Here is a 103,761-nt window from a genome sequence, read left to right as displayed (position 1 = left end):
ATGCTAATTGGCAAATGTTAGCATGATAAGATTAAACTTGATAGCTGCTAAACATTAGCATGTAAGTATTGAATTTAATCTTTTGGTGCATCCAAATGCTTGTATTTTTAAGTCATCCACACTTTTTGGAATATGCTGTGAAACAAGATGTCCTATTTTATGATGGATTTCACTGTTTGTTGAATATCTGTACAAAAGAGCAAATCTTGAAAGATTTAGATTAACCTTATAAGGCTACATAACCAAAAGTTTATATTTACAGTCGAGCTGCAGCTGTATCTCTGGTCTGGTGGACTCTGATGAAACCTCTTCATAAAGGTGAGGCGATGGGAGCCATTTTTCATTCACTGTCAGAAGCCGTGATGCGTCTCTGGGCAGCTGTGCACAGTGCTGACGGTATAACAAAGAGTAATTGACTGGAACTCAAGCCAGCAGACACTTTGGTTCTTAAAAACATTACCATTGATTTTTCAGTGTTCTGTTGTCATCGCAAACTGTACAGGCCTTGAATCACAAAGCTTAAAGCTTCCTGTGCCAGACAACGACAGGTAAAAATAGTGTTTCATCCATCTAATAGGCTTTTTCACGTGGGCATTATTTCAAAGAGTAGAATATTTAGAGATCAGATTAACACAGTAGAGTAAAATAATAGCATAGTAAATTTTAATATGTAGTATCATCGAGATCAAGATTATTTTTCAAGAAATACTTGAGAGAAAAAATGAAATAAAATTAATACAATGAAAGAAATCATAAAAACAGCATAGTAACACTTTAAAATCTCCAGAGCTGATCAAAGAATTCAGCTTCAAGTCAGTCTTCTTATTTCCCAGTTCTGCTGAGGTCAGTACATAAATATTTAACATCTAAGGTTTCGATCATTTGCTGTGGTTACAAGATTTAAATGAGAGATAAGATGTGAGGTGGTCAGCAGGCCTGGGTTTTGCGGATAAATCTCACAAGATGACTCTTCCATCTTGTCATTAAAGAAAGTCCATCCAACTTCGAGATACAGGGAACAATAATGACAGAAAGTAACAATGAAGTAAGGATGCGGTGACAAAAATAATAACTCCAAAATCAAGAACAGACATAAAACTCAGTGGCTTTGTGGTTTAGTAAACACAGACAGCCTTCCATTTTATAAAGAAGTTATTTTTAATTTTGGGGTCAAATGCTGCCCATGACTCATGCATGACCGTCTGCTTCAAGGGCATATTTAGTCATTTTGTGGCCTGAAGCAAAGACAGGCATGAGGCCCTCCACATCCTCTGTTCTCCCTGTTTTTCAATCCTTTTATAAATAATACGTCATAAAAAAAAAACATTTATTAAGTTTGGAGAGCTGAGGATGAATACAGAAGTCTGGCAGCCTCAGGAAAGAAGCTGTTGTCATGTCTGATGGTACAGCAGTGGATACTTCTGTATCTCTTCCCAGAAGGCAGCAGGGTGAACAGACTCTAGCTGGGTTGGGTGTTGTTTTTTTGTATCCTCCTGCTTCCTCCTTTTTTCCAGTACCACTATGCTTTATTTTTCAATAGTCTGTACACCACACCGAGCTGTGCGTTTACATGAGCTGGCTTCCTGAATGATAACTGCAGATGTGCTGTAAGATCATTGAATAGTCCAAGTTAGTGGGGAGGCCCTGAGACACTCATGAATTAATAGCTATAGTTAGTAGTTATTTTCTGATATGGAGTTTTAGAGAGACATAATAAATGTAATTAAACGTTACGTCCCCCTCTGGTCTGCTTTCAAGCCTAATTCCTGAGTACTTGTATGACTCAAACAGAGTGATATGCTTACTATTTAAAGTTTTAATGAGACACATGTAGAAGTGGAAAACACCACAGTTTTAGTTTTATTAACAAATCAAGTCTATGATTAAAAAGGAACATCTGAGAAGCATCAAAGGTGGACTGTCAATGGATTGGAGGCACGGCCGCATGAAAATCTCTGCACGAAAATGGACTTCAGAGTCGATCGGATGACAGTGTCCAAAATTAACAACCACCAAGCACCACATACAGATAGATTTTCCATTTGGGTGCTTTTTCGGTCATGTGCACCTCATAAACTCTGACATCAAAGTAATTTCTTTAAGAGAAGTGTGTGGGCATTGACAAAGACTTAATGGTGCATTCAGGTGCACCTCGTAAACTCTGAAATCTATACTCAAATGGCTACAAAAGTTGTTTAAAACAACATGTTTCTATTTTTTTGCTTATTTTCCTGTGTTGAAAAAAACTTATTATTACTTATAAATTTTTGTCTTGCACGTCATTTTCAAGTTGTTTCATACTTGATATTCAATGTTGTTAAGAACAATTAAATTAATAGATAATGCTACACAATAAATAGAAAGCTGCAAAAAAGACCCTGTAATTGGTGAACAGTACTGGCTAATACGATTGTTCCCAAATATCCTGATCGGAAAGTGGAGCGCCCTTATAAATGATAATGGACCAGGAATAGACCCCTGCAGAACCTCATTACTGATGGCAAGAGAGTTAGATTCAGCACTGTCAGCCACAACAGAGTGAGTTTTCACTGAGGTAAGAATTTAATAATCAACTGTTTCAAATGCTTTTGAGAGGTCAGTAAAGAGTTTTGTTTTTTTTTTCATCCAGAGTGGAGATTATGAGTCAATCACAAGACTGCAGCTGTTGTTAACCATCGATATATAAAAGTACAACAGATTAAACTGTTGCTGTTGACTAACAGGCTTTCAAAATTTGAAAGAATATCAATACTGAACTTCAGTGCCTCCAATTTTCTGTTCTGGACCAAACATATACCGGCTGTCAGAAATAGTCACACTGCTGTCTAAACAGTCGAGCCACAAATCCTGTGCAGCAGCTATATATGTGAGTGTAAACAAAGACACAGACTGGCTGCCTGTGTAAATACAGGTGGGATTTGCTGTGGACAAATCGCCTCTTATTTCTTATGCAAACATAAAGCAGTACCAGAGGGAACAACATCATCCATTTTCAATTAGGTGCCACTGCTAATGAGAAGTGAAGCCCTCCATTTTAATTACAAAACTGTGCGATCGCAATCACAGGAAGGCTCACTATCCATGTTAATAGAAATATTATGTATTCAACAGTGTGTGGAGGGAAAAAACAAAGATATGAAGAGCATTTTATATTAGAGTAGACAGGGTAGTCTGTGTTTACATACTGTATATTTGATCAAGAAAATGTAGTCCAGAACCATCCTGCACAGAAAACGCCTATTAAATCCTCACTATAGAATACAATGCATTTTCTTTGAAGCACAGAAAATAACATTATATCCATGTGCACAACAACAAAATGAACAAACACTGGAAATAGCTGGGGAAAAATGCATAAAATAAAGGCTAGCAAAGGGGAAACCTGCTGTTAAAATATATGGAATATGAGAGAACCTGTGAATCAATACAGCATCAGTGTACATCATAAAAATAAATAAATTACAGGCAGGAAATGGCAGACGATGAATCCTCAGAGGGCAAACGTAACCTTGCACTCCAAACTGTCAATATTCCCCTGACGGTGAAGCTCATGTTCACTCCCTCTCCAGAAAATGCATTAGACACAGATGATATCCTGAGCTGGGGCCTTCAGTCTACCCCACACAACCACTAATCTGTTAATTGATCTGGGCGAGGGGAAGGAGAGAAAGTACGTGTGTGTGTGTGTGTGTGTGTGTGTGTGTGTGTGTGTGTGTGTGTGTGTGTGTGTGTGTGTAGGGGGGGGGTTATGACATTACTGAAGAAATATATAATCTTTTATAATGGGTTCAGGGACCTTGAGCGGATGAAGGCGTGCAGTTGTTTGGAGGCCCTCTTTAAGAATTCATCGGTCCCAGTTTATTGATGCTGATCTCTGAGAGCGTTTCATACTATTATTGTACAATTGAGATCTCAAACTGTGTTGAAGATGTAATTCAGCTGGGCAATTTTTGACAGATAGTAAACTGCTACCCAGAAAATTACAAGATTTTCCACAAACTTAAATGTAGTCAGTTTCAGATGACATCAAAGTGGGACGTGACTCGTATAATTTGGAGTTACTGAATAATAATTCCATATTAAGTGTGTTAAATTGGATACAAAATCAAATTAGGCATAGGTTGTCTGCCTTATCTTTGATTTTTAGTGTGGTAACAAGGCAAGTCTTCAGCCTTCCTAGCAGCTCTGTGAGATTTTGCAGAGGCACATCAGCGGTTTGAACTAAATACTGATGTCAACATGCTGACATGCTCCACCACAGGAACTTTCCCCAGGGACGAGGGACCTTTGGAGGAACTCACAGCCTTTCCACTGCAGGGGCCAGGGTCTAAGCCCTCCCCCTCCCCCCGCAAATAAAGGAGGGCAGATAGGACGATGTGCACTGACGTTACTACGCCATGGCTGTGACTGAACATTGTCATGTAGATGCGTTAAGTTACAGCAACTTCCTGTTTCATGACGAAACATCAAAACTTAATACCACGTCATGGCCACGCCCTTCAACAAGCTTTTAATAACTTTTGATCACAAAGTAGTCTAGATGGCACACACCAATTTTTAAGTCGTTATTATGAATTCTGTTGGAAGACCTTGTTAAAATACAACACGTGGAAATTGCTAAAATTGACTGTCAGCACACATCAAACCCTCAGGTTACAACTGTATGAAATGTTTATGAGTGTTAATGTTAGAGGTGACAAATGGAGGCTAACCCCTTTTACATTTGTAGCTTTCCAAAATGCTACTGGAGCTCTGGACTGCAGCCAAGTGTGTATTTAAAGCCTTTGTCCAGTCTGCACAAGGCGGACTTTGTCGTTCCTCTGATGTCTGCTGTCATTTGGTTCACGTGTTCGCATGTATCACAGAAAATATAAAAATACATGCTCCATCATTTCCTGTAGTCCACATCTACCTGTAGCAGGTTTATACATTAATGTACAGTTAACACTGGCATGACCAAACTTCATCCTTGATATAATGTCGTCCTTTCTACTTCTGTTTTATCTTATTTCTCCTTATTTCCTTTGAATGCTGTCGCTGTATTGGCCCTCATCCTCTGTCTCATTCCTCTGTGGGATGGATGTCATGTTATTATTTCAAATGCGAAAAATAACAAGGTCGAATCTCAGTGGTTGAAGGCTTTAAATCCAATTTTTAAAAGAAGTTTTGCACAATTAAAGCCAAGTTTTGAAGACTTGTGTAATGTTTTGGTAGGTTGAAAAAAAATCTAATCTCTGAAAACATTTTTTTTTTCTCAGTTCTTCAGTGTTTTCTTGCTGCAGTCGGTGCTCTGGCCCTTATGAGGACAGGGGTGTCCACTTACTTTTGGCAATATAGTGTAACTCACTGTTAAAAAGGGTAAAATATTAATCTTATTGTACCATGTTTATACCAGCGAGGATTACATTTTTTAAGACCCAGAAAGAGAAACACTTTGATTCGACTGAAGCCCACCTGATACCAGTCTTCCTACCTCTCCGAGGGGACCTGGAGGAGCCGGAAAAACCTCGGGCCGGGGGTGTCTGGAGGATGACAGCAGGCATTATTTCACAGAGAGGATAACGAATGCAAAAGTGTTTTGGCATTACTCCGCTTCTCAACCACTAAAGGGATTAAGGGCCCGATCAAGGCTGCAGTGTAGGTGATAAGAGTCAAAAAACAAGAACAAGAAGTGAGTCACACGCTCTAATCCCTTCTCCATCGCTCTCACCAGCAGACATTTAGCATCCTCCTCTGCCTGACACGTTCCTCCTCTGAGACGTAAGGAGCTTAGATGATGCAGCACATTTTTTTCCCTCCTCTAGAAAGAAAATGTTAAGTTGAAGAAGTGCTCGGACTCATGGCCGGCCTGGTTAGTTTAACTCTTGACAAAAGACAGACGCTTGTGGCTGGCGTTGCCACATACAGATTGGAAAATACAGAGGGGTTAACATGACGATATATATACCAGTGCCTGGTCGCATAAACCACTTTCAAGTTTCAAAATTAAGATAGTCTCTGAATAAAATATTTCCCTAAACTACGACGTTCCCTTTAGGAGTGTTGCATAAAGCCTCTTGGGTCGTCTCCTTTTCACAGCAGTTACTGTCATAACACTGCAGATGGACATTCCAGTTACCATGGCTACGCTTCACTCAGCATTCTTTAATTTTTACCAGACACAACTAGCATAGCTAACACTTTTGGTTAGCCTGTGTTAGCTAGCTGCCACAAAATGGACAACAAAGACAGACAGAAAAAGATTTAAAATGCTGTTCTCCTTGACAAATATGGAGAGCGCAGACTCCAAACTAAATTTAACTGTACGGAAGATATGGTGAACAGTAGCACTGACCGACTGACAAAATCAGCGTGAGCAGTCCTGCTGTGAAACAACCCGTATGTAGTAAAGTAACTGTCACAGCCAGAAAGGAGATTGCCTAATAGAGACCAAATTGGTGAGTTTCAATAAAAGCTTAATATAGAGCTGTGTTAACATTTGGCTAGCTAGCTACAAAGTTCAAATATAAACTCTATAACAAGTTTACCTGTCCTGAAAAATGCATCTTGGTGTCTCCTCCTCTACTTCAGTCACCATAAATTCAGCCAGTGTCTGATATTACACATTTTATTTCACTTTTGATCGTTACTAAGGACCTTCTAGCAACACATAAGGTAATACTTAAGCAGCTAAGGGCAAACATTCAGATATTAAAGAGTTTTTCTTAGAGTGATTTAACGTTACTCATTTTTTTCCTAATACAGGCCAAGGCCAAACTTATTTATTGCATGTAGGAAAACCTTGTGAAACACACAAAAGTCTGTATCTGAAGCCAGTGTTTGGTGTGTCTCTTCTGGCTTACTGTAGAAACAGGCGCTGCAACATGGCGGTATCTGTATAAGAGGACCCGCGCCCTCTGTAGATATAAATGACTCACTCCAAGTTAACAATAACACAATTCTTATTTTTCAGGTGATCATTCACTAACAAATACATACTTATGAATATTGTATTATATTTGTGCAATATTCTGCCGATGCATTTGCAGTAAATCTTACATACTGGAGCTTTAAGATCTATTATAATTAGATTATTGTGGAAAAAGTTGTGAATCAAGTACTTTTTAACAATTTTGGCATTAGTCAGATGAAGAGTCTTGATTTGTCAGGTATTTCATTTGATAGATCAGCCAAAAAAGGTCTTATTTAATTTTATTTATGAAATTAATCCATAAACAGTTTCTTGTTTGACTTGTTAGAAAACATGCTATATCATAATAGATCTTTTTCACAGCAGCTATTTTGGCCTGAACCAGTAAACACACATCACCTTGGGTAATAGCAAATATGGATTTCTTACTATTTTCTTGTATCTTATAGACCAAAGCATTAATGGATGAAATATTTGGCAGATTAATCAGTGACGAAAATAAATACTAGTTGCCACTCAACACCTCTCAATACTTAATAATATATAGTGATTTCAACCAAATTGTTCAGTCCAAACAGGGAGTGGTGTTAATCAAGCAGTAATTCAGTAATCTAACATTTAAAGCAAGACTTTGTAACTTGTGATGAACAGCAGCCACTGTGGTCAGTGGTGATTTAAAACTAATGCTAAAGCAAGGTTTCCCAAAGTAGAGTGTGCTATTTTCACATTATTACTACTTGCTGGGTCTACTCACCAGTGTTGTGCTAGTTACTGAAAACCAGTAACTAGTTACCGTTACTAGTTACTTTATTTCAAAAGAAACTCAGTTACTTTACTGATTACTTACACCAAAAGGTAACGCAGTACTGTGAAAAGTAACTTTTCAGTTACTATGAAAAAAAAAGGTCTCCCATTAAGTTTTGAGTTAAGTTTTCTTTAGCTCGGTTTCCATTTTTGCGTATTTGCTCTCCAGGTACTTAGAAAAAGTGTTTGGTCCCATTTGCCATGTGATGCCTGGTATCATGCTAACTAGCTTCCTGAAAGCGGGCGACTCCACAGTACAAATTGGCTGCATGTCTACAACATACCTTGAAATGGCTTTATCAACTTTTTCCTGGTTAGCAGGAGCAGTCAGTCCCTCGGTTCAAATCCAGCCGCTGTTGCTGAGGTGGTGGAGGTGAAGTGACGTCAGACTCTGGGTCTGTACTCTTAGCTACTAGCTTCGTCGCAGCATGTTGTTTCTGTAGGTGTTTCAATAGGTTTGAATTGCTATTTTGGGCAGCAGATAAGATCTTTGATCCAAGACGCAACTTACATTTAACTAAAACGTTCTTGTCTTTGTGCTCGACAAAGGTAAAGTAGTGAGAATATCTCCATGTAAAGAAACTTGACTTGGGCTCCGCCGCCGACGCCATGATGATACCAGTCTTGTAAACAGACACGCCCACACGGCGTGTCTTCTCCCGTCTCCCCGCTGCCACACACACACACACACACACACGCACACACACACAGAGGAAGATTCAGGACTACAGGGCTCTGGCTGCAGCTCAGTCTCTAGCCGAAACTACACAAAAAATAACGTAAAATAACGGAGTAACGAATCATGTAGTAACGTTAACTGAGTTACTGAATTTAAAAAATAATGCGTTAGATTGGTAGTTACTGCAAAAAAATAACGGCGTTACAGTAACTGTACTGTACTTTGTACTTTGTAACGCGTTAGTCCCAACACATCTCTCTTTATCTTTAAAGGGAGAACCTACTGCGTCTGTTTCTGAGCCTTTGCATGTGTCGTTCACTGTTCTTTATGTGGCAGATCATGTGTACCTTAATTGCAATTCAATTCAGATTGATGCCTTATCTTTAATAGCATCAGACCGCAACAATTTCACCATGGCAATGGCTATAAATAGACAATGTTGCTTTGCTTTTTTTAAAAAAAGGTGCGGGGGATTCGGGGTGCGTCAGCCTGGTCCGGCTGGAGAAGGGGGTGCGTGGCCTCAAGGTCTGAGAACTGCTGTGCTACAGCATCATGTAAGTGAAGGGCATACGACTGTAGCAGAAAAACCTCTGATTTTGAAAACAATCAGTGAAAAAGGTTGTGTTGTTTTACTGTGTATGAACCCAAAATTTCATTTGTAAGAGGAAGAACACAGTCGTTCTTCTTTTAAAAGTTACATAATCTTGCTTCGAGACTAACAAATCACATTTGCATCTCCTATGAAAACACGAGCTTATGTAATATAACAGTGTGCGTGTATTTTAAACACGCAGTTCAAGATCAACAAATTAAGCAAGTTCAAGTTAATATTCAAGAAAATCCGTTTCTCCTATGTCACCAAACATCTCTTCAGATTTTTTTTTTTTTTTAAATCCCCTCACCTTCCCTTTCCACTTTTTCCACTAGAAGTCAGTGACAGCAGATTAAAGGAAATCCTTCAGGTGAGAAACTAGAATTAATCCAGGCTCTGGAGGCTCAGTGTATAAAGCACGAGGAACACTGTGGGGTTTGCAGCACATATACAATCCTTCCTTCTCAATACTCAGTGTTTAAGTATATAATTATCATGAACAGCATGCACTAATTTCATTGTGACTGATTGTTCCATTAAACCTCATTATGTAATTTACAGCTGGGGGGTAGGCACTGAATCAATACACTCTGACAGCTTCCCTAATCAATGTGTGAAACATTTCTACTCATGTACTGACACCTAGTGGTCAGTAAAAGTAAGGCAAAACATCATGTGTAACGTGGAGCATCATACACTTAAATAGGGTGACTGTATAGGACATACAGTGTAATACAACTGTCCTCTATACCATCCATTGATCAATGAACACACTGATTTCATCATAGACAGGATCAATAATTCACTGGAGCTAACAAGGTAGAAGTTCCCAACCCTTCAAAAACACCTTTTAATTTAACTCTTGTGAAAATAAGTCAGATCCGCTTTGGATAAAAGTTTAATTCACAAAAATACATTGACCAATATAATGAAAATGTACTAAAATGTACTTTAATAATCCATAAAAGCTGGAACATCATTGACAGAAAAACACAAGAAGCATTATTAGAGTTGGTTTAGTATAATATATTTCAGCTTCAAGAGACATAGAAATCAATCCTTATTTTTCCCCATATTTCTTCTATAAAAGACCCATTTTTTTCTGAAGCATTATTATGCAAAAAATGGCATTAGAATATATTATGGGAGCTATGAAATCCCAGTGACTGAGTATAAAATTAAGTCACATCAGAGAGAGATATTCGCAGAAGAGAAGTCCATGATGAACAACAGGGCGAACAAAGAAAAAAATATATAATAAAAATAATAATACATATTATAGACCTTGATCTATCATCACTGACATGACAGGCATGGAGAATAGGTGTATGGCTATAAAAAAATTCTCACTTTTCCACTTGATTTCACTTGAAAACATCTACACTTAATAACTGATGCATTTTTTTCATGCTCGTTTTTGAAGAATATTTATAATCATACAACTAAAAAGAGGTCGACTTCCATGTCTTTCAAATACAATATTGATATTGAAAAAGATGAAAAATACTGAATCCAAGTTCTAACTTTTTCCTTCTTTAACGCTGTTATTTTCTTTTTGTTAGACTGTCAAAAAATGAAAATAAGGGGCTGCTCTTTGGCCATGTAGGCGGCTCATGGACACTTTTTTTATAGGTTCAGAGGCTTTTATCATCATCATCATCATCATCATAAGTTTGTGGTGTTTGTTGGTGCAGAAATGGAGACTGTCCATTCAGGGTTCACACTGAAACTGAGACACAGAGGAAGGTCCTCGGAGGCGAGAGACCAGAGTCTTCTCTCTCTCTCTCTTACTGTCTTTCTTTCTCTCGTTATTCTCTCCATCTTTCTCTCTCTCTCTCGTGTAGATCATCCTCGTCTTTGATAGGAGCAGTTCAGTCAGCTGATTCACCGTTTATGGCTGATGGAGGGAGGTGGGGGTGGGGCTGTTGGAATGCTGGCACGTTCCAATCAGGGCAACAGTTCTTCATTACAGCATTTCTGCAAGAGAACGGCACAGTGGATTAAAGTCCTCGTTTCATATCCGGACTTCAGATTCCTAAACATCATCTACAAGTTGTCAGTGCCCTCTGGTGGCAGATCTGTGACATCACATGTGCAGGAGGAGAAAACAGAAATCAAGGGTTTTACAAAAACACTCATTTCTGCTCTTATTTTTTAGAATTAGGTTAAGTTCCATGTATAAATGTTCACAGACATATTTAGACATATTTTTATACCCTAACTTCTATCCATTTTTTATTTATGCTTTGTGACTTGAAATACTCGCTTATTCTTTATATTTTTCTGCTTGCAGCAAACACAAAGGTAAATTCCTTGTATGTGTAAACCTACATTGCAATAAACCTAATTCGGAAACCAAATTATGACTTGAAAGTTGACATACATGTTATTTGCGGCTCACCTATTGCTGGCGCCCTCTTTGTTCAGATTTACACAGCTGCACTGCTTTTAGCTTTGTAATTGAAATAAGTTTGTGTGGTTGGACACTGAGAGCGACTGCAGGGCTGTTCTGTGTTGTCAGGTCACGTCCCCACAGGCCTCAGTTTTTCACCAATGATGGTGGAGCACAGACAAAATAGAAATAGAAGTGAGTACACACATAGTCCTGCAAGTGCATGCCCAGCTGCCTCTGTGACTGAGGGGTTTGCCACTCATTTATAGGGCATGCTACCACCCAACTTGACATTGAGGGCAGTCTGATTGGTCTCAGGGTGGAGCCTAGTAGGGGTAAACCAACCGAACCTTTTTTTTTTGACTTGTGATGGTTACAAAGCATGAGTATCACTGTATTAACAAGATTAACTATGGCTGCATTCCATTTAGATGTTCCATGTCCAGGACCATGCTATTATTCATGGTACTGCAGCTCGCTTGTATGACTAAACTGGGGCATTTAAATGGAATGTAGCAGGGCAGCACAATTAATTGAAATTGTAATATAGCCCAGTGTAATATCCAGAAGCTGCATTTTTTTTGCTAAAGATCCCAACAAATGTCACAACATCATGATTCTAATAGTTTTTTTTTTTTTTCAGTGAAAGTGAAAAATTGTGATGCAAAAATGATCATTCTCACTTATCGAGACACATCACAAATACAGTATCTGCCAGAATAACTGCAAAATATGTTACCGTATTATGGAACCATAATTTACGTCATTGATCACACCTGTGTTTTTGCTGCTGTGATAAGTAAAAATGTGTGTTTTGAAAAAAGGTTACTGTGTAGTCTGCAAGAGAGCTACACGCAAAACTCCCAGCTGGAGCAACAACCAAGTTAACTTCTAGACTTCGAAGTTTAAAAGACACACAAAGCTCAATTACCAAGTCTATAAACTCTAATGGCAAAGTAGCGTATTGTGGTGATAAAACAACATGTGGGCACATCTGACTCAACACTGAGCAGCAGAGTTAAACACTGGGGGGAAAGGCACCTGTCGCTGTAGGAGTCTACAAAATCCAGGTTTAAAAAAAAGTAACTGCAAATCAGAAAAATGCAAATACTAATAAATCACACCTTAAGAATCGATAAACCATCCTATCAGCTATCATCTCCCTGATACTTCCTGTTCCAGTGAGTACACTGACAGCTAAAATCACAGACTGATGGATCATGAGGTCAGCAAGTTGGAACAGGGCCATGTTGTACAGAGTGAAACGTCCCATTAACTCTCTCTGTCCTGTCTGAGGCTGGCACTGTAACCCCTCTTTCTCTCTTACAGTGTATGAACTGGTGTGTTGTGAGCAGTGGAACAGTGAGGCCGTAATCCCGTTAGTGTTGGTTCATTGGGCTGGCCAGCGTGTGAACGAGGTGGGGTGGAGGTGGGAGGGGGGCAGACACCGCCCCGGGGCATGCTGACAGAGGCCCCACTCTCACACACACTGGACTCAGTAACTGACCAACACAGATGGATTCAGACGAGGAACGCAGTGGGTGGTTTAGCGGCCCTGATGTCTGGGCTGGGCACAATGGCACTGTCTGTTTCACTAATCCGCTGTTATCAGTAATATCACAGTTTTATTTCCACATCACACGCTGAAAGTTAAAAGTAACTGAAGGAGGTAGATATAAAATCTCTGCTGCTGGCTGCCCGAAATGTAGAAACAGTGACTGTAAGGCCTTGTGAGAAACTGTTGAAAAACGCTTGTAAAGTGGGTTGTTTAGCTACACCCATTTTAATTTCTCAAACAACAAAGAAGCCCTACTATTGACACCAGACCCACAGTTTTTATGATACATCTGCACAGTTTTAATGGTTACAATTACATCTGCATATTTTCACATTCCACTGGACTAACTCTCAGTGCAGAGGTCTGCAAGCTTGAGTTGATTTGGGCCTTTTTTATTTTTTGACCAGGCTGGGGTCAGACTCGGCTCATTTCTCTCCTTTTATTGTGTCCATATAGGCTATACACAGAGCACACTGTATGAAATATTGTTCTATTGATTATATTCTAAATATTATCCATACACATTTTATTCATGTACATTACAGGCACCAGATCATCATCAGATGTGACAGTTACTGTCAGAGGTAATACACATTGACCATGCAGAGCATCAGGGAGAGGTTGGAGCGTCTGGAGTTCCTATAAGTTTCTGATGCTTACAGAAAAGCTGCATCTTGGAGGAGATTGGATTAAACTTTAAAGAACACGGATGAGGTGCAGTGCAAAGAAAGATAGGTGTGAATCTTTGTTTACTTATTGCTGCAGGATCATGTAGCTTGGCTATATTCTTTACTGCATGGTTATGGTTCTTTGCAAAGGACAGCTGGTATTATTATTTGTGAGCATAAACTTCAGTGGAACTGGTGGGTAAATTTACCTCTACTGTAGGTGTGTGTGAAGGTTTTTGTGCGCATCTGAGAGTGATATTGGTGCCGGGCTTGGGCAAAAGACTTTGTCTTTGGCTTGGGCGGGAGCTTCTGGCCTGCGCAGGGCTCCATCTCAGTTCTACTACGCTGCTGTATTCTTTCATAAGATGCAATTTTGCAGTTTTCTATTGCACTAATTCCTCAATGCTAGCAGACTACAGGTAAAAGGCAGAAGTAATAGTTTCTCTCCTGCAGCAGTGACTAAGTACTAATACATACATACCAGAAATGATACAGGAGATTCAGCAGAAGCAGTTTGGAAGCTGTAAGCTTGCTATATGGAAATGTTAAATGTCGAGAACATAATTATTATGATTATGACAATGTGATACCAAAGTGGTACTGAGAAGAAACTGGATTGATTTTTGCAAATAAAATGATTTGCCCACCCAGATTAAAGGGTCAGCTACAGGAAATAGCCCCTAAACATGGTTGAAAGTCATCTGTGTCTTGCTCCAGGATGTTTCAGCACAGTTGACACCTACAGAAATGACAGCTTATACGGAAGTCCTCCAATTTAAGGACAATGTGTCTCTACTCATTTTTGCCATCCTGCTGCTGCCCATTATTCTCACTGACTAAACGCAGTGGAGGTCAAACTGAGAGCTTCTAAAAATTCAGGCAGAGGCTCCAATTTCATCAACAGACCAAACATATACAGAGTATTGAGGTATTAATATTTGTAACTTTTCAAAAACCAATCCATCAATAATGCTGGCAGGCAGGGCTTGAACTTCACTGTTGAGCTCTTCTCTTTAAATTCTTCAAACAAAGTGGAGTAGAGTGTACATCTGACTGAACACCATGAATGCCTTTGAGGAGGATCTATCCGCCCTCTGTTGCTGCCTTTGACAGTAACCATAGGTAACAGCTATAAACACCTCTGCCTTCAGATGTTGTCAGACAAACACATCCTACATCTACAAGCACAGTGAACTCCTTAGGCTTACACCATCAATGTTTGGAAACACTGACGCCTTACTTAGTAATCTCCATGTGAGGCTGGATGCACATCATGAGATCTCACAAGATTTGCTCAACTGACTGAACCTACACTCATCTATCAAAAGAAACTTTCCACTTCAGGGTGGAAACATTCTTACTGTGAGCATAAACAAACGTAAGTTGGCAAGGGAAGGGTTAACTGGGGTTAAATGTTAGCTGAAGCTCATTATGACCTCTGACTTATGGTGGGATTTTGGTAAAATGTGACCAGCAGCTAAAATTAGACGTGGGCCACATGCTGATTTATACTGCGAGATGATAAAATTTGCGTGCTTGTACCAAGGAAGCTATGTCTTGACTATTTCTGTCGTTAGGAACACAGCTGCAAATCAATAAGCATGACCGCTTTATGGTAATTTTGGCATTACAGGAATCTTGCAAGTATCAAAGTTACTAGATTAACAAAAAATAGACACAGATACTTTGGCTTTTCCTGATTTACTTTTTTTCAGCTGAATCAGATTTGGCCATGACATATGAATATTCAACAATTTTGTCTTTTTTTCAGTTCAGTGTGCCACACTAAATTCCTTCAACAACCTACATGAGTAGGCTGTACTAGTAAGACTCACACCTTTCTTGTTCATCTGTGATATGAAACATCAGATTTTCAGCAAAAGTCAAAGTGTGAGTTCTTCTGCAGTTCAGATATAAACTCCCAGTGCATGAGAGGTGGGTTTTATTTCTTCTCTGAAATTTTGACATTGTCAGCAGCTTCACTCTTTGCAAAGAGTCTGGTTAATAAGTGTCATGTACGTCGCACACTCCATGGTGCACTGTGGTGCTCCATTTCTATCATTCCTCTCCTCTTCCATCACAGTACAGCCTGCCATGCTGTTGCACTGCTCTGTATACACTGTGCAATTGTGACAGCTAATATGAAAATATATTTATGACTCCCAGTATTCATAATTCTTAATTGAAAGGTTGTCATTTATCGGTTTTATCCTGTTACTGGAGTGCACACTGACTAAAACAAAACAAGAAAACAACTGCTAGACTGGAAGAATCTCAGTCGCCTGACAGGTTTGATGATTTGAATCTTCCACTTTCAGGGGCCAGTGCTAATAAACGCTGGTAAAACATACATTTTTAATGGTGTCTCAGCTGAAGTCTACAGAAGATTTACTATATGACAATACACAATGAGATTCCAATATGAAAATAGATGATGCGTGACAGAAAATCTTGTTCATTCTAACAACCTCTAACTAAAATAACAAACAAAATCTTTATGGCAGTTGTAGAAAATGTCCTTATAATTGGAGCAGAAGGAAACCAGTGTTTCCAAAAAGGGCTGAAGGATCATTAGCTCCAATCTTCTGTCAGGCTTCAATCCAAAACCGAGTATGGATGAAGATTAATTATTGCATCACACACAGTAAATGTCAGTAAAGGCCAATCTAAAATTAATAGACTAGTTTGAAGGACTGACAGTAATAAGCAGTCTGGTTTGTTGTGCGTGCCTGTTTTCAGACTTCCTCATTACCAGTATCCGGCCAAACCGTAAAAAAAAAATGCAGTTTTAAAAAATGAAAAAAGAAGAAGCGATTCTGATTTTCCTGGGAAACAGTGTGATGACAGATCAGGATTTCCTCAGACTTAACCAGCTGCTGCAGTCTGCTGAGGTCCATTTTTAAATCCAGCCATCACACTGTGACTCATTCATTCATTCAACGGCAATGAGGATGAAAAATGAAAATGCTAATGAAAGCACTTCACACTTGTGAAGGCTGACCCGGGGGATGTTGGCCAGTCCAGAAACATTTACTGGATCTGTGACTAATCAGCATTAAAAAAAGTTTTTATTGTCACAGGACGATAACTGCAGTCAACTTGCAGAAAGTGAAGAGACATTTCCCACGCAAACAAGTTCCTCTTTCGACTAACAACTATATTTTTAATACAGAGGAATTAGACTGCTATCACTTCTGAAATAAGTATGGACAAAAAACCCCTACTGGTTCCAGTTAGATGAACAAGTGGGATGTCAAATGTTAATGAGGTCTGTTCATTTGGAATTAACTAACCCTGCTGAGGGCGGGGTCTCTGTGGACACAATTCTGGTGGGTTGTGGGTGGTGACCATTAAGATCCCCCCCCCACTCCCCCCCCAAAAAACAATGCATAGACTAACACAAAAACAATCCCTCTCAGTTTGCCTTTAAGTTTCAACAGAAACTTTATTTTTTGTAAATTTTGCAATATTTTCCCACTTTTAGTATCTGTTGCACACCCATCTGCCTGGAGAGGGGGCTCTCTATCTGAATTGCACTTGACACAACCTTCTTTGTGTGCTCAGGTTCTTCTTAAATCCTTTTTGCACTAAGATCATGCAATACTGCTACAACGAAGGCTCATCTGTATGCTAACTTTGTTGTTTTTTTTCACAAGGAACCAAACAACCCCACTGTAATGACACTCCAGTATGTGATTTGAGACATCATGCCGGTGTTGTGGAAACAAAACAGGCATGACATAAGACGACACAGTTGGCGTCTAATGTGACGCCTAAACCGACAAATAAACAAACAGAGAATCTGCAACAATGAAGTTCAACAGGACCATCACCTTGTGTGATGATCAGGGATGGGTATCATGAGGATTTTATTGATACTGATAGTTACTGATACTACTGTCCATAATTTCAAACATCAAAGACATGACATGCAAAGATGTCAAGAGTTTCAACAATCTTTTCAGTAGGGTAACTGGGGTTACGGGTTGTGGTCGTTTCCTGGGCAAAGGGACAGCAGCTTCTCACTAAAATCAGCAACATCTGATTCTGTTTGAATTTTGCCTTTCTAACGAGTTAACATTACATAAACACAGATAGCAGCACAGTTTATATAGGAGCTTATCGATACTGCAGTACTGACAAACAGGGACTGGTACCAATTTAGTAGCAGCCCTTGATACCCATGCCTAGTGATGATCTGTAGGGAGGGATTTCACTCCTGTGTGTGTCTGTTTGGACTCTATCTGCATGGTGCTGTGTCAGCGCTGGACAAAGTGTGTGCTCGTCTCTCTTGCTCTCTGTTTAGAGACACAACTATGCGGAATAAGAGAATATAACACAATCCAAACAGCAGCAAATGTGTAACACAACAGCGCCATTCTTGTTCTGCCAGCGCTCCCTTTTACACTTCGATTCGGCTCTGCTACTACTCCGTTGGCGGATCAGAGGCAGAACAACAATGCCCCCCCAAAGCGTGTTTGTAACTTTTATACATAACAGGGAGGCGGAATAACAGAGCAACATTCCCACCTTGAGCAGAGTGCAAAAAAGGAGAATAACCACTGTTCATGTGATGTAATATCAGGCTATTCAGATAAATCTGACTTGACTTCGCTGCAGGCAAACAAACTCATAACATACTGTGACGAATGATAAACTGCACCTGATGTAAGCAGCATCATCTAAGATGACATAGAGCCATATTATGTAACACTAATTAACCTTACAGCTGGCCTATGCATCATGACCTCATGAACATGTCAGCTACTGGGCCTTTATGACTCACACGTGTTATGAAATTATAGACAGACACACCTGGCTCAGAGCTGCTGCAGGGGCTGGAGGGGGTCTTTAAAGCAGGACACAGTTGGATTTCTTTTTCGCCTTCTTCTTTTCCACTGGCGTTTTCCTATTTATCTGTCTGACCAGGTCATAGAAGATCTAAGAGACACACAACAAAGAGAAAACAAAAACCGTGGTCAGTGATTCAACCGCAGTAAAACCATCTAACCTCAAACACACTGTGGCAATCACTGGAAGTCACATCACTAAATGGATTGATGTCACCGTTAACACACAGCAGGTTTAACAAGGGTATAGCAGGTTTAATCCAGTTGAGCTCATTACTACCTGCATGTTCCACGAAGAAAAAATGGTGGACAAAGGTCGGTTCGCTGGATAGGACCAATATTCCAAGAATCTTGAACAGAACTGGTTCAAGAACCAAAACTGATTTGGTGGACAAACGTAATGTGTGTACTCACATCGAGGACGTTGATCTTTGACTTAGCAGAGGACTCTAAAAAGGCACAGTGGTTCCACTGTCTGGCCAGGTTCTGGCCCTGTTCCTTCCCCACCACACGCTCATCCTCCAAGTCACACTTGTTCCCCACCAGGATCATCGGCACCTGTGGAAAAGCAAAAGAAAATAAGTATGAATGCCTTTGAGGCAAGTTCATGATTTGTAATTTGGTGTTAGGCAACCCTGTTGCTGCTGTGTAAAATGTAAATAAAAACAGAATAAAATCATTTCCATATGAACTGTGTGAAACTCAAAGGCTATTACTGCATGGGGTCAAGAAAAATTCATAAACAGAGTAATGACTCTCGCTTGTGAACAATCAAGCTTTACAAGGATGTTCCTCTCAAACCCAATCATGATACTATTGCCTGTTAATAAATCATTTGTTTACCTGTGAAATGTTCATAACAGGTGTTTTTTTTTTTTTTTTTTTTTTTTTGAAAATTTCCCTCTTTTGTTTGAATCATGTTGTATCAAATTCAGAATAAGCAGTTCAATTAGATTAATGAGGTAAAACATATGGTCTCTGTACAGTTTTTTCATAAAGTATTTGTCAAAAAGAATTTGCAACTTCATATTTATTATTTAGGTTTTACACATTGTCCCAACTTTTTTGGAATCTGGGCTGTTTATAACACTGCGGCAAAATGAATACATCAAATGCACAATTGTCAACACCTAAAAGAGAAACAAAAGATTTGACGCAATGAAATATCGAAATAATCAAGCACAGATGTGTCTGACATTCAGGAAGCCCATTAAAATAAACAGAGAAGAGGGGGTAAGTAAAGAGGAAAATTTGGTAAAAGAAAAATATTTTTAAAATGTGGGGGGTTTAGAGAGGAAAGTGAAACTGGAGATGGAACTGAAGAGATCAGAACAATGCTGGTGTGACTGTGTAAGTTATGAGAAGATATCATTTGAAATGTATTTGTTACTAGCACCAACACGATACCAAAGTTTCAGGACAAATTCCAAAATCGTACATTTTAGATATAACTTTGAACACATGAAAACCCAAATACATGAGTGCATGTTTGCATTTGTTTTAAATGTGTATTTTGAATTTATGCAGAAAATACAGTGGAAATGCCAAATGCCAAATGAAGCAATGCTTGCAATGCTTGGGTGGGATGGAAAAGGTTGTATATCAAAGAGGAGATCAGATTTGAATAAACTGACTACTGTACTTACGATATACTTATAAGCATTGAATGCCATCTTGCTGCTATTCATCTCCACTTGCCTCTACATATGCAATATAAAAAATGTTCCTATAGGTTGCAGCCTACCCTTTTAAAAGTACAACAACAAACTTTACCCTGCAGACCCAGCACTACTCAGCGCACTGGTAACATTAAAGTCTGTGAGGGTTCAAGGGTGGATATCGGGACTGAGAGGTAGTGAGAGCAACAGCTGGACAACATTTAACAATAAATCCTTTGCTAATGTGCATCCTCAAAGTACAAGAGTTGATACATGATTATTAACAGCTGAGAAGTCTATTCATTTCAGTTTGACGCCTGGACTGGAAGGACACAAAGAGGATCAAGAAAATCAATTAATTCCTGTGGGAAGGCAAAAAAAAGTCATTAAGGTTACACAACAGAGCGATTAAAAAAAAATCAATATGAACTAGCCATGCATGCAGCTTCTTTTGGTTGTATTTATTTTCCTGAGACTAAGAACGCAACTATAGAGAACAGAACCTAATACAAAGTGCAGCTGGTTTTAGAACCTCCAAAATAGCCAACACTTCTTCTTTTGTGCCCACGAGTCAGATGTTTTAACAGCCAAGGTCAAAAAAACAAAAACTCTCTGAGGAAGAAGAGAGAATATTCTGGGCAAAAACTTCAGCCTCCAACTGTCACAGTGGGCAGAGCCGGAGCAGCCAGGGTGTCGGGATGCGTCTCATCCTGCCTGCTGTTTCCTGACCGGCTATCTAGGGAGCACGCTGGCCCGGAGGAAGTCATGGCAGCCCCGCCCAGCCGTGATAACATCGCTTTCCTTCCTGAATGTTTTCGAAACATTTCAGCTGGATTCCATGCTCCGTCTGCTTTCTGGAATTACATGATAGTGCGCGGCTGTTTGTTTGTGTGTGCAAGTGTGTGTGCTTGAGTTCATTTGGTATGCAGTGTAATTTCACATAAACTTACATAAACTTCTCTTTAATGGACCGCCAAGTGTAAAAACTGTATGACAACAGGAAAAGGTTCAAGATTCAAGCAGGGTGTTTATGTACTTGCAAGTTAAATATAAGACTTTTTAATGCCACTGTTTAATTAAATTTAAAGGAGAAATCTGTAACAATTGTAGTGAAGTAGTGAGCTGGAGCTATAGATGCTATATTAAATAGGTTGAAATCCTATTTAACATATGATCTATGGTTAAAGCCAAATATCCCGGATATGACTTCTTATAACTCAAACAGACACTGACGCATTCAGTGAAAATTCATCATGAATTTGAACTTCAATTAAGAGGAAACTGGCAATCAATGACAAGAGTTACGAGAAATTTGTGTTGTCAGAGAAGTGAAAATTTAAACTTAACCCATTTCCTTAATCTCTGATGACATATGGTCATTTTATGATTTATTAAAGACTGCAGATTTCTCTTTTAAGCCAGATTTTACAATAAAACTAAGCATCAAACATGAAAATACAAGAATATTTTTTAGCAAAAACCTAAAAGACTAACAGGATAAGAGAGGCATTAGAGAGGCAACTCTGGCAGTTGGGAGTGAATTTTAGACAATTTGAGTCCACGCTGGCAGCATTTTATCTAAATGTCTAAGATCTTCCAAGAGAGAATTTGTGACTATTCAATACCTTTGAAGGCCTTTTAATAGTAAATGTGAATTGTGCACTAATAATTTAATAGTACAATACACTGACAAAATTACTACATTTATTTATACTGTGCATTTCAGCCAACCTATACTCTTATTAATAATACTCTTGCATCTTATTATATCAGTCATCTTCAGCATTATTTGTTTGCACTGTTTGTGTACCACTGCTGTATATATTGTTGTATATATATTTTTTTACATTTTTTACACACATTTTTTAAATACTGTTGTATATACTTGTATAATACACATTTTTTATATACTTATCATTTCTATTTTGTTAACATTTCTATATGCTTATATGTACTTAGTATACTTAGATATATATTTCTTCACAGTGATCAATAAAGTTTTTCTTTCATAAATAGACACTTTAAGACTTTTTTTTTTTTTAAAAGGTCCTTTAGTCAACCCTGTCAAGTTTGAGGAAGTGCTCAGCATTTTGTTTTAGCTTCACAGGATATGTGTGTTTGTTGTGCAGCTTAGTGAACAAGATACATAATCAACTAGTGGAAAATTTTGCATGTAGCACAACAGGCGCCAATAATAAATCAGCTGGGGAAATCTATTTGTGGTGGGCCTGCAACAAATAAATCCATGCATGGGAAATCCTGCAGTCGCTCCCTTCTCCTGGTCTCAGAAATGGCCCCCAGACGTGTCTTTAGGATCTGGAAAAACTGGATATTTGTAAGCAATATGGTCATACCCTGACATGCACTAACTTGCTCAAAACTTCCTTTATCCCCCACCCAGAAGACTAATTTTCAGAGGTCGTTTTTGACAGCGGTATGGCCACGTTCCTGCAGAAAATGTAATACTTTTGAAGGCATAGGATGATTATTCCAGGCCCTTTTTTCTTCTTTTCTCTCTCTGGGCTGTGAGGCAGACGACAGGAAACTGTGATGTTTAGATTAACCCCATGGAGGTTGCTGCTTGATGTTTGATATCCAAACAAGCCCCCTCGCACTGGCCTGCTGAACGACATTTCTCCCAAGGGGTCCTGGGAGAACCAGCGGTATGCCCTCCTAACAAAAACTAACTGAGCTGAGCTGGGATGAAAAGGATGGAGAGAAAGAGTGGGATGGTAGGAGGGATGGAGGTATGCAGGGAAGAAAAAAAATGTTCAGTGTCAGCATTAGCCTCCTGGAAGAATCCACGCAGGCCACAGAGAATCTGTTCAGACGTTGTTAACATGCTACAGACAGGTCCTGTCCCGCCCACAAGGCATGCAAGAGATTGTATTGTGGGTAACACAGAACAGTATAGAGTAGCTTAAATGAATGGACCCAGTCGTTCCAAACTGAGAGGTGAGTCACAAGCATGGAGTCAGGCATTAGTACCATCCGAGTCACACAAGCAAGAGACGGAGATGGCCCGGAAAAGTCATAAGACCTCTCTTACATAAGAAGTGTGGAAGGAAGTAAGGGAAGTGAGCTTTTAATACACTGGTGGTGACTGCTTACTTACTTTATTCTTCACTCTTAACGACTTTTTTTTTAAGGAGATGGAATTTTTGGTCCTGCTGTGTTCAATGCACAGTCATTAAAGGGATTTTTAATTGAGCTTGGCGATATTAAAGCACGTCTGTGCATTTTGCCAGTTTTGCAGTAAATGGTGCGCGGAAGAGCTGAGAATGAGAACAGCTGTAGCAGCAACTAGAATCTCTGCTTTAGCTCTAAAGCTTTCTCCAAATAACAAATCTGTCCTCATGGATGAATAAAAAGAAAACATGTTAAGCATTTCCTTTGGTCGTGCATTCCTGCATGGGGCAAAGAAAGATAAACAGATGTCATGGTCATCAGAGGTAAAGGCTTAAATCACCGGTGGACTGATAGCTGACAGAGTGGCCATAATAGCCAGATAAGCACAAACGTTAAAGGGATAGTTTGGGCTATTTGAAGTGGGGTTGTGTGAGGTACTTATCCATTGTCAGTGTATTGCCCACAGTAGATGGCAGTTGGCAACACCCCCCAGTTTGGAAAAGCAGAGAGGAGTGCCAGCACAGTACCAGCAACAAAATGTATTTTAGCCACTTAAAAAAGAATATTTAAAAAAAAAAAAGACAAAAAAAAGAATATTATGAATAGAATATAGAATATTTTCACCACTTTTCCTTGACATCAAACAGCTTTTCCATAGGAAACTAAGCTAAAAAAAAAAAGAATAAAACTATTTGAATAATTGATTAATGGTTCAAATAATTTTTCATGGAAAAAAGCCTCTAAAACAGAGATTTCCTGCTTTTCTCAATTTATTATCCTATTAAGCTGAATATGAAACAAGACAGTGGACACTGGACTATGGGAAACTGCGATGAACCCTGACATTTTATAAACACTGCAGCTCTAAACTAAACATGCCAATTGATTTCAACCTTTGTTGGTATTTGATAATCGCTAATACATAAAACAATTTGTACAGGGGCAAGTAAAAACTGACTCTGGGCAAGGAGATTTCTGCTTGATGAGGCAAGTGAAACAAAACATTAACATAGAACCCTGTATCCCTTTAAGACCAGGGATATATTCAGAGGGAGCACAGTTTTTAAGAGAAGAAAAGGGACCTCGACTGTTTTCTTGCACGTTGAGGAGCCACTGATCCTGCAATCCATCTGTTAGCCTGAGGCTAACCTCAGCTCCCAAACCACGGCGGCTCTAATGAAGCACCACAGCCCCACGATCCAGTGTGTTTTTGATGAGCTGAGGCTTTCCTTGCACATCATCCCTGACAGTCCAATCACCCACACAGAGTGCCAGACCACAGTCAGACCACAGGGCAGGCCATAGAGAAAGAAGAGGGGGGGCACAGAGCAACAGGCGCTGAAAAGGCCAGTCAAAACAGAGAGGGGTACAACTGGCACAGATACAGAAAGGAGGAGGACTAATAGAACATGTTACAGAACATGAATAAAACTTCTGCAACAGGCTGCTGCAGAGGGGCTTTACACATGGTTGACAAGGAACATAGAGAGAGAGGGAAGAACAGAGAGAGGGTTATGGTAACATTCATTCCCTCCAGAGATCACCAAAAAAGGGCATCTTAGATCCTGCTGACGCACTATCTGCCCCACCAGAGAGGGGATAGAGGGCTTACTCACTCCACAGCCTCACAATTTACCAGAGATACAGAAAAATGGAAATGTGTTCCTCGCAAACATCAGGAAAATAATAAGATGACACATCCTCTTTTTATTTGTACTGTTACGGATCCAGACTAGGAGGGGAAAACCACATTGTGAGTAGAAAAAGCAAAACTCGGAGCTGGACATCCCCTAGTGAGACAACTTTGTATTGGACTCTTAGCGAAGTGGGGGCTGTGTGTCCATGTTAAACACAGATGTAGCAATCTAACCACAGGGACCTGCATCATGCTAGGTACAGTTTCACTTAGTGGTGTCTCATTGTTTTCAGTCTACTGACAACATAGAAATAACAGAGACACAACCTGCATTATGTCGAGGTAATACAAATGTGTAATTACTGGCATAAGATGCAGGGATTACTGTGTTGAATGGTATCCATAGCAACAGTGCAATCTGGTTCTGAACAATGTAGGCGGCTGAGAACACGGAAGTAGGGCGCTTTTAACTTATCTGCACTATTTTCTACTATCTGAGTTTTTACAGCCCATTCGAACATGATATGGAATGAAAATATGAAATAAAATAATGTAATAAAATAAGAAAAAGGTCAGTGAAGCCCAAGTGTGCATACTGTATACTCACATCCTCTGTGTCCTTTACTCGTAGAATCTGTTCTCTCAGGTCCTGGAGGTCGTTGAAGGTGGACTGTGCTGTGATGGAGTATACCAGGGCGAAGCCTTGGCCGTTCTTCATGTACAAGTCCCTCATTGCTGTGAACTGCTCCTACACAGCAGGAAAATACAAGAGAGGAAAGGCAATGAGCTCTGTCATATGTTCTCTGATATCTTAAATTCTGTTAAACACTTAAAATCAAAAGTCAGCTGCATAGAACAGGTTTAAACACACTGGTGTGACCTGTGCAGTGGAACTACAGGATCTCAGTTACGTTTTTCCACAGCACACTCACACCACTGTGCAGTGTGGGCAGACCATCAGCACCCTTACATGAACATGTATGTTGCTTGTGCACCACCAACATACATACAATTACCGTACCCACACTCTTCTAGCATACTTGTGATGGACAAAAAGACAAGAGTTGACTCCTACATGAACAAGGCTACCAGTCTACAGCCATGCCAGCAGCTCTGTGAGGCAGTGCTTAGCTTTGAGCTGAATGCTAGTGTCAGCATGCTAACATGCTCATAATGACAATGCTAACATGCTTATGTTTAATATTTACCACATTGTGTGTTAGCATGCTAACATTTACTAATAAGGACTAAACACAAAGTACAGCTGAGGCTGGTATGAATGTCAGTAGTTTTGCTGTTATTTGGTCACAATGTTTTGGACTAATTTTTTTTTTTTTATTTTCTTATGATGATGCTAGATGAACTGTTAAGGGATCGATTAATAATTTAACTGATCCCCTAACAGGAACATGAATGTTGGCACCAAATATCATAGCAATCCATCCAATAGAAGTCGAGACGTTTCACTCAAAACCACAAATGTCAACCTCATGGTGGCGCTAGAGAAAAAGTCAGGGGATCAACAAAGTCAGTAGGCTTTAGTTTCTGAGGAACATGAATGCCACAGGCTGGAGATAAGCTTGCTTTTTAACCATGTGTTTGCTTAGTGTTATTTTCTAAGAATGAACACAACAGGGCTGGGTATCGGCATTCAATACCTTTAAGGTATCAATTGAAATAATTCAGTAACTTTTCCAGTCAAACGATACCTGCATTGAATCATTTTGGTGCTCAAATCATAAAAAAAATTATATTTGTATCATTTGGCTCATAGTCAATCACTGCAACCACCAACAACCTTAAAGAAGAGTAAAGCAGAACCTCCAACAAAAGGTATTGAATGAAGTACTCCATTGGTATCTGTATCACTTTAAGGGTGCTGGTATTGTAATTTTTTAAATGATACCCAGCCCTTGTACATAATCATTGCTTTAAACATACACAAGATATGTCAGATAGCCATGATGCATATGCAAACATGTAGTTAAAAGGAAGTATGTTTCCAGGCATAAAGGGGCAGTTCACCCCACAATTGAAAGAAAAAGATATTTTTCCTCTTACATGTAGTGCCATTGAACCATCTACATTGTTTTGGTGGGAGTTGCCGAGCTTTGAAAATACTGCCCGTAGAGATGTTTGCCTTCTCTCCGAGATAACAGAACTAAATGGTGCTCGGCTCGTGGTGCTCAAAGCACAAAAAAACATTTGAAAAACTCAACAGCAATGTCTCTTTCCAGAAATCATGACCTAGTTACTAAAGGTAATCCAAAGACCTTATTGTGAGCAGTTTCCTGTGGGAAGTATTTTCTTTCTACTGACAGATATATTGCCTTTTAGTTTTCTGAATGTATTTTTTAGTTCTTTTAGCACCACAAGCCAAGTGCCTTTAGTTCCATTATATTAAAAACAAGCCAGACATCTCTATGCTGATGTCTCCAAAACTCAACAAATCACTTCGAAACTATCTAGATGGATAAATGGCACTGCAGGCCAGAGGAAAAACATTTATTTTTGATTTTGAGGTGAGCTGTCCCTTTAACAAACATCCACATCTAACTCCATCCAATAGCTGTTGAGATATTTTACTCTGGACTCAAGTGCTGGACCAACCACCCGGCCATACAAATGTTAGTGTTGAATACAGTGACCTTACACACAGCAATACAGGCATCAACAAAGATTTCAGGGGTATGGAGTTCACTTACTGTGCCTGCTGTGTCGAGAATTTCAAGCATACATTGCTGCCCGTCTACCTCCACTTGCTGCAAGAGAAAGAAAAATAGACACAGACTCAGATAATGTCAAGCTCAATTTCAGGTCCACAGGCGCATTATGATCCACATCTAAAATACTCCAAACAATAAGAAAACAAGAGGTGGAGATGAGATAGAAGTGAGAGACAATAATACATGTAAACAATGGGAGGGAAAGAAAAAGAAATATATCCAGGAGAGAGACAGAAATAGAGTTAGATGAGAAAAAAACAAGAGCAGAATATCATGACGTGAACCTGCAGAGCAGCTGCTAACAATCAGCTCATTCCAGTCCGATTCTCTGCCTCTCCCTCTCCTTCCCCCCTCAAGGGACACTCACCTTTCTGTACGAGTCTTCTATTGTAGGGTCATATTTTTCCACAAAGATTCCCTGTACAAACTGAACTGTCTGCAAGAGAAAACACAGAGCAAGCCAGCGTCAGTGATCAATGTGACCTACTGGGTATAAGAACAAAAACATCCAGAGTGGCAAATTGGGACAAAGTGCCATGTCTCCTTGACGTGTCATTATAACAGCTCTTTAGGACATTGACGAAGAGGATGTTCATGATTTTGCCAGTCAGACCAGCCTAGGATACAAAAGTTCATCCTTTGATGAAGTTTATAGACACACATGAAAGACTTATGCAAATTAAAGAGTCTAAGTTCAAACTGTGCAACATTGAGCACTGTGCTCAGAGTGCAAAATGTTTTGTCCACCAGCCAAAGGGCTAACAAATGTACAGTTTTTTACTAGCCACTCAATAGATCACCATTGTTTTTTGGTTGGGGAATGAAGCACATGACCTGGCCACTTGTGCCCTGACTGTGGTAGGTTTACATTAGAGGCAGACCGAGTTCACCTGATAACATCTTAAGGTCTAAGCAAGTCAGCCTGCCAGTTTGAGGGATTAACCCAACTTCGACACCTGGTCGAAGTTAGTTAAGGTGAGCATGCAACATTTCACAGACAGTCATGGCCTCCAGACAGCCTTGTAATGACAAGGCAATACATGAAAGTACAGAATTTGTCTGTTCTTCATCAAACAATGAAAAAAAATGTATTTAATCTGACCAGTGGGATTTGGTTATCAATTACTTTGCTGTAAACTGGTGATTTCTGAATACAGAACTGATAACAAGCATAGAATTGGTGTATGTGTCAACCCTTGACAAAAACATACCTACAGATAGAACTGCAATGATTAGACGATCAATTGATTTAAAGAAAATTAGGTGCCACCTAATTTGACACTCAATTGGTTGTTTCAGTAATTTTTCAAGCAAAATGTCAAACGTTTCCTGGTTCTGGCTTCTTAAATGTAAGGATTTGCTGTTTTTCTTTGTTATTTGTGATACTAAATGAAGAGTCTTTGGGTTTTGGACTGTTGGTTGATCAAAAGAAGCAATCTGAAGACATCACTCTGAAAAATGCTCATAACAATTTGGCCCTTGGCTCACAGTTTTTGGACTTTTTATAATCAAAAAGATTAATCGTTAAAATATTCTGCAAATTAATCCATAATAAAAATCATCTTCAGTAGCAGCCCTGCCTAAAAATGAATGGGATCTGCAGACACAGCCTAGCAAACCTGCAGCACATACAGCTATTTTTTTTAAAGAAGTATACACCAAGACTGCACTAACACACAGGACACTTGCCAAGAAATACAAGCAAGTTGTTGTCTATAAATAGTTAAAGCAAAAGCAAAAATGGTTTTGGTAATAAAAAATTTAAAAAATGAGGACAGTTCTATATGTGCTCTTGTGGCTCCCTAAAATAATAATGAAAAAGTTTTTTTTCACCAAAAATCTCTGAAGCAAAATGTGTTTTTTGCTGTTTGAATGGCAGTCCTACAAAGTCTTAAGGAAACACATGGCAGAGGCAGCTGGGGGCAAGAAGGGGTTCAGGAGAGAATACTCACCAGAGCGGACTTGCCCACACCTCCAGAGCCTAACACCACTAGCTTGTATTCACGCATGGCGGGTTTGCTTCACCGGACAGCCCAACAATCTGCACTGCACAAATGGGGAAAAAGCAAAATGGGACACGCAAAATAAGAAAAATGCAAAAATCAAGAAAAAGAAACACAGAAAAACAAAACAAGATCTAACTTTCTTTTCAAGTAAAACAAAAGACTTTTCCCAGTCTGGTCTCTGAGTTTTTCCACTCCAGAAAGCTAAGATTCTAGTCATTCCTGGAGGTTATGGACAAGAAGCAGCACAACAATGGAGGGAACACCCATAAGTGGAGCTGCTTCAGGGTGGAGGAGGTGAAGAGTATGTGACCCCTCTCTAACACAAACCAGCTGTGGTGTGTATGAGTGTAGGGGGAACTGAAGGGGAGATGATACATGGATCTGGCAGATATTCCTCCTAATGACACAATCATCTGGCCTTCACACACCAAAACACACCCTGCTGTCAGATTCTTTAGTCACTCACTCATTCTTTGTTACTGTAAAACAGCAATATGGTGTCAGTCTTTCTCGACTACTGACAGAAAACAGCTGAGGGAAGTGGAAACTGCGATGGGCAGGAAATTGTGAAATCACTGGAATATCCCTTTAAGGGAGGCAGAGGCTACGAATCATTGGCACACGCTGTGGCGTAAAGTTGGTTGGGTTAGCCAACTGGGTCACTACAAGTTGGGCTACAGAGACGGAGAGGCTGCTACACTGAGGTTTAGTTGTGGCTGGGTGATGTCGGGGATTTCTGATTCCTTGTCTACTTACTTTCTGGCTTCATATCGAATTATATTTTTGGAAAAGTTGACGTCCAACAGTCGGCAAGAGATTGATTTTAACTACAGAACAATACAGTATTGTGGAAATTGTGCATGTCCAAACATTAACTTTTAAAGAGCGAAGAAAAACAGCCCTGCAATGAAAACACATTTTGAGGTTTTACTTAGTTTAAAAGGTAAACTATGTAGGATTTTCCCAAAAAATGGATAGACTCACTTATATAAAAACAATCCCTCTTAATCATCACCCACATCCCACCAGAAGTGTGTGGCAGTGCCTGCATCCGCAGACCCCATCCCCCACCCATACCTTCTTTTTTTGCTCATTATTTTGATATGCACCGGACGCTTTATGAACCAAAAATGTTGGCATTTGATGTCCTGGCAATGAGACTCAACTATCAGGTGCATTTACAAACATCAACTGACAAATCCTACGTATTCTACCTTTAAAAGAGTCACTAAGTTTTAAATATTACAATGCCAAAAATCTCTGGTTCCAGCTTTCAAATTATCATCTGGTTTCTTTAGTCTTCTGTGAGTGTATACTGAATATCTTTGGGTTTCAGACTGTCGGATGGGCAAAACAATAAATCACATTGTTTTCTTGAAATTTGTGAAAGACATTCACAATTTTCTGACATTTTAGAGACCAAAGGTTTCATTGAGAAAATAATTGGCTTAATCTAGAACAGAAATAATTTCTTGCATGCCTCCATCACTTTAGAGCAGAAACAATTAATCGATTGGTTGTCAACTATTAAATTAAAGCTACTGCATGGAGTTTTTAAATTGGATATGAAATGGTGTCAACTTATTACTGATGCTTCTATATTAACTACATTTACAAACAAGCTCATAAGCGACAAGATTAGCCATTTCTGTAAAGTTGTTCTTAATGCCTACCATGAGGTTGGATTCTCTTTTAAATCTGATGAGACAAGTCTTCCATTTTTCGTTTCATTTACGTATACTTTTGATTATTATAGTGGAAACACTACTGCTTTTGTCCAAATGGGACTCCAAAATCAACAAAATATCAAAGTTCCTAAATTACTTAAATTACTAACCATTTTGATCATCGGTTAAGCCTGGAAATATATGGCTTTCCCTAACAAAAAATGTATTTTATTTGAAATTTGCAAACATTTCCCTCTTGTTATTATAATTAATTTAATCACCATTTCCTCCAGCTGTTTCTGCACTGAAAATCAAGATTAGCACATCAAATTCATTAAAGAGAATAATACTAAAAGACAGTGTACACTAAGGTACCGTTGTTTCTGGGGCTTCAGTATATGGCAATCACTATCCTTAAGCTTCACTGTACCAGTTACTGATAAAAGATGAAGCTGTGCCCAAACTTTCTGAGGGAAAAAAAGAGAGAAATACATCACGTTTCTTCGAGAGCACTACAATCTGGAAACCAGAGGATTCAGCATTTCGGTCATGGGTTGAAAAGTGCAGCTTGATGACATCAACGCTCCGCTGAGAGAGTGGCTTATGTTAAAATCAGGTCTCAAAGAAGACGGTATAGCCTTCACTTGATAATCAACCCTATTTGCAAACCATCAAAAGCTAATTGCAGGCCATTCTGGGGAGCAGATGATCCCCTCCTACACTGTTCTTTTTACAGCACACTCTGTCAAAATACTCAGTGGGGTGGACGAAGGACTAAGGACCTCCAACTTCAATCACAAGCAGTGACCATGTGGGATATGAAGCCCTGACTGTGAATAATTCATACTCACTAATCCGCTACACACAAAGAGAAGTTCTCCTTGCACGATTAGGGAGGAGCCACTGGGAGGAAAAGAAAAAGAACAGAGTGCTATGCAAAGAGTCTCTGCTGCACTCTCATGTAAACATTCAAGTACAGAGCCAAGTGCAGGCACAGTGTCACATATACGGTGTCACACAGACAATGTCACACTTAGATTTAGGCTAGGCCTCACTTGTCAGCTGCACACACGTCATGGTTCTTGTGGACACTGCGGACTGACCCCTGCTAAGACAGATGATGTCAGGACGGCCCGCTCTGTGACAGTGACAGTTTAATTACTATGTGACAGCTTCAGAGGTTGTTATGAAGGACATCTGCTCCTCCACAAAGTGTACAGTCAAATTCTATCTGGTCCCTTTCTTAAAAAATGCTTGAAGGATGAGCAAACTGAGGTATATATCAGATCTATCCATTAAGAGTTTGTTTTCAAATCAATTCAAGTGGATGACCAGGGGAGAAAACCAGGCGTGAACTTTTTGCAGCTTCTGAAGGGGGGCATGAAAGAAAAAGTTTGGGAACCACTGGCCTATGCTGATACTGTGACCAGGAGTTTTATTTCATATTACTGGTATTTCAACACATTTGACATGAACTGCATAAGTAAAAAGAGAAGCGACTGAGATTTTTTTCACTTCTGCAATTGTGGGTGCTTACTACAGCGAAAAATGGCAAGATGAAAAAGAATATGGTCATCCAACTAGCCTGCATATGTATAACATAGGCTCTCTTAACCAGATTCTCACTAATTCGAGGGCAATACTCTTTAAGGAAATGAATGCCTACTCAAACTGCAAATTTGAGTTTAAGTGAGGAAGTTTACACAGTTCCTGTTCCAGTGATATACAAGCTGCAGCCAAATCAGTTGCCCACATTTCAACATCCACAGGATAGATAAAGTTCAATATGATCTTATCATGAAAATGGCAAATGTTTTAGCAACGTTGGCACTTGGTAGTGTGTATTTACTTTAAAAATGTAGTAGGTAGTTATTTTCCTTTTAACTTTTACATAATTCTGACATCCCTATATATCATAAAATATAGGTCATATGAAGATTGATACATTATGTACTGTTAGATGATGCAGGTCAACTTTTGCATACAAGTACAATCAGGTTTTGAAGTTAAAATGCATCACTGAGCATCAAAACACTTAAAAAGGCAAGACTGTATGTCTGAGTCGGAGAGGACAAAATTTCTCAGCTTGAGTGTGTAAATTCATGTTCTCGAGAACGGCAGAGTGACTGTGCCAAGACACAAATACCACCCTCCCCAACTCAAATGACCTCACAGATAAAGGCTCAAACAAATTCTGCTTAATATTGAATTCGTGAGCAACACTCGTCTTCTCTGAACCACTTTCTTATTGAGATTTCCGCTCATAAGAGCAGCCTGTTCTACAAAAGCGACAACAGAATGTGGGACATGACTGAAGAGGATGCTGTTGCTCTGACATCTTATCTACAAAACTTTCATACCAGGAAAACTACACACACTGCTGCACTCTCTCAACTGCCTGCCTACACACTCACGACACACACAAACACACACATACACAAGGCCATTTAAGGACATCTCCCTTTAAACCCTCTTTCCACTGCCCTCAACTACACACTGTCATTCCCAACAAAACAAACACACGGCTGCCGTTACACTGCTCTGTGCTCTCGTAGTAACCCCAGCAAATAAGGAGCGAGGGAAAGCCACATGCCACAGAAAACATGTTCCACCATGACATCACTGCATCACTCACCCTCTACGGCCAAAGGTATGTATCCATCTACGGCTGGAAATTGGACGAGCAAGCAAGCTGCTAGCAAGAATATGCAGCGAGTGTGTCTGGATAAACTATATCCCAAAGTAGAGGAAACTGAAACAAGCGATCAAGATGGTCCACAGCTCAACTACAACATTCAGGATCCACTGTTTCCTGTCGTAGTGAGCCTAATCCGACAGCAATGATGAAGTTGTCACAGTGCCCTGACTCAGCAGGATGATATGATTGACAGCTGCCCTCTGTATCTTCTTCCACCCAGAGCGGATGGCAAAAAAAAAAAAAAAAATGCACACATCCGTTGGTTAAGCTAGCAGCATGATACAGACTCATGTGCCATCTTATTTACTTGCTTGTTGACCCACATAACAATTACAGGACCTACACCGATAAGAAAAAATATCCACTTGAGGTTAAGGGGTAGGAAAAAAAGAGGGTCAGATAATAGTTCTTCTAGTGGAGTGTTTTTTAATGTTGATAAGCTCCTGGTTACTCATTACCTTCACCAAAACCACAGCTCACATCCTTTGTTCACACTTTAGAGATTAGCATAAGAAACCCACTAACATCAGGGGAATAACCCAGAAACTACTGACAGCAGCAAACCTGTCAAGCTCAGGGCTTCAGTAAAGTACTCAGTGGCAACACTTCTTACAGCCAATGAATTTCCTACAAACATCTTAATAATGTCTCGAAAATCACCCAGAAAAAAAAACATGTAATTTGGTACTAATTATAGGGAAAAAGTTGTGAGACTGTTAGTTGTATTCAGTTTAAAAACAGCTGTTGAAAACCAGAGGAATTTCCTTCAAAGTATTGCTCCATTTAGGCCAAACCCAAATTGAAATGTGTTTTTATTATTCTTTTTTTTTCTAGGGCACACCTGTTTGCTGCATGTCATCCCCCCTCTCTTTCTCTATTCACTTTCATGTCATATGTTCAGCGGTCACCTATCAAATAAAGGCAAAAAAACGCCCCCAAAAATAACTTAAAAAAAAAAACAACTTTTTTTTTCAATCAAATTTATCACTGAGAACCGTACAGGGTTTCCCCCGAATGGTTGCTAGGCCCGGTGGTAAGTATCTTTCAACAATGGCAGTCAAGTGAATTTTTTTTTTGTCGGGGGCCTGACAAGGGCAAGGGACCGACTGAAGTAAGGTAGGAGCCTATAATTTCTGGGATAACATAATTGGGGCCAGAATCACAGAACTGACAAAAGCCGTAACACAGATCTCATAGGGCCCCACTTAAAAAAAAAAAAAAAAAATCTTAAAAATTAATTCTCCAAAAATACAATTCCCTGTTCCCCAGTGGGGGGTCAACTTGGACCTGGTGGGTCACTGGGCTTCCAATACACAGGGGGAAACCCTGCCTTAGTCTTTGTTTGTCTTAAAGAAGACCGGGGCAAAAAAGTAATGGTGATAGCCTATATAATTGACAATAGACACTTTATCAATTCAATAAAATGTTCAATAGTCAACAAAGAGTCAACAAAAAGTATCAATGCCAATGGACATTGACTGAAATTAAACATTTTATCATGATAAATTTAAATAAATTATTCAGCTCAGTCCTATGTTAAACTGCACGATTGTCTATACTCAAATTGCACATTTGTGCATGTTCGGCTGACCTGCTTGCTGTGCCAAAACTAAAAGACTATCTAGCTTAGCAGTTAATTGGAATTAATTAATTGGAAGTACACCAATTGAACCCTGCTTCTAGTTTAACCTATAATTAGTGCCAAATTACATGGATATTTCTAGGAAACTTCCTCAGAAATTAGGAATTTACAAGCCTGTAAAATTAACCATTACCACCTGAGCTTTAAAAAAATGCTTCCAGAGTGGAAACTACTGTAATGTTTTGTATTTTTTAAGTGCTGAACTTAACATGTGAGACACAACACTACACTAACTTCATTCTTATAATCAAGGCTTACTATATGAGTAATGAGGATGTTTCTGATGTCAACCCTTCAGGGAAAGATCTCTGATGCCAATGTCAAACTTCCAACAATTATCTTTTTTTTTATTATTATTATTCTCTACATAATGAGGAGAAATTGACTTAAAAGAACCAAAGTCTCTCATCATTTAGTTTCACAGTCCTTGCACCTTTTTTTTCAGGTTCACTACTACCCTGAATGCCCCTGTGAGTCAGAGCAAAACTGCAGCACAGCACACAAAACTTTGCAGTGACTTAATTATGACAAAGATCTGTAACTGACAAACACCATCAGCCGAATGCATCTGTGCCGCTGGGGCCTTGACCTGTAACCACATCCTCTTTCCAGAGCGCGAGAAGGCTTCATGCTGATAGGATGGAAAAGGAGTAGCTACCTACTAAAATAGTCTCTTCCAGTCTCTGTTCCTGTTCAGGAGTCCAGACAGCAGACTGGCTTAAAGAGATGGGGGGGTGGGAGTGGGTTTTAAGCCTGTATCTCATCGTCAAACCTGGGCTACGAAGAGATTCAGGGCACAGGATGAGGCAGATGTGTCGTTTCAGTTAGAGAGACAGTTCAAGCAAAAACAAAAAGTTACATACTTTCCTTCTGGCCTGTAGTGCCATTTAGTTGTATTGCTGAGTTTTAGAGATATTAACTGTAGAGATTTCTGCTTTCTCTCAAATTTAATGGAAGTAGATGGCACTTTGTGGTGCCCAATGTGCGAAAAAGTCATGTCTTTTTCCAGAAATCATGACCAAGTTAGTCAAGTTAATGGGGGACTACTTTTTCATGTTTATTTACACAAATACATAACCTCTCGCAGAAAGTGGCAGATACCTAAATTCCACAGTTAAGAACATCACAATAAAGTAACTCAACATAACTTAAAAGTTTCCGCAGTCCAAAAAAGGTGTAGGCTGAAACTACAGCTTAGAACGCCTACCCTTTCAACAACAATCAAAATAAAGACAAAGACAACACAATACAAAATGAGAGGCAACTTCTATCTTGTAACTTTCTGCGCCATGTTCATCTGACATTGTTTCTATTTCATCATCCATTTTCATATTTGTTCAGTGTGCCTTTTATTTAAACCTTTTGTTTAGACCTGCAATGATTAGTTGACAAATTGATTAGTTTACAACTACTAATCACCAACAATTTTGATAATCAATTAATAATTGTGAGTCTTTCTTTTAAAGAAAAAATATACAAATTCTCTGATTTCAGAAGTGTTAACATTTTGTTTTCTTTAGTCCTCTATGACAGTAACCTGAATAGGTTTGAGTTGTGGACAAAACAAGAAAGGGCTTTGGAAACAATGATCAACATTTTTCACCATTTTCTGACATTGTATGTACCAAATAACCAATCAATTAATCCAGAAAATGACTGACAGAGTAATCAATGGTGAGAATAATAATTTGTTGCAACCCTACTTCTGTTTGAGTCTACTCATTATCTTTAATGTTTTCAGCTCCGTGTTATAACTGCTTCTATGGTAGAAAAAAAGTAGTTCCTAGATGAAACCCAACAAAGTCTGTGGATTATATGTGGAAAAATATGCGTTAGAATTTTGGGGTGAACTGTGCCTTTAACACAGGGTGTAAAACGTGCCTTTGAGACAGTTAGCCTCCTTGCAGCAATGTCTACTTCCCTTGGAAACTGCAATGATCTATTATTAATAAAGCTGACCTGCTGTGTGTTTATAGTTTGGGGATGAAGCACACACCTTTCCTGTCTCACACTACTCTCCCTGCAGCAGAAATAACCTGCAACAGGCTGGCACAACAAAGACTGGACACAGTCGCGAGAAATTCATATGAGCTCTTGGGTTATCTCACTGTGAATCTACCTAATTTGCTTACGGCAGTAACATATGCTTATCACTCCAGGTCATGCATGCTAAGTCCCTGCAATCTGTGGCTGTGACTATACCACAGAGCAGTAACTGACACACACACACACACACACACACACACACACACACACACACACGTCGATGCATGATTATTATTACAACCTTAGCTTCCATAACATTAATCAAATTCTGCTCTAATCATAAACCCGCTTACGTATAAGTCCTTAAAGTACCATAATCTTTAATCCAGGCGACTGAGACCAGCATCTGTCCATAAACAATCTAGTTTCATACCAGCAACTGCACTAAGTCCCGTTATCAAGCTTGTTAGCAAAATGCCGCTAACTGGCTAGCTTTAACTGGGACATATCTAGAAGGGAACCCTTGACTTGCGAACAGATCTCGCGACAATGATCACGTTCAACCATACCATCATATTTCCCCAATCACAGCCAAATGTTTTCTGTACCTAACCCCACCTGGAATTTCGCCGCACTTCTCACAATATTACATTTAAGTCGTCTGTACAATTAAGAAACAACGCATACAAATCTCACGAGAATCCCACAAATCAAGGGTTCTCTTCTAGACACGACCAGCTAACTGACTGCGACGGGCCGCGGTCGTGTCTCGAAGGGAACCCCAGACCCAAGAAAGATACCGCGAGAGTAATCATTTTAATCTAAATTATTATCTTTCTCTACTGCTAAGCAAGTGTTTTTGTCCCTATACCGACCCATATTTTAATCACAGTTATGTCACATTATAAACATAATCAGTGTGTGCGAAGCGCAAAATAAAGAAACACCGCGTACAAATCTCTCGAGAGTCCCACAAGTCGAGGGTTCCCTTCTAGACAGGATCACGGGCCGCCGACACTTCACAACCGCTAGCTACAGCTCGTTAGCAACCGAGCTAACTAGCCGACACATTCCTTCCCTTGGCGTATAATCAGAACACAGCTAGGATGTCAGAAAAACACTGCAATCGAGTGTATTTCAAGGCTCAAATGTGAACCGGACCTGGCAGGTTTTAAACCAACCCGCATTCCGGTGTATTTGCTCGGGAAAAACACAGCGGCAGATTGCTAGCTAACGTTACCTGCCCTTCCGCCTGGCCTTGACTAAAATGGGAGTGCACACTCCGTTTTGTACTTGCGGACAATTCTTTTCATTTCTCAGACGTACATAACACACGCCGCGCACTCTGCTGTGTCCGCGTATTATCCCGCAAGTGTTGACGCGACGTGCTCCCACGCAAACGAGTTATTTGACCGCGTTTAGCATGTAGTAAAGTTTGGCATTTGCACTCACCGTTTCTCGCTCGCTGTCTCTCGCCGCTCCGCAAGTGTCAGTTTGCCTCCGGCCAGTGTGCGCAGCAGACGTCACTCCTGACTATTTCTCATTTTTCTTAAAAGGGCATGACACAGCGGCCACTCAGCCCGCTTCATTTGCATGATAACGGGATGCATAGCAGTCATCAGTGTCAGAAAAAATACACACACACGCCCTGTTTCTTATTCATTGTTAGTAATATATTTCAAACCAGCTACTCATTTCCTCCAGAACTTATACTTAAACAGCACATTCTTGAAGGATGAGCGACTTTCTGGTCGTGTCATCTGTCACGGAGTGCCAAAAAAATACGAAAGGAAAAAAAAAGTGTTTTTGTGTGTGAGGTGGTATCACTAAACATCACATTATTGTCCAAGATATTTAAGATTGAAAAACACCACGAGTAAGAGCTGTTTTAAGTATCTTTGTGTAAGTCAAAATTAAAATCCAAATGAAATCACACATCATAATAAGATTTTTTGTCAATTTACAAGTTTCATATAGACACATCCCATTTAAACATTTAAATGTTCCGTTTAGAACCTAAAGGAACAATGTTCACCAATGTAATAAGGAAAATAAGGATCCTCATTATAACCTTATGGAAATAACGAGTTAGTATCTCTAAATAGTAGGTTAGTATCTCAAAATAATGATTTAGTATCGCAAAGTAATTACTAAATATCTAAAACAATGGAAAACTAACAAATAATGACTTAGTATCTCAAAATAACTTATCTCAAAATCATGAAGAACTTTCTCAAAATAAAGATTTAGTATCTCAAAATAATGAGAAACTTTCCTAGAGTAATTACTTGGTATCTTAAAATGAGAACTGTGCTCAATATAATGACTAAGTATCTAAAAATAATTAGTTATCTCATTATTTATTTAAAAATTGTAACTTATCTCAAAATAATAAAGAATAATAAGAAAGTTTCTCAAAATAATAATACAAAAGCATTATTTTGAGATAATTTTTCATTACCACTTACAGGATCTTTTTTCCCCATCACATTTCCAAAAAATTAGCAGTTACAGAAGCTCAGGGCATAGATCAATCAATAGTCAGTTGCCAAAAAAAACTTGTCCATTTTGATTATCTGCTAATTGTTTAAGTACTTTTTTTGCCAAATGCCAAAAAATCCTGAGGTTCCAGCTTCTCAAATGTGATAACTTTGGGGTTTTTTAAACTTCCTGATTACAGCATACTTACTATTTTTGAGGTTTTTGTGGGTAGTTGTGTAAATTTAGCAATTTAAAAATAGCAGATTACGTTTTGAGAAATTGCTGGCACAGTTACTGTAAATCATTTAGGGAAGTCCACATTAAGTCTCAAGTCAATCCAGGCAAATCTCAGGAAAGCAACTTCCAAGGCAGTTTTAAGTCTTCATAACAACACTGACCATCAAAATGACAAAACTTTAGAAAATTTTCCTTTTAAAGCTGTTAAGTGTTTATTACAGGCCTATACCTGAGACCAAGTCCTTTTAATACATGGAAGCAATTGATCGATTAATCAACTAGTCCATCAATAGAGGCAACAATTTTGATCACATCTGATCATGTATCCCCAAATCCCTTTTCACTTAAATGTGAATATGAGCTTGGGAATGGTGTTTTTCTCCATTTTCTGACATATTATAGATCAAACAATTACTTGATCAATCAATAAAGTCTCATGATGGTTAGCTGCAGTCCTAGATCTAACAAATATCTACAGGACATGTCAAAAGCGTCTCACTGTATTAATTTACTGTTCTGGATTTTTTTTGTAAAACTGAGGTGAATGTTTTTACCTTCTGCAACAAGTCTTCAGGAAGTTTTTTTTTTTGTGACTTATGCTCTACTTAAATGTCAAGTGTGCAGCTCTGGCATGGAATGAACACTCCCTGACCCCAGACATCAAACCGGTGACGCAAAGCTGCATCAAGGTCCCTTCCCCATCGCCTTGCTCATCCAGCGTCCTTCACCTGTAACTGCACAGAGTGGGCTTCAAACAGATAACAGGTGTGTGACACAAACATACAAGAATGCGAGAGGAAAGTGCTCCCTTATGTGGCTTTTGTATACACATCCTTAAAACAGTCAGTTGTACAATTTTGGCCAGACATAAAAGAGCAGCACTAGTGTGGATATGTTGGCGAGGACTACCCTCTAGTGGGGGATGAGCGATCCTGCCAGGGCAGCAAAAGTACACTCAAGTTTTAACGTTGCCTCATTTGTAATCTACATTTTTCACAACCCAGATTAGAACTAATGGAATAAATGTATTCATAAGACTACAACAGACGACACAGTACAACTTATTTCTTTATTGTACCATAGTACAATCTGTCATACAGATTTAATACAGTATGCATCAATCCCTTGCTTTAGTCTCTCCATTTATTTGTACTGCCTATGCCATCCTTGGTCACTTGCCATCTTTTTCACACCTTTGTGTTGAATGTAAAAGCACTGTCACATTAAATAGAACAATCTTTACAATCTATAATAAATAAATCACTTTAAAACAAACTAATATCGCAGGAATAGCATTGTATCTGGTAAGTGTTTGCCTTCATAACTCTGAATAAAATCAAATAAAAAAGGCCAGCCAAATGTAAGCGGCCAGCCCAAGCAGGTGGTATATTTAAGGCAAATAAAGACTAACATAAATGCAAGCGGAAAGCCTTTACTGTACATACACATACTTATATATAATTCATCATGTTCCATGTGTGACGTGTTTTTTTTGCTAAATTCAGCACTATCCAAAGCTTCTCAGTCTTGACCTCCCACTTCATGGGTGACATGCAGTACATATGGACAAAACAGAAAAACACACCTTGTCCCCATAAACTCTTTAAAATCAAACGACAAATCTGACCACATGTCTGTATTTTTTTTTTTAACCAATGTTGTGTGAGACAGATGCACATGACAAGGCTGAGAATGGCAAAAAGGCAGATCTGTACATGGCTCTTGAAAAAGAAGGAAAATGAAGATGTGCTCTGTCCGTCATTTCTCTGATACAGTCCGTTAAAGTCGGGTGCAGTTGCTATTGTTTGACATGTGGTATTTTCGCATCTCCATTTCTTCTGTGTAACTTCAGCAAGGAATTCAAAAAGGCCTAGTGGATGTAAGAAGTGGGGGAGTCCTCTCACTGATATTGTCTGTAGTCTCCAAAGGAAGGGGAGGGCATGCCAGTGGGGGTGGGTTCTTCTGCAAACTGGGGTCCTAGAGGGAGAGAAAAAAATAAAGTAAACTTCAGAGTGAGATAACAGCCACTGGTGTCAAGGAGGTAGATTTATAACACATGAAATCATCAAACTGTGTTCTCTGTCTATGCAGTAATGCTTTACGCCTCCATCAGTCATTCAATGGTACAAACCTTGAGGGCTGTAATGAATAGTTCAAACCAACATTCAAATGCTGCACAGCTTTTTTTTTGAATGTCTATTCATATTTAAAAACTAATTCTGCACAGTTGCAGATTAAGATAAGGCTACACTATTATTATTATTATTATTAGTATTATGCTTTTTTTATATAATTAGATTGCAGAGGTGGCTGCACAGGATTGTTTGACTTGTGCGATCCAAACACAAGTCCAGAGTCAAAATTTATTGGAAAAAGATAAAAACATGCTTTAAAGTTTGGAAATCATAACTTCTAACAAATTATTCTGCTTCCATCCATATTTGCTGGCCTTTAGCTTCTCAAAAAAGAAAAAAAAAAAAAAAAAAAACTTTCACTGTGGTCAAAAAATCTGGACATCTGTATCAACGGGGCAGTCTAGCAGCACTCTAATAACACAACAGACTTTTGAAGCTCCATTTAAAAAAATCAATACAAGCTTTGAATGTTTAAAAAAAAAAAAAAAAAGACATTCAGTTCAGCCCCACAAACATCCAATATGAGAAGCGGTACTCACCAGTTGGGAACTGTGAAGAGGCAAACCTAGTAAGCAGGATTCCAGCGCCCTCTATCAACGCCAGCAAGATGCCTCCCATGGCTGCAGAGCCGACCATGGCTACTGGTCCATCTGCAGAGGGACAGGGAACGTTAACGAATTAGATGCACACAGTAATAAGTAGATTACATTGGAAAGTTGAGATGTTACTCTGTGGTAAAGTTTTCATCACTTTGTTTTAAATATACAAAGTTTCAGGATATAGTGAAAAATGTTCATGTTCTTTCTGACATTACAACACAACTTAAGGCCGTGTACGTCCATACAAATGTTAACATTTATTCTGCCGTATCAAACCTGTGTTCAGGTTTAAGTTAAGTGGCGTGTTGGTGGGAATTACACAAGCTCACCATCAGGTTTAAGTTTTCCTGTCCCAGTAAGTGCAACAAAATGAACAGAATAGAGAAACATGGCAATCAGGCCTGATCTGTGCATGTCCACACAATCCTGAGCATAGACATATTATATGTAGACACCACGTTGACTGCTTCAGCTTGTTGCCGTGTTACATCAATGTCGCCGCCATACTAGACAGGTTAAGACTGGCCTATAAAGAAATACGTTCTGCCCCACCAGTAGGGTTGGGCTGATGGCTGATGACATTGTCCACTGCATATGGCTGACAGCAATCTACCACTGAGCCCTCTATTTTCCTAACAGTATGTTTTAAATTCTGTGTTTTTGGAGGTAGCAGTGTGTCCCCTCAGAGGTGCCATAAGGAACACGTTGTTGGTGAAGATCCATATTGACATGAGGAAGAAAAAAAATAAAAAGAAGCTTTTGCTGCTGGTCATTGCACCAACATTGCAGCTCCATATCCTATTAGGCGAACCAAAGATGCTTAGTTACACTGGTGGCAGCTGTGATTCTTTTCTCCACGATGCTGTTAGTGTGTTTCCTTCGATTGTACTGTTGTTGTTTGCATTGTTGTTTGTTTTCTTACTTTCCTGAGTATAGCTCGTTGATAGCTTTGTTTCAAGCTTCAGAGGCTCAACACAACAATCTTATGGACATCTTATCCAGAGTCAAAGAATTTTAAACCTGGTGAGGCAGTGTTTCACTGTGGACATCATCATGTGCTGATTTAGTACACATCTTCCAAACCTAGTCACCAGCGTACAGTTAGTGATTCCTAAGTCGTTACTACGTGCAGGTAGCTTGGTGGAGACACACACACAGTGCAGATAGTCTTAAAGATCTGTTTGAGAAACAAATCTGATTCGCCTGCAGTCTAAACAAAGCCAAATTTTAAGTTCAAATGAATAAATGTGAACATACCCAGTATGAACTCGCATGCAGCAGAGTCACAAGACTTGACAAGTCCTCTAATTTAATGAAGTTCATCTTCTTATTTCCAGTATTAATACTGCAAAAAGGCTAAACTCAAACAATTTCAATAATTCTACTCTTTGTTGCAAGTCAGCACCACATAAAGCTGTGACATTGTTACTGAAGTTAGTCAAAAAGGGTCTACAGAAAAAAACGGTTGATTTTCAGGGAGAATCTAGTGTGTGGAAAAACCATCACACCAACCAGGCTTTAGCTCCAACTTCCTCTGCTGGTACTGGACAGTTTTAACAAATCACAGTGACACAGATCCTCTCTGAACAGAATAGCTGATTTGCACTCAAAGGACAGAAAAACATGTTAGCAAACACACATCCAAACTCGTATCCACTCACTGACTCGGTAATTTTGATAATGCAGTAGGTTTCATTTTAAACCCTGTGCTCAGTGTTCAACAGCAACATCACTGTTTGCCTTTTGTATGAGGCATGCTTGTGCTGTCTGCTGATGGTTAATTGCCAGCTTCTTCTGAGCTTACTCACTTCTTGCAGCAAGGATCGCTCCCGTCATGGCCCCGCTTGTAATTGAGTTCCAGGGATCCTCCTTCCCTCGTACTTTTACTAAACCACAGTCAATCATGGAGAAGAGGCCTCCCCATACTGCAAAGCTTCCTGCAACCCAAAAAAAACATTCACTTCAGTTCAACAAGACACTTTTAAAGCCATTTTGTTGAGTTATTTTGTTGTCAAAAACTGCTACTTCACCCTAAATGGACTTCTTTAGCATCCAATACTCAACAACTGTAGGTCAGAACAGCGGCTGTATTTGTTGTTGACTCCTAAATGACGACGTGTCAGCTTTGATTCAAGTCTGTTATGGCAGTTGAAATGGATTTACAGCGGCTTTCACTAAGGATGTCTTGGCCCAGATCAGAGCCCTTAATGCTGGTTATCTGCCAATATCCAAATGCTGACTAAATATGTGTCTGAAACACTGAAATACACTGCCATAGATATAATGAAATGTTCAAATTCACACACTCCAATTTTCTCCTGCATATGCAGCGAAATTCTCACACGGTGGAGCGGGCTGTGGTAAAGGAGAGCAGTGCTGCAGTATTAGCAGGCTGAGGTGGACAAAGCACAGAATACTGTAAAGAAAGGAGCGGAGTTCATTTTATTTTGCCCAATACCGGTGCATGGAAATATGCCAACACCAATCCTCACACAATGGAAAAAAAACTATCCATACAGCTTATGTAAGAGCTGAAATAAGAACAAGCCAGTAGTACAGTAGTACAATACTGCTGTTGGACAATATATTGTCCCACAAATAACTGCGATAAATGATATTACTAACGTTTTAAGACAATATTATGCCACTGATATGACAACATAATAGTATAATAATGTAAGTACAACCTTTCAAAGAGCAATGAACTTTTAATTCCGACGGCAAGAGGACAGAAGCAGTGCTTCCAGAAATGACAGCAAAACCTGTGTCATAGTTTTTAGGAAAGTTTCTGTTCATTCAGCTTCCGCACTCTAAAAAATACCCACATGCTGCACCCCAGTCTTACAATGGTAGGGAAAATCCTGCAGTTTATTGTGGCATTATTCTTGGCTATAATGTTGGTGGCATTCTTATCTAAACATGCGTGTAATCGCAACAGGCAATATGGTACTATATAAGGACATGACCTTGATCATTTTTGCTGACCTCGATAAGATGATGAAGTAATTATCATGACAGACCTATAAGGAAGTATATTTAGCCACGCAATGACATGGGAATACAGAGGGACGGTGGAGGAGTCGATTACACTGCAGCAGTAGTTTAAGTTCTATTAATGTTTAGGTACTTTTTTCCCCTGCCATGATTAACTTATCAAAATTGTAAGTAGTGTAAACAACATGACATCAAGCAGCCTACAGAGCAGAGTATTTAATAACAAAGATACTGTTTGACTTTAAAGCAGATGATATTTAAATTCAGCAGTTTCTTACCTCCAAGTTGTGGGGCTCTGGTCTTGATGGCTGTCAAGCTGCCTCTCATTCTGTGGCTCATCCCCTACAAGAGATCAACAGCAAACACAGATCAATGAAAATTCCTTGTCAACAAATGATGATGCCAAAATGCCAAAAGTGCAAATTATGGTCATTTATGGTCGTCCAGACTTATCACCTCTACATTTATTTATTGAAAAAGTGAAGACATTTTGGTCACAACAACTCTTCTCAAGACACAGCAATTATAAAGTTAAACATATTGCATGATAATCCATAGCTGTGTTGGACGTGTGTCTATAGTCACATGTAACAGCTCACTCATTTAAAAAGTATATAGCATCTAGGTGGAGACATGTAACCACGGTAACCCATGCCAAGTATAAACTCTCATTACAAGGAGCTACCCTGGTCACTTTCAAGCTTTGTCCGTTACGCTATTGTTACTACTGCATTGCATTGGGAGATATTTATGCCAGCATGGTGTCCAGTGCTTGCATGTTGAAATATTTCACCAAAAAGAGTATGTGCCTTGTGTGCTGTTGATTTCAAAGTAAGACATATTTTGGACAAACTAAAAAATTTCAGATAATGTTTTAGCATATTCAGTAGTATGTTAGTGTGGAATCACACGCAGCAACATTTAAATTTAGCATTTTTCTGTTTAGGACAAACACAGGCTACTGTAAGATAATATTAATCATGTGTGCATGCAGCTACTGATGCAGGACACCACGGCAAGCACTGAAATCATGAGTAGAAGCCATTTTTGTTTAGGCTTGTATATAATTACACTCACTCTCATAAAAACACTCACCCTTTTTATTTTACTGCTTGAATTAAATCTTACTTTACTGCTCATGTTTCTCATCTGAGTTTTTGTTTTTCAACACTGAGCTCAGTAATGTTTTTACATTGTTTCCTCTTTTTGAAGTGAAAGTACTGAGCACTGTTATCCATTACTTCTTACTGGTGCTGAAACCAATATTGTGTGTTTTATTAAATTTTCCAGTGGCCTGGTGGAAAGGCAGGAAATACTTAGGCTGACAACAGAGGTCAATAAAGGACACTGATTATTTAGAGCACTGCTAAAATCATGTAAATGTTATTATGCCATAACACTACTTTTTTCTTTTTTTTTTTTTTTTTTGGCATTTTTGCCTTTATTGACAGTGACAGCTGAAGGCATGACAGGAAAGGGGGGTGAAGAGACAGGGGATGACACGCAGCAAATGAGCCGCAGGCGGGACTCGAACCAGCGGCCGCTGCAGAGGACTAACAGCCTCAATACATGGTGCGCACGCCCTACCGACTGAGCTATAGGGGCGCCCATGCCATAACACTACTGATAATACAAAGCAGTGACATTTCTACACACAGTTGATTGTGCCTTTAATCATCTGAAAATAACAAAACATAGTATTGTGCATGTTCTAAACAGGTGTCAAACCAATCCCTTAACAGTGTTAATGTTAAACTACATGACTAAACTTACCGAGGGTGCGTTTCTGAAGCCTTTTACTGCCTGGAATATTCCTCCTCCGATAGCTCCCATGGTGAAAGCTCCCCCACAGTCGTCCACGATCCTCCAGGGACTAAAAGGATAAGACAGCCTTTAGCAAAGGTCATTGTCATATTTTTAGTTCACAGTATGAAGCTGTATTTTTTTTTTTTATAGGTGCCAATATCACATTTGCTTGCAGATTCTCTCCTGACTGAGTATGGATTGGAAACCAAGGGTCATTATAGAAGAACAGGCACTCTTACTTTCATCATTATTGTTCTGTACTATTTATTATTCTTATGTTCTTTTATTATTATATAGACCTAAAATAAATTAAACAATAAATTAAATACCAAATCATTTGACCTCACTGTTTATTCTACAATCACAAACACGCCATGGGGGACTAAAAGCTGTAACAAAAAAAGATTGGAAAAAAATAAATAAATAAATAAATACCTTGCAAAGCTTACAATAGTTTTACATTTCAACAGCATTTTTGTTTGTACATTCAGAAATGTATTTGTGATAAAGGAAAACTGCTCTGAAAAGTGTTGCTTTTGCCTTTGAATATAAATGATAAGCAAATTAAAACAGAACTACAAAGAGGTTCCCAATTTCATCAATGAATCCAAATAAAATATTTTTTCAAAGATATGATCAGCAAGCAAGTTTTTCAGTAAACTCTCCACAGAAGGTAAAACTTAATATTAATCAATTAGCTGACTGGATGACGTTATTTTCACAGTTGATTAATCTGATTTTTTTTTTCTGAACAATCGGTTATCTATGAAAAAGGTGAACAATGCAGATCAGCGTTTCCTGAAGCCCAAGGTGACTGATGAGGTTGCTGTCATAAAGGACTAAGAAACCAGAAAATGACTTTTGACTTCTTCTTCTTAAAAATTAGTCAAACCAGTTAACATAACAGTTACCGATTAATGTAATAATCAACTAATTGTTGCTGCTCTTGTCTTGTGACAACACCTGGTCTGACGATAGATACTCCTGATTCACGACAGTCGCACTGCATTATAACAAGACTACGAACACAGTAAACTGAATGTCTCTTCTTAATAAGTATCTGCACAGTCTGAGTATCTGTACATCAACACGTTTTTACCTCAGTTACAAGGTTTTCAGATAAACCAGATAAGTTTCAAGGTACCCTTCTGCTGTTGTGCAATCCTCAGGCTGCCCCCAGCAGATACAATTAGCATACAGGTGGCTAACTCAGCTAGCTTAGAAAACACAAACATCTTTAACTGAGCTAATTTCGACTGAACAACTAAAACTGTCACACCGCCGGTCGAGAATCGCTGTAGGTCATATATCACCTTGTGCACGTCAGTAACTAGAGTCAGTGAACTAAATGTGATGATATGTGCGCGAGTAAACCGACAAGGTCACTAAAAACGTGATTTAGCATTAGCGGTCTAATGCTAGTACAAATTGCCCATACTCTTCTATGTAAAGTTAGCATCGATGCTAACGCGAGGTAACCAGCCGGGTTTGACATGTTTCGGGTTCTGTCGCATTTTGTAACGCAAAAATAATTAAACAAGCTTAACGTAGTAGTTATGTCAGTTGGTGACATAGAGCTAATTGAGAGAAACACATTTAAAATGTATTTGTTATAAAATTTATTTGATTATAAGACTCACCACGGCTCTCTGGCATATTCCTCCATTTTGTTCTTTCGCTGTTCCCTCTGACGTAACGCTTATCGACAACCTGACGTAACGACACAACGTGATGTTTTAAAGGGGCAGTTCATGTGTTTTTAAAGCGACATATACAGATAAATTGAGATGTTATATTGTTGGAACAGGCTATTATCTGTCAAGAAAAATTTATAACGGTGATTCGGCCTAAATATAACTATAATAACTCTGTTTTGTAATCCTGTGAGTGATAGCATTAAAGACATGACAAAAAAAAACCAAACACATGCAGCAGGTACAGGTTTGATACATGATACTTTTACTAAAGTATTTCTGTAACACCAGTACTTTTAGTTGCGTAATATTTCTGTAATATTACAGTATTTGTACTTGAGTACAGATTTTAAGTAGTCTTTCTACCACTGCAGTTAACAAATAGTGGCATGGGGGAGAAGAAAAGTTTTGCTTTTTACAGTCAAAGTTTATTCTGTTACTATAGATTTAGCAAGCAGGCACTTTTCAAATAAGAATTTAAAAGACAAGTTTTACAGGAGAAGAAAACAGACAGGGGAATAAAGAGATAGAAAAGACATTGCATAACATTTAAAGCTATAAAAAATAACAGGCCTAAGCCAAAGAAAACACACAGCCCTTGGGATGCTATTTAAAGGTCAAGTGTGTAAGATTTACAGGGATTTATTGGCAGAATCTACTGAGGCAGCAACATCACTGTGTTCAGATAGAATCTCCTTTGGAATAGACATCAGAAAACGGGGAAAATACTAAATATTTTAAACCTCACTCCTGATATTTTTTTCTGTGTATTGATCTAATGTCTGCAAATGAAGCAACCAAAATCAAATCACCACACGAGGTGATCTTTTTAACTTATCTGTAAGGGAGGAAGCAACGGCCAGTTTATCCAGGATTACATAAAAACCTTTATGTTATAAATCCATGAGGTTATCAGCTTTGTGTGTGTGAATATAAATGAGCAGAATCACCTGGTTATGATCTGGTGCTGCTTTGATATTTCACACAACTTTTGATTCCACAATGGCGGCTCATTGTAAGGACACGCTGAGGCAGCAATAGTCCAGGATTTCTGTGTAAAAAGGGTTTCTGTGGGGCTGACCGCCCTCCTCATAAACTTCACCGTGGTTTTCATTCCTCATTTTGGTGCGGCTGCAGATTGTGTTTTCTCAACAGCATCTCCGCACTGTGTGTCCAGTGACACAGTGGTCGTTTCTTGGCAGTCGTAGTTAACATCTACTTCAAAGTTTTTATGCGCACGTGTACGACTTCAACTTTTAATCAACGAGCCAGATATTTTCTTACAGAGTTCTCAATCATTTGTACTAATGATTTAACTGGAATAGTTTCGTGTGGATCCAAACTGTAGGACTGCTCCAACTGCAAGTCACAGAACGTTGTATGGAAAAGAATTTATGGGACTTTTACTTCTGGAAACAGTGGCGCCAAAAATAGCTCCTGCAACTCTGTCTGTTAGTGGAAGTGTGATTAGTTCTAAAATTGTTTGGGAAAAGCACAGTATAAACTGCATGTGAGTCCTGTTTTATTACCTGATCTTGATCCCTATGTCCAAATTTAGTTCTACCACCTTTATTACATTAGCTGAAATAGGTCTGGTTCTACAGGTTGTTTTACTTTGGATCAGATTGCAGCAAACCTGTGTTCATATGGTATTCCAGGAAAGGGAGGTTAAGCGGGGCCCGACTGCAGATTTTTGCCCTGGGCCCCCCTAATAGGTTAATTCAGCCCTGCTACAGAGAGGAAGGAACCTACATGTACAGTTAACTTAAAGACTAAACACCACACGAGAAATGTGGATATACAGTGAGTTACTTTCTGCAGGCAAAGTTCTCCTTGTATCCCTTTTGTTGGCCCTGAACAACTCAACATTTTCATTCTTTCCCCTGTTTGTCCTCCATCTGAGATCAGGGGAACAGCTACAACTGACAGACAGACAAACCACTGGCCTGCAGCCCATTATTAGGAACAAGAAAGGAATGAATCGCTTTCATTGAGAAATGCCCAAATATAGGCATTTCATGGATGCAGGGCTGAGGCAGGGAGATGGAGACATAAACTGCTGCTGCTGCTGGTGGTGGTGCTGTTCTGCTGTTCTCCTCTGAACGCTCAGGACGATGGTGGGTCGACATTACCACTGTTTCCCTGCAGCTTTAAATATGGAAAGAGCAAATGAATTCTACCGAACTGGGGGTTTAACTTTAAAAATACCTGCCTTCAAATCAAATAATCAAGTTTCTCAAAGAAAGTTAAGGGACAAACTCAACCCAGCTGAGCTGTATGATGTGTCTCCTTTCTTTAACTCCAGCTGATCTGTTAAAACAGTCTGCCGTTTGATGACAGACAGTCTGTTTTGTGTTGTTGTTCATTATTTTTATCCTCTACTATCTGGTCATATTGCAAACAATGTCATGTTCTGTTAACTTTTTAGCTAATTCACAATGTGATGTTTTCTTAACTTTTTAGCCAGCTAGCAAGTAATTGTTGTTAACTTTTTTGCTAATTAGCAAACAATGTAACATTTTATTTAATTTTTTTTAGTTAGCGAGCAAAACAACGTTACATTTTGTGAAGAAACACAGAGCAGCCGAAAGTTGACATCCCCCCAACATTTATTTTTATTTATTTTAAATTGGGTAAGCAAGCACCTCCATATTGATTAAAATCTTTAATTTAATCAGTAAACTTGAATTTACTTAACAGAGATTCATTTGTGATTGTTCAGCAGAGCTCTGCTTAATTTTACATATGGATTCATTCATTCTTAAGATTAAATTAATTTAATCTTTGTTAGTGCAACCCAGTCTAAATGTTTTTTCTTGTTGTAGAAGCACAGGCTTGTAAATGAGTGTATATTGGAGGAGAAATTCTTCATATTAACTTAAATAACTCAGTTGTCATGATTCACATACGGTATGGAAGTATAGTTAGATATATTATTTATAGTGCAGGTTGGTTGTTGGATATTGATACATATCTATACATGACTGTGAACATGGATGTGGATTTTGGATTCCTAGCAAGCGTCAGATCTGGAGTATATTAACAGTGTACAATTTCATATAGACTGTAACCCAACTGAAATGAATGACAGTTCAACAGATATTAAGACATACAGACCTTGATTTATCATGCTGAAAAATACTGCAGAAGTCATTGGTTTGTCATTTTACATGTACTGTACATATTCTGCTTAATGATATCAGCCAGGCATAACATTACACATGTGACTTGTCATTGCAAACATACCAGAATCTTTTATTGAAGACATACAGGCTCTGTAAGAAAGGCATGTGTAATCAGACATGACAGAGGATCAGTACGCATATGAGTGCCACTCTGATTTTTTTTTTTTTTTTTTTTTGGTTATCACAAATGACATTCACTTTAAAGTACAACCTAAATCAACAGGAGGGTTGACATAAGCCAGTAGCGGTTTTCCAAATCCCCTTAAAGGTTAAGACATGTCGATGTATTACATTACAAGTTATGTTAGGTATTCAAACACCCAGGCTAGAATGATTCTGTACAAAATATAACATCAGATACTGAAGGGCAGCCATTTGCACTTCCTGATAAAAATGCATTATGTAATTATTTCCATGCTAAAACTCTTTCGTCATGCACCAGGATTCCTCTGGGCTGCTTTCCAATACATTAAACCCTGCCTGAGATGTCTTGAGATTTGGCAATGAGACACACAATCAAAGACCACCTTGACCCTTTTCTCTTTTTTTTTTTCAAACCCAGATTTTCTTAAGTCAGGCCGCCATGTTTGTTAATTCCCTGATATTTCCGCCATTTCAGAATTCCCAGTTTGAACAGATTTACAACTTACAAGTATAAGGTGGATTCCCACAAACGCCACAAATAAATAAATGGTCAAATTAATGTCCACTATATCACTGATAAACTTTTGTATATTAGAATTTTATAAAGAGTTATTTGAATCTCTTATATTAAGCTCATCGCACACTCCCACCTCACACTCACATTCAGATGCATACACAAGCCAACATGTTATATGATCGGCTTCATATTATCTAGTGCAAATAACCAGCAAAGCATCAATATGAACTGAAGACAAACAACCACAAAACTCTTGGCACTCTCTGCCCTGCATCACTCATTCTCCACAGAGTCCTTTTGGTCCAGTGTTTGAGGGGAGAACTCATAGTGAGGGCTAGTCATCCGACCGATTGGCATCTCGTGTTACGCTGTCTCCATCCGTCCCACAGCACAGTTCTCTGACTGCATCCCGGGGGAATGTGGAGTTTATCTCCTTGAAAACCTGTGGTGAGATGTCTGTTCTCCCGCTCTCTTCTTCTTCACTTTATATTCCAACAGGAGACTTTACTGCAACCACTTTGGCACCGGCACCTGCAGGAAAAATCCAATTTAAATATGTGAGAATGTGTCATTGCCAGGCTAACTTATTAATTGTCTACTTCCTGTCAATGCAATAGTAACGTTACCTTCATTTACAAACTTTGTGATTTTTTATTCTCAAGTTTGTTACTTCATGTTACACAGTGGACTTAGTACACATCGTTAAGAATATTTAGTGTTTGTTTAATATTAAGGTTTTTTTTAAACATTTTGATAATGCCCTGTGTTTTAGACTGTTAGCGATATTAGCTAGCTAGCTAGCATCACCTTCTTCATTCAGACTTGACAGAAACAAAATAAAACTCACCAAAAACTTCTTTGTCAGTCTTTCTACTGCTCCAACAATAACCAAGTACGGTTTGGCCAAAATAAACCCTTAATTCACTGAGTTAGATCTGAAAATATTCTAAAGAGGAGCAAGAGGAATGGTGTACAGCCAGAATATTTTCACATCTAATGTGATAAATTAAGAGCTTATTTCAATCAAACCAGAGTCGGTGATTGTTGGAACAGTAGACACCTGTTTTTGATTAGTTTTATTTTGTTTTGTTAAGTTTGAATGAAGAATATGAGGCTAATGAGCTTGCAAGCTAATGTTGCTTATGGTTATCTAAAACAGTGTTTCTCAACCCTGGTCCTCAAGTACCCCTGCCCTGCATGATGTTTCCCTGCTCCAACACACCTGATTCAAATGATCAGGTTGTTGTCAGGCTTCTGCAGAGGCTTGATGACGAGCTGATCATTTGAATCAGGTGTGATGGAGCAGGGAAACATCTAAAACATGCAGGGCAGGGGTCCCTGAGGACCAGAGTTGAGAAACAGTGATCTAAAACACATAGGTGATTATCAAAATCCTCAAAAAAAACTATACAAAACAAATGGTACATATACATACATATACAAATACAACATAAACTCGTAATTCACCACAGTACATGTGAAAATATCAGGAGAGGAGCGAGAAGGAGGTTGGACATCAGAGAAGCAGAGGTTAGAAACAGCCTGTACAGCCAGAATAGTTTCATATTTAACTCAGTCAATGGAGGGTTTTTATCAACCACACCATATGGTGATTGTTAGAGCAGTAGAAACACTAACAAAGATGTTAGAGTTTTGTTTTGTTTCTCTTTGTTTTGAATGAAGAAGATGATGCCAGCTATCGGTTATCTAAGACGCTGATGTGATTATCAAAATATAAACAAAACAAACGGTAAATATTATTAACAGTATGCATCAAGCTTACTGTGAAAAATGAAATGACAAACTTAAGGACAAAAAATCACTAAGTTTGTTGGTGAAGGTAAGCTTACTGTAAAGTTTACAGGAAGTAAACAGACATGTATGTAAAAACAGGTACCTGTCACACTACATTGTGCAAGTATACAATAAACCTTTGTTACGCACCTTTTTCAGTTGTTTAATGTTGCTTCCTCTGATCGAGGCGAGCAGTTGGTCCCTTGAGTTCTTACTACCGCCTGGGCCTTTTCCATCCAGCTTCCTCTGCGACACCGGTGTCAGGGAGTTCCTCAGGGAGTCTACGTCCAGCATAGGAGGCGGTGGAGGTGGAGGTCCGCCCCCAGGAGGAGGGGGAGGTGGTGGGGGAGCCGGACCTCCTGCTCCTTTTTTTGGAGTCAGCTTCGGTGACGGCATTGGTGAAGGTATGGGAGAAGGTTTGGGTGAAGCTTTGGGTGAGCTTCTCAGAGATCCTCCACCACCCGTCTTGGGCACTTGTAAAGTCCCCGTCTTCTCCCCGTTGGCCTGGGCCTGCTTCTGCTCCTGCAGGCGCTTCTGCCGCTGTCGGTCCATGTTGCGACTCAGGATGTTTGTCGTAGTCATTCTGGGTCCGGCTAACTCAAAGTGGTAGCCCAGTTTGAGCAGGGTGGTGTTTTCTTTCAGGATCTTGGTCATCTCCATCTCTGTCTTCCCACCACAGATATGACGCTGGTTTTGAAAGCGGAGCTCGGTCAGGGTGGAGTTGTATTGCAACGCCTGGATCAAAGACAGGATGCCCTTGCCAGTGAGGTGGTTGGAGTCCATGTTGATGCTGGTGATGGACTTGTTATTGCGAAGCATACCGGCCATGGCGTAAGCTACGTGGTCATCTGCACGGCAGTTTGCCAAAGCGACCTTCTTGACATGGGTATTTTTCTGCAAGGCCTCTGCAAACTCGATGAGTGTCTTCGTCTTGATGACCTCCGAGTTATTGACATTGAGCTCCTCAAGGGAGGGGTCGTTGCTTCGAACCTGCTCCATCAGCTCATCAAACATGCTGGAGTCTTCATCCTCCTCCTCCTCTTGTTTGGCCTTGCTGTTTGGGGTATTCTTGGCCACACAGTTGCCAACTTTCTCAGTCTCCTCTGCTTTATTAACTTTTCCTTTTTCCTTTTTCTCCTCAACTTTTCTGTCAGGACTAATCTTCTTGTCCTTCTCCTTCACGTGGTCACTGTGGTTAACCAGCTCCTCTCTGTCTGTTCTTTTTTCCGCCTTGTCGTGTTTCACCTGCACTTCGCCCTTCACAGATGGTTGTCGCTCAAGTTTGACATCAGGTTTGTTTTTCTCTTCAGCTTTTTTCTCCTCTGCTTTAGGCTTCTTCTCCTCAGGCTTCGTCTCTGGAGCCTGGCTCTCTTGTGCCTTGCTCTGTTTCTCCAACATTTTAGAGACAAGCCCTTGCGTCCTGATACTCTCAGATTTCCTCTCCTTTTCCTTGCCCACCTCCCGTTTTTCTTGCAGCTTTGAGATAATGTCTTTGGTTTTGCTGTCGTCTTTTCTCCGGCAGTCTTCTTTCTTCTCCTTCTCTTTGCTGTCATCCTTTTTCTCCTGTAACTTAGAGATCATATCCTTTGTTTTGCTACCTGTGCTCTCTCTGGTTTCTCTCCTGTCTCTTAGCTTATTGTCCTCAAGTTTCTGTTTTTCTTTGGTCTCTTCTTTCACATCACTCTCTCTGGCTTCCTGCTTCCTGTATCTACTCGAAAGTCGACTTCGTTCCTCTCTTGAACTTTCAGGACCTTTGCTGTTTCTGTCATCTACTTTAACATCTTTATCACTTGAGACACTAGCTTGTCTTCGTAACCCTACTTTCACATCGTCATTGCCCTCCTGGCTCAGGCCCATCTTTCTGAGATATTCCTGCTTCCGGCTCTCCTTCTTTGCTTCACCCTGCAGGAGGACAAATATGAGAAGTGTGAGCAGGTAAATATATGCTAATACAGTTGACCCTTCCTAAGTCCCGCCCCTGTGTGGCTCTGTGTTCCAATAACAGTTGAGCAAGTTTGGTACCTGGTGAAAAAGTCATGTCTAGAAGGCAACCCCAGACCTGTGAAAGCTCTTGCAACAGTGATCATTTTGACCCAAACCATGATCTTTTCCGACCCTAGGGGTCAGCGGCCTTTACTATCAAAAGACCAATTAATGGACAAATAAATAAATAAATAAATAATGTATTTGAAGTTGCAACTATTAAATTCTCTATTTTTCTGATGTAGATGAAGGTTGTGACCAACAATAGACAAAACAATTGTTGTTAAAACAATGATAAATTAAAATAAAATAAAATAAATAAATAAATGTCGTTATTCATTTCCACATATTGTTTTTGCCAAAGCCAGAGGGAGTCAATTGAAAGGGGTGAAAGAGCAGCATACCACTCCAGAGCCACAGGTTGCTGACCCTGACCCAAACCCAACCATGTGTTTTTTGTCCCTTAACCTACCTGTATCACAAACACGGTGTTGTCTTTTACTAAACATAAAACGTAACATAAAACATAATTAGTTTGTACACCGTGGGACAATGAAGAAAGAACTAGTACAAATCTTGACATGCTATTTGATAGGCTTGTTTATGTTGAAAAGAGCCAAATTTTGAAGATGGTTAAAAGATGTTGCTTGGGGACCTGTAAAAGCAACACAGTCACATCCAAAATTAGCTACTGTTAGCAGGGTGCTAACAATTTCTATACATTAGCTACCCTGTTAGCCAGTGTTTTGCTAACATGAGTGATTAGATGTAATTACTAACAATTGCTGTAGATTAGCTAGCTAGTTAACTAGAGTTTTGCCAACATTTGCTATCAGATGTCTGTAAACAGAGGGGTTAGGGTAAGAATATCAGGGTAAGCCAGTCACAGGCAGAGTAATGCGGGTCATTCTTTCGCCATCCTGGTAAAAAAAAAAAAAAAAAAAACTGCCAGATGTACGTAGTTAGTTAAAAAGTGATGTAGTTTAGACAGTTAGCCAGTGTTTTGCTAACTTTAGATTTCAGATGTAGCTAGCTCGCTAACAATTGATGTAGATTAGCTAGCTAGTGGGTCAGCCATTAGGTAGTGTTTTTCTCTGTAGCAAAACTCTTGCTAACTGGTGAGCTAACCTTTAGTTAGCTGATGTTTTTCTCTGTAGCAAAGCCTGAGCTGGCTAGCTAATCTAAAATTTGCTAACTTAAGATGTGACTACGAATGTCACTTTTAGGTCCACCACCACCATCTTTTAATCATCTTCAAAAATATATACATATATATTTTAAACATGGGCTAGCCTAGCAATCAGCAAATAAGTAAAGGAAACAGGAAAGGAGAAAGTTGATTGAGGTACCAAGTTATTTTTGCTCAGAACAAAGGGTGGTGGGAATTAGGACTTAAATCAAACTTGTGGAGGACAAAAAAACTAAAAATTCGATTTTTTTTGGTCCTTGGTGGAGAAGTGTGTCAAAGGATGGAGGTGCCCAAACCAAAATAAATCCTAGCAGATACAACAAGGCTGTAACTTTTCAGAATTGAAAGACATCTTTAAAGTCTAATTCTGATTTAATCTAATCTAATTTATTGACTATACAATACAGACATACAGTATGTAATGCACAACATGTACAGTATGATGACATCACACATAACTATACAAATGCCCATGCTGATACTGCGTCCCTTTAGTGTCAAACAGCTCCTCGTCCATCTGCTCTCTGTAAACACATGCACTCTGCCTGACATAATACGGCATGTGTGTTTACAGTCAGCAAAGGGACAAGGAACCATTTTTTATAACGCAGGGGTACATTTGCAGCGAGTAGCTTGCAAAGTGTTTGATTTGTGAGCCTCCATCTGTTTTGCTGCGCGAGGCCGTAGCCCTGGCAGATGTAGCCTTAAAAGGCAGTGAGCGTAGGAGCAATCAACCAAGGAATTCCATCAGGCCGGGATTAAGAAGCTCCGCAGGGCCGCTGCTCCATCGACTGAAGTGCCTCTCTTTTAAACACTCAAACGGCAAAGAAATCTGGCTCTCTGACACTCCAAGGAGGACTCAGAAATCTTTAATAGCATGTCACAAGAATGAAAGAAATGATTTGGTGTGTTTCTGGGACTGTTTCTCCGCCTTGTGAGAAGATGATTAAGTATGTGAAATGGATGTAAGCAAGCCTCAGAGGGGAAAACAATGTTTTTCCTGGCACAGAGGCCAACTCTACACTATTTATGAGCTGATGGGTGCATGAGGTCCAGTTGGCGGTTTGCTTCAAGCTCATGAAAGCTATCATTAGAATACCTCTGAGACAGTCAGTGTTATATAATGCGGTCATAAATGCAATCGTGGTTGTTTATTTGTAAAGTTCTTGTAAAGTCACCCATATGCAGGTCATTTTTATTTAAAACTGCTCAAATACAAACATCTTAAGAGAGTTGCAGGTCTTAAGAAACACATAGATCATATTTAAACAGTCATTTTTTTCAAGTCAGATCCAAAAAATACCAGGTATGGAGTGAAATAAAGTTTTTACAAACCTCCAGCGACGGTTCCCTCTGACTGAGCCTCCCTTTAGGATCACTTTCCCGTCTGCCGTCCAGCTTAGCGTCCCGGACGTTGTTGCTCGTAGGCTGCGCTGCTTGGCTCTCCCCGTGGACGATGATCTTCCCATCCTCTGGGTTGAGGTCGGGCACCTTCATCATGTCCTTCTCCAGCTCCTCCATCTCCTCGGGGGAGAGGGTGGACAGCAGGTTGTCCAGGTCAGGGTCCTCGCTGACCTGACGGCCCGTACGGGTCAGGCCTCTCACCTTTCTCCTGGACATGGTGGCCTAACTAAATCTGGGGTAAAGGCTACGCCGTGGAGAAGAACCAAGAATTCTGGCTGTTTTGGAGGTGCTGATGGTGTTCGTACAGTAAATCCCTTTATTCAAAATCTCTCAAATTTTCTCCTATGTTGAGAAGATGAGTATTCCCATAGGCCAAAGGTGGTGTCCTGCTGTCCCGCCGCGTCCCCGCTCACCAAAAAGCCACCAGAGGCATCAATCCTGGTGCAACAAGTCTTGCAGTGAGGGGTACCAGTGATGAACTGGAGGAGCCTCGCATCATCAAAGTGGACTGTGAGGCTGGGACATTCTTCGAAATCCTGTGAAAGTGCATGTCCATATTTAGTTCAGGGTACACACTCCTTTAAAGGTAATGGGAAGGGCTGAAGTTTACAGAGATGTCAGAGCAGAGTTACACAGACTTCCTATTACACAATTCATGTTTATATTGAAACCAGTTAGTAATGACTCTAAATTTAACAGTTGAGAATTTCACATTACTTCTTCTGCCACTACAACTTTTTTTTTAAATTCCCTAGTTTGTTGAATTAACACATTCCCCAACATTTTGGGAAAACAGTACAAGTTAAAAATATAGTTTTGTTTTTACAGGAGCTCAATATAGCACCAGCAGACCAGTGGTTTCAGGGGAAAGACATGAATTATGTGCTACATGGTCAATAAATGTGCACAATCAAATACAAATACTCCTGAGGCTGTGCTGGAAGACTGGTGCAAAATAAGAAATAATATCCAAGGACATGTACTGAAGTAAAACACTGCTGGGGCTCAGATTCTTAAAGGGACAGTTCACCCCCAAATCAAAAGTACATATTCTTTCCCTGGCCTGTAGTGCTATTTTGGGTTATACTGTACCTTTAAAGAGATTACTGGGTTTTAAATCCTCTGCTCATCTAAACTAACATTATTAGGTGACATATCTGACATCCCTGTTACCAAAAGAAACAAGGTGTGGATTATTAAATGTCCATAAATGATGGCAATATAATGTATTTATGGAAAAGTTGCACATCCGTCCCGTGTCTTCTTGGGACTTAAAGAAATTTCCTCATACATGGATAAAAAAGAAAATATGTTCAATGTCAAAAGAAAACCGCACCTCTTTGATAAATGATTTTCAGAGAGTAATTTTCTATAATGGTCCTTGTCTGAGAGTGGGAAGGACTGGTCTGATAGGATCATTACTTTAATTTATGTCTTTATGTTTTTATATTTTAATTTTGTGTGTTCTTTTATAGACTCTCTTGGGTTTGAGGAAACATCAATAAATAAATTGGGAAAAAAGATTGTTTTTTATTTCACCAAAAGTCACAAAAATCATGTATAAGTTTTAAAACAAATTGTAACCTGAAAGTATCCAAAAGTTGTTTAAAATGAGAGGAAGTCAATATGATTAGAGAAGAATATTCTGTTGAAGGGGCATATTTATAAAAAATCAGATTAGCATGTTGATATTAATATACAAAGGACAGTGAAATTTGTATGATGTTGTTTTTTATGTCAAATACAAAGTGGTCTGTAAAAAAAAAAACTATATTTTGCATTCTTCGTCTCTTTCCCACTGTTTATACTCCTTCCTAAACTTCTTCTACTCATATACTCATTCGTACTTTCAGATGCCCATGCAAACCCTAAAATATCACACATCTTTCATACATTATCACTATTATTCAACTTTTAAATCCCATTCATATATAGGTGACCTCTTACCACTTTTCCAAACAGTCGTTCTTCTTAAACTGCTTCCTCATATAAATTAAAAGCTAGCAAAGCAGTTTAGGTCCCAGTTTAAACTGTATTTGCCATCCCTCATCCCCTTCCCACTTTTAAAACTTTCCTTTTCAACTTGTATACTCATTCATAGTTACTGCCTCCATTCAAACTTTAAAATTTTGCATGTCTTCATACGTTATTGATATTATTCAACTTTTAAGGCCAGCGATGCAGTTTAGCGTCCGCTTTTCAACATCCAGTTTTCACACTGCAATCACTACAGAACTTGCCTTCTCTGATTATCTTCCTCTATATGTTTCGATGGGAGTAGCTGATATTTATTCTTTCTTTTGTTTTATCAGAAATTGTTTGCGTAATTATTTGTAGACCAGAACAAATTTAGGAAAAAGAAAATCAACAAAATACATAAATAAATTGTCATAAATAATTGAAAAGAAAGTCTTGATTTAACTTTAAATTAGAATGAGGGAAAAAATGAAGATAAGAAAATGAAATGAAACAAAATCTCAGATATAGGGAATGTACCTATTGAAATGCTAAATTATATTGGCTTGTTATATAACTGGACTGTTTAATTTTCATTATATGAAAAGTAAAATGTACCTATGTCACAGTTATAAGGCAAAGTATAGAATACAATCTTGTATATAATTGAGTGCAAATATGTAAATAACAAAATGTGTTAATAACAATTAGTGTTGGTTGTGATATCAGTGAAATGAACACGTGAACACATTTACCATTGTTTGGTGGTTAATATGGACATCTAGTGGTCAAAATGATGTAAACACTTATTTTATATACACATTTTCCACGTGATTCATAATTTGATTCCTTAGGAAAAAAGACACAGCAGACGAGTTACATTTTACATTCCAAAGTTAAATTTTATGTTAATAGAAATAAAAACTTTTCACTCACTTTATATTACAATGTCATACCGTCCATATGAGAACAGACAAAAAGCCACCTTAGACAAGTTATTTTGCCAACTGACGTCAGTTTCATTAAACACACTCATGGAGTTGGTTTAGAAGCACAAATAAACAGAAACATCACTGAGCAAAATGTTATGTCAAACTACATATGAAAGCATCTCACAAAGAAACGTCCAGTGTTCTCTTTGTGCTTTACAAAGGCTCAACAAATCTGTACATGTGGACATCGCCATCAAAAGAGGAAACGATTTATGCTGTAAACTACCAGGGCTCGTCTGGATCATTACAGAAACAAGATACAGCAGTGAGGTCTCAGTCTCAAGGAAAAGTTTGCTCAGGCTTTTCTGATCAGCATGATAACAGTGTTTTCAATATGAGTCTCGTTTGACTTTGAGATAAAATACCCCTGAAAAAATAGGCATCACCTATTATTAGTCAGACAGCTAACTGCACAACACATGCTTGAGACGTCATGTTTTACAGTTCATACATTTTACAAGGGGCACATTACAGATTCATTAAAGGTTACGGACCCTGACTACACTGGAGCCCAAATCTGCAAATGTACACTTAAAGGAGTAGTTTGACATTTTACGAAAGACTCCGGGCATGGGATATCTGCTTTCTTGTCAAGTTAGGGTTAGATGAGAAAATTGATGCACTATTCTGGAGTCTCTGCTCTTTCAATAGCAACCAGAAATATATTATATAATAAATATAATATTTCTAAAGTAATATAGTATTCTGCTACATAACCTCTTTTAAAACAGCAACCCTTCCTAAGTCCCGCCTCGTTTAGCTCTGTGCTCTAGTAACAGTTGAGCAAGCTTGGTACCTGCTAACATTATCTATCAGATGTAACAAGCTAGCTAACAACTCGATGTAGATTAGCCAGCTAGTTAGCTAGAGTTTTGCTAACATTAGCAACCTTAAGATGTGACTATATGTTGCTTTTACAGGTTCCCCAGAAACATCTGTGTCAAATTATGGTTTCCTTTACAACATGGACTAGCATAGCACATAGCATATCTAAGTACAGGAAACATGAAGGGAGAAAGTTGACCAGGGTTCCAAAAGAGGCGGGACTTAAGCTTACTCACACTTAAGTTTCCATCTGGATTAAACAAACAAGATAAAATGTTAATTAATGAGCTTTTTGTTGCCTTAAGGCTTTCAGAAGTCAGGCTAGCAGTTTCCCTGTTTTTCTTGTGGAGTGCTAAACTAAGCTACCTGGCTGCTGCCTCAAGCTAAAAGCTAGCTTAGCTAATATACATATTTACCATACAGACCTCAAATTGGTATCAATATTCTCATCTTAACTCTAGACAAGACAGCAAATCAGCACGTTTTATGGTAATTATTGGTTTACTGGTCAACAAAATCTTGTTTTTTTTTTTTTCAAAGTAGAGATTTTTGGCTTTGTAGCTTGTCCAGAAGGTGAGAACCCTTTCACAGTAAAAGGTAACCTTAATAATGATAAATACCTAATGCAAAGATGCCCAAATGCTCAGATGTCATATCTTATGTTACAATAACAATACAGTAAGTTTTAAAATAACTTGTTACAATATCATAAAATATTCAGCTGAAGAACAGATTTACAAAATATGTATTTAAATAGTTAATCTCTTTTTTCCTTCATGGTTAATTATTGTAAGGCGGGACATTTTGTTTTAATTGAGCAGCAAGACCTGCAACTCCCCTGATCTGATATGTTACAAGAAAAATAAACAGTTAACATGAATTTCACCGTACCTGGCATCATGGGATTAATCTAAAGACTCATTTCTAATTCATTTAAAACCAGAAAAGGAGCATGAGAAGACAGGTAACTTTGACTGGGGTAGCATGCTGATGTCAAGATGTTACATTACAATGGTGCAGCTAATATACTACCATGGAGTAAATTAGTTGAGTCAGGTACAGAAAAGAAGATACAAACGGGTGACTAAAGGCTTCTTACAAAGAATTATTCATAGCATAAAATCTATTAGACCATCTGAGCAAAATTAAGACAGTATCTCACAGCCTTTGAGCCACACATCTCCCCTTTTTAATCAAACATGCGATTTGTTTTTCACTTTAGCCTCCACCATATTACGAAGAAAATTCATTAAATATAGAAATAAAGACATCATGTAATCATATTTGGAAAATGTTGATCAATGACGAAGATGACCTGGAATGTAGCCTTCGGCAGTTATCAATTTCTTCAAATTTAACAAAAGTGAGGAAGTAAAGGATTTTTTTCCCCTTAATAAATTAAGAGGGAGCACCCTGTCTTTAGGTGACACCCTGTCACTGAGGTGAAGTGGCAGCACAGAGCTGAGACGCCAGCCGGATACCTCCTCACTTTGGGGTTTGTGTGACGCCCTCTGTGTACACCGCCAGGAGCAATCAGGCGTCAGGTTGCAGAACACAGTTTGACTTACGTAAATACTCCAGAAAAGTAGGACAATGTGGTAAATAAACAAACAAAGAAACCCTTTAAGTGCCTCTTGTTCTCTTTCACAGGCGAACTGCTGCTAGTCAAGCTGTAGTGTTTATTTTGAGTGTGTGTGTGTGTGTGCGTCTGTTTGAGTGTGTGAGAGAGTGTTGCTGCCTTCTCCTTTTGAAACAGTCATTTCTCTCATTTGCTGTTGTTTTCCCACTGTGTGTGTCTGGATGAGCCCATCAATGACCAGGATACTGAGGTGGAGAGTAAGGTGGAGGGGCTGAAAAATAAGCAGATAGAAACACAAAGTAAAGTCAGATCTTCAGAGCATTGAAATTAAGTTAAGAATTTATTACAAAGGACAAAACAAACCACCAATTCAGTCAGAGTCATCCGCAAAATTGTACAAATAAATAATAAGACATGGACCAAAGTGTCAACTGACTAACACTGACATCCTTAGAGACCAATTCACACCAAATTTCTTAGTGCCTTCTAAATCACAACCTACCTCGAATCAAAGTACCTTTTCAGCTCGTGGTGATGCATGAGACCCTAACCTACCTACTTTTTTTTACATTTTTTATTATTACTTTTTGGCTTTTGCCTGCATTTTTGATAGAGACAGCTGAAGATATGACAGGAAATGGGCTAGAGGGAGGGGACGACACGCAGCAAACTGGCCACAGGCAGGAGTCGAACCGGCAAACGCTGCAGAGGACTGATAGCCTCAGTGCGTGACGCTTTACCAACTGAACTATAGTGGCACCCCGATCAGTAAATTTCACTGCAAACTGCCTTTTAGTTTTTCATATTACTAGTGAAGACTTTGACTGGATGTTGTTTCTACAGGATACAAAAGGACAGTGGTTCTCGAACTCTTTCCATTTTCTATCACAGAGTACACAGATGACCCCCGACGAAATTATATATTTAATGGCTTTGGATGAATTTTGAGCAGATTATTTCATATGAATATGGCATCAGAGAGGAGTTTTCCTAATATTTGTTAGTAACATTTTACACAAGCCTCTTTAAAAATAATTTCATTCAATTTACTTAACAGAAATTATTTATTATTTTTTTTTATTTTTTTTTAAGTTCTCTTATACCTCTTAAATCAAGAAGGCCTTGTGAAGTGAAGCTAGAGGGGTCAGAACCCCCAGTGGATGAACCAGTGGATTAAGGGATCACCCAAACATGTGCTGGACCATACATATCCTCAGGACATTTCATGGCAATCTGTTGTTGTTGTTAAATTACCACCACCCTTAATCTGAGCTGTTTGCAGGGCAAAAAAACACAAAAGCACTTTTCATCTTTCTCCCAGTGTGTGTAATATTAGCACAGGTTTTCCCTAACCTGACCAAGTTTTGTTTCACAGCCTAATCAAGTAGCTTTGGTGCCTAAATCTAACCAAACTGCAACTCAAAACTGAACAAAACTAAAGATAATAAGTCCATGAAAATGAATCATTAATAAGATTCACATCACCAGTGTCCAGGGTGGAAGTCCTATGCTTAACCCATTCATCCAAAACAACCTGCTCCTGGTGAGGACTGTTGCATTTTATACTATGTCACCTGACTTTCTTAAGTTGTTCTGGCACAAAGTCTTAAAGTCTCATTTCTTCCTTCTGCAGAAAAATTGGACATGCAGTAATATCTGATGCCATTCTTACCCTGGCTGTATGCAGGATCCATTGGGTGTGGTGGATAAGGTCCGGGCTGCATCATTGGGTACTGTGGGGGCATGCCAGGGTACTGCGGCGCCATTGGATAACCTGGATGTGGATACTCAGTGGGTCCCAGTGGTTTTCCATAAGCATCATACATGGGCTCCACTGGGTAGCTGGCCATGGGGATCTGCTGGGCTGTGGGTCAAAAAGTACAGACTGCTGTGAAGGAGAACTGGAACCTAATGGTTCTCTGCACAACAATGTACAGAAAGAGTCGAGGTCTCACCATCATAAGGTGTCCGGCCCCTCTGCTGCCGTCTCTGGTAGAGGTAACAGCAGGAGCACATGAAGCAGCAGACCATGGTCGCAATGATCGCCACAAACAGGAGGATAGAGGAGGCAATGCCAGCTAAAGTGGTAGGGCTAAGAGGAGAGAAATAAAGAAGAGGACTTTGGTTATAAAGCATTTCTTTTCTTACTTTGATCATGTAGCCTCTGCTCGTATCGTTCCTTCCTCTACATCTCGCTAATTGTGACACACTTTAGAGAGGATTAAAACAGAGATGGCTGTGAAGTTTTTATTTCAAACACACTGTTTAGCGCAGACTGACCCTGAAATCACATCCAATTTAATGACGTACACCCTGCATTTCTCTATGTCTGCCCCGCATTCCTTCACCTCGCAATCCCAGCGAAGCAACAGAGCCCTCCATTTGAGCTCCGCCTCCGCCACCCACTGATCTGATCTCCCACTGGGCTTAATAAGCTGCAGGTTGTCTGTTCACTACTGGATAGTGATGGATGGTTTCCAGTGCCGTGGAGGAAAACCGCCATGTTGCAGCGTCTCGGGTACAAGCTTGCTTAGTCCAGCATTATCATGATCCCTCACGGGGGACACAGGGGCATTAAACACCACTGAAAGCACAGATAGCTGATGTGTTGGAGCGACTAATGAGAACATATTGTTCTGTGGGGAATAAAGCTGGGTCATTAAGTCAAATGTAGCCAATGGCACATGGGAACACAGGCCAGTTTAAAGGGGACCTATTATGCACATTTTCAGCTCTATTTTTATATTCTGGGACTCCACTACAATAGATCTGAATGATTCACAGTTCAAAAAAATCCTTATATATCTTCTATTTCTCTATACTTCTATGCAGAAGTTCTTTACCTGTCTGAAACAAGCTATCTCAGCTCTTGTTTGTTTGAGGTCACCCTCTTTAAAAGTTCACTTTCTTCTGATTGGCCAACTTCTGGAAACCTGCTGAGGGGCAGCAACAAGCTGGCACAGTGCTAAAACATGGTGCGGAGATAGGTCAGCTACGTGAGAGCAGGCAGCAACTAGTGCATTCTCTTCCCAAATATGACAGCTACAACAACTTAGCGCAGAAAATGGCAATATAAGGCATTGAATTTGATGAATTTGTTGTTTATCAGACCACAAATGAGACAAAAATAGGTTGGAAAAATGATAGACGAGGCTGGAATAGAGTGTTTCTGGGAGCTGAGCCTCACCGATTACTGTACAAAAACACAACTTTATATCTTTATTCACTGATTTTAAGGAGACTGGATCATGTTTTATGGAGAACATATTTTTTGGGTTTCTCAATGATGTCCTCTGAGTGCTCTGTCTCAACTTTCAGTGATTTTCCTGGTTTCCTGGTGGACAGATAGCTTTAATTTTTGTTAGTGGTTACTTGTTAGCTTGGACTTTGCCCAGACTTGGAGCTCGGAGCACCGTGGGAGTGTTGGTGTTTAGTGTGGAGCTTTGGACTGGCTGTATAGCTAACCGAACTAGCTAGCTAAAGACAGCTACAGTTAGAAGTATTTAGCTGTTACTGCCCATCACGAAACTCCAAGGATAACAGAGAGTTGTGACAGAGCAAGTGGAGAACACAAGAGGAGGAAGCCAGAAAATATTTAATTTTCCTTCACAGCCAAAAAAAGCACTTTCTACAACACATACTGAACATGAAGAGTAGTAGTAACTTAGACAGACTGAACAGGCAAATGAACGCATTCTCGTGCTTTGTGGCCACGCAGTGTCTGGGCCAGATGACCAAATCTGCTTTGTGAAAGTAGAAAGAAAACCATTGGCAACCTAGTATTCAGAGCAGTCTGGAGCCTGAGCTTTTCGCTGACAGGGATTACTTTTGCATATGTTTAGCTCATTATTTAAAACTCTGGCCGCGTTTAACAGGAACATCCAACATTGTAACATTATATTTATGAGAAAATAAGGGAAAGCATAATAGGTCTCCTTTAAGAGTGTCTAGACATCAGAGTTTTAGAAAAAAAATGGTGACAGAATGCAGGTGATGGTCGACAACTATTTTCTTTATGTTTATACAATGCCTTGTACACATAACATTATCAACCCATAATCCAAAAACCATAAGGTGAGGCTACTGTTTAATGTTAACATAAATAATATTACTGCTGCTAACACTGTTATCCTAACACACAAGATACTTCAACCCATCACCAAATTCCCTTACTTCAAGTGCAATTTTTATATTTATTAATTTATTGCATCTTACTGATCTCTTCATAGATATCTGAGGATATATCTTGCAGGGAAATGATTTTTGCACAGACTGTGGCAACAACTTTCCTCAAGCAGGATGTTAGAGGTTTGGTTGCGCAAAAGCAAGGATTCATTTTTAACTCTGATTAAAGCATTGTATAACTTTAAAGTATGTTGCACTGACTTTTTAAATTAGCTTAAAATGAATAAAGATTAAATATAAACCTCTCTTTAAACCTTACCTTTTACTCTGCATCTAGATTAAATTTAATTCAGATGCACCAAAACATTAAACTCAAATTAAAAAATGTGATCTAGTATTAACTTAAAACTTTCACTTCAGGGCATTTAACTAATTTTATTAAGTAATTCTCTGCTGAACCATCATGAGCGGCTAACTAGGCTAACCACTCCAACCCCCTTTATTAGACAGCTTAGCTAACAGACAGTATAACTTTAAAAAGACTGTTTAGCTAGCCAGCAAACAAACAATATAGAATGTTTTTTTTTTTGTTTCTAGCCAGCTTTTTAACTTTTTTTTTTTTTTTTACTTTTCAGCTAGCTAGCTAGCAAGCACAAGCAATACAATGTTTTGTTATGGAATACAGGAGAATCCCCCCCCCCTCCCTTTTATACTTACTAGGTCCCAACAGAACTCCAAATTATTCTTTATTTATTTATCTTAATTTGGGTAACAAGCATCTCCATAATGATTTAACTATTTAATTCTGTTTCTCATCTTTAAACTTGCATTTATTAAACAGATTAGTTTTAAATTATGTAACAGAGCTCTGCTTCATTTCAAATCTGGATTTACTCATTCTCAACCTAGTTTTGCTAAACTCTGATTAAAAATAATCTCAGATTAAATGAATCTAAGGCTCAGTGTATCTGTAAAGCATCTGTCTGTCTTGACGAAATGAGGGACGTGATCCTGCAGTGACAGCCTTGAATTGTGAACACAATCACTGACTCTCGGTTTCGAGTAAATTAATAAATAAGTAATTAAATTAAAACCCTGCTGCTGCCGCCGCCCCCACCTGAACTGGAAGAGCATGCAGCGCTTCTGCTCCCTCTCTGTGATCATCTTGAAGGCGTCCAGGCAGCAGTAGCGCCGGTGGCAGTTCCCACAGCAGAACGTGATGAGAGGGCAGTCGAAGCCGTTGTGCCAGGTGCCGTTTTTATCCACGTACCACAGACAGTCCTCATTCCCACTGACTGCAAAACAAATGCAACACAGAGTGTGAGGCCAGACAACACTACGGGGAGGACGATCAAAAAAGATAAAGTAAAGGAAGCAGAGAGAGAAAGAGTGGAGGACGCAGCTGGTCAGACAAACAGTTTGTTCCCTAAAAGAATTTATTTTCCTTCATACGATCTCTGCTGTTGCCTCTGTTTTGTGACACTTTCAAGGTGAGATGCTGCTTTGTTCTGCCTGCAGGAGGAAATAAATATGTATTTTGAACATGCACTGGCTCTTCTTTCTCTACATCTTTCCAATTCTAGGCCAAACACAGTCATAATGCATTATTCAACGGTTCCCAGTGGCAGAGGTTGAAAACTGATTAGGGCTCAAGTAAGGTACCCTGGTGATCTAAAGGACTTGTGTGTCTGCAATAAAAACAAGTCTGTTTATTAATTCTAAGACATTTTCTTATTTATCATTGTTTGAAATTGCCTGTCACAATTCCCTACATCCCAGGATGATATCAACAAGTGTCTTTTTTTCTGACAGCTCAAAAACCCAAAAATTTCCAATTCACTGTAATGGCAGACTAGGGAAAGCAGCATAATTCTCACTTTTTGGAACCCAGACCCATCAATATTTGGTATTTTTGCTTTAAGACTGGCCTAAATGTTCATCTTGATTATTAACACAGCTGTAGATTCATTTAATGTCAGTCATTTTTTTGACTGATTGCTGCATTCGTTTGTTTTTCTTTGTCACTGTGAAGGACAATTTTATAAACACGTGTAAACATGATCAACTCTTTTCAAGGCCAGGAATAAAACAAAAGTGAAGAAATAACAATCAGAACTGAGATGTTATAGTTCTGTGGTCTCTTGGATAGGCAAAGGTGCACATACTGACTGAGAAATATACAGTTTAATCTGTTGTTTTTCGTAAGAATAAATACACACTGAGTTCTAAATTGAGTTGCAAGGACCTGGTGTGATTATGTTTTCCACAGCATAGAATTTAAGGCACACTAAATTACAGCCTGCTCAAAACAGGCACATGTGTGCACCAGGCTGCTAAAAGTCACACCTGTACATTAAGGTGAGTTTTCTATATGTAAACTCAACAACACATTCATCCTCAGAGACCTGCTCTTTCATTGGACTACAGGAAACTTTTCTAGTTTTCTTGCCTGTGCTGAGGATTGTTCTTAGTGTATCAAACTGATGGAAACTCCATTAGAGGATGTCTGCAGCACAGTGCTCAGCCAAGATCTATATAGACTTGGCTCCTGAAGCGGTTTAGACTAATTTTGGATGATGACCTTTGAGTGCTGGCATAGAGAATACTTAATTCTGCCAGCCTTGATGTTAGAGAAACTACTATTGTGTTGTATTAGTGCTGTCTGGTTGTTAATACCAGGGGTCCACAAATTCTTTGAAGTCAAGAGAGGGTTTTGTCGTAAAGAATCCTTTCCAAGTAGATTTAAAATCATTATTTTTATTACTATTATTAAGTCTGAAGATAATAATAGTCAATAAATAATCAAACTAGCATCACTATGAATTACAATCAATCAAAATGGCCAAACTCTATTTCTTCCCTTTACTGTTCCATCTTCCAAAAAATGTGATAAAAGTTAAAATATTCTATTCTTCCTTTTGCTGGGGAATCCTACCGCCCATTCAAGGAGCCCTGTTGGGCCCCGTACCCAAGTTTGAAAACTACTTGTTTACAGTACTGTATGCATACAATGATGTTTTTCTGGAGCCTCTCAATCTGTTGGATAACAGTTAAATGAAAGCTAAATAACAACAACTACAAAATAAATGTATTTAAACTACTTTTGTGACGATACTGTAATTGAGGGTGTTGATATACCAGTATTAACAACAACAGTGATATTTACAAAATGAATTATTAATATCATGTTAACAACACAAATATTATAATATTGTGTAAATAATCCAGCACCTCCTACGTATGGTGTATGCTCTTTTAAAAAATTAATATGGTTGCCTTTTCAGTATCCATAGACCTTTTTCACAGCGGCCAAACTGATATGAAATAGTACCATAAACACAGGGGCTGCCAATGATACAAATTTAGGTCACATTCCATTTAGTGTAGCAGAACCTTTCCAGTGAGCCAACATGAACGATAGCAGCAGCCCGACTCTGTTTGACGTGAATGGAACAGAACTTTAATTTGTATCAAGTATCAGTAATGGCAGTTACATTGAAAGTAATACTGGCACTGATACTGACCAGTAGTAAAAAGTTGTATTGCACAGCGTATTAAAACATGACATTAAACGTAATAGAAAAAGGAAAGACCTGATGAAAACTATATATATATATTTAAATTTTAAAATGATATCAGGGCAGTTAAATTAGTTACTTTTATTGGTTCTTATCAATATCAATGAATAAAAAAATACAAATAGAACAATTTGAATCAAGAAAAATTATACAACATAGCCTACATAAAAATCTAACTATAAAAAAATAAAATAAACTAAAAACGATCTGAAAAAAAATCCTGGATAACATATACGCCGATGCAGACCGATATAGCTGTGCAATATCAGGCTGATAATATCTACTGACCGATATATCAGTATTAATCTAGCCTGCATTATCTTATTAGCAGTCAGTCACGTGTAAATCACTTTAAATAGCAAAAACCTAAAATGTGCTGTACAAATAATGTGTGTGTTACTGATAGTTCATTTAAGTATTAAATATAACTATTCTGTTGAGCTAAACTAGCTAATGTGTTGGAAAATAAATAAATTTTGGTAAAGTTATTTTTAAACTCTTTAAGACAAAAAGGAAACGGTAGTTTAACCAAAAGGCTAACGTTACTGACACGCTAATGTTAACAATATTAGCTAGCTAGCTACCAATTTTATTTAAATAAAAATAAATAAATAAATAAATAAATAAGCAAACAAATACAAAAAAAAAACAGTAAGACCAGTTAAAATAAGACTGAACAAATGGAAGCTAAATGTGGTCAAACACTAAACAGGGACCGGTTTAGTGACAGTTAACCAGGCCTAAAATAAACATCGAGGTTAATGGCTCACAAGTAAACAATGTTGACTGCTGCTGCTGCTGCGAGGCTGTAGTTTGGACGATGTGCAGACAGTCATTAGAGTCCGCCGCTCCGCTCTAACTAACGGCTGGAATGAACAACTACTGCTAACGGTCCTGCGGGCAGAGGAAACGGTCCAGCCGTTGAACCGTTAGCTCGGAGCGGCGCGCCTGTGCGGCCTGGATGCAGAGCCGTGATAATCTCACCGTGAGAAGTGCAGAGGACGATGGTGAGCAGCGCCAAAGTCAGCCCGACGAGAGACATGTTGCCCGTTGGAAAGATCATCCTCATCCCGATTCAAACCAAGCGACGTCGAGCTGTTTTCATCGGTGTGAAGAAACGCGGAGAACCGGACTAACGGTCGCGCTCAGCCATTATCCAGACTCGGGGACAGCACGGGAGACGGGACGGCTTTGTCGATCGGTAATTTATCCGTCGAAATGACACATCGCGCCTGTGACGCCGTTCAACCGGGAAGAGCAGGGTGGTGCGTTCAGGCGCTGCCTGAAATTTAGGAAAAAATCTCCATCGGTTCGTGCTGCGGCCGTGAAGAACAACACGATTTGAAACTCTCTTTTCTGATGCTTGTCATTTATTTATTTAAAGATTGTTTCAATGTATTTAGAATATTTATTTCATTCATTCATTCATCAACCGTTATTTTAACTTGGAAATACATTGAGGTAGAGACCTCATTTACAATGTAGCCGAGTAAAACAATAAATTAAAAAAAAAAAAAAAAAGCCGAAGAGAAAATTACTTGCAAGTGGCGACAAGAAGTCTCTCATTGCATTCATTTATTTTATTTTGTCCCATTTTCAATATTTAGGTGCTACTTTTTGTGCCTGACATGTAATTTTTGTTTTGTTGAATTACATTGAAAAAAAAATGGCTTTGAAATAATTTCATTTGACCTGGTTATTGTTATATTTCACTGCTCTATTACATTTCAGAGATAAATATTGTATTCTTCACTGCACTGCATTTTTCTGACACCGTGAATACATACAATATTTCTTAGTCTTTTTCATATAAATAGGCAAATGAAAATCATTGTTCAGTGAAACAATCCACCTCTTATGAAGTCATGCTTATCTGCAATCAGTCTTATTTTGTATACAAAAAGAAAACGTTCTGGCAGAGATATGTCAACCTTTTTAAATGCAATTTAACTTTAATTAAAAAACAAACAAATTTTCACATTTCTAGTGCCTTGACATGCCTTGTTTTGTATCATTTAAAGATGCAGATACTCAGAATAATTTTAAGCATGTAAATTAGAAACAGGTTGAAATACTCTGGCTGCACTGAAAAATAGGGCCTTTGGGATTTAGATAAATGTTTCTACAAGTTTAAAAGTTTTTATAGATCAAACTTTATAAAGCATGCAACATTGCAGATGTAACACTGAAAGGATTCTCTTTATCCTAACTATAATAATATAATTAAAACTGAGGCGGTTATCAGCTTAGCTTCTGGTATGTACTGTAAGAAAGGTAGGAAAGTAACTTAATTGCTCCATGTTGTGTAGTAACTTCGGTTTACGAGCAGTCTTGAATGCACCTTGAGAGGTCAGAACACCCCTCTCCCTCCTTCGCTGCTCCACTCCGCCCTGGTGGAGAGAGAAAGACTTGGCACAGATTTACCATGATGCACCTGACAAGACAACAGAGAACAAAGTGTGATTTCCTGTAGTGCTGGTTAATTAAACATAAGGAAAACAACAGTCATTTATTTAAGGTGAAAACATACTGTACAGCTTGGCAACATAGGCCCAAACTTTTTTTGGTTTGAGTGTAAATACACATCCAGTTTTCTTTTAAGCTGCGTGAGGCAAATGCAAAAACAGTTAACATCTGTATTCAAGATTAATGGTGAATGTAAAGAAAATGTAGCTTCTCCACCTTGTGGACAATCTGCAGCCTGCTGTATTTTGGTATAAATAAGAGTTCCCTGAGGTGCCCCGCATCTGAAAACGGCAGACTCTGTAATCAATAACCAATATCAGGAGGTAGAACACAAATAAAAATGATTAACGCCTGTACACACACACAGGTGTTCTCACTTGTGCCTGATTAGATCCCTCCTGAGGTCTGTGTGAGCATGTGCTGACTTGAATAGTTGCACCTGTGGCAGAAGTTACACCAGGCCTCTTTTTTTTTTTCACACCACTGGGAAAAGCACAGGTGTTACTACTAACACTAACACTGGGACTCATGCAGGAAGAGATACATGAACAAATCTCTTTTTATCATCTCTTATTTTCAGGGACTCTCTGATGTTTCTTCATTCTGCTCTTATCTTGGGTAAGAGTATAATTATTGTTTATAATTTATATTATCAGAATTAAAATTATGTTAATCCAAAACTAATTTATCATGTCAAGTTTTCTCTTTGAGCTGTAAGAGCTGAAAGCTGATAGTTTCAGTTTTGACATTTTCTATCACCAACTTGCATTGTACAGTGAATTTATGAGCACAAATCGACACACCTTGAATGAAATGTGTTTCCCTTATCAGATCAAATAAACATGTGCAGCACAGACAGACGTCAGTCTGAGGCAGCATGAAGAGTGACTGTGTACCGCTGAGAGCACAGACATTATACAACATGACACCACACAAAGTGCAACAGAAACATGTCATTTATAACACATCAGGTCTTTAAAAATCCAAGTGGGACAAAGCAGTGAAAATATTTAAATTGTTGACGCCGCTATTTCCCATTGCTACCCATGTTAAAAAAACATCCATGTCTTTTTGCTTGATGTCCACAAAAGTTGGATGCAGTGCAGTGAATGAACAAAAAGGATTCTTAACACTTAAGATGTGTAAGTGGATTGAAATAAACAAGTGGGCTCGTTTTCTTGCAACATCTTTCTGATGAAAACAAGTTTACAAGTTCATCACTGCCAACATTTTTATGGATTAGTGTCAATCTATATTCTTATATACAAGTATAATAATATAGCAGTATGAATTCTTATTTTAATAAGGTACATTATGGTAAGAAATGCCTTTGAACTACCACTTGACTCTTAGTTTTCTTCATTTATATTATAGGGGAGGCTTTTATGAGCAATAAACATTTGTTAGGTTCTCAGTTAACTCCTTTTTTCTAACAAAATGCATGTATGAAAAAGGCATTTTTGATTGGATCATATTTCATTTTCCAAACTTTCTTTTCATATTATTCATGAAGAGTTTTTTTCCTCATTCAGAACACAATGAAGACACAATGTCCCTTGCATTTGGTTATGTTGCAATTTGTGAGGACGACCCACACTTTTAAGTAAAATGCCCGGACTAACGTGTGTTTATCAATTTTAAATCTCAGATTTGATTAAAAATGTGATTATACACTTGTGTGTACTATTCCCAGCTCGGGGAGACAAGAGAAGAACATGGACATTGATCTGGAAATGTTGTCCTTTCGGGACTTTTATTTAGAAATTTTTCCATCCCAACTTTTGATGGGTACAAGGAAATGACAAGGCTGTGAATCACCATGGCAACAGTGTAAATTCCCAAATACCCACCGTACCCCGAGACATGACAGCTGGTTCGAAGAGCTTTTTCATTTCCTGTCAGAAACAGTCGGCGTTTTCTGGAATATGAGGCTTCCAAATGTTTCTCTGTTTTTTTTAGACTTTCCTTCAATCAATGTTAAGTCTCCTGGAAGTGTTTTTTTTTTTTCATGATATATTTTACTGTTTACACAGAAACACAAAAATAACGGGCTAAGTTACAAAGAGCACATGGCAAAATAGTCCGCTTATATTTCATAATTCACCTGTCCCACTGTGGAGCCTTGACCTCTTTATTCAATTCTCTTGTCCAGTCTGAAATTACTCTAAAACGGCGAGTCCTCCGACTTTCTTCAGGAGCAGACCTCCTCATCTTCCTCAGTTTAACATCTGCAAAGTCCTTCATCCCATAACAGGAACAGGAGAATTATGGGTAAGTGCTCGTCCATCTCTTTTAACCCCTTCCTCTGCCATCACAAGTTTTTTTTTTCCCTCCTTTATTCTTTGTTGTAAATTCATCATGAGAGCAGAAGTGACGGGGCAGTAGAAGAAGAAGAGAGGGCGTAGTAAATGGAAGAAGACGTGTTGGAGCGGCAGGCGGCCGGCGGGGCTAGAGGCCTATAGACTGCAGGGTTTGTCGCTCGGTGTTGTTGAGGTGGCCTGAGAACATGCTGTAACACGGCTGCTGGGCGAACTGTGTCAGGAAGTCTGTCAGGTAGGCCTGAGAGAAAAGACAGAGGATACAGATGTGTGATGAAGTGATAAACTGGAAACTGGATGAGGAGCACAGGGAGGGAACAACCAGGCTGGAGTTCACACAAATCCAGGTTCTGATTTACCAAATCAAAGAAGGATCTGATACCGAAACAGGTGCTCCTGAGGAACAGGTAGGAAACCAGTGTCCACAAAAAAGGGAATGGATGAAAGAAAAATCAAAACAAACTTAAAACAAAAGTTATAAGAACTTATTGTAGCTTTGGGCTGGAAAAAAAAAGAAAATTTCAAGGCACATGCAGCTTTTTAAAGAGTAAAATTCAAGCACTTCTCAACCACTTTCAAGGTATCTAAACCAAAAATTTCCAGACTCTTGAAGCCTTATCACATCTCAATTGCAAGGATGACAAAATGGGGAAAAAATGGGAAAATGCTGGAATGTATAATGGAAAAAAACACGCCCTTCATTTCTGTGTATGAAATAAAAAAACAAACATCCAAAACCCAAAGATTCATCACTTACTATCATAAATCACATAGAAAAACATCAAATCCTCCTTTAAGAAGCTGGAACCAGAAAATATTTGACGTGTTTCCTTTTCCTAATGAATTTGAATTTAAGCATATTTGTTACCTCAAAGAAATATTTAAATTTAAGTACTTTCCAAACTTGCAAGACTTTCTATGAACTCTGATTGTTGTTTGTTTGTAACTGTTTTTTTTCTCATGAATTAGAAACACAATTTCCATTTTGTTGACCACAACATTTAAGCAAGTCCTGGAAGGCAGCGCTGCACAATCAAGTAACAGTTACTCATCAGTAGCATTAAGTGTAAATTGCGTGCTTCACTCTTAAAGACTAATCCAGCTGGACTGGCACCATTTCACCCTAAAGCCTCTTTGGAACTGGAGCATCTGATCTGATTTGACACAGAAAACGCTCTTACACCGGCGTCGATTGCTGCATCTCGTAGAGAGGGCAGCGGCCATTTTGAAGGGTCAGCTTGTGGTGGCATATCTTTCACCATGGCACTCTCCCTAAACATTTTCCTTGGAGACAATGCCTTCCTTGTGCCGCTTATCTTAAGGGCATTTTTGACTGGCTGATTTAGCCTGAAGTACATTAGATGGTGAGCGGCACACGAGAAATCAGCTGTTAGGGGATATCTGTTTGACACCTGTTTTTAAACAATAGCTGACTAAGACACACAAACCTAAGGGAAGCAGACATTCTTCATGTGAATAGATAAGAAGAAGCGCTGAGAGATAAAGAAAACAATACACGATTATGTTTGAGTGTGATCCAAAATGTTTAAGGGAGGAAGAGACTCTTTAGAGCCTCAGAGGCACTTACTTTAGAGGCATCGACCATTGTTCCTCGGTCTAATCCTGGGATTGACTCAAGCTTGTTGATTGTTGTTGAATCAGAGATCAATAAACTTTGTATGGCAGAACTTGTTTCTCCTCCAGTGATACTTTCTTAGATGTTGGTTTGGACTTGGAAATATTTTTGATGTTTGATTTTTCCAGCAGGTTTAATAAGGTGTTGTGGATTTTAGTCCAGACCGCGCTGGCCTACTTTCTGAGACTTTTTGTCACGACAAGCTCCTACTGTTCCATAATAACACATCCCATCCCATATATTTCACTTTGTTTGCAAGAAATTAGATTTACATGCATTTTTATGCACATGATGGTCTGAGAGGATCTGTATTCTTTGGTCAGCACACTTGAGTTACATTCAGTTCCCACAGTTAGTGACCAGCAGGATGTTATTTAACGCCTCACACATTCCTGCACATAAGGGACGGTTAACATGACGATATGCCGTGAGGTTTACACCGTGGAGACTAATAGAAATATTTGAAATAAGACACGTGGAACTAAAAGTTTAGAGTTAGTGTACCTGCAAATCAATCTGATATATGGGGTCTTTCAAGGCGTCTGGATCATCCTCCTCATCATCCTCATAATAATCGTCATCTGTAAGACAGAAACACAGCAGCATATGGAGACTTAGTAACCCGAAACACGGCGCTACAATAATAAGCCGGTGGAACTGAAGGCAGACTACAGGAATAGCTCAGGCACAGGGGAGACACTCGTACCATATTTGTTGGATGCGATGAGATCAGAAAGCAGCTGCCCGGCAAGACCTTCGTCCTCCTCCTCATCGTCTTCCCCCTCTTCCGCCTCATTGTCCTCCCACATACCGCTGGAATCTGAGACAAACGGCAGCTGGTGACTGAAATGCCTGCTGTCCTGTTCTTTAGCTCACAGGCAACAAGAATTAAATAAAAGACACAGAACAAATCTGCAGTCTTTCAGTCAGTGACAGCAGTTTGCCACAATAAATAAATAAATAAATAAGTAGATAAACTAATCCCTCAATTTAAATCTCTTCTGACTGACAGAGATGTATGAATGCATGTTTTCTTTGAACTGATTTTGTCCTGCTTAGATAATTTTATATGTATTACAATCAAGGCATCCTTTTAAAGGAGAGCTTGTCCTCCCTGTTAAAATAAAGGTTTTAATAAAAAATAACAATTTTGTATTCACCTTGGCTCCAGTCTGCTGCATTTGCCCTGCTTGCGTTTGCTTCCACTACTGTTGACAGCTCATTGATGATCAATTTAAAGATCTTCACTAGTAAAGGAATGTTGGTCCACCTCTCTGGATCTGTGGAGGAGAAAAATACAGAGCTGAGTGTTAACAGCACACTCAGTCCTGTGGTACATCTCCTAATATGGCTGCATGGATGTAAAGGGATCGTTGTAACTTAAACTGTCTTGTTAAAACGTATCTGTTAAGCTTTTATGGTCATATTTTTAGATTCTACTATTTCTAGGTAATTTGTTGCCTCACTCTTGGCAGATTTGGAGCGTGTGCGGATGCCGTCTTCAGGGTTGTAGATCTCCTCTCCTTTCACCACGATGTCCTGCAGACGTTTGTCATCAGTGTTGAGACCGTGCTGCAGCAGCTTACAGAGAGCCACCGTGCTGCGAGAGAAAACAAACAAAGATGACAAAAGTGTAGGGAGTGGTGAGGGTGGAGAACAGAAAGAAAAAAGTCAAAGGGCTTTTATGACAGGTCTCCAGTGAGCCATTTCAGCTCCTGTCACAAGCACAACTATACTGGAAGCAGAAACTGTCAATTAATGTGGAAGACAAGACCCAATATCACCGGCGCTTGGTGCCCCAAACAAGGCTGAGCCAGTATCATACAGCTGCAGAGCCGCAGCGCCAGCAGCTTCAGCCTGAGTTTGTACATCAGAAGCCTGTCAGATGTCCTCAATTAGATGGAGTGAAAAACCAGCTGTGATAAAGATGAGGGAGACACAATGACTGTTTAAATTTGGGGATAATGGTGCACATTTCCAGACAGGCTCTCCTGGGGGCATTTATGATGTTGCACTCACTTGTACACAACAAAAGTGACAGATATTGTGTGAAGAATGACAAAAGAGAACCAGAGAGAGAAGTTCAAACTCTGCCTACACACAGCTGGCCAAGAACTGTGTGAAGTGGGTGTGAGTAACAGACTGTCAGTTTAGAAAATTTGCAAAAAACTGCTGCGCCTGCTCTGTAATTCTGAAGTAAGAAAGCTCTTCTCATGAAGAATTCTGACACCTTAACCTGCCCCACCTTTTAGTGAGACACAGCAGCAGATGTAGACATGTTGATGCCGCCATCTACAGGCAAAGAAAGCAATCATGGCTGCAGTTTTCACTCCTGTGCCACCTGCAGACAATGAATAAGTGCTTCTTCTCTTTCACAGGTTTTGTTTTAGTGTCCATGCAGACATTTATGTGGTTGTGGAAGCCAAAAGGCAAAAATAAACAAATTAAATGATTATTTACATCATTCCTTGAACTGTAATGTCTTTGGTGAAGGTGCTCACCCTCATCTTGTTGTGATTGAGTCATTTTATAAGCATGAAAGATTATTACAAAACAGGATAAAGGACTATCTGACCACAGAATGTAGGAGCTCTGTTACTGAATACTACTAATTCATTGCTTCATCTATTTTTGTTGGTTTCTTTTATGTGAAACTTTTTTTTGTTGTTGTTTTTATGTTCTTGGCCAAGCCTCCCTTGAAAAAGAAATTCTAAAGCTCAGTGGGAATATTCTTGGAAAAATAAAGGTAATATAAAGGTAGAGAAATATTAATAAAAACTAAAATATCCAAAGTAAAAATATATACTAAGAAAAATGTGCTAAAATTGCAAAAGCTTTTACTTTCTTTGCCTGGAAGTGGCGACACTGAACATGACTCTAAACTACCGTTGCCTTCTTTTCCTGTTGGTGGTGCAGATTAACATTTGTAAATGGCTGGGACTGATATGATGCGACTGACAGAGGGAGCTGAGCTAACAGGAGCAAGCTACTGACACGCTGCTAACTTTGACTACATGTATTTCATTAGTTCACAATCTAAAGCGTTGTAAATTCTTCACCTGATTGAAAATTTAGTCTTACCTGACTTTACCCTCGTACTGTCCGTAGAAAAGGTGCTGCCGGCTCATCCACTCTGTCATGACGAACTCCAGGGCAGGTTTCCCCGTAGGGCCGGGTAGACTGCACAAGAACTCCAAGAGAGGGTCCAGCTGGGAGTGAACCAGGTGGGCGAACACCATGATGAGAGACTGCAGACGGAGGAAGAGGAGGAGGAGAAATAATGAGGTAGTGAAGGTTAACTACCGCACTACCAACAAATAAAGACCAGGTCATGAAACAGATGAGGAAAACATTTGACAGCGTCTTTCTCCTCCAACCTGCATGACGCTCAGAGTCTCGGCTTGTTGCATCTTGCTCAGAATCGCTCGCAGTATCTGGTCCAGCTGTTCCCCAAGCTCCGTTCCTGCCCGAGAGATCAGCGTAGACACCAGCCTGCCCACGAAGGCAGCCGTGAATTCGGAAGTCCGGGGGTCAAGCAGCTGGTTGACCACCTGCATGACGTACCAGAGGCCGCTGTTCCCCTGCTCGTCCCGCCACTGAGCAATCTGCTCGAGGGCGACAGAGACGTACGCCCGCAGACACTCGCCGCCGTTCTGGAAAAAGAAAGGAGGTAGTGAAAGAGAAGAAGTACAAGGAGAATGAGAGGAGAGGCAACACAGAGTAAATCACAGCCACATGCTATAGATTCAAATAAAATATTTCTTCTTCATATTTAATGTGGGTTTACCTGCATTATCGTGTTGTCGTCAGTGCGTAAGGTGCACTGAGCCACCACAGGAAACGCCTGACACACCAGCATCTCTGACAGAGGAGGTTTGGTGTTTCTTACGACTGTGGTCAGGATGTCTATAGACGTCTGTGGTTCAGACAGAGGAGAAGAAAACTGAATTCTGTCATGAATGTTATGAAAAACTGGTGATTACTTTTCAGCTTGGACCTGTAACTTTTTCGGACACGTCATGTCTCGACAAACGGAAGTTCTAGATGAAAAATGTCAACGTGTCGGGTCATTAATTCACAGGGTTAAGAAGGAAACACTGGGTGAGGAAGACATGAGGAAATGGGTCAATTCCTGTTTTTTGTGTGGCTGATTGCTCATCTGGTTGCTGGCTGACATTATTTAACCAGATCATGACTAACACGAGGATAAACAGCACAAGCAAAGGCGCATAAATAATAAAAGTAAAGTACTGTACTGTGTTCAAAACAGTTTATTACATTCTGAATTTTACTACTAGGGTAGAAAATTAACTTTTCTAAACGTAAACATCTACCAGCCACTGAAAGATAAATGTTGAGATTCAGTATACTGTTATTTTGTGTCTGGAATCTACCAGGCACTTTCATATTTTACGAGCATTTGACTGGTGGCTGGTGCCAATTTCCAACCCTGACTACTACCAAACATTGCTATCATATTCATATAAAAGTTAATTTATCTACACAGTAGTTACTTCTCTTACTGTGGGCGTGATGACTGAAGTGATCATGACTGATCATCACACACCGAGTAGCTGCACATGAAGTTCTGAATTCACACCTTGTGTTCAGTCTATTAAACTGACTACAGACTGAAAAATGCAAAACATCACAGATGAACTGAGTGTTTATGCCAGATGGACAGCGTGCCCACACTACTAACTGTCTGCCCACTGCTGCAAATTATGTTAAGGTTTTTTGAAATACACTGGCTGACTGATCAGTGACTGCATGATTCTGCAAAGTTGCAGAAAAAGATTAGGGTACACTAATGTTATTAATGAAGTCTATTTACTGTATTTATAGAATGAGCTTCCAGTGGTTGCTGTGTAGGATTGTCTCTGACCTGTGTGATCCAAACATTTCCAATAAGTCCAAAAGTCATTATTTATTGAAAAAAGACAGATGTAATAATTTCCAAACTTCACAATATCTTTATATCTGACAAAATATGCTGCTAGTTGTGTAGTTGTGGCCGTTAGGCTTTCAAAAATGTTGTCACTCCTGTAAAAACTGTTTGCTCTCCCGCTTGAAGCTCACAAAGGGAGGCATGCAACTGTAATGGGACGGTGTAGCAGCAATCTAACAGCACCACAAATTAAATTTTCATAATCATACCTAAGGCTGCAACTAATAAATATTTGCATTGATGCGTTGATTTGTTTGGTCTCTAAAATGCCAGAAATATGTGAAAAATTGTAATCATCATAAGGTGTTCAAATGTCATATTGTTACTGTCATAGAGGAGTAAAGAAACATTCACATTTAAAAAGCTGGACTGAGTATTTAGATTTGTTTTCCTCAAGTTACTCAAATGGAATAATCAATTATCAAAATAGTTTGTGACAATTAAGAGATTGATAAATAGCAGCTCGAATCATAATCAAAAAAAAAAAATTCTGCTCTAATAAACAAAGACCATCTCATTGCATCTTTTTTTTTTTAATGTTGATGTCAACAAATATGATTCAAACCTTCATTTGAAAACCTCAATAGAACCTGTTGGTACAACCCTATGATTATCTATCTGTAAATTTCATTGAAATCTGGACACAGCATCAAGGTGCTGATCTTCAGAAACCGTCGACACAAGACAGGAGGACAGAATGACTTCATCATTGTCGGGCTCCGCTGCTCGTGGGGCAACAATCATATTAAACACCTGCTGCTTTGGAAAGGTGTGATTTTCTGTACACCTCCGTGTCTCTTCGTGCTCTGTCTACTTACAGCACAGAGTCCAGAGGGAATCTTGTCGGGTGGAGCCTGCATGATGCTGACCAGCGTGGGGATGAGGCGCATCTGCATGGGGCCCTGACAGCCTTCGATCTGGGCCAGTTCCTTAAAGATGTCCTGAGCCAGGGACGCCACCACAGGGTCTGAAGAGAAGAGAGGAGATGGGGTCTGAGAAAGGATAAGAGACTTATAAAAGCTATGTCTCTTAATGTAACGTGTGTCTCTGGAAAACACTTCATAAAGAGAAACTTGTTTTTGTCCTCACTGGTTCCGTTTTAGTCAAGTGAAAGTATGTAAGACAAGTCCTGAACCTCTTGATAACCTATTTAACCTTTAAAAGACAAATGATTTTATTTTTTAAAAAAAAAGTCTGACAGAGGCTGTGGTTAGTGAGGCTGCAGCAGTACCATTATTATATTTAAGGAAAATAGCGATGGTGAGGGGGCAGATCTTGTTTTCGGCGCTGGTGGTGAAGGCCGGGTCGACGGTGCAGACGATGCACAGAGTCTCCATGACAAGGGTGAGCACCTCTGAGCTGAACTGGGCGGCCAGTTGGACCAGTCCCTCTAGGATGCTGGGGAGGAAGGGCTGAAGGACGTGGGTGCTCTCTGACAGCTTCAGCTGATCACAATACCTGAAGATGGACATGATACTCAGAATCAGTATAAACCTGACATATTTATATCTTTATTATCATTTAGTGACACTTTAAGCGACAGTTCAACATTTTGGGAAAAACACTTGATCACTTTCTTGTTTCATGTCAAAATGGCTGCTGTGAAAAGGGTCTATCAGATGAGAGGATCGACACCATTCTCATGTCTAAACAGTACATGTATGTCTACAGTCAGCAGTCGCTTAGCTTAGCTTAGCATAAAGTCTGGAAACAGCTAGCTGGCTCTGTCCAAATGTAAGCGGATCTGTCTCCCTGCAATAAACATGTTACATATTGTTTGTTTAATGCACTCTGTTAACTTTGGACAGAGCCAGGCCAGCTGTTTCTACCCATTTTTAGTCTTAGACTAGGGCTGCACAATTTACCAAATATTAATCTTGATCACAATTTTGGCTTCCCACACTTAAATGAACAAGATTGACAGCTATGTGGCATATCAAATCAATGCTTTCTGAACCAACAGCTAGTCACTCTGCAGCCACAGCCTGTACAGAGTGATATAAAACAAAGAGTAGACGGGCATAACGAAAATCAAACGTCTGGACCAGAAGGCAAAGAGCTAGTCCCTCCAAATGTATCATCATCTTTTGTTTGGAAGTATTTAAAACTTAAGGTAAATGATGTTAAGCAAGAACAAATCACATGAAAGGAGGGCTTGAGACTTGTGTCTGCAATGCAAATCAAACAGAACAATTAATTAATAACAACATAATAATGACATAACAAACGTTACCTCACTGAATCACTGTCCATGTCCAGCGTCAACTCAGACATCCATAACAATGACACTGTACAGCACATCATCGTATGACTGCAGCACAGCTTGAAAGTTAAAGCAGTGCTCTGTTGATTACATTTTGGTACTATTTTATTGATATTTTGCTCGCAAGTGACGTGCAAAAGAACCAGTCTTATTTTGTTGCACAGATTTGTACATTAGCAGGAATGTTGCACAACATGAAAGTGAACACAATGCTCTGTTTATTTAAATGAAAAAGTGCAATATGTTCCTAAAACCAGTGAATAATCGTCATGATCAGTCTGTTCAATTTCAAATATTATCCAAGATTGTAAATTGTTGGCTCATGACAGACTGTGTACAGCTGTATTGTCAGCCGACTCGGCCAGTGTGCTGATGGACTGATATAGTTCCCCAGACTACAGCCTGCACTGTGGTTTCTGGCTCTGAGATAAAGTTATTCATACTTGCTGTGTTAGATCACAAAAATAATACAAGAACTCTGTGTCTGGGTGGCAGCTCAGTTAAAAACGGTCAAAAATACAGCTCGCTCACCCCCAGATGGCCCTGACCGCGGAGATGCGGACGGAGGGCGGCTGGCTGTCGTGGAGGCCGCTGACGGTGGCCTGGAGGAACTGCTGGATGAGCTCAGGAGACATGGCTGCTGTGAAGCGACTGGCCGCCCACAGAGCTCGGCCGAGGAGGAACGGAGACGCCGCTGGACAAGACAAAACGAAAACAAGAGACAGCAGTGAAGAGAAACAACAGAGACGTGTTTATTTTGAACAGGAATTTAAATTCAGCGATTTCATTTTTCTTTTTATTAGTAATGTGTAAGAGGAACTTCAGAGTAATTAGACCTTTAGAAAACTACAGGGGGTCAATTCAGGACTCACCTGCCAGGTTGAGATCAGCGAGGATAACACTGGCCAGGAAACCATGCATATCAAACTGAATACGGCCGTTCTTCACGTTCTCTGTGATGATGGTTTTGACAGAGCCGAGGGCCAACATGCAGGCCTCATGGATCTTCCACCTGGTTCAAAAACAAACAAACAAAAAGAATTTTACTTAAGACTTAAAAGCACTGGTTTGCAGACATGAAATCAAATGCACAAAAAACAGTTGTCATGCATGACATTTAGACTTGTTTGTCCTCAACTGCAGAAATGTGGCTTGAAGACCAGACATTGAGATGTAGACAGATAGAGAAAGAGTCGGCGTTTCTCCTCACCAGTGCTCGTTGCCGCTGTTTTTGGCCTGCTCTGCCTCCTGGAGGTGTCTGGTCGCTGCCGCCGCCAGTGCTGCTGCGCTCTCATTCTGAAACTCTGCAGCTACAGCCTGCGATTACAGGTCAAAGGCCACCATCATTATACACTCTCTCAGCATGGACCAGAGGCTGCAAAATGAGCTGATGAACAGAGAGTTGCTATGAAACCGCAGAAAACTTCCACATGCTGGACATTTCTGACCTGTTTTACACGTGACTGCACTGCTCGGCATTCGTCTGATTCACAGAAAATCTCTGTTCATAAATAAACAACAGTTTCCAGTCCTTTTCAAAGACTAGGGCGACGTGGTTTAACAGATGCCTCGAGTGTTTGCGGAGGCTGTGTGTGTGGGAGAAGAGAAAAGAGAGCAAGGAGGCGTGTTTTTCAGGACTCCAGGATGCGTAGAAACATTTGCCTAGCAGGCATGAATGTCCTCCCATCCTCTGACTTAGCAAAATATAGCTGATAGTTAAATTTTTGTTCTCATTTTCCTTCTCCTTTGACTTGATTAGAGAACAGACTTAATATGTTTTTGATAACATCATAATATGCATGATATATTACTGGATTTATTCAGGTTCATACAAGTTAAATTTAAGACTTCTTCTTACTCTTATAATGCAAATTAATTTGACCTATTTCATGACTAAACTGGCAAAGAGTTCCTTAATTTCATAGTTCAATTAACTTCATTCAGTCTTTTTGTATCATTTCATGGCTTTTGTCTGATTGGTGACACATACGCTTTGTAGTAAGTTCAAAGTGATCATCTGTCATGCTGCTCATCACTGTAATCAAACAAGTATTTAAGCAGTAAGTGAAGACGGTGTGCAGGAGTTCTTCTCATTGTTTTAAAGTTGCACCTTCCTCTGTCACACATTCACGTGTGCAGAGATATTTTCCAAAACATTTCTGCCTAATTCTTACTGTGTTTTGTAGGAAACTAATGGCCGAAATTACTTTCTTATCGTTGCTGATTAGTAACTCTTTTTAATCCTTTTCAACAGTAAATATTTGTAAAACCAATAGATCTTACCGGCCTGTGGTTGGCCAGAGTCTCCTGTCAGGAACTAGATTTTCTAAAGCCAAGAGCAGCCAAGAGGAGAAGCAGAGGTCACTTTAATTTCACTACACTTAAAGGTCATTATTGAACTTTTGCTGGGTGATGCCAAAAATAAACTGCCTACCCCTGTTTTAACTTTTTCACTTTCTGATTCATCAGGGAAAATCCCTGTACTCACACAAAGACACAAACAGCCTGTGTTCTTTTTTGGCTGAAGATGATTAGTTGTGAATTTACTGAAGAAGATTTAGTTTGTTTTTTTTCTCACCAGCAGCAGGTCCTGAGCAGAGATCCTGACAGAGTAGGAGAAGGTGTCATCATCCTCGTCCTCTACAAACTGCTGAGGGTTAGCCGTCCACACTTTGATCTTAAGAAACAGGAGGGCAACCAATCAGGCCTGAAACCAGTGAATCACCCTAAATATAAATGCTGGATTTACTTATACTTTCATCTATGTGTTCAGGTCCTCACCTGGTCTTCAGTGATCTGCATGTACAGGATGATGTAGTAGATGAGCTCGGGCAGAGCTTTCTTCACTGTGCTCTTAAACTTGTTGTTCTCCAGCAGCGTGTGAACAAACTCAAAGATGCTGAACACCAGATTCTCAAAACCCAAAACTTCACCTGCGAAAAAACATAAGCAAGGGAAAAAAAAAAAATCAGCAAATAATGCCAGAAGAGTGAAAAAGGTGCTTTTACTGTAAACCAGGTGGATAAAAAAAGTGATAAGGATGATGTGAATTCTTCTCACCATCAGAGTCTATGGGGTCGTCCACTTCCTCTGTGTAATTGACTTCTGTTCTCACATAAGTGAACATTTGGTTAAGGAATAACTTGACTAAGAAGAATCATTTTCGGTCTCCTTTTCATCTCGTTAGTACTCTTCATCTCACAGGATTTTCATATTTCTGTCATGACTTGGAGTATCATTAGGCACTCACACCTCTTGCTTAAGATTTAAGTCTTATTTATTTCTTCAAAAATGTATTTCAGAAGACGAAATTTACAGTGTGTGTTAAGTTTTCTTCTTAAGGTTAACGTGTTTGATCTTGCTGAGCAAGCAGGTGAATTCCATGTAACAGCACGAGCTGTTGCAGTGAGGTGGATTAGTCATTTCGAAGAAATGACGTTCTGTAACCAAAAAGCCACAAACACCAATCTCACAACTGTTTGAGCCAAATGCCTAAAAGGAAGTAAAGCCTCTGGTTTCATCCCGTTTTTTTCTCACCTCAAAAGGAACTTTTTCACTCACTGGTCCAGAGAATGCTTTTACAAAAGAGCCGGCCCCTGAAAGTCAAAGATTTGAGTCATTAGTCGGAGACTCACTGTGTCATTTTTTTTTTTTTTTGTTTTCTCAGTCAGTGTGCACTTCAGGGGACCAAAATGTCCCCTGAAGTAGCTGAAGAGTGAGCACTCCTCGCTTTTTCTCCAGGATATAATCATTCCACTACGTCAAGTCGTCCTGTCTGCTCTGTGAAGATGTCTGTGATGGGTGCAGGCACCAGGACTCAGGGTGAGTCCAAAGGCCTAAACATACTCCCAGACAGACGCATACACAGACAGCTGAGGACAGCGTGGACGAGTAATTGTGAGTGAGATGGAGGACAGTGCCTGGTAAATCTCCGAGGTAACTTCATCTTGTGCTTTCTGCTTAAGTGATGAATTCACAGATAATAAATATAGATATAGTATCTGTGTTCTGTTTGATATATAGTTGTTGCACATTTCTGATTAGTATTTCACACACATCGACTTGAAGGGAATCCATTTAAGAGTATAAATCCAGGCTTTAACTTGGCTTGTTTACCACATTAAATATGAACCTCACTGTCAAAAATCTGGCGGTTCAATAAAGCGTTGCCTGATTGTCTATAAGAAATATTGGAAGAATAATCAAATATACATTTTGAACAGCCAAATTCAATTTGACAGACAAAACTCTGAGTCAACACAGACAGCTGTAGTTATTTCCCAGCAAGAACTGAGCTGTGAATACACAGCTGTAAAGGATATAAAGCTGCACTTTCAGTCAGTGTATTCCATACAATGGGTAATATCTGCTGCATGGAGGCCACCATGGGTTTGGGGAAGTTCTTCACCAATGCTGTTACTGCCTGATGAAGAATAAGAAAAAGAAATACAGATTTAAAGACTCAATTGAAGATACTGTGTATAAAATAATTACATATCACTCATCTTATCTTGTTTCTTGAATTAATAAATATAACTAACAACTACTACGTGCCATAATCGCACTACAGTTCCAAAAACATTACTTTTCTCCCCATTTCATGTCTTTCTCTCCTCTGACACTAAAAAACTTGGTTTCAGACATTTGGCGGTCAAGCTCAGCAACCACTCGATGGCTCTTTGGTCTGAAGAGTCGCTCACCTTGAGGACTTCCATCTTGAGACCGCTATCAGATGAGGGTCCGTCAGGCATCTGCAGAGCCTGCACAAACGCTTCTGTGAACTGCTGCACCACTGGGAAGATCAATGCTTTCGCGGCACCCTACACACACACACACACACACACACACACACAAACAGGGAGGTAAATAAATACAAATACAAATGTGATTCTGGAACAAACCAGCACAACTTAAAGACAGTTTCACAAACACTGATGTAAATAAATTGCCAATAAGTTAATCTCTTTTAAAGTACTTTTCCAGGGGAAATGACAGTTAATTAAAAGTACAAATGTTGAATTAATTTAAACTATAATTATTCATATAATATGTGAAAGAAAATCATACTTAATCTGTGACTGCCTCACCTTCTCAAGCTCTTCAATAGCACAGATGAGGTTGGCACAGGTGGTGAAGATCTCCACGGCTCTGGATCGGGTGCGAATACTGTAAACCTGCAACAGTTAAGCAACGATTAAAGGCGGTCCAAACATCATGTCAGTCGAGACAGCGCAAAACAGTATTATTATTGGTAACTTAAAGCAGTTCAGTTCACACTGGTAATTGACTAAATTTTCATATCTAGAAACAAACAAACGGCTAAAATACACTGACTGTAATCCTCGCTAGGTGGGGAATGTACAAAGTGTTGGAGCTTCACTTTAAGAGTTGTAGTAATACCTCAGCCATGGTGAAGATCTTGTACATTTCAGGCAAGATGACTGGAGCCACCAGCGGCATTTGTGTGTCTGTCACCTCCCGGGTAAACTCTGAATATATCAGACAAACAACAGGTTGTTACACAAACAAAAGACACGTAAAATTTACATGTGATGTTCTTTTTTATACTTAATGTCTTAGGTAGCACTGTACATTACAGGTCACTTAACATGTGTAAACTGCAAATACATTGAGCTAGAATGTTTTTTAAAAAATGTATTTGGGAAAGGAGGTTGTGCTTCAACAATGGGATTCTCAGTGGAGTACTAAACTCAAAATCCGGTGAGCATGTTCCAAAGAAATTGAAAAGGTAGCACCTCTCGGGTTTTCAAGTTAAGGAGGACGAAATACTCACATTTCGCTTGTTTATTTGGCTCACATCACAGGTCACACATCTCTGGGATGAGAGCCAGAAACAAGTGAAACTGTGAAGCGAGCCAAAAACACAAGTGAAATGTGAGCATTTTGTCCTCCTCGACTCGAAAACTTCAGATGTGCTACCTTTTAAATTTCTTGAAATGTGCTTAAAAATGTGTTGTTACAACAGATCAGCATCAGATTACAGGATGTTCAGCATATCGTCACCAATGAATACAGGAAAGTGCAGTTTAAACATAAATTCAAATGAGCTGGAGTCTGAAATGAAATGAATGTGTAGATACTTGCATGTAAACAAGTCATGTATTTAAGGGTGTGGCAAAATGCTTTGCAGCAGTGTTTCCTTTTTTATGGCAACCAACTTTTTAAGGGCAACAAACTAGCACTACCCAACTCACAGTATGCCTTACAAATCAATCTGTGTATAAATGCCATTATTAATTTACCTTATATTATAGTGACACCTATTATTGAACACACACACATTTTAAATGCTTAAATGCATTTAGGCTGAGTTAACATCAGGAAAACAATATAGGACATTTTAGCCTACTTCATGAGAAGAAGTAAGTGGCGCATCTCATTACATACCTGTGAGGACCCTCATGGCCCCGTGCACAGCGTTGACGTCTCCACTGACCAGCATCTCCATCAGCAGCGTGAACAGCTGTGGCCAGGCCTCAGGCCAGTCCCAGTGGGCGATGGCCGACACGGCGTACGCAACACTGGAGCGGACTTTGCTGATCGCCTCTCGCAAACCGTTTGGCAGCAGCTCTCTGATGGCAGCTTTAGCCTGGAGGGGTACAAAAGGATTTTGGCAAAATTCAGCTCAAAATGCCCCCAGAGGTTTAGTTAAAACTGTGTGCAAGAATACTTTGGAGAGATAAAACGTCCGCCAGTAGCAGACAAAACAAATGTGTTTAAGGTGAAGAGTTGTTTACCTGATCTGTTGTTTCAGGAGGCCTGAACTTCTCTGACTGGGAACACCAGTGAGTCTCCACATACTGCTTCAGGATGACTGATGCTAACTGCAAACAAAACAGCCGCAATGGATGATATTTGTTAAGTAGCACATAAGTGATGCAGGTTATCACAGTCAGGGACACAATCAGGACAAAAGATAAGCAGATTGTGATCAATAATGTCAGATTAAGCGTATGAGACCTTCATTTAACATGCATGTGTGTGGTTTGGACATCTTTCCCTCCCCTGCAAAAATCTTTTACACTCACCTGACGGATTGCGAGCGCTCCCTGTGGATCAACTGTGAGTTCTGCCAGGTGGACACCAAACTCTACGACATGAGGAAAAATAAAGGAAAAAATACATGAGTTATTAATAAAAATTAGAGAGCTCAGAACACATATCTTATACAATAAGAATGTGAGAGTAAAAGAATAATATAAAGTAAAAGAATGAGGGCAGGATTCAAAATATTAACATATGACAGGATTATTTTTTATAACGCAGAATTAAACTGGGTGCAATGAGGATTTTAAGACACTGATAATCAAGAAAACACAATTCCAGTCTGTGTCACAATGCAAAAAAAGAATGCAAGACTAACACAAATATATCCACACAACCTGAAGGCTGTAAGTACTGCAAAAGATACCTCTACTAAATACAGACTTGAATAAGGGTTATGTTGTTGTTGTTGTTGTCGTCGTGGCAGATGCTGTGGTTATTATTTAAGCTGTTTAAATAATTTGTTTTCACTATGACAATTACTAAGAGTTTCTTCTTGTTTTATGTTTAATTCCTGGGAATATTAAATAGCTGTGTGCAGCATGATGACAATATTACTCTGCGTACTGCTAAGTAAAACAATATCAATAACAACTGATCATTTTCAATGACCTATTTTTAATAGAGACCAAAAGAAAAAGGTTGAATTTAATCAATCATTCAATCAATGCATATTGTTTTATTACCCAGGCCTAATACCAAGAAAAAAGCCCAAGTATTAGGGATGCACCGATAACAGTGTAAGTCCAATACTTATAAAATACCTGTCTCAGTACTTGGTATTGGAAAGTGCCCAAACGTAAGTACTTGTAGGAGGAGGAGTATCAGTGCATATTAGCAGAAGGGATAAACATGAACCAGTATCTTGGCTGGAGCTAAATAAAACAAATGCCGTACCTCAATAAATGACGACACTGACACAGTTTGGTTTGAAGACTGAAAACGGTGCATTAACCCACTGATCTGTGAAGCTAACAGAGCACAGTGTTTGAACCTGGCTTGACAGGCATGTAGAGAGATTAACACACAGTTCAGGATCAGCATCAACCTCAACTCTGAACCCACTCTCTCTCAGTGGGTTTTACTCAGAGTGACATCAGGCGCCAGAAGACAATGTTAGTGCTGACAATCCTACAAAGTGGCTGCCTTAGAGAGGGGCCAGCGGAAAGGGCCGGCCCCGCTGCGACGCTGCGGTACAGCCGACAGACAGCGTGCACAATTAGCCTTTCACCAGGGGCACGAGGATCGCAGGACAGACAATGGAAAGTCTAGTGGAGTATAAGCTGCAGACACTAGGTATATACTGTATCCATCTGTCCCATTCGAGGTCTTTATCACAGTAAAATACAATGATTTGCTATGGATATTATCACAACACTACACCAACTGTCAACAATTGTTTACATAGGGTATATTGTTAAGTTCATGTCCAAGGTGGTTGTGAATTCCATCAACTATGTTTGAGACCTTTAATGGTCATTTTAATTCCAATTAAGACAGAAACAGACCAATTCTGTCACTACAAACTAAAAACAGTAGGGTTATAACAACACCAAAAACGTGACAATATTTTATTGCAATATTAAAAAACAAAGAAAAATGACAACTTGACAAAAAACTGGTGCAATAAAATTAGAAATCTGATGAGTACAGCATTTTCTTGTTTGTATATTTTTTGTTTTTTCTTTTAGACCTAAGCATGTGCAAAAAAAGTCATGAATTGTCAAAATTTGGCAGAAAATTCTTGAATCATGTATGTACAATTGTAAACCAAAAACAATGTAGTAATTAGCAGCAGTCCTTTGATAAATAAAGTACTTTTTTGATGGGGATAACACAATTTTGCATAGTTCAAATTCAGAGCATGTATATCTGTTGCTAATTATCAACTCATTTCCCGAGACAAAGGCTTTAACATGTAGGCCTACAGATATCACCACACTGCAGGATCAAGAGATTTCTTCATTGTGATATTCGATATAGTATATTGTTACATCCCTGAAACACAGAATTACAAAATCGGTTGTTCAACTGTTTATTTAGCTACTAGATGATAGAGTACATAACTGGTTTAATTCACGCCTCGAGATGTTTCCAGGGCACTCAGACACCTTTGTGACACTTGCTAATTTCAGACAGTTATAAAAGTGAGACACAATGGGCTGCTATTCTGCTATGACCCTTGAAAAACAGACTGTTGCTAAGGACAAAGATCTGATCATAGAATCTAGAGGAACCATAAAATCATTGTTACATCACTACAATCATTTTAAAATTAATAATTTGTATCAAATCATTGATTTTTTTTAAACATATCTCTGTAAAAAAAAAAAGTAGGATAATGTACAGTGAGCAGGTCATTATTGTAACATAAATCCTGACAGGACGGTGAAGGACTTGAACAGAAAAACTTGGACTGTTTGTCCTCTTTGTCCCTCTCACATCCTGATGCTGCTGCTGCTACTAATGATGATGATGGTGATGGTGATGCAGCCTGTAAGGCGGGATCCGCGGCAGGAGCCCTTGGGAGACAACTTCGCGGGAAAATCTGTCAAGGGGAATTCGGTGGTTGCCATAGCGACCACGGGATAATTTAATAAGACGCAGTTAGGGAGTAATATTAGCATACTTTTGAGACTACTGTAAAGCGGTTGGCATTTTACACATTACAGCTCTTAAAGTGCATAAACTGTTTTAGTTAAGGTGGCTAAAGGTTAAGAACAATGATGGGTCTGTTGCTGTCATCCCCCCCGTTTCCAAGTGACGTTTTTTGATTCGAATGCGCTCAAGACGTCGGAGGTTGTGAGTGTAACGGGTAGAATTGTGAAGTTGTTAGACACATTTCCACATGTAACGGTGAAGTAAGTGTAAATTAGCGCTAACGTAACGATTTTACTGAAGCAGGAGGGTGAAGCAGTGTCCACCTTTTTGCTGTGCCGTCGGGGCCGGGGTCCACACAGTCCCCATGTGCTTAATATAACTTTCAGACTCGCTAACGTTAATAGTTATACTTGCGATACAGTTAGCTTGTCTGACCATGTCAGTCTGAGCAAGATGAGACAACTCACCCGATGAGTTGTGGTAAGTTACGGAGAACACATTTTCATGAGCTTTCAAGCTAACTTGGTCATCTGTAACTTCTGAAAATATGGCCTAACGTTAGCTACATGAAGCCAATTTTCTTCTTTAGGATGGCGAAGCAATGACCCGCCCTGCTCCGCCTCTGATTGGCTTAGTACTCGCTGCCTTCGTTGGTTTGATTGGGTAGGTTTAGGCATGAGGAGTGAGGATTGGTAATAATATCAGGGTGAACCAATCACACGCGGACTGGGGCGGGTCATCCCATCACCATCCTAAGTAAAGAAACATCGCCCACTGGGAGCCAAGACAGTTCCCCGGCTAACATTTTGACTGTTAGCTACTTCTCAGCCTAGCAGATAGAGCCAAAGTTAGCACTGGTGAAAGCAGGAGACAGCTGTCCCCTCATAACTCGTTTTAGCAGAGGTCCTTGCCGCCAACACCGGGTACACAGCCGCCGTTAACCCCCTAAAACCAGCGTTTATAAAGTGGCCACCACTCACCTTCTGTCACTTCCAGCACTTTGATCTGCTCCTCCGCGGCGGCGCGCACCTCTTGAACTGGGGACAGGATGGCCGTCAGCGTCTCGATCAGAGCTTCCTTCAGTCCCTGCTGGACCTGGCCGGACCGTGCAGCACCCGCCGCACTCATGCCTGCTGTCTTTTCACCCGCCGCAGCCCGCTACAGAGTCACAGTCCACCACCACCACCCGGGGAGGAGCAGAGAGCCACAGTCAGCCTCAGAGGCGAAGCGCGCCAATGCATGGAAACGTGGAGGCGGGGTTTACGGGAGGAAGCACATTCTGTCCTCCGGTTCGGCCCACGTGTTTTTATATGTCTGTTTTTGTTTTTAAAACTCTGGCTCCCTCTTGTGGAGCGGGGGAAAACGATGCCTTCAACTGCCGGCTTAAATATTATGGGATGACTATACTGTAGAAGCAAATAATTGGGTTTAAAAGGCATTCTTTGTTGGACCTTCCTGCCTATTGTGCAGCGCTACTCTAAATAATCACTTTACCCTGTGCAGTATATTGTATATTTATATTTTGTATTGTTCGATCATCTTCTGTGTAAAATATATTTTTTAAACTGCAAATCATCACTAAAATTTTTGCTGCTTGTAGTCTGTGCAATGCAATCTGTTTCTGTGTGCAGTTAGCCTTCACAAAACACTATTTACATAATATTCTCAAAATTTAATGCTACGTGTGTGTATTACATGTGTGTAACTATCCTACACAATTATCTATATATTTGTCCATATATCCAAACATCTCCATATATCTTTATAAGTGAAAGGTGTATATAATTCATTTAGCCTCGAGTGTATAGTTTGTTAAATTAAATATTTCATATTTGTTAATTTTTTTTAGTTTTTATCTATGCATCTTTATCTGTATCGGTATCCTATTTATCATTCATTCCTTTTTCTACCTGTACTTTTTGAGCTGCTGTAACATGAATTTCCCAGGGTGTGGGATCAATAAAGTTTATCGTATCTTATTTTATCTGATGACCCACTAGAAGTGTGTGGTGGTTGTTGTATATGTAGAGACCCTGGTGTACCCCCCAGCCACTAACAGTGTGCAGGTTTTGAGGTCGGAATTATGTAAAAATTTAACAGTCAGTGGTCGCAGCACTGTCTCTGTCTCTTTCCTCTGCTCTCTATCTGTGAGAGCTGTAGAAAGAGTTTTACACACAGTGGTTGCTGCATTACTCTGTGGATCAACATCTGAAAGACTGCCAAGTTTAGCCTTTGACAGGCATGTAAAACACTTTGACACCTCTGATTGGCCTAAAGTGAAAATATACACTACATAGCCAAAATCACACTTTTGCGTACTTTTGGGCTGTTTTTCATGGTTTGGGCAAAGTCCCTCCAGTTCCCATTAAAGTGACAGTTCACCCAGAAATCCCAATTCATATTTTGCCCGGGCCTGTTGTACCATTTATCCATCCAGATTTCTTTGGTGATAATTACTGAGTTTTGAAGATATCGATGTTCTCTTGAATATAACAGAAGTAGTGTGGTGCTCAAAAGGTGCAAGAAAATCAGAAATTTGACTCAAAAGCAACATCTCTTCCCAGAAATCATGACCTGGTTACAGAACATAATCCACATACATTATTGTGAGTAGTTTCATGAAGGAACTACTTTATTTGGAAGAAAGTCTCATGTAGGAACTACTTTCTTTCATATATTTTTTTTCTTTTTGTCATTTTCAGAGAGAAGGCAGCCGATATCTCCAAAATTCAGCAACTCACACCAAAACAATCTAGGTGGATAAACAGCACTACAGTTAAGAGGGAAAATGTTTTCAGGAGTGAACTGTCCCCTTAAGGGAAATCTAAATTCTAAAACCAAGACTTTCAGACAGAAGTATTCCCAACTTTGTGGCAACATTTTGGGGAATACCCTGTTTGTTTCAATGTGACAATGCTCCTGTGCACAAAGTGAGGTTCATAAAGAAAGTGTTATCCCTGTTTGGTGTGGAAGCACTTGCTTAGCCAGAGCAGAGGCCTGACCTCATCTCCAACCAGCACCTTTCAGATGAATTAGGAAGATGACAGCCTAGCCAGGCTCCAAAATGTTGTGGAAAGCCTTCTCAGAGGAGTCTTACAGCAACATATTAATGACTATAATGTTCAGGTGTCCACCTTTGTCTATGTGGCATATTTTAAGGTTCAAATCAACAGAAAACAGCGCACAGACAGGTTTTTACCCTGTGTGATTTGAGTTCTGATTCCTTTAACAGCACCGAAGTGGCACTAATTTACGTTTACCCAGTTAACACCTAGACACAGTGGGTGGTGCAGTACTATGCAGATTAACTAGTTGCAACAGATTGGAAAACCTCCCTGCATCTTTTGCTAACAGGTGTAGTCTCACCTGAGCTTTCATTACAGACTTCTCACTTCTCCATTCTTTGCAAGAGTAACATGAAACCACTGTGAGGTGAAACAATAGTGTAATTCTTTGTCAGGCAGCACATGCTGTAACTCTGGAAGTGGCTACGGCTCTCTTGTTACTGGAGGAGGAATTACCAGCTTCACCTCATAATCCTGTTGCTCCAACAAGGAAACAGATGGAGTATCAGCAAGATTTCCACAAACGTGAGACAAGCATGTGACAAACTGTCTCCTCTTGAACCTCCACGATGGCCTTTTTTTTTCCCGTCTGCTGCGAATACATTCTTCTTTAATTTCTTACATTTTAATCATCTGAGGAGGAGTTTCAATCTTCTCACGTTTCTTCATTCAGGAGCTCTTCAGCCAAATTTCAGACCATGGCATAGTTGGATGGCTTTTGAAAAACATATTACATCATGTTACTCCTTTTGAAACACACTGTGTGCCATCAACAATAAGTAGGGCATGTACAGGCCTGGCTACAATCACACTTTTGTTAGCTAGATATTTTAAAAAACACCAGCCAAATGAGCAATAGGCCTTAACTAACTGTAGATTCAAATGTACCTAAAAAACTCTCCCCTGATATATCCTGGGGTTGTTTTACTCAGTGATACGTGCTGATTTTAAACCCCTAATTTTAGCCTTTGTACAAAATGAACAGGAAAAATTATACACATGGAAAACCAACAAACACTTGATGCTTAAATAGGAAAAAAAGGCAGATGGGGTTTCTTCTTTTGGAGCTAAAATTAATCTCACTTATTGCTGCAGCAGCCTGTGTGGCATTAAGGAGAACACAGGTGAGGAGGTGTCGACATAAAAATAAACAGTGAATGTAATCCCTTCTCTCACATTATCACTGTTGAAGATCAGAGGGATTTAAACCGGGGAGAGAGAAGTAAACCTGGGGACTCAAAGCGCTTTGAAAAATAAGTCAAATAATTATATACTTGAATATTACAAAGGAAACATGTTCCAGCAAAGCCAGTCAGTGGTATATAGTATGTTGTGTTTAAAACTTCATGTATCATCTGTGGCTATTTGGAAAGTCAGTGAGACACAGTAATGACTGAAACATTTGTTTTTTGTTTTTTGCTTAATTTGACTTTGGTTATGTCCCCTCAAAAACTGTTTATAAAGTCGGTGATTTAACTTTGTGTATGTAGGTTTATGTGTATGTAATATATGTGTCCAGTTTGCTTGTATGAACTGAACTGAATCTTTTTTCGCACATTGTATTTGTACAACTTCGCATGTGTGTGTTTTCCCTCTTAAAGCACTTTGTGATCTCTGGTTTTGATAACCGCTATATAAATAAACTTAATCATCATTAATTGTATTACGTTTTACCGAGAGGCGTGACTAATATTGATATGACAAAATGGAGTGTGCAAAATATGAAAAACAACTCTCACAAAATTTAAATAAGTTTCACAAAGGTTGTCTGTTGTATCAGAATGCATGTTAAAGAGATAGTCTGGAGTAACTGAAGTGTAGTTGCATGAGGTACTTATCCATAGTCAGTGTAATACCTACAATAGATGGTGGTCGACATGCCTCTGCTTTGGAGAAGCAGCAGGAGTACCACTGTAGGAAGCTAAGCAATGTAATGGTAGGGACAGGGTCAACAACAACACATATTTCAGGCACGAAAAAAGGGACATCTAAAAAAAGAATGAATATCATTTTAAGCAGGCACATGAAAAAAGGTAGACCCAAGATGGTGATCAAGTACCTGCCCTTTTAGCCTCTGATAAAATATGGCTATTTATTTTATAGACCACTAAAGCGTGCACAACGTGGCACATTTTTCTTTGTTGCCGCCCGTTCTGGTAATAAATGTAGAAATTGTGAGTGCTTAAGATCATCATCTCACCATTGTGAGACTTCATAGTTTTTAGAAATCTGCATCAGTAAACATCGGCATGAAAGAATGGGTACTGAAATAAATGCAAATAAATACCCTCTATAGTACCCTCTTTTTTCACTTGAGCACCTACCAAAATGCCTGTACGTGTCCCTGAGTTTAAGTGTACGCTATATTTAGAATTTTTTTTCACCACGTTACTTAACAGCCTTTTCTGATGGGAAACCACCCTTATGTGAGCCAAATGTCTCTCTCTCCAATTTAACCAAACTCCATAACCGAAATCAGTGGTTTTACCTCACAGAACACCAGAAGTGCTGATCTACCGCTGCTTTGATCGGTGAGTTTGTTTGTGTTATTGCGTGACTTTGGCGACAACACTTAAAACAGTTTAAAAGACTGAAGTCACACAATAACAGAAAAAAACTAATCAATCAGAGCAGTGGTAGACCAGCAACTCCAGTGTACTGTGATAAAATTTGTGTTTTTACCAAAGGTCTCTAGTTGAATGAGAGAGAGCGATACTTGGCTTATATAACAGCAGCTTCCTGTCAGAAAAGGCTGTCTGACAGCAAAGAGCTGAAAATATTCTTAATATAACATACACTTAAACTGATAGTGATTTGACTATAGATACTGTAAGTACCTCACACAACCCCGCAATCAAATAATGCAAATTATCCCTTAAGATAGGTGTACCTAATAAACTGGCAGCTGAGTGTATGTGATGTGGACCTCAGGTGAGAGGATCTAGCAGCAGACTGAACCTCAGAATGAACCAAACACTAATACAACCGTTTCTTCTTGTTTAAGCAAAAAGAATTTGGTTTATGTAGAAACAAGCAATGTTTTGCAACTGGATATTTCTTCCCTCTCCTTCAAAAGAGTTAAAGCTAAAATAAAAAAAAAAAAAAAAAGAAATGAACACCCATCCCATTGCACCCAGAATCGCCACCTTCCAGGAAAAGTATGCAGGTGTTACTGACAGAAAGCAAAGGAAACCTGGGGGGACAGCTCACAAGGGAGATAGATATAAGTGTACAGTACATATATATAAAATATAAAATCTGAAATATATTTTATATATATTAAATTGTGTTAGGGTTCAGTATCTTTCACTACACAGCATTAAGGTGGTGTGTCTGATTATCTTTTTTTTTCTTCATTTTTTTCAGATCCTATTATATAAACCAGAGGAGAGTCAAAGCAAAACAAATGAATCAACGAACAAACAAATGTGGGGGGGAAAAAAATGGAAACTAAGCAACAGACGAAAGGCCTCCGCCCCGATCCGGTGCCCTTGCCCCCCGCCCCCCACCAGCCTCCAGCTGGCGGAGCGGGGTGAGCTAGCACGGACGAGGTGGGACAGACCCGTCCAGCTGTACAGCGCAGTGAAACATAACTTACATATTAGCTCATTTTTACACGTACAGTCGTGATCAAGGCACAGGGATCTTCTACAAGTTATTTTTTTTCTTCAATAAAGTTGTACAAAATAATACATTTTACAGTCTGTACAAGAATAATAGTCCAGCAGTAAAATAAAGACAGACGTACTTAAAGCCGGGAGGGGAGGGCGGGAGGGAGTGGGAGAGGTGAGAGAGTAAGACGAAAGGTGAGGGGAGAGGACGTTGTGTGGAAAAGGGAAGGGGGACTGATGAGGGCTGCAGCGTGTGTGTGTGTGTGTGTGTGTGTGTGTGTGTGTGTGTGTGTGTGTGTGTTAGTGTATGTGTGTGTTCCCAGGTAAAAATCCAGTCTTGATAAGTCTTTTACTTCATGCTTTCCTTTTGCAATATTTTCCTTATTAAATAAAACCTCTCCTTTATTTTCCATATGTTGAATAGTTGTCAGATAGCAGCAGGGGCAGGGTGGGGGCAAGGATATGTGTGTTTGTATATCACTCGTCCTTGAGAATTGGGACAAAATCGCATTTTGATGGGGTTTGGATTTTAATTCTTCAATTATGCTGGGAAAATATATTTTAAAAGGTCAAACTCTTGACTATCAAACCTTGTAACGGTCCAACCTACTAGTGATTTAGTTTTTTATTAAATGTAGACGTCAGGTGAAAAGTCTGACAGGTTTGACATCTTAGAGCTGACAAAATATTACATTTTTTCATTTCACAGCACAGTTGTAGTAAGTATTTTATTTTTTATAGTTACTACATTTTCTTAATGCTGATCAGAACACATTTTTAAATCATAATTCTTAAACTTTGATTTAGAAGGGCTATAGAGTTGACATGTCATGGTTGAGACACATCTTAGAGCAAGACTATTTAATATTAATTAATTTGATCAAAGATAGAAAGCTTACCGGTGCTTGAGCAGCATTGCCACCCCTTTTAAAAGCAGGAAGTGAAACAGGGCAGCTTAGGGTATAGCTAA

The 103,761-nt window shown here is 39.3% G+C and overlaps 5 protein-coding genes across 8 annotated transcripts; all 5 read right to left on the bottom strand.

The window, feature by feature from the left end:
- Positions 1-9,865: 9,865 nt before the first annotated feature.
- Positions 9,866-39,170, bottom strand: LOC146331975 (ras-related protein Rap-1A-like). 4 transcript variants are annotated; one of them, XM_084737600.1, is made up of 8 exons: positions 39,054-39,170; positions 29,555-29,643; positions 27,970-28,038; positions 27,582-27,638; positions 25,484-25,624; positions 18,868-19,011; positions 18,419-18,544; positions 9,866-10,962 (listed from the first exon to the last, which is right to left on the bottom strand). In XM_084737600.1, exons 2-7 carry the CDS (start codon positions 29,609-29,611, stop codon positions 18,455-18,457), a joined length of 558 nt encoding a protein of 185 aa, XP_084593726.1. In that variant the 5' UTR covers positions 29,612-29,643; positions 39,054-39,170; the 3' UTR covers positions 9,866-10,962; positions 18,419-18,454. The 4 variants fall into 4 exon arrangements, with proteins under 4 accessions (XP_084593726.1, XP_084593733.1, XP_084593750.1 ...); XM_084737607.1 differs by having other exon boundaries at positions 29,555-29,648; positions 39,054-39,115; XM_084737624.1 differs by lacking the exon at positions 39,054-39,170 and adding an exon at positions 33,911-34,099 and having other exon boundaries at positions 29,555-29,648.
- A 2,204-nt stretch (positions 39,171-41,374) lies between these two features.
- On the bottom strand, positions 41,375-49,640 carry timm17a (translocase of inner mitochondrial membrane 17 homolog A (yeast)). Its single transcript, XM_084737589.1, has 6 exons — positions 49,494-49,640; positions 47,821-47,920; positions 46,326-46,389; positions 44,862-44,990; positions 42,994-43,104; positions 41,375-42,296 (listed from the first exon to the last, which is right to left on the bottom strand). The coding sequence occupies exons 1-6, from the start codon at positions 49,517-49,519 to the stop codon at positions 42,220-42,222; spliced, it is 507 nt and encodes a 168-aa protein (XP_084593715.1). The 5' UTR covers positions 49,520-49,640; the 3' UTR covers positions 41,375-42,219.
- Positions 49,641-52,771: 3,131 nt separating this feature from the next.
- Positions 52,772-60,256, bottom strand: lmod1b (leiomodin 1b (smooth muscle)). The gene is made up of 3 exons (XM_084737576.1): positions 59,695-60,256; positions 55,338-57,089; positions 52,772-53,924 (listed from the first exon to the last, which is right to left on the bottom strand). Exons 1-3 carry the CDS (start codon positions 59,977-59,979, stop codon positions 53,898-53,900), a joined length of 2,064 nt encoding a protein of 687 aa, XP_084593702.1. The 5' UTR covers positions 59,980-60,256; the 3' UTR covers positions 52,772-53,897.
- A 4,971-nt stretch (positions 60,257-65,227) lies between these two features.
- On the bottom strand, positions 65,228-74,333 carry shisa4 (shisa family member 4). Its single transcript, XM_084737564.1, has 5 exons — positions 73,803-74,333; positions 70,358-70,535; positions 67,071-67,207; positions 66,788-66,979; positions 65,228-65,386 (listed from the first exon to the last, which is right to left on the bottom strand). Exons 1-5 carry the CDS (start codon positions 73,885-73,887, stop codon positions 65,346-65,348), a joined length of 633 nt encoding a protein of 210 aa, XP_084593690.1. The 5' UTR covers positions 73,888-74,333; the 3' UTR covers positions 65,228-65,345.
- A 2,677-nt stretch (positions 74,334-77,010) lies between these two features.
- Positions 77,011-97,628, bottom strand: ipo9 (importin 9). The gene is made up of 24 exons (XM_084737553.1): positions 97,096-97,628; positions 93,499-93,560; positions 93,208-93,294; positions 92,858-93,059; positions 91,850-91,938; positions 91,537-91,623; positions 91,150-91,269; positions 90,772-90,872; positions 89,510-89,568; positions 89,231-89,382; positions 89,028-89,126; positions 87,660-87,766; positions 87,322-87,461; positions 86,981-87,143; positions 85,418-85,644; positions 85,005-85,153; positions 83,026-83,154; positions 82,616-82,891; positions 82,320-82,486; positions 80,705-80,838; positions 80,399-80,518; positions 79,945-80,058; positions 79,743-79,819; positions 77,011-77,843 (listed from the first exon to the last, which is right to left on the bottom strand). The coding sequence occupies exons 1-24, from the start codon at positions 97,241-97,243 to the stop codon at positions 77,733-77,735; spliced, it is 3,120 nt and encodes a 1,039-aa protein (XP_084593679.1). The 5' UTR covers positions 97,244-97,628; the 3' UTR covers positions 77,011-77,732.
- Between the last annotated feature and the right edge of the window lie 6,133 nt (positions 97,629-103,761).

Source organism: Lutjanus erythropterus, chromosome 2 (genome assembly GCF_056507025.1).
Source record: "Lutjanus erythropterus isolate fLutEry1 chromosome 2, fLutEry1.hap2, whole genome shotgun sequence".
Lineage (NCBI taxonomy): Eukaryota > Metazoa > Chordata > Actinopteri > Lutjaniformes > Lutjanidae > Lutjanus > Lutjanus erythropterus.
The sequence above is the reverse complement of the archived record's forward strand: the minus strand, read 5'-3'. Positions and strand labels throughout refer to the sequence as shown.

What these genes read in the sequence shown, in the direction of transcription:
- LOC146331975 (XM_084737600.1), bottom strand. Translation starts at nt 29,611, where the DNA reads ATGCGTGAATACAAGCTAGTGGTGTTAGGCTCTGGAGGTGTGGGCAAG. An exon ending in TAGAAGACTCGTACAGAAAG is followed by an intron (nt 27,639 to 27,969) that starts GTGAGTGTCCCT and finishes TTTCTCTTGCAG; the next exon opens with CAAGTGGAGGTAGACGGGCA. An exon ending in CAAAGATCAACGTCCTCGAT is followed by an intron (nt 18,545 to 18,867) that starts GTGAGTACACAC and finishes TGTGTCTCTTAG; the next exon opens with ATCTTCTATGACCTGGTCAG.
- lmod1b (XM_084737576.1), bottom strand. Translation starts at nt 59,979, where the DNA reads ATGTCCAGGAGAAAGGTGAGAGGCCTGACCCGTACGGGCCGTCAGGTC. An exon ending in AGAGGGAACCGTCGCTGGAG is followed by an intron (nt 57,090 to 59,694) that starts GTTTGTAAAAAC and finishes GTCCTCCTGCAG; the next exon opens with GGTGAAGCAAAGAAGGAGAG. An exon ending in ACATTAAACAACTGAAAAAG is followed by an intron (nt 53,925 to 55,337) that starts GTGCGTAACAAA and finishes TTTTTCCTGCAG; the next exon opens with GTGCCGGTGCCAAAGTGGTT.
- ipo9 (XM_084737553.1), bottom strand. Translation starts at nt 97,243, where the DNA reads ATGAGTGCGGCGGGTGCTGCACGGTCCGGCCAGGTCCAGCAGGGACTG. An exon ending in AGATCTTCACCATGGCTGAG is followed by an intron (nt 91,624 to 91,849) that starts GTATTACTACAA and finishes TAACTGTTGCAG; the next exon opens with GTTTACAGTATTCGCACCCG. An exon ending in ACGACAACACGATAATGCAG is followed by an intron (nt 82,892 to 83,025) that starts GTAAACCCACAT and finishes TTCTTTTTCCAG; the next exon opens with AACGGCGGCGAGTGTCTGCG.
- shisa4 (XM_084737564.1), bottom strand. Translation starts at nt 73,887, where the DNA reads ATGAGGATGATCTTTCCAACGGGCAACATGTCTCTCGTCGGGCTGACT. An exon ending in CGTCCTCTGCACTTCTCACG is followed by an intron (nt 70,536 to 73,802) that starts GTGAGATTATCA and finishes TTTGTTTTGCAG; the next exon opens with TCAGTGGGAATGAGGACTGT. An exon ending in TGCATGCTCTTCCAGTTCAG is followed by an intron (nt 67,208 to 70,357) that starts GTGGGGGCGGCG and finishes CTCTCCTCTTAG; the next exon opens with CCCTACCACTTTAGCTGGCA.
- timm17a (XM_084737589.1), bottom strand. Translation starts at nt 49,519, where the DNA reads ATGGAGGAATATGCCAGAGAGCCGTG. An exon ending in CAGAGCCCCACAACTTGGAG is followed by an intron (nt 44,991 to 46,325) that starts GTAAGAAACTGC and finishes TTTGGGTTGCAG; the next exon opens with GAAGCTTTGCAGTATGGGGA. An exon ending in AGCGATCCTTGCTGCAAGAA is followed by an intron (nt 43,105 to 44,861) that starts GTGAGTAAGCTC and finishes GTCCCTCTGCAG; the next exon opens with ATGGACCAGTAGCCATGGTC.